The sequence below is a fragment of the Neolamprologus brichardi genome, chromosome 10 (genome assembly GCF_056152115.1).
Source record: "Neolamprologus brichardi isolate AB-2024 chromosome 10, ASM5615211v1, whole genome shotgun sequence".
Lineage (NCBI taxonomy): Eukaryota > Metazoa > Chordata > Actinopteri > Cichliformes > Cichlidae > Neolamprologus > Neolamprologus brichardi.
Window position 1 is genome coordinate 18,694,524 of NC_142113.1, and position 144,179 is coordinate 18,838,702.

The 144,179-nt window shown below is 40.4% G+C and overlaps 4 protein-coding genes and 1 long non-coding RNA gene across 6 annotated transcripts in view; 2 read left to right on the forward strand and 3 right to left on the reverse strand.

Moving 5' to 3' along the window:
- Nucleotides 1–767: 767 nt before the first annotated feature.
- On the reverse strand, nucleotides 768–31,753 carry pds5b (PDS5 cohesin associated factor B). The gene is made up of 35 exons (XM_006800131.3): nucleotides 31,666–31,753; nucleotides 23,601–23,728; nucleotides 23,156–23,359; nucleotides 22,451–22,537; nucleotides 18,808–18,905; nucleotides 17,882–18,008; nucleotides 17,429–17,509; nucleotides 16,813–16,953; nucleotides 15,930–16,045; nucleotides 14,684–14,778; nucleotides 14,365–14,510; nucleotides 13,921–14,072; nucleotides 11,095–11,208; nucleotides 10,921–11,002; nucleotides 10,784–10,832; nucleotides 10,513–10,652; nucleotides 8,316–8,431; nucleotides 8,097–8,202; nucleotides 7,436–7,596; nucleotides 7,120–7,243; nucleotides 6,501–6,659; nucleotides 6,121–6,189; nucleotides 5,830–5,966; nucleotides 5,488–5,611; nucleotides 5,115–5,319; nucleotides 4,921–5,035; nucleotides 4,650–4,782; nucleotides 4,422–4,541; nucleotides 4,083–4,145; nucleotides 3,839–3,981; nucleotides 3,435–3,507; nucleotides 2,153–2,571; nucleotides 1,967–2,047; nucleotides 1,748–1,856; nucleotides 768–1,633 (listed from the first exon to the last, which is right to left on the reverse strand). The coding sequence occupies exons 2-35, from the start codon at nucleotides 23,706–23,708 to the stop codon at nucleotides 1,601–1,603; spliced, it is 4,230 nt and encodes a 1,409-aa protein (XP_006800194.1). The 5' UTR covers nucleotides 23,709–23,728; nucleotides 31,666–31,753; the 3' UTR covers nucleotides 768–1,600.
- Nucleotides 31,754–33,112: 1,359 nt separating this feature from the next.
- Nucleotides 33,113–35,358, forward strand: zar1l (zygote arrest 1-like). Its single transcript, XM_006800132.3, has 4 exons — nucleotides 33,113–33,694; nucleotides 34,546–34,638; nucleotides 34,718–34,792; nucleotides 35,012–35,358. The coding sequence occupies exons 1-4, from the start codon at nucleotides 33,113–33,115 to the stop codon at nucleotides 35,153–35,155; spliced, it is 894 nt and encodes a 297-aa protein (XP_006800195.2). The 3' UTR covers nucleotides 35,156–35,358.
- A 1,211-nt stretch (nucleotides 35,359–36,569) lies between these two features.
- On the reverse strand, nucleotides 36,570–73,812 carry fryb (furry homolog b (Drosophila)). 2 transcript variants are annotated; one of them, XM_087847348.1, is made up of 66 exons: nucleotides 73,436–73,812; nucleotides 69,022–69,215; nucleotides 67,590–67,643; nucleotides 67,327–67,466; nucleotides 66,852–66,942; nucleotides 66,614–66,693; nucleotides 66,404–66,484; nucleotides 64,740–64,908; nucleotides 64,327–64,419; nucleotides 64,002–64,100; nucleotides 62,571–62,672; nucleotides 62,057–62,160; nucleotides 61,765–61,873; nucleotides 60,829–60,915; nucleotides 60,166–60,337; nucleotides 59,937–60,069; nucleotides 59,745–59,852; nucleotides 59,224–59,350; nucleotides 58,821–58,934; nucleotides 58,445–58,609; nucleotides 58,097–58,183; nucleotides 57,732–57,991; nucleotides 57,419–57,608; nucleotides 57,094–57,218; nucleotides 56,375–56,432; nucleotides 55,292–55,383; nucleotides 54,951–55,123; nucleotides 54,609–54,769; nucleotides 54,401–54,511; nucleotides 54,095–54,249; nucleotides 53,828–53,927; nucleotides 53,573–53,744; nucleotides 53,107–53,363; nucleotides 52,878–53,024; nucleotides 52,575–52,743; nucleotides 52,347–52,437; nucleotides 52,046–52,119; nucleotides 51,062–51,212; nucleotides 50,545–50,648; nucleotides 49,792–49,883; nucleotides 49,568–49,661; nucleotides 49,147–49,366; nucleotides 48,849–48,970; nucleotides 48,548–48,735; nucleotides 48,353–48,447; nucleotides 48,001–48,199; nucleotides 47,696–47,917; nucleotides 47,152–47,350; nucleotides 46,947–47,044; nucleotides 46,529–46,699; nucleotides 46,113–46,253; nucleotides 45,819–46,004; nucleotides 45,483–45,647; nucleotides 45,150–45,224; nucleotides 44,783–44,953; nucleotides 43,949–44,143; nucleotides 43,705–43,842; nucleotides 43,403–43,617; nucleotides 42,779–42,983; nucleotides 42,483–42,632; nucleotides 42,249–42,347; nucleotides 42,051–42,134; nucleotides 41,691–41,708; nucleotides 41,391–41,501; nucleotides 40,646–40,881; nucleotides 36,570–39,345 (listed from the first exon to the last, which is right to left on the reverse strand). In XM_087847348.1, the coding sequence occupies exons 1-66, from the start codon at nucleotides 73,506–73,508 to the stop codon at nucleotides 39,087–39,089; spliced, it is 9,120 nt and encodes a 3,039-aa protein (XP_087703474.1). In that variant the 5' UTR covers nucleotides 73,509–73,812; the 3' UTR covers nucleotides 36,570–39,086. The 2 variants fall into 2 exon arrangements, with proteins under 2 accessions (XP_087703474.1, XP_087703475.1); XM_087847349.1 differs by lacking the exons at nucleotides 36,570–39,345; nucleotides 40,646–40,881; nucleotides 41,391–41,501; ... (6 more) ...; nucleotides 43,705–43,842; nucleotides 43,949–44,143 and adding an exon at nucleotides 44,507–44,577.
- A 17,978-nt stretch (nucleotides 73,813–91,790) lies between these two features.
- Nucleotides 91,791–138,386, reverse strand: rxfp2a (relaxin family peptide receptor 2a). Its single transcript, XM_006800136.2, has 20 exons — nucleotides 138,197–138,386; nucleotides 126,329–126,472; nucleotides 121,163–121,246; nucleotides 120,542–120,647; nucleotides 115,348–115,419; nucleotides 114,799–114,870; nucleotides 114,201–114,272; nucleotides 113,636–113,707; nucleotides 107,782–107,856; nucleotides 107,357–107,428; nucleotides 104,897–104,968; nucleotides 104,477–104,551; nucleotides 100,900–100,971; nucleotides 100,528–100,599; nucleotides 100,180–100,409; nucleotides 96,339–96,484; nucleotides 95,659–95,754; nucleotides 94,761–94,929; nucleotides 94,065–94,283; nucleotides 91,791–93,826 (listed from the first exon to the last, which is right to left on the reverse strand). Exons 1-20 carry the CDS (start codon nucleotides 138,249–138,251, stop codon nucleotides 93,534–93,536), a joined length of 2,268 nt encoding a protein of 755 aa, XP_006800199.2. The 5' UTR covers nucleotides 138,252–138,386; the 3' UTR covers nucleotides 91,791–93,533.
- Nucleotides 138,387–140,002: 1,616 nt separating this feature from the next.
- LOC102799623 (uncharacterized) overlaps nucleotides 140,003–144,179 on the forward strand; it is a 5,790-nt gene continuing 1,613 nt past the window's right edge. The window contains exons 1-2 of the long non-coding RNA XR_437236.2: nucleotides 140,003–140,373; nucleotides 142,591–142,755. This is a non-coding gene — a long non-coding RNA (uncharacterized LOC102799623). The remainder of the gene's footprint in view (nucleotides 140,374–142,590; nucleotides 142,756–144,179) is intronic.

A 144,179-nucleotide genomic window follows, 5' to 3' on the forward strand; every position in this document is an offset into this window, starting at 1 on the left:
TCCTTCCTCATGATGTGGGAGAGGTTGGAAGATATTGATGCTGTGAACAGGTGTGATTTATACACATACGCTGAGATCAGGAGTATCTGTGGACTGATTGGGACACAAACATCTGTGGGAGCCAGAATTCGGGCTCGGTTGCAGAGGATCAAATAGTTATTTCACTATTCTAAATCTAATTATTTCATCGAGTTATTTCACTTGATTTAGAATTTTTGTGTTTTTTCTCGATTTACGGTTGATATGCTGTCGCCCGAACAACTAGAGACTGTTCATTTCTTTGAGCAAACTGACAAATATATCATTTCCCTCACTGTATGCACAACTGGCACTTAGAACATGACGTCCATGAGCACAGGGAACAGCTGGTAAATTTGTCAATACTTCCTAAATTTTAGGATTTTAAAACCCTTCTACAACCACCTGGCTAACACTGAGGATCCCCCCCCCCTCCCCCCTCACTTTGCCATAAAAGCTCCACCCAGTACCTTTGGGGCTGTCTTGTGGTGTCATGCAGTCATTCTTCACCAACGGTTTTAAAGTTATGGTTAAACAGTGCAGTTGTTTGTGAAGTCTACTGACGTTAAATGTGTTTACATAACTGTTTTGATTACAACTGGATATTATACAAGCCCTTTAAAACAACGGCTCGACCTTTTCAAACATCCTTAATAGCTAAAATATCTCTATTCACGACACCATCTGGCATCAGAGCTAATCATACCGATAAAGCACAAACCACTTCAAAGTAAAAGAAAGAGAAAATGAACATGTCAGGTTTTTATAGAGAATTATATTGATACAATGGAGGGTCTGACTGGGTGGATGTGAAGCCAAGTTAATCAGCAGTGACAAAAAACCCAAAACAAAACCAAGAAACTAGCAACACAGCTGCTCATGACTTCCTTCTATCAGCAAGTACAAACCTAAAAATGAGACGCACACTACAATCGTTTCCAGAAGCAACTCTACAGTCGGACAGGGTTCTGACACTTTCTTTTTCAATATATGGTTTTAAAAAACGTTTTTAATATACAGAGCTGTAAACAAAAGAACATGTTTTATTTCTTTGTTTAAAGTAAATTCACACAATTAACATTACATTAAAAAAAAAAGGTAATGGTTAATCTCTTTCAGTTTTTAAAAGTTGACACGGAGGGAGGTTTGATAAGCAACGCCGCTTTTTGGGAGCACTTTTAATAACGTGAGTGGGCAAAGGCTTTACAGCATCCTCCCAGTCAGCGTCAAACACAACAACAGAACATGAAACAGACATAAGAGACTATTTACAAGAGCGATCTATTTTTTTCCTTTGTTTTTCCTCGGTAAAATCATTTCTACTTAATGTGGCTTAACGTCATCACAATGCAGCACGAAGCAACAACCCACAGCTGACGATGCGGATGTATTGATGTAGTGTGCACGTGGAATATGCAAGTGTGTAAAGTCGGTGTAACAGTAGGAGCGTCGGCTTATGAAAAGTTTTAAAAAGTTCAATGTCCATTTATTTTGTTTCGTTCTTGCGTCATTCCTCCGTGACTCTCGAGGAGACGTGCCGTCTTCTTTTGTCCTCTGTTTTTGTTTTAAAGTTTTTTTTAGCTCATCTTCTTCGCCCAGCTGCCTTCTTGCGACCCTGAAATGGAAAAGGATGAAAACTGAATTAATAACTAAGCATATAAACTCCTTTAAAATACTTGAGTTGTTTTAAAAGACACTAAAATGGATGTGACAACACTTGACCCAGTACCCTCGGTGTTGGCTCATCCTCCTCTTCCTCCACTTCTTCCTCCTCCTCCTCTTCATCTTCTTCCTCAGACTCATCCTTAGTGGCAGCTGCCTTCCATCGGCCACCGCGCCTGTATCCGCGGACAGAACAGGAACAGCTTAGCGTGCACATATTACATTTTGTGCCCTTGGAGGAGCAGTCGTAGTCGCTGATGTGCATTTTTGCAAAAGTGAATCTTACGTTGGCTTCTTGGCCGCCGGCTGAGCCGATTTAGGCGGACGTCCTCTCCTTTTCTGCGGCGTGGACTCTGCCGAGTCAGATCTGTTAAAGGAAGACAAAAACAAAGCGACTTCCATCAAAAAGAAGCTCGCTGACAGAACTTTGAAGCACATCTCGCGTTTCTGCGTGCGCCGGCTGTTTTCGTACCCCTGTGATCGTCGTGGCGCCCTGGCTTGCCTTCCTCCCCTGGTCTTCACCTCCATGTTTTCACTGCTCCTGTCGTCGTCCTCGTCTTCATCCTCTACTTCCTCCTCACCCCTCTCCTCGTCCTCCTCCTCTTCCTCCTCATCCTCCTCGGGTGGAGGAGCTGCCTTCTTCCGCCCCCTCCTCCCTTTGGCAGGCGTGTCCTGACTGGGCGTAGCAGACTTTGGCGGCCGGCCCCTGCGGCCTTTCTTGGGCGGACTGTTCTGTTCGTCCTCCGGCCGGTTGTCTTCGTCCCACGGGTCCTCAGAGTCAGCCGCTGCGGTGGTGTTGGCAGTTGCCTTCTTACGTCCACGCTTCGGCTTGCTCTCCTGGTCATCGCCGGAGGTTACGCCCCGTTTGCGACCCCGGGGCTTTTCGATATCCTGCACACAAACTCATTGTTCACCATTTCTTTGTTTCACAGTAAAAAACAGACTGAAATTCAGTTTTTACAGCAGCACAAAGAAAAGGAAGAAGAAAGATGGTGATGAGAGAGAGATTTGAGATCTTTGGAGTGGTTTCTCACACGTGACTGGTGAATAGATCTGTAAGCAATAACACACAGAGCCCTTCTGTAACCTTACCGAAGGCTGAAAAATTACACAAGTCGTCTCGATTCCTGAGGTTAACCCTTCTAAAACCCACAAACTCAGCGAGAAACTCATGTGAAATTCATATTTTTGCATAAAAAGATACCATTACTTTTTTCTGTTGTTTGTTTTGAAAGGTAGGATTTCTGAGTCAGATGAAATCATGCATGCAAAGCAATAATGATGGTTTACACAATTTGTACACGTTAATCTAGTCTCGACTTCAATCCAGCTGGTGTTTGCACAGTTGTATCATAAAGCAGAGACACGGGGATTTACGACAGGCAGCACTCTGCCGAATCACGGCAACGCTCCCTTCACTAGTTTCCATCAGCTTCAGTGTAATCTTTTATCACGGTTTTGCTTATTTGCTTTTGTTTTACTTAAAAAACAACAACAAAAGAAACAAACAAAAACCACCTCACACTAGAAAGAATAACTTACAATAGAGTAAGTCTGCACAGCCTCTTTGCGTTTAGATTACAGTCGTTTCAATTTCAATCAAGGTTGTAACAATAACTACTCCAATAGACTTTTTCAACACATATTTTTAAACAATACATCCTGTTAAGATCTCATCAGAAATAAAGACGTGATCGCCACATCGACGTTTATCTTCTAAACAATCAATCTCGCAGCGCCTAAAGGAGATTTACCTTGTCGACACTGTCTGCTCTCTTTAGGCTGATGTCCTCGTTTTCACTGTGATCCATCTCTGTGCTGTCATGCCTGAAAAATAACATCAATCATTACTTCTTACTATTTTAGTTACAGTGACACAGTCTCCTGAATTTTCAACATTTGAAAATGATCCATAGACCCGACAATATTAGAATGAAACCCCAACAGTTAGACAAACCCCTATGAGCAAGTGCTTGGCAACAGTGGGAAGGAAAAACTCTTAACAGGAAAAAGCCTACGGCAGAGCGGCTACGTATGGAAACACATCCTACGTGCAAACACGGAGTGCCTGGAGCTAATCTGAGTCTTTTATCAGACCAAAATATTGCTGATACGTTACGTTTTCTGAGTGTGGGAGTCTTGCTGTTATATCTCCTACCTGCTTTTGCTGCGCTGTGGAGAGCCCGGGTTGGACGAGGAGTCGTTACTGGTGGTCTCCATACGAGAAGCTTTACTCTGGAGTTGTTTGCCCGCTGATGACAAGGGCTTGTTTACCGCCCCCAAAACGTTAGCAGACTTGGGCTTAAATAGGAAGGAGAGGTGGTCAGAGTGGAGCAGTGAGCCGGATGTGTGATCAACAAAACTAGTGAGCCCACATTATCATTTAAAAAGCTCGAGCTTACCTTTCCTGGTGTGAAGAATGCCTTCATCTCTGCTGGGAGATAATTTTTTGTGTTGCTGAAGTTCTGAAAGAGAGAAGCAGAGAGAACAGCAGCAATTAAAACAAAGCAGAAACACAAGCAGACGATCTCATTAGACAAAACATACCTGCTTTTTTTGTTTTTTCCCCTTTTTGATAATTTCTTTTCAAACAAGGACACGTTTATACAAAACTTAAGGCCGCTACTTTCTCATAACTCTTTGGAAGGATCTGCTAACACTAGCAATGCTGTCGTTTACTCATTTTAACAAAGTGAAAAATGTTTTGGATGCTTTAAACTCTTTAGAGTGCAGAGACCGACCTTGTCTGGTTTGGTAAAGAAGCGTGATGGCAGCACGGGGTCCTTTGGAGACTCCAGGCTGTAGGTGGTGCTCTTCGACATGATAATGTGCATGGCAACGTCACACACTGTGTAGAGTTTCTGCACAAGGAAGAAACAACAAACGCACGTCAGGGCAGCACTGATGACGGCGGCTGAAACACTGGCTGGATATCTACTGTCCATATTAGCTGCACGTTAAATGAGCACCTCATTCGTTTTGGGATCGGTGGCGGCCTGGGCGTCTTTCGTCTGCTTGATGTTTTCCACCATTTTTCTTATGAAGGCGTGGCTGTTGTTCTCATTCTTGGCCATTATAATCTCAAGGACAAACCACAGAGCCCTAACCAGGACAGCAAGTTTGACATTAAAAGGTACAAGTCATGATTAACCATCATAAAAACAGACTAAAACGTGACTGAAACCACAAACGCCAGGTTGGAATATTAAACAACCATTTAAGAGATCATATACCGCTTACTCTTTAATTTCCTTTAGCTGCTCGATGTCTTGTACTTTGACATAGTCTGGGTCGTGTGCCAGAAGGTGGATGGTGTAGGGCACCACATACTCCGGCAGCAGAGAGAACAGCTTGTCTGTGGGTACACACACAGTGAATATGACAACACCCTCAAATGTCATCCGAAATCATCAGATATCGTTTGGTTTCTTTACCGCTGAGGGCAGCGTGCTGTTTGAGGTACTCGCGGCGTATGTTGACGTTTTTCACCAGGCACTGGCGCGCGTGAGCCCGCCTCTCCTTAACGGGGTCCTTGGCGCACAGAGCGAACACTGCCATGTATTCCAGCGGTAGCCGCAGACGGCACAGGCCCCGGTGAAGCTTCTGGGCAAAACACTGTCGCACCTGGTAGCACTCATCCTATAGCGCAAAGAAGAGGACACGGAGAACAGGAAACGCGATGATGAGGAGGATGAAATGCGACAAAATATCAGGGAGAAGAAGCAGAGGTGGAATAAAGATGAGCTGCACAGAAAAGGACTTGAACTGAAAATGCAGAGCCAGCAAATTAAATATGGCAGTTCTTACATTAATGACGAGCGCGCACAACTGATATTGCTCCAACGTGATGATTTCGTGATAGCAGGGCTCCTGTGCCAGCTTCAGCAGGGCGCACGCCGCCGCCAGCCGCAGCCTCGACATGTCCGGTTTGCTAGAGAGAAACAAGAGGAAACAGATTTATTCATTTATCTACAAACGTTCTTACCATCAAAACCCCCAAAGGTCCAGAGCACCCATTAAAAGTGAGCGCTTCACTGAAAATTACATGATCTTAATCTGAGGACAAAGCTTTCTTTTAGCTGCTCAAGGACCTGACACACACAGGACCTTATGTTTGTCTGAGAAGCAGAGTTTATTTATTCTAATTACCCCATCTTGCCCTGTTCTGTTAGGTCTCCATCGCTGTGTAAGATAGCAGTCAGCATCCTCAGGGTGGAGTTGCCCGATTTGCTCTGGTTGTTCTTCACGCCTAGTAACCACCTCACCATCAGCTTGATGCCCTGGATCTGAATGAGGAAGATGAAAGAGTGAAAGATTAAGTGTTTTGCATTAATACATCAAGAGTGTGGCTCAGAGTAATCTTCAGATTAAACTACTTAAAAAACAAAAACAGCAGCCAGACGGCGCTTTTGAAGAGACACACAAACGTTCACTGCTGACCTTGGCCATGGTCTCTGGGGACACTTCATCATCGGGAACCCAAAGTTTGGTTGTTTTCTTTCCTGGGATCTACAAATAACACAAACAATTGGAATAATTCACATAAACTGAAACTTTAGCTCAACACAGCTGGGAATATTTACACAGCACATTTAAGCCAAAGTGCAAGCAGAAGAAAACCCCCCACTAATAATAATTCAATGAATAAAATAAGACTAATTACATCAAAATGAAAAGTAATAAAAAAGTTACAAATAATAATAGTAAAGGAGAAGCACTAATCTTAGGCTCAAAAGGCTAAAGAGAAGAGGCGTGCTTAAACACTGCAGAACAGTAAGAGGTATATGTGGATGCGTGCGTATACTCATGCGAGCGTATACCCGGTCGTTCATGAGCAGATCCTTCACAATGAAGTTGGCGACTAGAGATTTGAGAGGTGCAGCAAACTGTTCTGGGGCCAGCTGGGCCAGGTGACCCAGGGTGGTCAAAGGAGTGATGAGCTGCTCCAGGTTAGCAGTGTCCAGACTTTTATGAAGAGGCTGAAGAAACACAACACGTCACTGACACAGTTTTAGGAGCACATAAAAAAAAATAAAATAAAAAATAATCGTGGTTTCAATCTCAGGATGGATTTGATGTAAAGTTAATGCAGACGTCACATTGGGGTAAATATTCTGAATGCAGACAGATTATCTTTGTAACACAAAAAACAGGAAAATCGGCTGAAATAACACAATTAAAGGGTAAAGCACTGCAAACCACATTGGTTTCCCCTCTTAGATTCAGTTGCTTTGAAAGTTCCAGATAATCAGCAGTCACCCAATACTGGTCCAGAGTTCACTCACCGTCTAAAACAACGTGTTTTATGTCTTTTCCCCTTCCTTTTAAATCGAATTTCATTTTGATTGGCTGCCGGTCACAAACAAGATTTAAGCTAGGGATAGGGATATCCTCTCTCATTGACCACATAGATAAAAATCTGGCACCAAAGTGACTGACCTCAAAGATTTGGGCAAAGTGTGTGTCTCTGTTGCTGAACATGGCGTTGATGCAGTGGATGGCATATTTAGCCTGGCGGGGAGGGCCTCTCTTGGCTTTGGCCTGTAGTACTGGCAGTAGAACACTTGGGGGAGCAGACGGGAGAACACCATGAACAACAAAAATACAGCAGAAAGTTGGGTCACAAGTCATGCACAGAGCAGCGTATCCTTAGTAAGTGTATAAATAATGCATCCCTGCATTCCAGGAGTGTCACTGCACATTACACAGCGCTGCAAGGCAAACAAATCAGCCAAATTTGGCTCACGAAACTCACGATTTGATGTGAGGAAAACTCTCCTCCATCTTGCTGCCTGTATTCTTGAAGATCTGCAGCGCTGCCTCTGCCACCTTCTCGTCATCCATTTTCAAACAGCCCAGCAGAGACTCAAACGTCTCTGCAGAGTGGAATGACACTGGATGTGTGAATGACAGCACCTGCGAGTGATGAAAGACGAGTCAAACAGCGGCACCGAGTACAATCAACACCTTTTCCACCTTACTGACATTTAAAACGAGAAGAAAGAAAAGAAACAAGCGTGATTGATATTTTAAGCACATCGTAAAGGGTCGAAAAGATGTGTGTGTGTTTTACTCATCATTAATTATCTGTTGTGTTTGTGTCACTATAAAAAGGCAGGACTGCAGGAGACATCATCCATTACCGAGTGCTTCTTTTTTTTCCCGTCACTCCACAATTTCAACCAACAACAATTTATTTATCACTGATTGCTAGACTGCAGGTAGCAATTGACACGACAGCAGCAGAAGTTACTGAGCGACTGCAGAGCCTATAATTTAGATTCATTCCTGCAGGTATTCTATTTCTGTTAAATGGTGCACTCACACACGATAATGAAAAGGCTTACAACAGAGTATCCATTGTGTCAATCTGCAGATAAACACCACAGGCGTTTGTGTTTATTACTGATCTTTACCTTCAGCAGTTCCAGCCCTGCTCTGATGGCCTCTTCAGTGGGAACACCTTCCTCTTCGTCATCAGCTGTTCCATCTATAGATTTGTTTACCTGTTTTATCAGAGCACTGATAGATGATGGTAGAGGTTACATTTCTGCACGCTAGACTCAGATATGGCTGTTATTTGCATTCTTTTTATTGATTGGATGAGCTAAAATTTGCATCCTGACACACAGTACCTGATGGACTCTGTGTCGATGTGCACAGGAGCAATCCTCTCCAACAGGAACTTCACCATTTCCAGGAATGGATTGCTGGGTTGTTTGGGGCTGCCAAGTTTTTTAGTGATGTCTCTCTGAAAGGACGACAATTAAGAACTTCAATTTATTTATGTAGCACCGAACCACAACAATACAAAGACCCTAAAAGAGAGAAAACTCCACCAATCAGACGACCCCCTATGAGCAGGCACTTTGTGGCAACGCTTACAGCACCAGCTCAGCATTTTATGACCATAATATTCTCTGTGCCTTTTCAGTACTGCCAAACCAAAGCCACCTGGAGTGATATTTCACAGCTGGACTAAAATCTAATGCTGCTTTTTTTCATTTTTTTTAAAATGTGGAAATACAAACACAGCAGCGTGAACGCCCAACATCTCATATACTCACAGCAGTGAGCATCATCATTTAGTTCACTTAATTGTTGCCAACTTAGCAAATCTGCCGCAGGATTAAGCAACAAGAAAGAAATACCAAAAATACTTTCTAGTGAAATACTCTATTGTGCAAGTGTCTCATGCCTCCCCTCATTTCTTTAAATTTTCCAAGAAAAATGGGAAAGAAGCACAGTGATTTATGTGCAAACAAACGTAAATACAGTATATAAAGCAAAAACAGAGTCTGTGCAGTTCTAACAGGCTTGAACGTCAATATTTGGTATGACCACCTTTATTCATCATTACAGACTGAACTCTCTTAGCTGATTTTTCCTGTAATTTCTTTAAGTAATCGGAATACTTCTCCAGACGTCTTGAAGGACATGGCTGCCTTTCGTTCTGTTCTCGGTCAACATGAAAGCACACTGCTTCAATGCTATTGAGGTGCGGGCTCTTGCAAGGCCAATCCTTGACAGATAGTGTTTCATTGTGTGCTTTTCTATCCAGGTATGCTTTTACTGCACTGGCAGTGTGTTTGTGATCATTGTCATCCTGAAGCTGCTGCCAATCAGATGCTCTCCAGAAGGTACTGCATGCTGGATCAAAATCTGATGGTACTTTTCTGAATTTGTGCTATTGATTTTCAGTCCAGGTCCTGTATAACTTGGCATACCTGAGCCTTTTCTCTTTCCTTTAAGAATGGCTCTTCCACTGAGACCATTTCTGATGAGGCTTCAGTGAGTAGCAGATGGATCAACTGAAGGTCTCTAGGCATTTCTGAGGTCCTCTGTCAGGGCTTTGATATATTTTCCTCCCCTAATTCTTAAGATGGATCTTTAGGTCTGCCGCTTTTTTTGGACTCGACTTGTCTAGTTTCCTCAAATTTTAAAGGACACGCTGCACATCATGCTGAGATACGACGAGTTTTTGGCCAGTAGCTCTTTTCGAATGACCGTCATGTTGCAAAAATACCACGTTGCCAAGACTGTTCCCTTTGCAACGTTCACAGATTCAACTCACGAAACAGGAAAACGTTTGTTTATGCATCAGGCTGCTACTAACAAAGTGTCTGAGGACACAACGTAAAATTGTGTCTTTGCTAAGTTGTTTGCGCAGACACGACGCTGGCGCACAGGTGCCTTTTTGTGCTTGAGTGATTCATAGGTCAATGTTTTACAAACAAAAAGAAATCCTCTGTATATGATTAGGTACCATAAATGGATTAAAAATGAGTGAAAGAGCAGCCGATGTCCAAAGAAAAACTTTGAAGGATCTTCAGAAAGCCGGGAGAATTACTGCTCAAGACCGCTACAGTCACACGTCTCAGTCCGTCTTCTGTGTTCGGCGAGACATCAGACAGAGAGACAGAAATTATGGCGGGCAGCCCTAATAAAATCCTCCTTACAGCGGAGCAGGGGTGGATTGTTTCAATACATTTCCCCACCATGACAACGATCGGTCACTAAAACTGTCATGAAACCAAGCTTAAACATTTTAAAACCACCTTTGAAATGTACTAAAGTCGAGTTCATTTAAAGGTTATTACAGATTATATATAATAAAGACAAGGATACTTTGGACTCAAAATAGTGACATGTGTGTATAAAAGTGTCGTCTTATGCACAAAAATTGGAAGATGTGAACTCTATGAACAAATAAGTACATTTACGACTACAGTACCTGAAGGATCGGGTCAAATAACACAAAGCTAGTGGAGGGATGAAAGTATTTCGCTTAAAGGAAACCACATCGTTATCTCAAAGGAACTCAACACTCACCACACAGACTTCAGCTTGCTTGCAAGAGCACGCGGGGCTGACCAAGGTTTCTAACTGATCTCTGATTCGCTCATCATCATCCAGGACCTGAGCCAGCTTCTTCACAAAGTCCTGAGCCTTGCCAGGGTCTGGCAGGTTCCCTGTTCACAGAGAAATTTCAGCATGTCACAGTGAAATCGATGTGAAATAAGGGTGAGAAGGTCACCCTGCGATCTCTTTCGTTCATTTTTCCTGTTTGAAAGGACGTGCTGAATTCAGAGAGATGCCTTACTTGTGATCACCATGACTTTGGCAAACACAGCCTTGTTGGATGCTTCAGACTGAAAACAAACAAACATACAGTTACAGAAAAACCTTTTAGAGACAAGTATAGTGCAGTTCTTAAAGTCTGTGGTGTGCGTTAGTTACCTTGGGTTTTTTGATCAGGTCCAGCAGGTCTTTGACATGGTGTCTCAACAGATTCTGGCACTTCCACATCTCATTCAAAGCTCTGCAGGTGAAAGAAGCAAGGGACATAATGATGTGTTTGCCAGGCCTCCTTTAATACACATGTTGTTGCATAACAATTAAAAACTGACGTACTTAACAGCATTTGTGTCCAGGGTGGCATACAGGTAGTACAGACACTTCATTCTTTCAGTGGTTTCCAGGTTGTGAGGAACCATGTACTGGGCAAAAACCCGCTCCACCAGCAACCTGTACGTACGGAGGGCAAATTTTATGGTGAAAATTTAATTAATAATAATAAAATAATAAAAATGTTTGGGTGCGAGTGGTTAGTAATAGTTAATAGATCCTAGCCGGTACAGAAAGCAGCAGCTGAACCTTTAACTAAAACCAGAAGAGAGATATGACATCACTGAGCATCTCTACACAGGTTACTGATTTGATTTAGTACTCTGACTAATGGCTCCTGGGAGCTTTACTTTACTGCAGACATTACTTCATTACTTATTTAAATTAGCCCATTAGCCTGTGGGTAGCCAGAAACCCTCAACAAACCCCTGCTGGCAGCTCCTGGGTCTAAATTCAAGTCTAGACGGGACTGCGCCTTTAACGTCAGGGCACCTCGGCTCTCGAAGGGCCTGCATTCAGAGCTCAGACTCAAACTGCCATCAGCACATCGACTGATCCTGTAAATATTCTCTTTCACTCTTGCTTCTATCCTTCTGTAACAAATCACCTCTGAATCTCCACCCGCTCCACCCTGCCTGGACTAGGGATGGGTATCGAAAACCGGTTCTTGTTGAGAACCGGTTCCCACTGTTTCAATTCCTTGGAACTGTTTGTCATTTTTGCAAACGATTCCCTTATCGATTCCAGTCGCCCCGAATGACGTCACCACGTTGCGGAGCGTCATTTACCTGGCAGGAAACACGGCGCCTAAGCGGCTCAAACGCTCAAAAGTTTGGTTATACTTTACGAGAACGGATGACAACGGGGCAACTTGCAATACTTGAAAAGTAGATATTTCATTTAAGGGAGGAAACACTACGAATATGCGAAAGCATTTGCTCACAAAACACACGATAACCTTAAATGAATGTCGTGTTTTTAATTCTGCTCCAGACTCGTGAATCTCAACCCAGCAGCAGCGGTAACGTTTGCACGTCCTCTCCCGTTAATGCGGCAGGTAAATAATCAACTAACAGTGCATATTATGTTAGCGTAATCTGCCTTATTACAAAACCTGCCATTACTGTGCGTTTAGGTGACCATGATGAGAGACAGACAGAGTCTGGCTGGCTCAGATGCTGGCAGTTCTCCCTGCAGTCTACCGGTAGCGTCTCCTTTCAGGCCAGGATAGACGAATGTCACTGAGCAGTGACTAAGTTTGTGGTAAAAGGCTTGCATCTATTTGCCACAGCAGATGATTTTTGGTAAGTGAATGTGTTTAATTGTAGGCAGGGACATTACTGGATATTCTTGTGTAATTGCTGCTGAATAATTTATGTTATACTTTGTTATTGCTACAGAAGAATATTTATTTTATTATTTTACATTTACAATTTTTTTCCCCGGGGACCCTGTTACACCCCATTGAAGAGCCGTAGGCTGTGGATCTCTTAAGATCTCACTGTTGGGTTTGCAAGGCCATGTTACTCCTAAATTTCTATCTCATTCAAAGAGAAGATACAAAACAAAGTTCTAAGCTAATTGACCTTAGTGTTCTCCTTTTTAAAAAAGAATCGATAAAGAATCGAATCGTTAAACAGAATCGAAAATGGAATCGGAATCGTGAAAATCTTATCAATACCCATCCCTAGCCTGGACTGTCTTCTTCACCTCTCTTGTACGCCACCTGCTGCTTTGGATGGCTGACCGCACATATTTAAACTAACTCGCTTAAACACACTTCCTGCCTCCCTCTCATTCACACACGAGTATTCTGACTTCCTTCTATTGACTTTCATTCCTCTTTACTCCACATCATACCTCCACCTCTCCAAGGTGTCTTCCACCTACTCCCACTTAAGATCAGTCATCTGTCACACGTCTTCACTGTCTCTCGGCCCTCATGGTGCTGCACCACCATCACACACCTCACTGATATGTAAATTAATTAATTCAAACATAAGCTCAAATGTCAACACTTATCACAACAACAACAACAAAAAACCCTTTTCAGCCGTTATGCGCTGAAGTTTTAGAGCTTTTCAAGGGGAAACTGCTGAACCAACACAAGTAAAGCTACCCTGCTGTTCACACAACACACATGCATACACTCCGACAACATCGGGCACTTTCCTGCCAGCAGCTGAGTGACTCCACAGCAGCAGAGATCACCTACACCCACAGAAAGTCCACTGAGATTCGAGTCCGACGCCTCGTTCTCTTCCTCTCCCTTTTCTTTTACTCAATTTAGGCTTTAAAAACCCATCTCAGTTTGCCTAATCTACTTCTAATTCAGCTGGTGACATTTTGCAGAATGATGCTGTCCATGTTGAGTAAGTGTAGGTGGAGAGAGGGAGAAACAATCACACACCATCAAAGGAATGCTGCTCAAAGAATAATAAAAAGTCCCACGCACACAACTCGCTTACAAAAATATTTGGGGCTGCTCTACATTATGAGCCTCGGCAGGGTGACAGAACCAGTCTCTCTTCCTCCATACAGCTATGACACCGCACTGATAAATACAGTGCAGAGAAAGGTGGATATTAAAGGCAGATTTTCATGTTTCTGCTGGGAATAAACTTATTAGAGCTCATTTTCTACATTCAGTTAGTTATGCACAGAGCAGGAATTGTTCATCACAGTAAATTAAGACTCTGAAATGCACCGCTACCAGCTTTTTCCTCGGCAATCACACAAAAAGTTAAAAAGTTAAACTCCCAGGTACTAAATGAATACATTTTGAACTTGTCTTGAATTTACTGTAGCCGTCAGAAGAACATGCACACAAACCTGTCATCAATGCTGTTCTGGTAGTAGATGTGCAGCAGCTTGTCTTTGATCCAGGAAATCTGTTTTGAGGCCTCCCTCCCGCCTTCTCCCTGCAGCGAGTACTTCCTGTAGATCGATGCAAGGCCCATCATGGCCTCCTTACGCACGCGCCACTGACGGCAAATTAAAAAGAAAACGTTTCAATGAAGCTACTAGTTAGAAAATAAAATATTCAACGGGCAGGTGCAGCGGCTGATGTGATTGTTTACTGCCATTTAAGCCAAACATGTACCAACAAAAATATAAATAATCAAATTATAAATCTCACTATTAGATCAATAAACCCAAAACAAACAACAACAGTGTAACTATATCTGAAACAATCTGATACATCAATAATAAAATAATACTAATAATAACAACATCATCATCATTATTGACCAGGATTTAAAAAACATGACTTACTCTCTTGTCCAAAGTCCTCTCCTTTACATAATTGAGCAGTGCATCGTTGACTAGAGACAAATCCTTCTTGGCAGCCGTTACTATAGAGACAATGACATCATGGCGAATAGCCTCCTCTGGGTCATGTGATCTGACCCTCAAGTATTCTGGGGAAGGAAACAGGAACAAATGAGTGGGACGTGAGAAGACTGGCTACCTCGAATGCAAAGAAAGCACCAGGCAGCTGCTTCTCATTTCACGTCGAGCACACACTCGAGCGGCCTTCACACAGATGCAGTTCTCAGCACACAAAAGCATGAAAGTGTCCGTGTGTTTTTACCTGTGAGGTCTTTGGCCAGGTCTGGGTGGTTCATGAGACAGTGACTGGCGAATTTGACACACTCCAATCTGATAGGCACGTGGATGTCATTAAACCTTTTTTGATAAAAGAAACAGGACGTTAATGTCGGCAACTTTAAAAGGTGGCTCGTACATGAACGCAGATCTAAGAAGACGGCGTCTCATGTGGGTACACAACATACATCAACAAGCTCACTTTATATTACACTCTGTCACATGACTCCCGCCAAACCCTCCCACATATTTTGGACACGCAGTACAATTCAGGTATATTGGGGCCTAATAAGTCTAACTCTAAGCCAGATAAACTAGCTAAGCTGCACTTGACAGGGTCGAACCCTGTAAAACTAATGAGATACAAATTACAGCCCAGACTCTCTTTGTGGATTAACAGCAGCATGTAATCTGTTTAACCGTCTACAGACAGGCTTCACCAGACTCTCCCAATGGGTTTAAGAGATATATTAAGGTGAAAAAACTCACACTTCTGGTGTGTGACGTGCTCAGTGTCACACACACACCCTGATATAAGAGAACCCAGTAGATTCAATTTTATTTCTCATGGTAAGAGCAGGAAACTGTAGATACGCTGCATGTAAGCAGTCTACTGCTAACCTTGGCATCTGTTTGTTTCCGTCCTGTGCTCTCATCTACTCTACTTTAATACATAGTATTATCTATAAGCCATTAAAGGGACAGTTCACCCACAATGCCACACCTGAAAACTGCTTGATCAGCTGCAGGAAGTATTCTCAACTCTTCCCTTTGTTCTTTGCAAGACTTGATTTTATAATTCAACTGTACGACTGTTCAATGCAACACCATGACACTCGTACATTAATGACAAGCACAGTTCTATTTTTCCTCATTTATTTTAATTATCTACAGCCTCGTGTTCACACCCGATTCTCCATCTGTCTTTGTTTTGATCCTCTCTCCGGCCTATGGCAAACAGTTCACTGTGTTTTATCACACAGGATTTGTGTGGCATTTAGGCAGTAATAATCAGAAAGTGAAGAATCCAGTGTAACCACAACAAAAAGAAAATATATTTAGTTTTAATATGGTTTAAAATATAGTATTAATCCAAAAGTGAACCGAGCAATTGATACTAAAGCTAAAAAAGAAAAGATGATTCTTTTGTCTCTTTGAAAGCAAAGTTATCAATCAAAATGATCCATCGCGGTTATAGAGACATTTGTCAGATCCACAACACTGAATCCCACCTGCCCAGGTAACACTGCCAGAGTGGTTTGTTCTGCGCAGCCAACTCAGAGTCCTTGGCTCCAAACATCTTAGCCAGCAGCTTCACCACCTGCAGCCTCTCATCATTATCATTACTCTGCAGAGACGAGCGGGGAAAGAGAAAGAGACGGGGAGAGAAATGATGCACCAAAATCGGCTGCGTCGATTGGAACGAGGTGCCAAGTCATTTACATTAACTACACGGGAAACATTACCGTTTTCATAACAGACAATGGCAGTACTTTCTTTGGTATCAATCTTGTTTGCAAATCAGTAGCAAGACAAAGGGAGACGAGGAAGGAAGAGGGAAGGGGTGAGCATGAAAGAAGAAGAGGAAAGAGGAAAGAAAGAGTGAGAGATAAAAAGATGAAACGAGCACGAGTGAGAAAGGCAAAGTGGGAGCAAGCATCAGAAAGAGAGAAGGGGGGGGTTCTAGTCTAAAGCAGAGAAATTTTTATCACAGCTATTATTTTGAGGAGACAGCAGTGATCCTCACTCCCCATGAACAGTTAATGAGCGTTATCCATCAGCGGGATGCCTTTATGAGACACTGCAGAGGCAACATTATGCTGACTGGCTGACTGCTTTATCTTTCTAATATGAATCAACAAACCTGCAGAGAAAGTGAAAATGTGCAGTTCTGTGTGTAATGGCTCCAAGACTTAAGACTTTTGCAGTTTGACTGTAGTTATAATATCAATACTTATTGAAGTATTGCTGCTTAATCTAAAACTACTGCTAACATCACAATGCAACTGCTTTAAAAATATTAAATTCTTGTAAATATCATAATATTACGCAAAACAACTACACAGACAAAGATTAAATAAATAAATAAATAAATGTGGATTTGTTTCCCTATACCTTGAGCTTGAACTCCAGCTGTGGCAGCACTGAGAGCAGCAGGTGGCTGTCTATGTTGTAAAGCTCCAAGATGAGGTCAAAAACGTGCTCAGACAGATCGCTGACTGAGGTCTTTCCCAGCATCAGCACCTGGTTGAAAAACTGATGCAGACGACAGAGCAGGAGGAGTAAAGATTACTGATGAAACTCCTACATGATCGCACGACTTGACACAACGACGACACAACTCGGACTGCGTTAGCGGAGAGAGGAGTAAGTACGTGTGTGCAAGACCATAAATCATCTTACGTCTTACGATTCGGTATTTTAACCAAGGACGTGTAAACCACGTGGATTAGGAGGCATTAGAAGTTTGCCGTAATGTTCACCATATCTCTTAGCTTCATTAGCACAGATATGAAACTCCTACAGCACAGAAACATTTCAAGCATGGCAGGCTGTGCTTTAAGTAGAGTATCACACTACACGCCACCGACTTCAGAGCCACAGTTACACCTCTGAAAGTATCACTTTTGAGTGTTATGACTGTTAACAGGTTTAAATATGTCTCCTGTGTAAAATGAAGTAAAGGATTAAAACAGCACTATAAATAAGAGTGTCAAAGATTTAATCTTACATTGGTGATGTAGGGTTCAATAGCCTGGGCAGTCCTCTTCAGCAGAGCTTTGGCCAAGTCATATGCTTGTTTATTCAAATTCTAGATAACAACAACAACAAAAACAAATTGGTGAACAAAACAGCAAATCACAGCAATGTTCAGAGATGTGACTGTGAAAAACGAGGGTGTAGTCCATCATCTCTTGTCTGAATGCCATTTGGATAGTTCGGGAGCAGATGTCCACACATTCTTGTGGACCAGTGCTTAAGCTGCTTTACCTCTTCCCACCTGCAGGGGTCTCACTGAATTAGAGAGGATGGAAAATCATACTGGCCTCAGTCTAGTGAACATTTCAATTTATTTTTTAAGGCTTTCCTTTACTGAGCCGGTTCTACTTGGATCATCTTTTGTGGCGGTACTACGAGCGCGTCACTGAGACACTTAAACGCATCTGCACTTCACCCGACGTACCTTGTGCGCTGGCACTAGATTGACCAACACGGTGTCCAGCAGCTCCTGCGATACGGTGTCTCCCTCACAGATGATGGAGCTCATCAGATCGACCATATGCATGTGCACTTTCTGGTTGTGCCCGTTGCTAGGGAAACAATGCACAAAAAGTCAAAGATTAAGGAAGGACTCTTTGTATAACTGATGTGACTTGTTGTTTTTCTGGCAGGACCTCTCATTTCAAAAAGTAACCTTCCACACAAACAAAACACTATGTGTCTTTGAAAATGCACCGCTCACACAAAGGGTGGGCAAACCTGCTCATAATGATCTGCACTACAGCAGGGCAGCAAAGCTTATTAGCTAAATTTAAATCTGTTCGACTGTCTTCCTTAACAGTACCAAGCATTACCAGTCTCATTATGTCGCACTCTCTGGAAACACCACTTCCACACATATTAACACCATCTCACCAACACCTGCTGGATCACTGAGAATATTTTAAATGGAAAGCAGGCTTCTTTAGATTCTTTCAATGCAGTAAAAAGAAAATAAAAAGAATTAAGCACCGTGTTGGCACAACCTTGACACAGACAACCACAATCTTTCCAGTGGCAAAGAGCCAGATTCTGTACTGCAGAATTTAGCCCTGGAGGTTGTGTTCAGCACAGTAAAATTGAGAGGTGGGGGTTTAGAAGAAAAAAGAAGAGAAGCGAGAGGGCAGTCACTTAGAAACAACTGTACCGCTACTGTGCATTTTTACAATGCAGCAGCAAAGACAATTTTCAGATGTTTGAATCACAGCAGCTTAGCGCTGTCAGGACTGCAGGAAGGCAAAAAAAACATAAAGGAAGGAATTAGAAAAAATAAAAATCTGGGCACAGACACACATGCAATACACCATGAAAACCGAGGTGGTTGGTTGTGACTTATAAATAGGGACTCACTTGATGACCTGGAAGAGAGTTCTGTAGAGCTGGGTGAAAATCTCGTTGCTGTCTTCAAGCTCAAAGCAAATGTTGTAGGATTTCACCCATGCGATGTTCTGGGGGGAAAAAAGAAAAAGAGGCGACAAGATATATATGAAAATATTCATGCAGCACAGCTGTGTTTTCTTGTCAAGTGGTTAAAACACTTATAGCCTTCAAAGTTGATATGGTGACAAAATTCAGCTCTTATAAACGAGCATCAGCTCAGTGAAGTGTGCATGCGGTCTTCTCAAAATGCTTTAAATTGTATCACAGAGATAAAGCCCAACAATCAAAGAGCACCCTTTGAGCAAGCACTTGGCAGTGGGAAGGGGGAAAAAAATCCTGAGAGAAGCAGGCTCAAGGAGGAGCAGCAATCTGCTGTAACTGGTTTACCTTCATTTCTGGTCTCTACCAACCTCTGAAGCCCTTTAACAGTTTAACGCTCCAATAAGTGTCTCCCATTAAGTTCATTGCCCATTTTCTGACTGGGTTGAGCTGGAGGTTGGTGCTAAGTGGGGGCTAGGGTTGGGTACTAAAATATTATGCAGGTCCCAAAACCTAATAGGCTGTACAAACAAAAAAATATTGTGCCACTTATTATTAATCCATAAATATACACTGTATGGACAAAAGTACTGGGCCACCTGTATATAACATCTACAGGAGCTGCATAGATTAACAGACTGTAGGGCCCAATCCACCTCTCCTTATCATGTAGCTGGTAGAATCTTCCTCTATGGAAGGCTACTGCTACTGTCAATCCAACACATTTGCAGTTGTTTATTTACAGTCTGTGCTCTCCATCATTGCAGACTTTTCAAAACTCAGATTGCTTTACAACATTTAATGGAAATAAATCTTGATGCAATACATGCAAAATTGTAGTTTAACATAAGCAGGCAAACACCAACAAGTATGAGAGACTTACAAATAAAGCAATCTTGAAACAATAAGTTGCAGCAAGTCTGACTGCTTTAGAAGTGCCTACTGTACCGGGTACAGTAATGCATGCAATCTTGTGCTAATGGGACTTGCTAAACAAGAGGGAAAAATCCAACAAACAAAAAACCAACAGCTATAAACACAATCATTTCCAGGTAACATTCACTCTTGTTTTTTAAAATAAGCCTGAGGGTATTCAGCCGTGACACCGTGACCAGCCACCAGTCGCCTCTTAAGAGGACTGAAATTGGACACTAAAATAAAACTCGCACTCAGTCCCGACAGATAAGGAGAAATGACACCAGAGGAAACAGTATTTCAGGCCAGTGACCAAGTTTAATGATAAAGCATATCAATACTGGCCAGTGTAAGGGCTTCAGTGCATTAGGGCTGCATGGCTCTGCATCTGGCTTGCTCTGATACACACAGCAGAAAGCACTGAGATAGCACGACAGTGGAGAAAGCAAATGTTGAGAAAGAGTGAGAAATTGTTCTTCCAAAGCCAACAACTACTCTGTGTGCTGTTAGCACAATTAAAACCTTTGCAGTTGAAAAAGCAATTCAAGTCCTTCACTAAGCCACCCACTTAACATGCTTAAACATGTAGAAGAGCGACCTTTTCCACTACTCCCACTCTCCACTGATATGTTTTACATATCCACCGCATGCTTTGTAAGTATAACATATATTCTTTAAAGCTAGTTAGTATGAACTTGGCCTGCTTTGAAGTTAGTGTGAGCTGACTCGACTGCAGGAAGATTACTTCTTCATCAGAACTGCTTAATATAAGGCTGAGATGAGCTCACAGTAATCTTGACCATCAAATTTTAATCAGTTCATAAATTAGGCCTGTGCCATATCAAACCTGTTATAGTAAGGTACAGATATTTGAAGTGATATAAAAATGTCAAATCATTGCCATGTGTTTATGTTTCCTAGTGCATTTTACAACACAATAAGCCCAGGCACGTCTGAAAGCGAGAGTTGTGTGTCAGCCTCTGATCCAGTACCTAAAAAGAAAGCTCAACAATGCACAATACTTTGTAAAATATGCAAGAACACTGCTCCCTCTGAAGGTGGAACATTGAAGTTGTTTCACTGCTTGAGGCTAAAACACACCGCCGAGTACCGGCAGTCTACAGAGGAGGAGATACTAACAGCTGGTGACATGTGACCCAAAGGTAAACAGACAACTCCACTGAGCTTCACTGAAGCACTCGCTAGCTGCGCTCCATATGACAGTAAGAGCAAACAGTGGATGGAGATTACTGATGCAGCTACATGGTGGCAAAGCAGGGCTTTAAGCATTTGGTTAAAAAGACTGAGCCAAGTCACAACATCTCAGGAAGATAATATTTTCCGATTTTATCACATGGCAGTATTTATGCAGGTTGTTGAAGTGCTTCAAGGCTAAATTACTTTAATTATTGTTAAACTGAAGTGTTAAGGATAAATTTCCAGCGAAAACATTACCTAGGTAAACAATATCTCTCACGACCATCATGAACACTTGTGCTTAGTTTAAGCATGTACAACCCTTGCCCCTCCCCCAAAATACAATAGGTGTAGTTCCAGCTATTAAAACTCTGTATTACACACTCCCACAACAGATCATTTGGACTTCACTGTTGCTTTGTTAACAATAATCATTAAAAAAAAGATGAAAAAATTGGCAAGATTTCCCTCGTCTTCAAATGGCCCATTTATGCCACAGTTAGAACTGCAGCTTTAATTACAATCCTAATAATCATTACGTTGCAGACAAAAGACAATGACTTGCAATTAAAAGCAGTTTGTCTCTTTCATTTTGTGGGGAAATTGCTTCTTGGCACAAACTCATAATTTAATGAAAACACACACACACACACACACACACACCGCATTGAACCACACAAGCAGGAAGACCGAAAAACAAAAACCATTAACGAGGGAAAAATCAAATCAAATCAGAACGAGATTCTTCAAAGAGCTTCCAAAAATGCTAAAGGCTAATTTAGTTTAAATAAATAATTTTCTGAAGGCGGAGTACATTTCTCCTTTAAATGGAGTTCAGATACAGTTAGCTGCAGTCATTTATTATGCAACCAGGAGTGCACACATGCATTAGGCCTCAGTCACACAAAGTTGGAAGGAAAAGATGTACTCGCCGACCAAACAGAGAGTGGTTGCTAGGAGTTGTTGAGTGAAATCTATTGCAAAGAGGAAGCAATCCTTTCTCAGTGCACGGCTGACCTTTTACCTGCACAATGCAACGCATGCTGAATGCAAGACTTTACGGTGGCACTTTAACATGCCTTTCAGAGACATCAGAAATACTACTTTATTGTAAAAAAGCATCTCTGCTGCCATTTAGAGATAGCATCCACACACAGAGCAAAGCCTTCAGCAAAAGAAGTAACCAATATCCAAGGGGCTGTTCCTGACAGTTCTGTGATGCACAAGCCTCCATTGTACCAACCAGGCGTACACCTCTTGGTATTTAATGTCACAACAAACAACTCCACACACTCCACTGTTGCAATTAAAGAGCCAGGACAGCACAACCACACCGCACATTTTGTAAAAGCTCAAATTAAACTCCTCGCTGTATTTTGATCAAAATACTTGGGACCAAATTCAATTTACTGTGACCAAAGCCCCAGTGCTACACGTTAGCCACAAAAGCTCAGTCACGCACCTCCAGCAGGTAGAAGTATCTGTTGAACTGCGCGCTTTTAGTGTCCTCCAGGCCTTTCAGTTGTCTGGTGATGAACATGAAAATGTCCTAGACAAAACAAAAACATGCATACAGTGAATCCTTCATGTGAGCAGCTCTACTAAGCAAAATTCAGGCATGATCAAAGAATTACACTAAAGTAAATATAAATACATTGAAAATGTTCAAACTGTTAACAAAGGACACACACAGAGGTTCCCATATAACACACACTGAACTTTAAAGAAGTCACATCTCCAGCTGAATGAATTTCAAGTACACCTGTTGACTGAATATATCAATTTGTCCAATTAGCATTAAATTATTCCTCTAGAGCAGGGGTGTCAAACTCAAATACACAGTGGGCCAAAATTTAAAACTGGAACAAAGTCGCGGGCTAACGTTAATATTTATTGAAATATATTCATTCCTCCAGATATAAGAATGAATCTTTTCTTATGGACTCAAACATGTTTTGCTGAAAAACTGAATATGGAACAAGCAAAGCTTAATACTAAACAATATATATATTAGCTGTATAATACCAGTAGGCCAGCTCTAATAGTAATTTGGTATGAGTTTGACACCTATGCTCTAGAGAAGCAGAAGCAGGGTTGTCTAATTACAACAGTAACTCTAACAAGACAGAGTGAAGAAATGTAGAGAAAATATGAATCACCCTCCTACCTTTAGTTTGTCTGGGGAAGTGTAAGGGGCCTCTGGGGCATAAATCCTGAATATGTCTGCCAGACAGCAGGCCACCAACAGACGCACATCTTTATCTGGGTGTTTGAGAAAGAAGTCTGAGGCCAGGTGGAGGGCCAGGTTCAGGTAGAGCTCCTTCTCTTCCTCAGAGTCCTGGTCCATGTCCATGAAGGTCTTGACAACCATCTAGAAAAGAGATGGGGCATTTTAAATGGGGGAAGGCAAGTCCCCGAGGTTAATGGCCGAGCAAGGGGTAAAACAATCATCACTCCAAGACAATGAGGTTTAAAATGGGTTTATTCAGGTACACCAAGCAAAGTTTTTTTTAAAGATGATTATTCTTTCACTGATATATCAGCAATATTCCTCAATAGAAGACGACTCCAAAAACTACTACTGAAGCAGTAATGACCAATCTGACACTGACCTTGAGCCTTCGAACCATTTCCTCTTTGGAGATTTTGTCAGAGATCTCCTTGACCCCCGGGGGGTAGGTCACCTTCCCGTCTGTGGCTCGAGCTTTAGAGTGAGCCATCCTCTTTAGCTCTTCACTGCCTGCAGAGAGACACAAGAGCATTAATTACAAACACAAGAGCAGCAATACTATTTTGACAGAGAGCAAAGGAAGAGAGTCAAACCCCAGAACCTTGAAAACTTGCTGAATCTTGATTTGAGGTGGGGAAAAAGCATGAAAAGGCACAATGTTAACTTCTTGAGACCCACAGGAAATCTTTTTAATACTTTAAAGCTTCTAAAGCAGCCTGAAAGAGAGCAACCTCTGAAATATTCAGCGAGATATTCACAGCACAGCAATAGCTTCCTACAAGCTGTGTCCAGGATGAAATTGCTGCATTCAGAGAGCATGGCTGATTTTTTTTCCCTTCCTTGTGAGCTTCTGCTACCATTGTGCTCCACATTTCATTACCGCAGCCACAAGCATTTCACAGATTTACACCCAGTTTGCGTTTTAGGGCATTCACATGATACAAAATGTGCTTTGACGTCCAATTTAGCTGCTCTTAACCAGATAATACATGCTGCACCTTTCAAACAACTAAATAAACCATTCCCACTGTGGCTTTTTTCCCCATTAATGACATTAAAAGCAACAGAAATGTGTGCACCCAGTAAGAAGAATTTACTCTTCACCTAAAGCCTGAATTGTCAGACCGTAAAGCCCGGCTTACGGTTTATGACTATACCAAGAGCTTGAATGAGCTGAGGGGTGCACTATGAAATCATTTTGACATAGCTAGGCTTTCTTTGTGTTAGCTGGCTTAACAAAATCCCAGTCAGAGATAACAGGTATCACAGAAGAGGTTATCGGCTTTCTTTGTTAACCCGGGATTTCTGCTTCAGGCTCCGTGTGCTCTCGGACAAAAAGAGGCATAATTTAACTCTTCTTCTGCACAAAATGGATTAACTGGGTGCAGCCTACTTCAGTCAGAGACGTTATCAGAGGAACATGTGATAGAGATCTACAAAAAAATGTTACTGCAGAAGTTAACAGTGGCAAACATGGAAAAAGAGCAAAGCTGCAGAAAACAGTTAATCTTTTAAGCAGATATCTGTATTCCCCCCCCCCCCCCCCCCCCCACTTGGTGCACTCTGAGTGCTCTCAGGCTTTAAAATGAAAGCATTTAAACATCAGTGCATTCAGTTCTGACACGGTACCACAGTCTAATAACAGAGATGGTTGAAATCAAATTAGTTTTTAGTCAAATCAAAGTAAAATTAATTTTACAGATTGAATATTCTTGGTGATTTAAATGAACTGATTCGTTTTCTCATTTGTGGGCATTACAGCACTTTAAAAACAGACTTGACAGCTCTTTAGGATCACGAGCAATCAACTGAATGCATGGACACCGCTGTGAATAAGAGCTGCATTTTGATCACTTGTGACTTAACCTCTGCAGCATTAGTGCGACATGACCCAACAGTTTGCATAGAAAATGTTGATGGCCCTCGCTGCCCCTTTTCTGCCTCCATCTAATAAAGTCAGAAGCCTGTGACACAATTAATTAAAAATGGTACTCCAGACTATTTCAACTCTTAATGTAACCTGCTTTGGGCCAGGTTTTTCTAGCTAGGCAAAAAGCGAGTCATCTGTAATGTTGAGAACTCAAACTTTAAGCTCGACATACCTCGCTGACTCATTCATTTAGCTTTGCAGTGCTCCCCTGTGTGCACTTCATGACACTCAGTTCTTGTTGTTCTACCCTCCACGACAACACTAATAGCTATAGTGAAAAAAGCGTACATGTGAGAGTACATTGGCATGATTTAGCCAACCCTAATTAGTGGTAATAAGGGTACTAAGTCATAACATCTGCCTTGTTCTTTATAATCTTTGCAGGCTGTTTTTTAAAAACATGTTGTGGCTTAAAGGGAACAGCAGGCTGACATTAACTAACAAAATGTCTGCAGCTCTTGTAGCTTTTGCACAATGTTTAGGCCCAGTGAGCTGCTTGGTTTAAATATATCAAAACCTTGATATTAGAAACTAGAATCCAAGACATGGCAGCTTTCCTCGGTTACAGCTCAGAAATGCTGCTATTAACCAAAACAGTAATTTTCTCCAGACTCACGTCTTGGTCTATTTTCATGTCAGTTTTCTAGCCGTTACCATAAACTCACAAAAACAGCTATCAACGCGGACATGTAAAAATATTTAATAGATGAAGCAGATTAATGTGAATGTAGGTACTTAGCCGAAGATCGTGAGTGCACAGACTCATTTTGCAGTCGTTTACTTTTCCCAATTCAATTCAATTTCCAGAGAACCATCAGAACATAAAGTCCCCTCAGGATAGCAAGATGGTAAATTGTTGCATCACATGTAATAGGAAGCAATTTATAATTTGCTTTGCTGTCCAAACAAACATTGACTAAAGGAGCCAGCATTCAAAGAGTCATATAATGGGTTTCTCAACAACAAACCAAGCAATCTGAAGACGCTTCCTTTGACTCTATGTAACTCTGGTAGGCCATCTTTTATATACAATTAGAATTAACATACATCTCATTATTTCCTTATAATTTTAGTTATTTAAAATAAAATGAATCAAAATCAAACTTGCACATAGTCAGTCATACATCAGTAATGAAATCAGATCAGATGGCGCTTTAAATAATGCAATTAAGTTTAAGAGCGAGTGATAATGATTACCTTTGTGAGTCATACACAAAAACCACACCGCAAAAGTGTCAGTGTTAACACACACAGGTTAGATGTTCTAGCTTGATATTTCTCTGCAACTTTAGTGGCAGCTATGATAATCAGCAGAGGTGTTAGCTGCTCGCTGTTGTGCGTCTCTGTGGAGGAGTTTGTTTGTTAATTTTCTCAGACTCTCCCACATCTCATAATGAAATTTAGCTCCCTACTTGGGGATGTGATTACTTTGTGTCGTGCCCAAGTATCCGCCCCTTTCCGACTCGCCCGCTGGCATGCACTCACACTGTGCTTAATGATCTGGGTATGCTTCAGTTTGTCTCGCACCTAAACTCCTCACACAAAGTCACTGTCGCTTTCAGTCCTACACAATGACATTCGTGATTTTCTGCATTTTCAGGTTTAATGGGGCCCTTTTGAATGTGATGACAGACCGTCCAATCACGTGGTTTATAGATATGTCAACATGGCAAGGTAGCTGTCCCTGAGGAAGCTTTGGAGTTCCATACTTTAGAGCAGTTAGGGCATCACACTGCACTACTATGCCGATGTACAACCTCTTTAAGCAGCGCCCCCCCCCCCCAAAAAAAAAAATAAAAAAAAATAAAAATAAGAATAAGAATAAAAATAAAAACGTCACATGGCCATGAAGCAAGCAGCCCTCATGCATATCATGGGGCTTTCAGTTTTTGCAACCTTGCATCTGTGGCATCACCACACACTGTAGGAATGAGTGTATGATAGTCAGTTCTTAAGAACCATTTTAATGATTCATCACAGCAAAAGATTTCCAGATTATACAAAGGGAGACGTTGGAAAGACAAAAAAACCCCAAAAGACTTTTGTACTCCAGTACTAACACTGATGTGGAGGTTTTGTATGAGTGGTGACACCTGTACCACTTAGGAGAATGCTGGAGCCAGCCCAGTGTGGCCTCACTGGTGATATAAATGATGACGTCACTACTTGTGTGGACAATGACCACTGCAGCGACCATAATGAGCCCTTAAGCGGTCACACAAAGGTGGTCATTATCTCAATAAGTCAACCAACAGGTAAGCAGGTTAGATCTCCAGAATAACTTACCATTGCAATGCACCCCACTAAGAATTAGACTCTTAATCACCTGATCACACTGAAAACAGGGTAAAAGCTTGACGGTGCTTGGATCAATCCAAATCTTTCTTCATAGCAAAGGCCTCTGGTGTATTCAGGATATGTTAACATAGCAAAAAACCCATGTGCACCTAGTAGTTGTGAAAATGTTACCTGATTTAATGACACACCAATGATCTCGGCCTTCATTTTGCTCATTGTCACATCCACACTATGATGCTATCCTATTGACAAAATCTGTCCATAGACAGACAGATATGGACACCAGCTAAAGACACATGAGGCACACTTCAAACCCACTGTGAGTTCACCTTAGGGCAGCAAATTACTGTGCTTTCAATTCAGGATATGCAGTCACATGCTGATAACTTGACTGGCAATTTGGACGTGTAATGTCAGGTCACACAAGCCTAGAGACCAGTCTGCAATCACCTGGCAACCACTGGTCATGAAGGAAAGAAAAATGCAGTATCCACAACTGGTGAAAACCACCTTGCTGCTTTGGTTCCTAGCTGATTGCTGCTGTCACTCGTAGTATGCACAGAACACGCCAGCATGTCTGCAAACACTCGCCAGCTATTCCTGCAGTAGCAGTGATAATGTGAAAACTGCCAAAACTGAGACAGTTTGCCTTCAAAGTAAAAACCAGGCCTTTACAAAACTTGCTGACTGTCGTGCTGAAACAAGTTTTACACTGAAGGCATATGCAGTTTTCTTCACTTTTTACTTTTTACTAGTTTACTACTGCTCGGCTAGCACGTTTGCAGAGATTTTGGTGCAGCAAAAATATCTTCTTTGTAACCAATTTCACCCAATAACCACCAGCAACATCCAAGAATTACTCACCAAGCACCAATATGACAGACAGCTGTCAAGCTATGTGCATGACATGGTGTGGCAAACTGCTATATGACTGCAGAAACCCAGACTACGGTTGGGTATTCTGGAAAAAGGGATCATATCCCAATCTTAGTTTCTGCAATCCTGTGGTTATGTGTGCATATAGATCTCTATTCAATTCAATTTTATTTATATAGCAACAAATTACAACAACAGGTACTTTATATTGTAAAGTAAAGATCCTACAATAATATCTATTAATACCTCTACAATATCTCTCTGTAAAAAGGCATCACATCTGCTCAAAAGTAAAAACTCAATTCACAAACCCCAGTATCCTACTTGAAGCTTTCAAAATATAACCTTTCAATATAATTGGAAGGTTGGTGATTCGATCCCTGGCTGCTCCAGTCTACATGCCAAATTATCCTTGAGCAAGCTACTGAACCACAAGTTGCTCTCTCATGCGTTCATTGGAGTGTGAATGTGTGAAAGCGTTAGACAGAAAGCATTTAAGCTTTGTTAAAAAAAAACAAAACGCTCATATAAATGAGTGTGAATGGGTGAATGAGGAAAGTTGTACAAAGTACTTTGAGTGCTCAAGTAGAAAAGAAAAGCACTATAGAAGAACCAGTCCATTTACCATAACAGATAAGTACCTTTTAGTGGGGAAATCTGTACGATTCCTTTGGAAAGTGCACAAAATGCCAAACCGAGATCATCCTCATCCAACTGCTCACTTCAACTTCCCTGACAGGCATATGTTAGGCTGCCCGATCCACAGTTCAGACCAGGCAGCATGAAATTTAGCCAAATGTTTTTTGTTTTACTTGGCTGTAATATTATCTCCTTTTGCTTGTTAAGAAAAAAAAAATGATGTAGCCGTTTTATTCAATACAACGACATAACAAATACAATTAAAAAAAACAAAAGACTGCACATATGCAGCTATAAGAGGCCCTGAAAAATGAACAAATGATTTTCTTCTCTCACAAATGATCCGTTTGTTCCTTCAATTTCAGCTACTTTTAATCCCGAAAGAAAAACTGATTTATGAAGCGGCCCCGGTCAGTGGGTCTGCCGTCTGACCAAAGCGCTTGATTTAGAGACCAGACTCCAAAACCTAGTTATGAATCACAACCAAACAGTTTTCTGTAGCTGTAGTTGGGCTTTTACAAAAACACACACAGACACACACACAGGACATTGGCAAGCTGCCAAATTGCTTGATTCTGACCTTCTTTTCCACCCACAGCTGCTGCCAAATTTGAGTCCATCCCTCTCTCATTCTGCCACACTGATACACAGTTGAGCTCTGGCAGCCAATCACAGCAGATTATTTCTCAACCTAGGGAGGCTGCGTGGGTACCATCCACCAGGGAACCAGCACTAAATAATCACAAAGGAGCAAGCTGTCCCATACACAACCTCCTGAACATGAGCTACTTTCAGCTTATTACTGGTTTATCACAGTAAAAACACATTTATCCCCCCACCGAAAGCCTTTCCTCCCCCCCATTAGTTGCTTATGCTCTTCCCACTTTTGCCTTTTAAAGGCAGCTGCCAGCAGAAATGTGAGAACTTTCCATTCTTCGAACCTAATTCAAACTCTGACAGAGACATCCTTGATTTTAACCCCCTCCCATTTGGGTGATCACAGGGATGAGGGTGAATGTCAGCAAACAGAGAGGGAACCGGACACCGGCCAGCTTTAAGGGCGAACTCGTCAACCTCCGCGCGGGCACTCTCACAAAAACAAAGCGATGGAAACTGGCTGAAGAAGGGAAACGCTTTCAAAGAGTTGAGCTTTTCCTCAGATTAAATGAAATGGACAAGTGAAGGCTGAATCACATCTCTACGGGCATTAGGCAGCACACACATCATTACTCCTCTGTATCCATTCACCACAAGGCAACCATCGAAGAGAAACAAACTGAAAATCTTGGTTTTGAAGAGGAAGAGCTTGACTAAACATAATTCAGCTCAGTTCACAATTCAGTTAATGCTTAAAGGAGCAGAGCCTGCATTTGATTTTTTAAATAGGGCCAAATTATCTCTTGAAGAAGTGCAAAGTGGCTCCTGATAAATGAGTTCTGCCTGTAGCATTATTTTATTTGCAATTCGCACCAAGAATGAATACATTAAAATCCTATTTGGGATTTTAAATTGTGTTATTTTTAAGAGGATTTTTAAAATTTATTTATTTTGTTTCTCTCTCTCTCTGTGTGTGTGTGTGTACATGGAGAGAAATCCAAATGAAACAAATATCTAACCCAGCGTTACAAGGCCATGTAATCAGATATTTTAGACTGCTTACAATCTTTAATCCACTCATCAAAACGCAATGCTGATGATGAAGCGATTTAAAAACAATAGCAATAATAAAATTAAAAACATATACAGAGATTATATTTTTCATATACATATATAGACTGATAGCTGTCACATCAGATGCCCTACAGCCCTCTGGAAGCGACTTAGCTGCAAAAATAAATGTGTCCTATTTGATCACACCTACTTTTTCACCTCCAAAGCTTCTATTTGTGTTCATATTTTCATTTTTGCGCAAACTCGTTAAGTAAAAGTCTTTAAAATCTCGAGAAGCCTTAAATACACAATTACCGCTAGAGGATCAGGTCTCTGCAATTTAAAGAAAGAAAAAAAAAGTAATGCGCCTTGCACTAAAAGCCCGCAATAATGAGCGTCACAACGAAAATACTACGAGATCACTACCAGAGTTAGGCTAATAATTTATTCTCAAGGCCGATTTCACGTGGGTGAGTTTATTACACAGTCGGGAAGCTGTCCGTGAATAGAGGGTATTGTTATTGGTACAGCAGCGTGTTCAGGCCAGGCTGCATTATTGCTGTTATGTTGACTGTTGCTAATCCATCTAGCTGCTGTTAGCTCGCTAGTATCCACGCTAAAAACTAGCGTGCCGAGCTAGCGTTAGCAGCAGAGCAATCTCAGTGACAGAGGGCGGACTGAGAGTAACGCTGCACCGAACAAAACACACCGGCTAACTACCGTTATATCCATATCAATATCCCGAGCCCGCTCACACAACCAAGCCGACCCCCACTGTCTGTTCGTGCTGCGGGGAGCCCAGTCAGCAGACTACTATTTTACTAGCTAACCATTTTATTGTTCCGCCGCAGGACCAGGTCAACCAGCGCTGTGAATCGGACAAGGCTGCCGAGAACACAGGCGAGCGAGGCGGGCTCTGCTCCGCCTTTTTTAGCGCTGGAAACCCGGGAGCTCCGCGGATACATCCCGGATCACATCGACTCTGTGGCAACGACGTCCGAAAATATCGCTGCTTTTCAATCAAAACAATTCGCTTCTTTGTGCATTTACTTACCTGTTACGGTGAATTGTGATAAATCGTGTCCTCCTCTGCAGCTCTCTTCCCCCTCCTAGCTCCAAAATGGCGCCAATATGTATAGATTCAGTGCCCGTGGGTAAAAACCATCGATGGGTGCGTAGCGCCACCTATAGGGCGAGTTCGGGTACTTCTTCTGAGCCCTTCACGTGACGCATGGAGCGTCTATTTCAGTTTTTGTTTGTAAAAATTTCCAAAAAGATTTCGAGTATTCAAACGCATATAAAAGAAAGTTCCTGTAATATATCTAACAGTCCTCGTGAAGCGCACTTTAAAGATAAAAGCAGGTAATTTGCATTAAAAAAAACCACACTAAATTAATTTAGAGTGGATTTTTTAGCACAGGCCTATAAAATACACGAACCCTGCCAAATAATTCGTTAGTCTTCTTAAACAGAGTTTACATTTAATCCCACAGTTTAAAAAATAGAGTTTTAAACATCCAAGCGATAATGTTTCGACACTATTCTTTAAGGCATTGTTGTCTATTTTGCATATCAAACGGAAAACCCAGGATTCCGACAGAGCCTGAACTCACCACCAACCCATGGTTCAACTAAAGGGGTGCGTGAAAATGATCGCTTAAATATGACAGTAACGGTGCATTTACGTTAATCCTGTGTAAACTGGAATTAGAAATATAAATAGTTGCTGCTGAATGGCGCTTCTGGCGTTTTAAGTGCGCCCCTACTGTTAGAATATATGCCATATAAAGTCATTTATTCACACAGACATTTTAAAAATAAAAATCACATTTATGGGACAATGCCCATGGGTATTTATTTCTCAATTTCCTTTGTCTGCTAACCTACTCATTCACATTTTTAATACTTCTAACACATTTTTGGCTTTCAAATTATATATTTTCTGACTTCAGTGGCTTTACTAAAAAAGCAATATTACTGAAGTTATACAACCTTCTTGCCAAGCTGGTTCACATAACGTCCAACTAAAAATAAATAAATAAATAAATATGTAACTGCATGCCTCATAAATCTCCTGCTTGCTTTGTCTTTCTCCGATGGGTCTCTGGCCAACATGAGCCAGCCCATAGGGGGAGCTCCAATATAACATTTCGGATTTGGATCGTTCAAATAAAGCAGCGCGCTTGCTGCAGAAGTGGATTGTGCACAGTCTTGTTTCAGCAGAGATTTTCTGCAGTTTTTTGATAAAAACAATTTTAATTTAACTTAAATTTTAAAGATGGCCCCTAAAAATGTACCACTACACTTTCAAATGCATAGCCAGCCATTCTTGCTGTAGTCAACAGAGCCTTATTATTAATAAATAATAGAGGGCACCGTATCTCTACCTATATTCGAGCCTGCACACCGCTGTTCTCAATTAACCAATCAGTGCCTAGAGAAGGTAAGCGTAGGCTATAAATCTCACGAGGACGAAGTTGGACTGGTTTCATGGCTCCAGGATGGAGGGGTTCCTGTCCACGTTTCCACCATACAATGTATATGGTAACCCTGTCTGCGCTTCCCCGGCTCAGGTCGGCAACTGGGGCAAGAGAGATGGTCGCTTCATGAACCCCCAGAGCCTCAACTACCTGGACCTCTACAAGACCCTCCTGTCCCAGGTCAACCCCAGTTTACCCCTTCAGCTCAAGAAGGCGAACACCAAAGAGTGCGGCGTGCAAGTGAACGCCAGGGTGGATAAAATTGTCCAGTGCTCTCTGGGCCCCAAAACGCTGTTTTGCGATGAATTTCCCACTCCCTGCAAGCTCCCCATGAGCCCCGATGCGTCCACACCGGAGGGGAAGGCGCAGTGCCACACGCCGCCAATGAGCAACCTGCGCTTCCTGAGGCCCGTGTCCATCTATTCGCCGGTGTTTGACCGCAGGCTCTTCCTAAAGAAACTCGAAGACTGCGCTGGTGAAGGAGAAGGTGAAGCCGCCGCCGAGCAGGCCACGTCCGAGGCCGATGGGGATCAAAGTGGCGAGGAAGCCCCAGAAGACTCCAAGACCGCTTTCCACCGATCTCCAAAGGGATCCAACTTTCAGGTGGATGCGTGTGGGGAAATGGCAATGAGCACTGTCTTTAGCTTTCCAATCCACGATGTAACTCAGAAAAGTCCCCCAGTCATCTGTGGTTCAAGCCCTCAAACTATAGCCTAATTAGTGTGACTGTCATTTAAAACCTATTATCCACCCGGAAATATAGATTCTTTTAGTTAATTGGCAAATGTCACCGTAGGCTCATTTAAATTTGTTCTGATTTTAACTCAGTACTTTTTTTACACTAAAAAACATCTAACGAAACTCGATTTATTTAAGATTTAAGAAGTGTAAAAGATCATAACGTGTTCAAAAACACAAAGAAATAAAAGGCAGTATAAGATACTAATTGTCTTAAAATTAGTTAAACAAAAAGCACTTAAAGCGGGGATGTCAGACTCCTTGTGGGCCACATAAAGCCCAATTTGATCTTAATGGGTCGGACCAATGAAACGCCCTCTTCTGTCAGTGTAAAGAAGTTTAAACTTAAAGGCAGTTTAAATGCAGTTTCTCACACTGTCTCACTTTCTCTACATGACAGATGTATAAAATGAGACATTACTGATAACTCATTGCCCAGACTGTTCTGTATTTATAAAAGATAAACAAATGTTTTTACATTGAAAAACTATCTTGTTTATTAACTACTTTGTAGTATGAATGGTAACGGGGTAGAGCCATTATTAATGGGAAACTCAAAACGTATCACGATAGTTAAGTTCAAAATCTATGCACTCACTCATATTCTCCATAAAAGTATCACCAGAATGTTTACAGTCAGTGCAGCCCACAGGGAAAAACCCAGCTGTGGTAAAAAAAGATTTTGTACACATTTTATTTATCTTTGTTTTTTGCAGTTCCTGGAGCAGAGGTATGGGTTTTTCCACTGCAAAAAGTGCAACATCCGGTGGGAGAGTGCTTATGTATGGTGCATCTCTGGAACGAGTAAGGTTAGTGGTAACGAGCATTGCACAAACAAATAAATACCTGCATTCTTGCTGAGCTAAAATAGAGCGACTGCTTTGGCAGGTGTACTACAAGCAGCTCTGCCGGAAGTGCCAAGTGGGGTTTAACCCCTACAGAGTGGAATCTATCCTGTGCAAGGTACGTGAACTTGTTTTTGAGGAACTTTCGCAAGATGATTTGTTCACTTGGACTTAAAGTGGAGTCACAGGGTCAGTCAGATTCTGTGTGGGCCATTTAAATAAACTGGATCACATTTCTAAGGCACTATCAGTCTCAGTAAGGCATTCCTTCTGTAGGGATGAGAAAAGCCTGTGCTGTTTCTTATGCTGATGATGTTCTTTTACCCCCCCGTGTCAGGGTTGCTCTCAGACTTGCTGCGTCTGTGAGAAGAAGCAGAGGCACATTAATATGAAGAAGCCTCACCGTCAGGACCTGTGCTGTCGCTGCAAGGGAATGAAGCTGTCCTGTGACGCCACCTACAGCTTCAAATACATCGTCTAAGTTGCCCGCTGTGAAAGCCTGAGGTCACACCAATAAGGCTGATGTGTAAAGTCATGCCACAAAGAGAAGCTGCCACCGCCCCCAGTAGCAAACTTGAAGAGTCACTCCAATCGCTGCCCTGGTTTGAGCCAACTTTAAAAATTCATTCCCCTTCACTGACCCTGGTACCTAACATGAAAACTATTTTTGTATGAAGAAATAAACACTGCACCTTAAAAGTTGAGATTCCTGAATGTATACATACACTATGAAATCAAAAATGGAAATGATGGGGTGCTTGCCTATTATACCCAGTAGACTATGTTACTCTACTGCAGTGATACAATGTTCTCCCATACAAACTGATGGCACAATTTCTAAATTACTCCAAGCTTTTTTTTTTTAACAATACTAGTGTGTCTAGGTAATAAGTTGCACTCTAATATGTAGAACAAAGTCCACATATCTTAGCACAAGCTTATGGTTCTGAAACCGATGTACAGATTAGGTTAAAAGTGAAACCATGGTAAAAAAAAATTTATTTAAAAATATTGGCTGAAAAACCTTTAAAATTCAATGTTGTCGGTCGTAGCACAAATCCATGGGAAAGAGTTGCTGATCAAAAGCAGCAGCAGTAGGGCTTCATGCTGAGAGCACGATAAATGTGATGTTTGCTTTGAGTGTTGATGCTCACGAGCAGTTGAACTTTGTAGATCTAGAGCAAGCATGTGATGGATCACCAAGAGAAACCGTGCTGCTGCATGAGGAAGTCAGAAGTATGTGAGGGACATGCAGGGTAACTGTGGAGTGACAAAGGGGTTCATCAGGGATCAGAGTCCCTTTTCGTTTGCAGCGGTGATGGAAAAGTTGACAGAGGTCGGGCACGAGTATCTGTGGACTGATGTTTGCAGATGACATTGATCTGTAGTGGAGAGGTGGAGGTATCCTCTGGGGAGAAAAGGAATGAAAATCAGAAGCAAGATGGAATACATGTGAGTGAATGAGAGGAAGACGGGTTTAAATACTTGGGGTCAGGCAAGATGAGTGTCGGGTTATTAGTGACACAAAGATGGCATGAGTAAAATGAAATGTTTAAGGACAGTAGTGAGACTTGCTATGACGCATGGTTTGAAGGCTGGCAGAGCTAAAGAAGTTCAGATTTCAAGCTGTTAAGATCAGGAGAGAGAGGATTAGAAATGAATATACCTGAAGGACCGTTCAGGTTGAGCATTTTGGAGACACAGAGAAGCAAAGCTGAGAGGGTTTGGACATTTTGTAGAGGAAGGACAGTGGACATGCTGGACGAAGGATGTTAAAGATGGAGCTGCCAGGAAGGAGGAAGACTGCAGAGAACATTGATAGATGTAGGAAGAAGGCAGAGCCCCCTTGAATACAATTAGTTTTTCAGTCATTTATAAAGCACCAAAAGACAACATAAGTTATAGGTCTTTACTTTAACAACTTTTACAGAGCTTCAACTCAAAACAACTTCACAAAGGCTGTGAAAATATTTACAAGGTGAAAAAACAACTACTGTCTTCATCTAAAAAGCTTTAAAAATGTGCAACTTCTTGTTTGGCATGCAAACACATTCTCCCACACACAGGAAAAAGAAAAACATACCCGCGTGAGCTTGTGGCTCCCTTTTGTACCTCATACAAACGTATCTTTCAGATAAAATTATCTTGTTAATAAATATTTCAAACACTCCATACAGTAAACAGAAAAATGCATGCATGGCAGTTTGATTTGAGAGAACAAACATCATTATAAAACCTAAGTCAAATAAGTGTCGTTTCATATCTGATCAGATATAAATAGGAAAAGAAGACATTTGTACAGCAACAGCAAAATGATTGCTAGATCCGAACCAAGGGAGAGTCTCACACACACACACAAAAAAAAGGCTGACGACGACGAGTTCAGATTCAGTAGTGTGTAGCGTGGGTTTCATTTCGCACATCTACAATGAGTGCAGAATGTCAGCATTTCCCTTACGTGTAAGGTAACTACAAACCACACAAACATATCCTACTATGGTTGTGTGACAGTAACGATTAGCAGTATACAGACGGGCAAATACTTGACTGTGTACATGCGCCATCTTCTCTGCATGTGAACACCAAGTCGACAGAAATATAGTGTTTACGCTCACTAAAGATGCTACAGCTAGCCACGGAGGGGTGCACGCCACGCACGGATAATGGCATGATTACTCTACCAATGTTTACAACAGTAGTCAGGGGACAAGTTGATTCACTGATACAGAATATCAATAATATAAACAGGCCAAAGAGCAGCGTAAAGAAATGCGCTTGAATATTCTGCAGCTGCTCTGTCAGCAAGTCTTTCAATCAGTCTGAGGTCAGACGTCTGGGCCAGGCGAAAAGGACAGGACGGGAGCGTACAGTAGAAAGCATTCAGCTGGGTCATGCATTGCACAGTTTCCTCCAGAGGAGGCCTCAGAACAGTAGAGACAAAATCACTCCAGCATTTGGCTTTTCCTTCTTAATAAAAGTGACAGCCTTTTTCTCTCACAGTAACAAAAACATACATGATCTCCTTTCTACAACATTTAGAAAAAACGTATAACAAAACTCCACAGAGGAAACATCTTCCAGTGATGCTACGTAGTGTCACGGCTCATTTCCTCACCGTCTCTTTCATCCTTCCTGAAGGAGGCAGCAAGTGTCAAGCATGTCTAAAAGTTCCTCTGGGAAGCCAGTTTAAGTCCAAGCTAAAAGCCTTCACAGGTCCTCGGAGTGCAGCACAGATTAGATGCTGAATTATGACCGTCAAGCGGGACTTAAACAAGGAGGTACATTATTTTTCACGACATCTAGCTTTAGAAGCAAAGCCTGCGCTTGTATATAATCACATCAGGTCATTCTTATCAGCAGGCAGCAATCTGTAGTATCCAGAGATAAATCCCATTATACATGGGATATGATTCCCTGTCCTTAAACATTTAAAGTGTCCAGTTATTTCTGGCATGTCATTGTCTACTTTTCAGATGCAAAGATCTGATGTTGGATCGTTAGATCCTCTGGCGTGGTAACTTTAAAGTCTCAGGTTTGGACGTCTGACGGTTCAGTATTCAGGAGCCCCCCTACTGTCAGTAAGGGCAGGGCAGCTTGTCCCACCTTCCCCAGGTAGCGAGTCAAAGGTGTAGCAGCACTGCCGAAGGAGCAACAACAACCCCAAGCTGCAGCCTCTCCTGGGCCGGTGGGACAGGGAGGGGGTGGTGGGGGAGGGGGAAGAGATGAACTCGATGAAGGGCTGTGAGTTAAGACTGTGTCACGGCCCAGGTGCAGAATCGAGGACGGGCTTGAGTGTTTGTACGGAGAGCATGGGAAATGGGGAAGATGAGAGCCCCGGGAAGAAATGGGCGATGGGTTCGTGTAAGAGTGTGTGAGCAAGGTGGGCGCTGAGGCCACAGTTGGGAGAGAGCTGGATGTGAGAGATGATATCGGGTGTTTGCTGCAGTGGAAATGTGATTGCGGCAAACTGCATGATGGATGTACTCTGATGGGATAATAAAGGCTTGCGTTCTCATCTAGATAACGTCTCTTTGGCTCTTGTGTGAGCGGCAGTGTAAAATGCGATTGGCCTGGCGTGTTGGAGCTATGAGCAGAGAACAGGTCGGGGGGTTTGGGAAAATTAAGTAAAGAGGTCTCAGAGTTTGCAGTGGATGAGGATGAAGAGTGGAATGAAAGGTTTAATTCAGCTTCTAGTGCTGGGCAGGGTGGTAAGTGGGCATCTGCCTGGAGCTGTGAATCTGGGGCAGCAGACACATAGGAGGCGGCAGGGGCCAGGTATGTGGGTGCTGGGCCCCCTCTGTAAGAGCAGGCTGAGAGGATTGCAGAGGTTGTCTTGGAAGGGTCAATGATGGATGCAGTGATGGAGGGGGTAAAGGTGGAGAAGGAGGGGGTGGGGGGCTCCTGAAGTCCTGTCAGAGACTGGTCGCGGAGGCACTTGAATCGGGGAGGTAAGTTGTGACGACCCGGTAACCCTGGGCGTGGCGGATCATGTCGCGGATTTCCCCGTTGAGCTCCAGCAGCTTGGAGCAGATCAGACTGAGGTCCTGCCGGGAACCGACCAGGGCGATTGTGCCCGTCTGGCCCAGCGTTTGGTGACGGAAGTAGACGTTGAGCAGCGTCTGAACCTCACTCTCTGAGCTGCCGCCAAACACTCCGTTGGGCCACTGCCTCCTGAATGGACACAAAAAGTATTATAATTATTACAGGTAGATATAAAGAGACATACTTTCTATATTCAATATTGAATGTAGCTTGATTCATTAGATCAAGCTACAAAGTATACATACACAATTAATATATTCAACTTGATAAAATTTGTCCATAAGTACAGGAATGCCACTAGATCCACATCTAATCCTTGCCAAATAACACCATATAGAATAAACCACGCAAGTAATTTTTCAGTTCAAACTCTTGCCTAAATATTCTGTAATTTATACAGATGCTATTGTTAAACATATCAGGTCTATCAATTTTGCCTCAGGTTTGGATATTCTCATCTTAACAGCTGCTTTTATATAGCGGTCATTCACCACTCCGTTATATCCCCATAAATAAGAAAATCCCGTATAATCAAATATTTGTTTTAACTTCCCTAACCGTAACTTCAAAACACCTTTATCATATTGATTCTTTGGAAAAATAGACATTAAAAGTACAGTTTATTCCTATTTCCATTCGATAATCTAAACCTAAAACCAATCATCCTACATTTAACTTTATCTTTATCAACTTAAATCTCCCCACTTCTTGATCTCAATAAGTCAAATGATAGGGTGAGGCAAGGTCTAACAATGGTTTCACCCCAAGCTTATGCTGATAATGAACCACACCCTTTTTTTCACACCTTGGATCATGTGATGAGCCACATGAGCAATAGTGGGTCAACGACCCTCTTGCGGGGCAATCCCCTCTAGGGCTTAAAATCTGGAAGTCTTCATCATTTGGTCTTAGAACAGAAGAAGCTTCTTGGATGAGAGGTGAAACATCTTCAAGACATTTAAAGAAGTTCAGTTGCTTTTCATTCCAAGCTCCTGAGATCCTCCTCTACTTTTATTACAGGATTTCCAAATTTAAAGCCACAGAACTGTCCTACTTTACCTCATGCAAACATTACAATTTTACTTTCATTAGAATTTACACTTTCCTGTCTACACAACATCTTTCTACTCCATCTGAAGCTCTGATTCTGTCAATACTACAATATCATCTGCGTACAGACGCACAAGAGAGATAGATAGACCTCAACATCTCCCAAGCTTAAGTTTCTCAGCCAGGAATGACAGCCCTTTGTAATGTCTACTTATTATATACTTCAAAATCATTTGTAAAGATTGGAGAAAGTGATGGGGACACAGTGTGTTCACATGGTCATTTTTTGGATCATTTGTTCTTTTACGTTGAGACAAAATAATAAAATCATTAAATCCCAGGATACACTCATGTATGCTGATGACCTCGTGCTGCTCACCTGCATTCCTGGATGTAGCGCACGGCTTTGGTGAACTCATGGTTCCTAAGGCACTCCAGTATGGCCTGCACCGCTGCCTCTGAGGTGGGGAAGCTGGGCACAACCATGGCTGCCACCTGGGTGGCGTGTGAGTGAGTGTGGGCCAAGTGTTTGTGTTCCAAGTCGCTGGCTACGGCTGCCTCTGCTGCCTGCAGGCTGCTCTTCAGATCAGTAAGCTCTCGAGACATGTTCAGCAGCTAAGAGGTGGAGGGACAACAGATGGTGGTGGGTGAGTGTGTATGTGAAAATTATGTCTATATTAAAAGATTAAATGCTCAAGATTAAGTCTGCAGTGTAGCAGGGTTTTTGTAAGGGTCAACATCATTTTAATTTAACTAGCAAACCATACATATACTTATAAAAGCATATGTCTATTTAAATAAAAATAATGTGGCTCTATATATCATAGACATTTTTCTTAGAATGTTCCTTATCATACAGCTGGATGACACAAGGAAAGACCAAGTCACAAGGGGAAATTGCCCTAGTTGATATCAATCACACTGACCTAGAAAACCTCAAATTTGATGGACATTTAATGTTTAACTAATAAATTTAGAACAACAACAGTCATGCAGATCTTGGTATTTAATGTGTTTGATTGTGAATTACTTGGACTCTGAATCCTCTCACATAGACATAAGGGAACCAGCATGTTCCTCTGTTAGCCTGCAAGTCACACTTAATGAAGAATGATTTGACTCACCTCAGGCACGGAGCTTATTGCATGAACTTGACCAATGAGCGAGCAGTAGGACTGGAACAGAAGGAGGAGCTGAAAGTGAAGCTTGTAAAGCCTCTGACAAAGCTCCAGTTGCTGGAAGACACAAGTGACAAAAAAAGCTTCGATTTTTCAGAAGCAGAGATCACAAACAATCACAATCACAAATTGTTGCAAGCACATGCAAAGGAATACAAACACGTAACAACAACACTGACTGATTCAGTTGTGCAAAGTTAATTAAGCAGTTTAAGAGGAATCTAGAGTGAAGTGAAGAGAACTTACTGCAAGAGACTCCATTTGCTAGACAGCGAGAGAGCATGTTAGGGCATCAAGAGTGAAGTGAGAGGAAGACAAAGTATCAATCAAACACATGCACAGCAAGTTAAAAATCCTGACTGTTTACGGCCAGGCTGCCAAGAATTAATCAACACTGTAGAGAAAATACAGCAACTTTAAACTTAACGACTCCGGCACGGAAAAGAAATTTCAGGAGGATATAACGTTATAGAGACAGAGCCAGCGTGCAAAGAGGGCAAACATTTCAATCGACAGAGAAAGAAAGCCATTAATACAACACAAAGATTAAGCTACATAGACTGAATCAATTTGTGCTTTCATTGGTACAGTAAAAAATGTTTGTACCTTCTCCTCTGAATCTCCAGGTTGGCAGGTAACCACACTGTCACCAGGACATCTGGGAAATGTGTCCTTACAGTTCCTGAGCCACTGAAAGACAAAAAACGGAAAACTTCATTGGAAAGAGGAGTGGACAAAAGAAACGGTGGTAAATATTTTATCTGGCACACATTTGAAGGAGGAGATAAGTAAACGTGCACTTACCAATACAGCAGCCTCCTCTTTGGTGTTGTAAGTATCCAGGTACTCTTGCAGCTCCAGTGCACTGAACTTCATCTTTTCGAGGAGGCCATAGGACATGATCTATACAGACCAAAAAGAAGAGAGGAGCAGTAAAAATGAGCTCATTATTAGACTTGTCTTTGGGTTTTTTAGACTCCCATAGACTGAAGCAGCTACAATACTGTGATCAGCAAGAAGCCTGCCAACTGTACTCACCGTGTCAGCATCAATGTAAATGGTAGGACAATCTGAGCATGTGGTGAGCATCTGTGAGGACCTGAGAAACTTTGATCCAATGCCTCTTAATCCCTCGCCAAGATAAGTGGCAACATCTTTTGTTAAGGTGCAGAATTTTCCCTGGATGTTCTGGAAAAGAAACTGTACTGTAATTCATGCTAATGGAAGAGATATAATTTCTAATTATAAAAAAATGGGGGTAAAAAAAACAAGAAATCCAAACATAAAAAAACAAACAAAAAAAACCCCTAAAGGTAATCCTTCATGAGATGTACCTTAAAGAGTGATGAGAAGACCTGAAATGTGTAGACAGCACATGATCCATCTGAGTCTGTTACAAGCTGGTTGATGTGGCAGCGCCATGCCTCCTCGGCATCGTCACACACCGTGGGTTGGAACGCTGCCAAGATGGCGGAAAAAAATGGAGAGGGGGGAGGAGGAAACCCAAGGTCCTCCAAATCATCAACATCATCACGCAAGCTGTAACAACAGAGATGAGAAAGAAGTGAGTCTGTGCTGTTTGCACCCAGTACGATAAGTATTTGAAAAATGTATCTAACAGGGTTTAATAATATCTCAAAAATGTTAAAAATGGGACAAAATAGGCAAAACATCCATGAAAAATCTCCCATTAGGTTTTTCCTGGCTTAGTAGTTACGCTTTGGGAGTCATTTTCTGTTGCACTATTAAACAAAATCTACATTTTCTGCCATTTTTGGTCATTATCACAGTTTCTATTGTTGATCAAACGCAACAAAACTGGTGATTTCCCTTTGGCTTGAGCTAAAACTTCTTTCAGTGTGCCACTAAAAGTTTTTATGGTAGGAAAAACTCTGACAGAGACTCTGGCAACAATCCAGCAGTGTATTCAGCATGCAGGGATTAATATTCAAACTTACCTGGGCAGACAGTTTGGGTCTAGAAAATCCAGTGGAGGCTGGCAGTAGTCTGGGTTAAGACCACGGCCCATATTTGGCAGCTGATTTTGAGGTTGCCCCGGCAAATCCAGAGTGAAGCTCTCTCCACAGTCGGAGCCGGGGGGGAGCTCGTTGACACTCAGCGACAGTTCATCATCCTGGGCCTGAGTGTCCTCGTCCTCACCACACACCCTCACCTGAGAAAACAAAAGCATTACATTTTTGATGTTTCAAAATGTATCTAAGCAAACAACACATCCACATCCAAGTCTATTATTTCTCACATGTAGACCAATGTGATCGTCATGGAGAACTCCGTGGCTCGGGGTGGTGGCGTTGAGGGACTGGGGGTCAGCAGATGTGTCGTATGAAGTAGACAGAGAATCGGTGTGATTGGTTTCCTCTGATGGAGACGGGTTAGTCTGGAACAGGGAGGCAAATCATGAATGTTGACTCAGGAAAAATAATAAGCCTTTTAAGGCTTCAGAGGATTTTTAATGTGTTGATTCAGCAGCTAAGGCTACACACAAGCTGGGAATGGGAGAGGCTCTGGCTAGTTGAAGACTCCTCTTCCTCTGATGACTCGTCTGAATCGTGAGGGTCTTCGTGACCCAGACTGGGGGTACTGCCTGAGTGCTGGCTCTCCTCCAGCAGGTCGCCCAGCTCTGTGCTGTCCAGAGATCGCCGGCGCACACCCCAGTTAAAGTTATCGACAGTCTCACCCTAGATTTAAAAAAACAAAACAACAACAAACACACACATACATGTTGGAAGACATGTACACAATGAACGGTAAAAGTAAAATCCCTGCGATGAAGGGAACATTTTTACTTTAATCTCTCAAAACACAAAATAATTGCTTTAGTTGCAAGCACAAGATGGACTGTTATTCATGGCATGAATATATGCTTATATGCTGGAAAGGTTGTTTTCAGCCTGTAAAATTATCTTTTCTAATAACTATAATATATTTATCTCTATTTAAAAAATAGCAGTGCTGTCATAAATGTTGTTCTGCAATCAAGCCGTGAGAGCAAAATGAAGCACAAATATGATTTTGTTTTTACGTTCCAGAGCAAAACAAAAGAGACAGGAACACCAAAGAGCTGATGAAGGCTAATGTTAAGTACTCAGTGTGAGGGACTTACCTGGAGCTCCTAGGCAGCGAGGGGAAGAAAGAGAGAGACAGAGTTAGAGAGAAAGAGATGAGGTGGGAGGACAGAGAAATACTTTTCAAATATGTTGTAGAAAGGCAGGTGGATAAGTTGAAAGACACAGTAAAGGTAAAATGAAAGAAAGGACCACTGTGTCAGCATAAACCAAATGACCACAGGTGAAATACGGTATTATTGTGACTCTCACCTCTCCATCCTCCAGCTCCACATCCAGGAAGTCAAAGTCTCTGAAAACCCTAAACTGCTGCTCACTGGCAGTGTCATCTAATGTGTCCTCTCTGGTACCACCGTCCTCAGATGACACGCCGCTCTCCCGCACCTCCATCATGTCCAAGTCACCACAGGATGAGAAGATCACCTGACAAGAAGACAGAAACAGGTTTTTAGACTTGTCAGAGGCAATTAGTGAAGGCCTCTTAATAACAGAAACATCCCCAGAAAACATTAGAGGTTTTACTCCCTCTACAAAATAGAAAAAAAACAAAACAGAAATACAAGCTTGAATTTTGTTGACTGTGTACACAAAGAAGAGTACAACAACAAAGTTAGCTTACAGATGGGTTCTTGGTAAGTCCAACTTCTTGTCCACATAGAGACAAAACGCTCACCAGCTTCTCTCTGGTTCTTTTCTGCATGTAGGAGAAAAACTCATCAGTAAAGTGATGGATTTTCTTCTCTGCTTCATGCCTCATGCTTTGATGATCAAGGGATAATTTCTAAGCATGTTTTAAACAGAAAGTTTTAAATCTATTTTTCTTGGGATATTTGAGGTCAGTATGCTAAAGAAGAATGACTTGATCAACACATTTTAATATAATATTCTTTTACAAGTCTTACAAAACCAAGCGGCACTGATGTGAAACCTTAGTTTTGGGCATTGATGCTACCTGAGATAACTGTGGTCGCCTCCAGCTGACAGGCACCAGAATGGTGTTGGAATTGGATCCAGAAGAAGTGGAGGAAGTACTACGGGTCACAGCCATGGCTCTGGCTTTCCCCTCTCTACCCCCTGATCCTTGGAGCTCATCAAAACGGCGCCCGATCACCGGTGTCTGGGAAGATAACAAACAGAAAGACATGCAAATTTTTTGATGCTTTGCATATTGCATGCGTTGAGGAAATCCTTTTTTATTTATGACCTAGCAAAACATGGGGGTGTACTGTAACTGCAAGTCAATGATGGGCATTTACAACAAGAAGCTCAGTAGCAGCAGCTTTCTTACCTCAGAGATGTCAAATGTGAAATCCAGAGTTTTCCCAGGGAGAGCTTTAGCGGAGCCGTCCCACACTCTGCTGACCTCTAGGTTGGAAAGATCACCCTGTGTGTGGCCATACACTGGATGAACAAGGCTGGCAGAGCGTGATACCACCAGCTTCAAGATGTTTAAGGCATCCTTCCAGTGTACTGTCTATAAAGTCACATGTCAAACAGTATAAGAGAAAGACAGTGTAAGAGAAACAGCAGTGCATGCAGTGCATTTCTCTAATATGAAGACCAAGTACTGTGCGACACTCACCTGGACAAACTTCTCAATGGTCTTCAGGACATCAGCGTTGAACTGTTTGACCTGCACAGCAGTCAGGTCCATGTGGCTAAGCAGACAGTAGATAATTTGGAGGAGAGACTGTTGCATACTGGGAAGTCCCTTATCCAGCAGCTGGGAGAGAGAAAGTGACATTCAGTAAGCATGCAGACACAAACCCAATCTTGCTTAAGGGCAAAGTCAATATGTGTATAACCAACTTGACTGTAAATTATTGGATTGTCCTTTAACAACTGGCTAAACAGTGAACAGGACAGGCTTCCAACAAATAATCAGCACAAACCACTCACTCAACATTCTTGCACCAGCTTCCATAGAAACATCCAATAAATGTACAATCCTAAAAATAGAGAAAGATAAGACATATTTTCATGTATAGAAGCACTTACCTCAGCCATATAGGTGACCATGTTGAGCGTTATGTCAGAGAAAGCCTCGTGAAGGTAGCGGCAAACCACGCTGACCCAGGAGAAAGGGTCCCTCGTGTAGGAACGTGTCTTATAGAGCGTCATCACGTGTGCCAGATGGGACAGCTTTGTGTTCTTTTCCACCAAACATACCTGAGAAAGTAAACAAAAAAGCAGACAGACACGTTATGTGAGAAATATTGCCTTTTTTGATCTTTTAGTTGTTCTTTTGTGTTTTGAAATGTCAGGGTTTTCCAATCCACTCTGGCTTTTCATCTTTCTCCAAATGTACATCTTTACTGTTTGTCTAACAAACCTAAAAAAAAGTCAAAGGAAGTAAAGCAAAAGCAAACTAATGCCTAGACTCAGCCCACTTGAAGAATCCATAGTATTGCAGTACCTGTGCAATCCTCTCAGCACTTTCCTTACAAAACTGATTTGGGTGGCTAAAGTGCTGGACCAGGTGAGGAAGCAGACACAGCACATTCAGAGGAAAGCCTACACAGGGAGAAGAGTTTGAACTTCAGATACAGCCAGTATAAATAAAAATAAACACGTTGCCGTACAACTACTAAACGATACAATATAAAATCCTCAGTACCTACCTATAGACTGTGAGCTGTCGACAACAGGCACGCGGGAGACTGGAGTGAGCTGGCAGAATAGCTGTAAGGTCAGGTCAGATGTAGCCTGGGAGGTAAATCCCTTCAACAAAAGCTGTTGAATCCCAGAGAACCCGCTCCACCTCAGCTGAGCCTGCAGCTTCTCCAGGCGCTCACGGTTCTCTGCTCTGTCTAAGGGCACCTGGGAAATGAGAGATTTTGGCTTAAGTGAAGCTGAAAGTTGCTTGTGGTACTTATTGTCTTCCACCTGTAAACTGAATATCTGAGATGCTAAAACAATGAATGAATCAATAGCCAGTTGCTAGGTCTGTGGTGGCCTTGAGTTAATAGGTTCCATAGGTGCTTTCATTTTAAAATAGCAGCAGTATGAGCGTCTTAGGATGACGTAGTCTTCATGGCATTAAGGGAAAACACAGGTTACAGGGAATGTTTGCTTTCTTCTGCTTAATCTTGGCTTTAAGTTAACTGTTGTTTTTACAGATACATACATTTTCCTCTGTAATCAGCTATTTTTTATCTCATCTACCTTTGACAGCAGCTTGTGAACGAGGCGAAGTGACATCTGGTATTCAAACTCGAAGTCTGACTCCATGAGCGACACCGCCACCCAGAAGACTGTGGCCAGTATCGACGAAGGATGAGACACGTGCGCGGGATCCGACAGAACGCTGGGATCAATGCGGTTGGTCGATGATGTGCAGGAGCCTGAACTTCTTCCTGTTCGTGCAAGGCCGTGACTGTTGCAAGCCTGCAGACCGAAAGCGAGTACAAAATTAGCATTAAGGATTTAGCATTAAGGTGTCAGATTACACAGCAATTTTTCTTTCTTGCCTGTATGCGATCCAGAGTTGCACTGCGAGGGGGATCACTCGACTGGTTGCAACACTCGCCGAACTTCTTGGGGACAGAATAGGAGCGCTGGTGGCGCTGCGATGACAGGCCGACAAATCCTGGGCCAGGGAAGTTCAGCTGACCCGTGCTCTTTCTGTTCATCAGTTTGTCACTTGTCACAAAGTCTGGTGAGGATGTCCTACAAATCAAACACAATGAAAGCAAAATGTTGAATCTGTTGGAGTATCAAGTAGCTCTGAAACACCAGAAGAAGGCTGTTTAAATCCTTACATATGTTGTAATCTTCAAATTATTATTACTTCCAAAGATTTAACATTCAAAGCAGACTAACCTGGTAAGAGCTGCCATAAGGTCACTGTTTTTCAGACACTCTGCTAGATTCACCACTACTGACTCCAGAGTTAACAGCACCTCCATCACATAGCCCTGAAACAGGTACAGGTATGAACATTAGCAATAATGTGAATCTTCACCAAATACATCAGGTTGAAAGCACTACATCTCTATTATATGTCTCTTCTCTTACCTGCACCTCGTCTCCATGTTCTCCCACCACCTCAACGAGGCGTGAGACCAGATCAGAGACAGCATGGTTGTTGATCGGCTGTTTGAGAGCTCTAAAGATCTGGAAAGATCTGCCGGCATAGTGACGCGAGGAGCTGCACAGAGCCGTCTGTAAGGCCACGTCACTAAGCTGCTGCTCCAGGTGGAAGTCTGTGAAGATGGACATATTTCACCCCTTGTGCAGGTCTAAAATGAATCGATTATTGCTCCATTTGTGAAGATTGGGTTAGGTCTTCTGTAGCTGTTATTCAGTGGTTTCTCACCTGATTTGGACTCCTTGAAGACAGAGACAACGTGGCGCAGGAAGTTGCTGAGCTGCTCTGTGCTTTTGGAGTTGGGGTTCTTTGGTGTGATGTCCTCATGCACCCACAGTGGCCCAAATGATCTGTGCAAGAACAACACAGTACTCCAAGCACTGTATACCCACCACCAGTAGCACCACATAAAAGTTACACGAGCAGCTCACACAGTGTGGACTACAGTGAAATTTAAGCGCACGTCACACCCACACGCAGTGTCCACCTCGAGAACAGCACAAAAGATGACCAGAGTTGTGTTTACCTGGTGGAGAGAAACTCAATGAGTTTGTTCGTCTTCTCATCCGTCTCATTGGGCGCATCTTCAAGATCCTCCAGGTCATCGGGTGTTACAAGGGGCAGATTTCCAACACTGCCGGCTGTGCTGCCACCACCCAGGCTAGCAGAGGATGAGTTGGAGGTGGAGCTGAGACCAGAGTCCACTACGGGAGATGCCTGCCACTCCCGCAAAAAGTCTGGTGCGTCTATGGGAATATTATGACATGCTATAGAGAAGTGTACTGCTACAGTAATATAATTTCTGGAGTCTTTAATCAGATTTTTGTGAACTACACTGTTTAGTTTCTTAGTTTTCCAATGAAAAGTGGTCCATCACGTCATATCTTACTAGTAAATGTCAGAGGACTGTTAAATGCTTGTATACACACTCAATATTTTCTACTTACGTGACTGTTGGTACTCTGTGTGGTAGCTGGACTTGATTGTGAGGGTCTTGTTGTCACTGATCTCTCTCGTTAGCATCAGTACTGAGGCTATTACCTGGACCCCCAAAAAGAAGTGTTGCTCAGTGAATATGTAAAGCTTTGCAGAACTCGGTAAAGTAAGTTTCAGTCCTACTTCATGTAATAAACTGGCCTAATAATAACAAACATTAAAATGGAAATCTGACCTGAAAGTTGTTGTTGCAGGAGAGTGCAATGAGGAGGTGAAGAAGGAGACGTTTGCTGTGTTCATAGACCTCTGACCTGTAGTGGTCCAGACCTAGAAAATGAAGTACTTTTTTTGTAGTATTACAAAGGCTTGTTGTGCCTCAATTTGTGCAACAGTGAATGAAAAAAGCTAAAAAAAACCCAAAAACAAACCCTAAACAATCAAACATGGATTCCTGGATAACTTCATGCAAAAAGACCAGATGATGCTGAATCTCCTGAACTTGCAAGTTAGTATGTAGCGCATAATTAACACAGCTGGCATCTGGGTGGGGGTAGGTATGTGTCTACATGCTAGATTGAAAGTGTTTCATTGTGATACTTGAGAACGGCCTGTCCACGTCCATGTGTGATGGCGATAAAACACATCGTCACGCTATGAGCTCAGTGGACGTCACAGAAAATACCTTCAACATCTCAAGGCTATTTTTGTGTGTTTGTTTCGGTGGCAAACACCCTGACACCCGCACTTTTTGATTTTATCTTGTTTTGGTTTAAGTTTTCGATCTACCTCGTGTTTCATTCGCTTTATCCGCGTGAGACTGAGGAATTTCTTATATAACCCATCAAGCATTTCCACATTCTCCAAAATGCATGTAGTACATTCTATGCAGGTTATTTTGGCGTATTTTTCTTCTTCCCCCATTTTCCCCAAAATTAATCCATACAGGGTTTAACCAATTCAAGCGTGACATGAGTTGAGTTATGCTTACCTAAGAAGAGGGCATGTAGTAGTAGGGGCAGGTGTAAAGCCCAGTCTTCTCTCACACTGTGGTCCACTACCATCTCGGTCATAAAGATCACTGCAATGTTACACCTGAGGAACACACAAATTTTAGGTGAGTACAATAAAATCTTGGCATGTTTGATGGAAACATTTGATGTTTCCTGTAATCTGTGCTAGTGCATGAACTGCACATGGATCATAGATTTCAAAGCTCTCTACAAAAGTCCTAATGTTATTTACTTAGAGTATTGATCTCTGAAGTGTCAGGACAGGCAGAGAAGATTAAGTGGAAAAGCTCTTTTAATATGAACTATTTTCCAAGTAGACCCTGAGCAAGCTGGCTTGGCGTCATTCTGTGTTTGAGTTTATCCAAAAATCTGAAAGTAGGCGTAACATGTCTCTGAAACACTGTCTGGCCCTGCTGATTGTAACATCACTCTTCTAACTAAGATCCTGTTTTTTCAGAAGTTTACTAAAGGTCATCTGTGTTTGTTTGTGTGCACCTGTGCAGTGGTCCTCTAGGTGTGATAGTTTCTGGAAGGTAGTCAACCAGAGGTGCCCAGCAGCCTCCATTAACAGGCATGGGTAACGGCTGAGGACGGTTGGTCTCGAGAATACTCAGCAGCCATCCAGCGTAAGGTGGAAGTGGGTCATCTATGAGCACAGAAAGATTTGGTTAGTAAAATCTGAAACATATATCCCACCAAAGCCATCACTCTGAATTAAAAGTAGTGCACAATTAACCATTTCACTTAAAAAGCATAAGGACTGATCCTTTAATCCTCAAAGCACAGGCCGAGGAGGGGGGGTGGCAGCAATCTTCCACTCCAGCTTATTAGTTAACCACAGACCTGGAGTTTTAATTCAATTGAAAGCTTAACCTTTTGCCTTGTCCACCATAACTGGAAAACTCAATAAAAAGTGGTATTTGTTTTATTGTAGGGACCTTTACCTTTCCTTAATACTGTAGTTGTGATTCAATTTTGTTGCAACTTCGTTTTATTGTGTTTGAAAAATACTACCAACTGTAGCGCAAACGAGGTTGTCATTTTTACACTGTTTTTTTTTTTGCATAAATGAAACAAAGAGTAAGCTTGAAAGATGGCGTTTGGGGTCAGTGTTCGGTCTGTAGCTGTATAGTAGATGGTTGATGAATTGGCCTGTGTGACTGGGGCCTTAGCTAGTTGTTTAAATTATAGGAATCATCTAACCTACTTTGACAAGAATGACAACACATTTAAAACATTTGCTTTTAGTCTCTATATCTGGCCAGAAGAAAAAAATATGTGGGATGAGAAGTTTTAGCACACGAACTGTCAGTAACAATTACCGTTAAAGTCTGAAGTTAAAATGGTGAAGATTTATCACTGAAAAGTCCACATCCTCAGAGTCTCTCCAAATAACAGCTGTAAGCTGTGAAAACCCCTGGGCTCTGTGTGTGTCAAAGATTGTACTTTATTCCTCATGGGAACCAAGTCAGGGCTTACTTTTTTCATCCTCATAGGAGCCTCCGGAGCTGTTGCTGTAACGAGACTCCAGTCTGTTGTGAGCCCTCGCCCGGCTGTGAAAAATCCACCACATTTAAAGTCAAACTCAGCATTTCCAGATTTGATTGACAATATCCTCATGGTATTATCATCGCTACATACAGTATCTGATACGATGCTGACATTTTTTAGCTATCTTTATGACAGCCTCATGAGAGACTGTCTCACCCAATAAAACACTGTATCACCATGACAACCCATGCTGCAGCTATAAGTATATAAGGTATAAAAAATGACTTACCGTTCTTCACTCTCTCTGACCATCTTGGTCTCATCTGTCTCTGGCAGGTTTTCCTGACCAGCCACTACGGTGTTACTACTGGAGGTGGTGCCTACACATTTAACAGAAACACAGCAGAGTCATCCATCTGTCACATGAAAAAAATCTGTCAAGTTCAAACCAGGGGTAAGTGTTGAGATGAAAATCTAATTTGACTCCACAGACTGTGACAGGAACACATCCCCTCACCTGTCTGGGATGTGGAGGCTTTGTTGCTGGCAGCAAAGCGATAAAATGGAGGATTATCACAGTGCAAAACCACAGGGTTGACAGGGTCGGTCTGCTGCAGCTCAAACAGGAGCTCCTCCATAGTCTGGATGGTGTTATTGCGACACATGTAAATCACCACCTTCTTAATCTACAACAGATGAGCAAGCATTAGTTAGAAATTCTGGGTTATTTGCATTACTTCTGCATATTTGTTATGAAATCTTTGTGAGGATTACTGTATTTAACTTTTTGGTTTTTTTTTAACTAAAAAAATGCTCTTACATAAGGCAGTAATGTGGTGTCACTGCTAACACCACACAGGCTGATGAGGAACTGCAGGGTGACTCGCAAGTTGTTGCTCCACCTCTCATTCGACACTAGAGCGTTCCAGGCATTCTCAATCTCTGGTCCGGGAACCTCATCTCCATACTGTAAAGGGAAAAAAATCTAATTAGAAAGCTAGAGGTGCGTTTGGGAGTTTTCACAAGTAAGAACTAACTCGGCTTCCCACCTTAGCAGTCATGAACATGAGGTTGTTGAGCACCAATGATGTCGCCTGCAAGGAGCCCCAGCCGCTGCCTCTCAGGCTGGGGGATGCACTCAGGCCCCGAGCCTGACCTCGAGGTTCTTCCTCTGGTGTGCAGGGACTTGAAGCAGGAGGTAAGAGACCTGTGTCCACTAGCTCAATGTTACTAAGCCAGGGTAGCAGGTAGGATAGCATGATCTGTCTGCCATTAGGATGGGTGGTTGGGAAACGTTGGCTCACCTCTGCAAATACCAGGAGAATTCACTTATTCATTTTTTTTTAACTTATGCTGCTTCCTTATTAACTTCTCTTCCACATTAAAGTGTAAGGAGATACCTTTTTCTAAAAATGCATATAGATATATTAGTTAGTTTATATTTAACTGTTCTTTTTTTGTTGCATTTGTACCATTTGGAAGAATTCCACAGAAGAACAGACGAGAAGAATTTACCTGAGAAAAGAGGCAGCGTGAGCTCTGGGTACATGCTGGCAAGCTGGATGGAGAGCTGCGCAAGGCTGACACTGTACAGAGGAGGGAGGGGGCCGTGAGTCCCATACAAAATATTACCAGGCTTCTGCTCCACCATCCGCTTGGAGTATGCACACAGCTTAGATTCCAGCACCTGCAGGAAACATTTATTTTTAAATCTTTGCCAGGTTTTGGCTTTATGACTTTGTTTAATATGTGCCATGAAAGTGAGCATACCTGCATCAGCTGCATGGAGATTTCATATATTTCCCTGCTGGTGTCTGAGGCTTTGAACAGCACGAGGTTGAGCAAAGTCACAAGGTCACATGGATAATTCCTGGCATAATAAATAGAAAGAGCTATTGGTTACTGTAAGAACTCAACCAATGAGTATTAACAAGCAAGTGGGCATCGTGGTAAATAAAGTAAGCTTTATATCTACATCTGTTCCCTGATGGTAAAAACATCAGGAGTTCAGATTAGAACCAGGGTGTGACTCCCGACCTGTTACCGCACACTGTGGCGATGGCCTTGAAGCAGCCAGATGCAAGCTGGTAAGACCCGGTGAAGCAGCGGTCCACGGCCCAGTTGAACAGGTTGATCTGATCTGGATTCAGTTCTAAAAGCAGAATGACCACCTCACATCCCAGACGGTGCACCTAAAGGACGACATGTTATTGTGTTGAGGCACTATTGGGTGCATGTATTAAAAACTGATTTGTAACTTCTTGGAAAAATGCCGAAAATCAAATACATGTCAGAGAGACCTAACTGTACAAGTTAAACCAAGAAATCCTTGAGTCCACCTACCCGTAAGTCATGACAGGCCAAGATGTTGTCAAGCCATTTGTAGAGATAACCATCAGTAGAGAGACCCACGTTGTCAAAAACTGGACCACAGCACAGAACTGCTGACATGGCCTGGGAGACAAAAGCAAAGCTGACTACAATGTTTATATTTCTGTAAAATATCCTGAATTACTGCAAAAAGAAGTTTGGTGATTTGGGACCTGCTTACCTTGAGAGCACTATACTGGTAGCGAGTGATCTGGTGGTTGCGGTCACTGTACCGGTCAAGAGGCGTAAACATAACACTGAAGGGCCCGGCCCACTGGCTGAAGAGAATGAAGAGATGGTGCCTCAGAGACTGCTGAGGGAAGAGGAAGCGCCTGTGGTGGACTGCACAGACGTGAGAGAAAGAAAGAGAGACACTGAGGGTGAGAACAAGAGACAAAATGACTCCGAAAAGGCCAGTACGTTGCCTGCTACTGAAAAATCGACGTGTAGTAGTCAAACTAGGAAATTACTATAAAATTAAGCTATAAAATTAAAAGGGTAAGAAGTAAAATAATAATCTTACCAGGCACACACTGGATGAGATTGGCTACCATCCCACTGAAATGAGCTCGTATGTCTTTGAGCACATCCAGTTCTTTCTCATTCTCAGCCTCTAGAAGCATCCGGGTTAAGTCCACGTACTCGAGGAATAAAGCACCCAAGGCCAGGGAATCACGCTCCAGAGCTCCATTAGTGCTACAGGAAAACCAGGAGGAAAATATGACCTTTGGTAAACTAAACGAGACTAGAGTTACAGACAGGAGGAGATGAGAGATGAGTATAGTCTAACTTTTTGTGTGCATAAGGATCAAAGCCCAGTAAACAAAACAAGATGACTCAGTGCATGATACATGTATGTGCTACCTGTCACTGATGACTCCTGCGTTAGCCAGTAGTTCAAATATCCTCAGCAGCTGCAGCCTGAGAAGATCCCTCCTCTCTCTACGCTTCTTGTTCTGGAAGCACAGACAGGTTGTTAGTTTCCTGCCACAAAGCAGATCCAGGATGTCAAAGTCATTTTACTTCCTGGGCCACATTCAATCAACTCTGACCTTAAGTAGGTCAGACCAGTGAATCTCCCCTTTTTGTCAGTGTAAAAAACTTGAACTACACACTGAATCCCTCAGATATCTTCAGCTAAGAAAAAAGAAGTGCAGTATTTCTGTCTTTCTACAGGATAATGGAATACTGCTGTAGTAAATGGAAGAAATTAGCAATTAACTCTTTCTTTCTTGGAGTCATTATAAAAAAAATAAAATTTCTATTGTAGATTTTGGACAAAATTGAACTTTTCTGTCATTTAAATGTTCATCTATTACTTTTTTACTTTGGTGTAGTATATATGGCCATAGTCATTTGTCAGTAGGAAAAGCTGTAAAATGTTAAGGAAAGAAAATTACAGTGAAAGTCCAAAATCGTGATTAACCTCCTAGGACCTGGGGTCCACATATGACATCACATTTTGGGTTATTTAGACCAAAATACTCAGTTTTGCTTTACAAGGGCCTGATATCCACTTACAAGGACATAATACTGCTACTGTTCTATCGAAATTTTAAATGAATATCCTCATATGTGGCTCTCATTTGTCTTAGAAAAAAAAATTAGGTAAAACAAAATCTGGTAATTCTTTGTTTTTACATTCATCATGTCCCAATCAGCCCAAATATCAAAGAGGAATTAAAAAAATGCATGCCGTGGAAGAGTTCAGGTCTTAGGAGGTTAACACACAGTTGCCCCAGGTACCAGTATAACATGCAATACTTCTGATTATAGTGGACTGTGGACAAAACCTATATTCCATTTTCATAAACAAAACATTATTAATCTATGGAAAACATCAGCTACAACCCTGATTTTATAGTAATCTAGTTTTATACTTAATCTAGAAAATATTCTCAAATCTGCACAGTCAGTTTTCTCTCACAGCCTCAGTGTGTGTTTTACCTCAGGCCTACGTTCCAGTGCTTCTTTCATCAACGGATGGAGTTCTTCGACGAGCTCCCTGTTTGATCAAAGACAGAAAAAAAAATCAATCAATCAATGACCTGATTGCCAAAATGCTAAATGAGATATCCTCCCTTGTATATAAATAATTATTATTCATGGGAACAATGAAGATGTGTGACATAAATCTATGCAGTGCAACCCAAATGTCATGTTCCCTAAAACCACTAATCCTCAGACGCTGTAATGACGGAACAAATTTGTCTGGGCAGACCTTAATCTTTTTAATAACAATGAGAGCCTTTTCAGAAAATACTCTAGGTTAAAAATAGCTGATCTCCTTTAGAATGAAAATGCCATCCTGTCACAATGGAACCTCTGTGCTTTGAAAAAATGTGATATGTCTCTGCCCCGCCAAGAATTTCTCTTCTACATCACTGACTCATTTTCTTCTCTCAGTGTCAGGTATGCAGCTCATAAACAGACAGGTGAGAGTAGGTAAGATAAAAACCACTGAAGAATCGTGTCTTTCTCACGGAAGAGATTCAGATCAAATCTGGCATATCACCTACTTAGAACTGTATTTGTTCTGTCTATTCAGTCTTTTTGAGTTCATTCTCTGCCAAAGGTGAGAATAACATTAGCACTGAAACCAAGGCTAACATCATCAAAGCAGGATTTGTGTTTTATTACTGTTGTGTAGGTTATTGTTCCAGTACCTGAAGACCAGAGCATTTGTGCATCCAAATCCCAGCACTAGGGACTCTGTGATTTCCAGACTCTCAGCTCTCATCAGTGGGACAAGCTGCTTTAAAAGCCAGGCCACAGAGGGCGTGCCTATAACCTATGAAACGTAAATAAATAAGTAAAACACACGCACACAGAGATCAATCTTTACATTTTAAAATATCACACTTTAAGTCCATTTTCCTCTTTGTTTCCAGATCCAATCATTTAAGCTTTTCATTAGTTGGAAATCAATAAATAATAGTGCACATTTCTAAACTCTACGTGTCTGGTATCAACTGAAGGACAAATGTGCACCTTGTTGTCGTAGGTGACGCTGCCATCAGGTGTGGTGGCAGTGATCTCAGGTGTAGACGCTCTGAGATGGCCAGGTGACATGATGCTTGGCTTAGCCACTCCGAGACAGAGGATTAGGTAATTGCGCCACAGTGAGATGTAGCTGTCGCTGGCGCCTGCCGTGCTCGTCTTCTTAGCGTTCACTGGGCTGCTGCATGAAGACAGGTGAAAATGCATTAGTTTAATCTTTCATACACAACTTGCTATCACTGCATGTCATTTTATTTAGAGTGAAATCCTTAAAGTGTAATGTAATAAATGTGAGTTCATATACTTGGGATCAACCAGAGGCAGCAGCAGCTGTAGCCGTGTGAAAACGTAGGGCCAGGCGTATCCTAGAGCAATGGGGCAGTGCTTAGGCAGATGCTCTTGCCGCAAAAAGATGTGCAAACAGAGCACCCATGGGTCCTTCACACACTGGGCAAAAATCCAGACATGGCTGGGGCTCTTCACGTCGTACGAACTGCTCACCAGTCGAGCCGTCCACTCCACTAGCCACTGGAGGTCAACGTGGTGGCTGAGAGGCAAGGTGGACTGAGAGAGGCAACAGGAGCAAATAAGTCATTTATAAAATCACTTATCACATCGATACACTTTTGTTACTGATCGCTCTCACATTCTAAGCACAAATATACATACTGAGTCAGAAACAGCCACGTGAACAAAGCTGTCCATTACAGCAGGGCTCAGCTGGTCCATGACCTCTATCATGGGTTTGTCATCGTCCTTTAGGGAAAGACATTTATAGAATCAGCTATTTTTATAACAGCGTCACACAATGCATGTCTAATCACAGCAAGTCAGATGGCTCTCCTTCCATCCTATTTCCATACCCTTTCTCCCTCTTTAATCACAGTTTGTCACAAGATTGCTGTTGCATTTGTTACCGAACTGTTTTTGTATTTTTCTTCGCTGCTTTGTTACCGTCTATAAAGTGAGACAAGCTGGTGAGCTGGTAGGAGAAGATGTGAGTTTTCTGTGCTTTACCTCAGCATGTCCCAGTGCCGTGAAGAGACAGCGTATTTCTCTTAACACGCCGACTGCCAGCTTCCTTGTGCTGATCTGACACGAACAGAGGAGCAGCAGAGCAAGGCCCTCCACCGCATGGAGTACTGAACAATGAGGGCTTCGCTCTGGCAGTCTAGGGCTGGCCTGATGGAAAGTTAGGAGGGTTAGTAAAAAGTAATTAAGCATGCATTTACAGACCGACAAACCCAGAAGACCTCAACAACCTTTCAAGCTCAGTGGCTTCTCTAAATGTTTTTCATATAATTTTAAATACACTGAACATCATGTCTCCTAAAGGAAAGGAAATAGTTGGCTTAAGTGTGACTGTCATAATGATAAAGTACTCTGTACAAACCTCTACTCCCCCTCGCATCTTCCCCTGGAGCTGCAGAGCTAACCTCCACTGTGTGAGCAGCTGGAGAAGAAGCTTGACTGATGCATCCTGCAGACACTGATGGGTGTCTTGGACCTGGAAGCATTTAGCAAACGACACTCCTGTTGTGAAGTGAACCCCCTTCGGTCATAACTGGCAACAATGTTTTATGGCTAACACTTTGAAATTATGAATAAGCATATAATAAAGAGGTCCTATTGTAAGAAGCTACTATGATGGTTCTAAATGTTCACCTTTCAGTTTAAGGACCACATAACTCTGTGAGAATCTAAATTAGTTCTGGGGAAATGTTTCTAATATGTAGGTAGTATGATTTTAACACTTTAGAAGAGCAGCATGAAAACATCTGAAGGTTGTGCTATACCTCACGTAAAAGGAAATGCGTGTAACCAAAAAGGACGTCTTCCCTCCAGTCTGAGAAATCAAGTAACAGGCTCTGCAGGGAATTCTGGGAAATAAGACGAAGCTCATCGTCCATGTGCACTGTGAGTCTGAGGGACAGACAGACAACAAATAAGCAAGATTTGTGTTACAAAGCTTATATTTCACCAAAATTAAACTAAAATTGCAACTGAGTGAAAAGAAATTTGAATCAAAAAAAGGATAAAACAATAATAAAAATATAAGGAAGCAGGAAATCTGGTTAGTTTTTGTGTATTGTTTGCATTGAATGCCTGTTCTGAAATTCCTACATGTTTCCTCTGAAAATATGCAACCACATTAAAACAAAAAAGTCTTAAAGTAACACAGAAACTAATAAAAACTAAACTGAAACCAAGAACTTGTACTGATATAGTTTGACTTATAATTTAATGTATTCTATTCTTTTAATGATTCAGTTTTTTATTCTATTTGTGAGGAACTTGAGCTTGACCTGAAACTTACCTTGATAGCAAGTCTATGAGCTCAGGCTTGGACATGCCATCAGGAAGGATACGAGGAATGGCAGCCACACATGTCCTGAACAGGTCGATTTTAGGCTTCCTTTCACCTCTAAAGATGGAAAATTGGACACTTATTTTCGATCACGTTTGCAAAATTTCAAACGGAATGAAACTCCACTTTGCAGTTACATACGTGATCATATCCTCTGGCTCTTTGTTGAGCATCTGGACGCTTGTGAGCATCATGCAACGACCCACCTCCTTGTCCAAGTGCCTCAGGATGTTGTCCAGAGCTTTTCGCACCTGGGAGTAGTACAAGGACATGCCTGTGGGGGACCAGCCAGAAACAGAGACGATGAAGGGGGAGACATTCAAATTACAGCAGCCTCCAGACACCCACACACACAAACACGCACACAGACCTATTAGCTTGGCTTCCTCTTCAGTGAGTGTCTTGCTGAGATATGTTTTTTTCTTCTTCAGAGAGTTTCCAGAGGGCAGAGTGGCTCCTGTGTTGGGCATAGGAGGCTCTCCATCCTTCTGTTGGAGAGCATCTGCTATCACCAGGAACGCCCGCAGACCAATGTTCATACGCTGGAAGACAGATACAGTGCCAGTTTTTATGCCAGTTTTTCAAGAGCAATGGAAGATATAAGGCAGAATTCATGTAAATGTAGATCAACATTATTGCATTGTTTCCCAGTAAGACACAGATCCTGCAGTGAATGTAGCTGAGCGGGATCTATTTATGCTGATATACTGTCAAAAAGCCTCACTGTGACTGTAAACATCCTTAAACTGTGCAAAGCATACTGCACTGTTAGATTACACCAATCGATAGTTTAGCACATAATGTCCAACACAGGATACGCTCACTGCCAAGTCCATCTCTCCTAACTATTATTAGGTAGAGTGAATATCCTCCGTTTCAGGCTAATTACGTTGAAGCTTCCAGCAGACCACATACTGTTCTTTACATTCCTTTGATAGAAATCAAAAGTGGAATGCTTAGATCTATAAAATGTCCCGGGGAGATCCACTGTTGATCTTTGTGCAACTGAATGCCTGTGTCCGCTCCTTTTTACCTCTGGGTTGAGACTGAAGGCTTTGGCAGGCTTCCCAACACTCAGCAGGTCAAATATGATCTCCTTCATAGCAAAATCGAGTCTCTCCTGAAGAAAGGACAAACATGCTGGAGTTACAGGATTTTAGAGGCAGCAGGTGTATCTGCTGTCAGCAGTGGGACATTTTTAATAAAAACTATTTATAAAAAAAAAAATCAAAGAAAAAAACAAACAAAACAGGACACTAAAGGTCTTATTTATACTTCTTATTTTGTCGGAGTCACAAAAACTCATGTCATGTAGCAACTGGGGTTTCACACGGTTGCTACATGACAGCAGCAAATGCAAGAGCAAAGAGTGCGCTGCACTTAAACAGCATTAGAGCAGGTTTCAAAACCCTCTGCCGCTAATTCAGACATCAAATATAATGTAATCAATTTTGATAATGGATTCTAGTGAAATGTAAAAAAAACATCTCATGTCCTACATTGTTGGTCAGCCTCTACTTTTCATTACTGTTTAGCTTTTGAGTAGTTACTGGAACCGTGCCAGCTCAGAATTTTGGCTTAATCATTGCATTGGTCTGTTTTTCAGTAGCAGTACAGAAAAAAACACTATGCTATGCACACAAATGTGACTTTATTTCTCTGACCAAGAACAACACTTTATGTGGTTTGGTCACTCATACCATTTATCAAGGTATTCATTTTTTACAGATAATGAAGGTTATAATCTTGTTTGTTTCTGTGTTTTATTTTTTTTAATCTTTTGACTGTATTTAACTGGTGTATGGATTTTTATGTGTGTGTGCTATTAATTTATGCAACTTATGAGCGTACCACTTTTCTTCTTGGCCCCGGACACTCTTGAAAAAGAGATTTTTAATCTTAAGAGTTTATTTTTTTCATGGTTAAATAATAATAATAATAATAATAATAATAATAATAATAATAGTACCTGGGCAATAAACTGGATAATCTTGACAAAAATATTCAGAGGCATGTCTCTGGGCACGACGCTACGACTCCCTTTGGGGAAGAGAGTGGTGGTGATGGATGTCAGGCGACTGAGGGACAAAGAGATGTAAATAATCTTAGCATTGTAATTCCTGATGCATTTGACTATATTTACAACTGTACCATGTTTAAGGGAAATTCCACTAAATAACTTAATCATACAAGTTACGGCACAATTAAAAAAAAGAAGAAGAAGATTATTTCTGGAAAGATAACTAATGATGTAGCATTACCTTTGTGTAGCAGTGTTGCTTTCACACTTTATCCGGATCATGTACACCCACAGCAGGCGGTAGAGTGATTCCAGAGCCACTCGTGCCATCTTGGGGTCTTTATTCTGCATTCACACACAAGCAGACAAAAAACAATTAGACTTAAAACAGGTAGAGTTTGTTACACATTGGTAACAGAAATGTTTTCTCTCAAAACAAACCCTAAGGGGCATTTCTTTCTGTTATTGTACAGGCACAGTATAAATTGTTGCTGTGTAATCATAAACTTTACGAGGCTTTATGAGCCCCGGTCAGTCAGTTTCTAAGCTGCAGTGCTTCACTTGAAGCAATAAACACTGACGGGTGATTTTAAAGCTGAAGGGCTAGCGGGTATAGCAAATATTTTGTAGTGTTTTGTGCATGTACAGTTCACTTTTCACACATAATTTATTTTTATGAGTATACTGTTTTGGGAAACAAACAGCCCTTTCTACAGTAATTTGTGCATTTGCATCGTACAGACGAAGCAGCTGACCTTGAGGTTCGAGAGGCAGTTGTTGAGAAAAATGTGCCAGCGGCTGAGGAAGAACTGCTTCTGACTGACACACAGCAGGCAGGTCACCAGAGGATACAGGGCCTGGTGCAGAGAGGGAAGACAGATGGGAGAAAATTAAATGAGGCGCATGACAAATTTGGGAGGGATGAACCGACCTATCAGCCAAACATTGACGTTGATAAACAGCACTTCTCTGATTTGTTACAATTTTACTCTGGATGAAAGCTCAAAGGTAGTGCGATGATGGCACATCAATGCAAATTTCATTACTCGTTCTTTCTCCCCAACTAGTGAAACAGAGACAGTCTGACTATCTGCAAACTTTAACCCAGGTACTGACATCGATCTTTGTCCTTTTAAAACAAAAATGTATATACATGAAATCGCATGAAGAAAATCAAACCATCAACAGTGTGAGTTTTTAGAAGTGACTTATATTTACGGATTTTTAACAGAAATTCCATGTCCAGCAGGCTCAGACCTGACGTCTCCTCTGTACAGTCATTCTTAAAGGTTATGTAAGTCAGAATGCAGATCATTCTTTAAAACAAATTCTTTGCTAATGATCAGCGCAGGTCGAGAGAGGCGTCACGACTGGTTTTGGAAACTCTAACCTTGAGAAGCGCACCTGTCACTCCTTATCAAAGTGAGCACTCTTTATCTGATTCCATTTCTTTCTTTCACTCAGACACCCAGAATAAAAATGAATAACAATTATGGAAAAGCACCACATTGCTATCATTCCTGTCATGTTTGTCAATTATGATCTCCCTGACATGGCAGATGACTGCTTGTTAGTGTGCGTGCCTCTGTGTTATTCACTTGGAAAACGTGAACCCCCCCCCAAACAAGAACTTTTGTTTGGAGAGAGGTGTGTCAGGTCTTGGCTGCATATGGGTGGCTTGGAGTATGCAGAGAATCTGCAAAAATAATGCAGCACAGCGGCCTGATGGCATGTCTTGTTATCAAATGTGCCCGTCAAATAACCGCAGGACACATCCCAAAGGTGGGGCTACATCTTAGAGAATGTACCACCTCAGCGAGCGTTGTCGTGCATCTAAGAAATTTCTGAGAAGTTGTGTCTACATTTTAAGGAAGTTATAGCACTGAAAATCACATACAGTTCAGTAACCTTGTAATCAAAGCCTAGCTTTAGTGCACTGTTTTAATGAGTCAGATGAACTGCTGATTTCCCTGCCTACCTCCATGCTGTAGGCAAACACTGCCCATCTGGCGCAGCTTCAAAAAATAGCCAGTGCGCTGTACACTACACTCTTATCTCATTCCCACGAAGAGATAAAAGCCCACATGTTGGGAGAGTTACAGTAAGTGCTTTCACCAACTGCTAGTAATGGAGAGGAAATGAAGAGAGATTACCAGTGGTGAAACCGAATACGGGGAAAAAGTTACCAGAGAGTGTTTCTTCCTAGAGGACAGGTCCAGTGTGGTGTCGTACAAACTTTCGACAAAATTTCGTAGACACGGCACGTTCACCTCATTCTTCACAGTCTGGAGGAGGAGAGATGATGCAGAAGTTATGTCGATATACATTGGATTTCATTTTTCCCCTCACCAGAACAATTTCTGTTAACCTGATCGAGACAAACGGAGCATTATATACTGATGATCCTAAGACATCAGACTTATCATACAAATGGAGAGCAGTAATTTCAATCTGGGCCTGTCCTAATGTCTACTCTTTTTTGTTCTGAGGAGTAAGATTAAATGCACTTACAGCAGCTACAGGTACGAGTATTTCCACAAAGAGTCCAGCTAATGAGTGCTTAATATCTTTATCTTTCACTTCCAGGAAATACTGTGCACACTCCTGCAGACAGAGAGAAGGAAAGAAAGAAAGAGAGTCAGAGAAAGTGACAAAAAACAAAATCTCTGTATATGTCCATTGCTTTGTTTTGCAATGGATCATGGGAATTCTTGCAACTACGGCTCACATCAGAGGCGTGAAAAACAAGGCAATTGACCCAGATTACTTTGTAGAACTTGGTTAGAAAGCCATATGATGACACTTAAGAGCTTCCAGGTACAAATATTCCAACCAAAAAAACAAAAAATCTACATCATTCCTTTAAGCTTCCTAAATACAGCCCACTTTGGCAAGGAAGCTATTACAGTAGTAGCTCAGTCTACCTGCATGAACTGGAAGGAAGCTTCAAAGTCTTCCACTGGGTACATTTTGATGCGGAAAAACTTGAGTCCCATGATGAGGCTGATGGTGGACTGGATGACGTACGGGCTCTGCTCTTTCTGCCTCAGCTCCTTGAGCTCGGAGATGAACTTCTTCCTCACTGCTGGGAACCTGCCGAGGAAATGGTGACCAGATGTGAGCAATTCTCGTGAGTTTTAGTAAATACCATTATATCTATGTCTAAGTGGGGGGGTTACATTTGAAGAATAACTGAAACAAAGCATCAAGAGTCTTCTAATCTCTGTTTATTTGCATAGATTGAGCACATTTAGTCTGCCCCCCCCCTTTTAAAAACACATGCACATTGGTATATGCTTTTTTGCATATGTACCAACCAGTCAGATAGATTCTACCAACAGTACAACAGTGCTCTACAAGCCTATATTTAGAAAGGCGCTGGAGGGGCAATGTGCAGGGAATATGTATGTGTGTGTAATTTTTGCACATGGTCTAGCATGTTACTGCAGCAGTTTAGTAAGTGAAATAGTTATTAGCCTTGTTCTACGTGCAGGGAGTTTAAATAAAGCACATATAAACACTGTTATCATTAACTAAACTGAAAAAATATGCAGATAATGGCAAGAATAATAAAGCATAACCTCAGGTTGTTTATGAGTGTGTACTCAAATTTGTCATAGTCCTGTGTGTGCAGAATGCAGTGCAAATAAATAACATAGAAAGGTGATTCAGAATGCTACTTGATTAGTGTAAAAAACACAAGACAGTTTTTCTCCCTTTGCTCAATTAGATCTCATACTTGGTCGATAACTTTGTTCCATTAAGTATGTGGATTTTTGGGGTTATTATCTTTGTGTGTCTGTGTATTTGTGTGTGTCTTTGTGTGTGACAGTTTGTGAGCTGCCACGTGTAACTGTATTACATAGTAATAACTCAGTAAAATTAGATTTTTTATTTATTTTTTTATCCTTCATTGCACATGACATTACGTGACACAGTTGGAGGACCCTTATCATTACCCTTATGCACACAAACACACATTCAGACTTGAGGAACACAGCTATTACTACACTATGTTCTTCACTTGTGCTGAAGTCAGCGAGACGGCATTTGTAATCTCTGATTTCACTGAAAATTGGGTCAAAAAGAGGGCAGATAGCAACTGTTGCCACATATTAAATTTTTAACCCAGACAAACAGGCCCACAGCTGTAACACGACCTGGATTCTACTTCAAATTAAAGACAAAAAATACTTTTTTTTCCTCTCTGTTGTATTTCTACTCTATGACCACACATCCTTAGTCAGCAGTTTTTAAAGACTGACGAGACAAGCTGGACTTTCTTTTTATTGTGAGTTCCACAACCCCACTCACTGTAGACATCTGGGAAAACAATAACACTGTGAAATATTAAGATTTCTCGTACCCACTTCAGCTGTTACATTTTGAAAACACTGGCCTCAATATCAAGTACTCGCTTTCAGTTTTCATTGAGCTTTGGCTCTGTACATGTTGGGTCTACAGGGAGATTTATTTCTGAATAAAAAAGTACTGGCAACAGGTACAATTACATGAGAGACACAAACATTTATTGCGTGCAGCTACACAAATATGCATACAGTGTAAGCAGTAATTAATTCAACAATACCTCGACTGAGCAACAACTCCCACTACTTCAGCATAGAGGTCAGCTACTATGTGCATGTTGCCTGTGTTAGGCCCCAGATACCTAAAAATTAAACATTAACATGAATATTATCAATCAAGTGCACTAGTTAGTTTTTACAAATTTGAAAACTAAAATGCATTTAATGCATTCTATTGTATCAATATCATTTTTATAGGTCGTCTGTCTTACCCTTCCTTGTATTTGAAGTGCTTGAAGGCCAGGTTAACGACTTCTTGGATGAGTCCATCCAAAAGAGGATGGAGGGGGATCTGCAGTAAAATGTAATTTTATTACATTTACTTTGTCACTTAAACACATACGAGCTATTCTAGAAGGACAATAATAATATGCATTATTATCAGTGCTTCTCATTTAAACATTTAAAAGACATTATGCCAAACAGATCAGACTGCAAAATGTGCCCCACCTGCTTTAAAACTTCAATAAGCACCAGTGAAAAGATGAAATCTATCGCCAGATCCCTCCGCTCCAATAAGTAGTCCTTCTGTTGCTCATCACTGAGAAAGACAGACATAAGACGATATTAGTACACTTACAATAACAGTGTCTGTTCTGTTAGGCCCAGGTGCACAGAGCTGTGAAGGTCATTTTTGACTGCGCTATGTAATGCATTAATGTTGCCGGGTCTTCAAAGTTGTCATATTTTGGTTTCTACCTCAAATTCTATGTCTATGTTATATTAATGAGTAAGCGCGACATTCACACCTATGTTTGGACAATGACTGACCATCACTCTAATCATCCTCATCTAAATTTCAGGCTGGTTTGGGAATATTTGAGTCTACATTGCTTGAAATAAATCATTTTAACGGAAGGTATTTCATGATCCAGTTCGTGTGTTCATGTGCACAAACAGCTCCAATATTTTAATCTTCTCTCACTTTTTTGACTTGGTGTTGGCCCGGGGTCGATATTCATGGGATTCGTCCTCCAGGCCATTTTGCCTCTTGTACCAGTCGAACAGAGTCTTCAGGATGGATGGCAGGCAGTACTCAGCAAGAGAACTCATAGAGTTAATCAGCTGGACAGATGACAGGAAGAAGAGACGGAGCCAAGAGACAAAGAGAAAGGATGGCAAAAAGGTTAGTCCTGTTCAAAATATGTGACAGTGTATATAGTACGTGTCCACATGAGACACACACACCTGGTCAAACTGTGGGTCTTCTCCTCTCTGCAGAGATTTGTTTAGTGGCTTCTCCTGCCAGGTAAGAACAGACAGAGGTGGAAAACACTCATGTTAGTCTACTAGCATTAGTAAATATTTTGCTTTGAAATTCAAGGAAAGGAAATTCAGTTCAGTTTCCTGGCAGAACAAAATGGTCATTGTGTCCAAAAAGAGAGCGAGTGAGACTCATAAATCACTAGGTCAGAAGGTCAAAGCTAACAGTCGCATTTATTGAATGTAACAAAAAGTTTACTTTGTCAAACAGACAAAAAAGTGAGATGAGAGGTTCAATATTCTGGCTCAGACATATTAGGGTTACTTTGTTGTTCAAAAAACTGGAAACACAGTGTGTCTCATTGTGAACCATAAACTGAAAATTGTCATATAGAGACAAGCAAAGGTGTAAACATGCACAGTTCAAGTACACTAACAGGTACATCTAAGCCTGTACTATTTAGAACTGCCTGCTTTTTCAAATGATAACAGTACAGAGAAATAAAACCTTGGGTTAAATGTGTATTTGATCGCTGAGTCTGGAGTGTGCGCGGGTTTCCAAGGTAAAATACAATCCACTAAACACAGCGATAAAGAGAAGGCATTCCCCGATTTACTGCTTTGTCCATTTATTGCTTGGCTGGATTTTTTTTTTTAATTTATTTTTTTGCCTGTCCCATTTGTTTTTTAGCCGTCAGAATTGATGTCTGAACGGCAACAAAGATACCCAACTGATTTACTTTGCCAAATGGATCGTCACGGCTTTGCCGTTTTGTTCCATTTGATCGACCTTTGTTGTTATTATTTATTTTATTTTATTTTCAGTTGTTACAGACAGGACAGACATGGCTGGGGGATAGGAAAGGGAGAAAGAAAGATGAAGGAACAGAAAAATAGAGGGGAAGAGGGACAGTGAGAGAGGACACTTAAAAAGAAAAAAATCTCCCAGATCACCTGTTGAGAGAAAAAAAAAAAAAAAAAAAAGAACAAGCAAAAAACATAAAGCAACATAATAAACACAGCACCATCGCATTAATCTAACAGTGAATAACAATAAATACTAAATATTGAATGTTGTTGTGCAGCACGCAGGACCGACAGCGCACAATGTGCTTTAAGGTAGCAGCCAAGAAAGGTATAGTTTGTGTCTGTGAACACCCGTGTGTACACCTGTGTGCACACCTGTGTGGACCACTGCGCTTGAATTCAAAAGGATTTTCTGGATAGTTAAAAAAGGTTGGAAACTGTGGATTGCATAAAAATGTCGAGCCAATATACACTGTCATCCAAAGTTACGATGACTAACATAATGAAGTAAGATGGCCAAAATGCGTGTTTATGATGCTGTAACACAGACAGAAGTGGACTAAGCGTCATGGAGAGAAAAAAAAGAACGAATCGAAGCTCGGTCACTCACCAGTGGTTCAGCCATGATGATACGGATCTTGCGTTCAGAGAGCAAGGTGAAGTTGGCAAATAAGCTTTTTAGGACAAACTCGCCCGGCTTGCTCTCTGGGTCCACGTTGACAGGCGCCATGACGACAGGGCCCTTTCTCTCACCCAAGGGACCGCTGGCTGGTGGGATGGATGGCTTCAGCCCCGCTGGAGAAGCTGATGACATATAAGACAGTCCAGTTAGTCTGAAGTACTCTGACTCTGTGGGTCACCCCTGAGTTACAGCAAATACTTCTGTGCCCCCAGCGTGCACACATTTTCATCAGCGTTACTGCTAACTGGAGCATATTTAATGCTAAAGGTTTTTGAACTACAGATCTCATCATTTTTGGGCCTTCAGCCTGTTTTCGCTTTCTGAACCATGACAAACAGCGCTGAATATGGATTAGAAGTTCATATTTGCAATGCTCTCATGGTTGATGATTCTCACTTGTAGAGTCACGAGGAATGGGGTAGTGTAAAAGATCATCTTCTTGAGCATAAATTGTATTCAAACTAATAAAAACCACATCTGTGTGTTCAAATTTCGACTGAGTTATAGCTCGGCGATGGACACCGATTCTGGCAATCCTTACACGATCCTCCCTGCTTTGCATTCACGCAGCTGAGTGCTATCTCCTGTGGTAATAAATCTCATACTCGGATAAATAAACAGAATGAAACATTTGCAGGTTTGATTCCCAGAATATGCCGGAGGAGAAAAACGTGTTAAGTACTTCCCCAACCCCCCAAACAAAACAAAGCAATAATTACCACAACATTTCCCAGATGTGTCTAGTGTGCTTGCATTAAGAACGATGCCAGATCAAACTGACCTTTCATGACCATGTGACCTGACCTCACAGGAGAGGGGAGATGTAAATACTAACTCATGGACATGACAGGCCCCTTGGCCTGCAAAGCAGTCTATCCGAGTTAAACCTGAGCACTCAGGCTTTGCAAGCAGGTGTTCATATGAATGCGCAAGCCTTTACGCTTACCAAGGCCCTTGATGAAGCTGATCACACTAGCCCTGCTCCATTTCGTTGGCACCTCCATGGTGCAGACAGCCTTACAAGGACACAGTGGGTGAAATGGGAAAAAAAAACGGTGGGATTTTACAGGTTGTGAAATACAGCAGCCATGATTAAAAACAAAAGCAATTCCTTGCAAGAGGTTAAAGTCACAGAGGACGTTTGTCTACTCCACCATTGTCAAAAATGCTACAGAAGTCCCTTTGATGTAAAGCTTTGGCACCAGGTCGGTTTAACCAAAGCTAAAAGTGTAAATCTCCATCCTTACGAAAATGAATGACAGAAAAAGCGAAACACACGAGCCTGAGGTCAAAAAGAAAACTGTCATGACAGCAGCACTACAGCTCTATCCCACATTCAGTCCAAATCAAACAGGGTGATGAGCTGCAGCCACACACTGGAGGAGCCATAGCCAGAGCAAATCCGCCCAAGTGAAGATGCCTCGATGCTTCAGAGCCAAGAGAGCTCAAGTTGAAAGTTGAAGAGCAGGTGCAGAAGTGTCTTCTTAAAATAAAAGTAGAGACAACCAACAACCATTTATTCTGTCATAAGGGCAATCTACCAACAGGGATCAAAAAACCTTTCCAGTGTCCTGCTCCAGGAGAGGTTTGAGTAGATTAGAGGCTGCGTAGGGCCTCGTGCTCGAGAGCTATATGAGCCTACAGGCCAGCTATCAGTTTCTACTTTTGCTTCTGCTCCGCCTCCGACCTGCCAACACTGCTCTGCACAACAATTCCTGTGACCTTGAATTCTTTGAAGCCCTTTGGAAAGAAGTATTGAAATGAAGTGCTTCTTTGAAAATGGTTAAGGGCTGTCCTTAAGTAGCCAATAGCAGTTAAGCAAAGTCTGCTCTTTGTGGAGATCTGACCAGAAGAGTTAGGCTGGAATTTCAACACTGCTCCGAGAGCGAGCCGAGGGGCGGAGGGAGGTGCTATATATAGACTGCTGGCGGTCACTCTCTTACATACCCACCACTCCCACTGACCCCTACTCATACACAATTGCAGACACATGAGCACAAAGACATAATACACAGAAACACACACACTCATACACAATAGAAGGTGGTCTCAAACTGAGATAATCTATTACAACTGCTCAGTGAAACACAGTGGTGTACAAGCTTGTGTTTGAGAGTCAAAAGTCGTTGCGGCCCAGGAAAGCTGCGGTGGAGCACTTCCTGTGATCATCTGTAGACCATTTGTATGACTCAGCAATGAAGGGAGTAATTCAGCAGAAATCTACCATGTCCAGTCAATACAAGTCTGCCTTGGTTTAATTACATTTACAATAAATTCCAAATTTTAATTGAGAAAAATGTGCGAGCAAGAACGAGACAAAGGAAGAAAGGGACTGAAATGGCAAAGAGACGAAGAGGAAGAGGAATAAAAAGCAGAATTGACAATAACACTGTTTTTCCTTGAGCCAAAATTCCACTGAAGGAAATTTCACTGCCGTTTTGATGCTGGATGGAGACAGCAACACATTTTAAAACCCTGACTTGGACTGTGGGTATCAAGTCTTAAAAATAATCATCAGATTATCTGATAAAAATAGACCAAGTGGAGAGAATTTACATCTGGTGTTTACCTCCAACCATCATGTCATACTAGCAGACATGCACCCTGGCGGGATGAGTCATGAATAACACGCATTATGAGACAGGGTGACTGCATACACATCTTGATGCATCAACAATGCAGCTGTCACACAGAAATCCTAATATGGACGTTTAAATTAAGGTTAGCATTTAATACCTTTAAGTTTTTCTGGGCTTGTGAAAAGACATATCAGGTGTGCACATGCTTGCACAGTCTGAGGGCAGTTTAATATGTACTGTGATAAATCACTTGTAAAAGCTCAGACAATAACACAAACACACACTGACTCGCCTCACCAAGACCAAGAAGAGCTAAACCTGTATGCTGGTAGAGAAGCTACCTGTGAGATAAAGGTATTCTGGAGTTTTTATTGTGTTATTCTTCGTCATTTTTGAACTAACCCTTAGTTGTGTAGTTATGAGAGGTTTAAGTTTGAATGAATGTCAACAGCAGTGCAAATCTTAGCCACTGTAATCCAAAATACTGCCATGCTGTGAACATTACAGGTGAAAGGATTTAGAAATGTTTTTAAGGATGTAATTTTAAAAAAGGATTAAAACTAAAGCCGAAGTAGTTGACATTACGCGCATGAATATTTCAAAGCGATGGCAGGAGATGATGAGGTCAGCTATTTGTCTAGTGATTTCACTCCACAGCAACTTAAAAGTTAAAACACCAACCTAAGTTGGAGCTAAAAGCCTGATTCTTGGCTTTTAAGTCTTCTGATTGCTATCGATATCATGACCTTGAGCCAAACAAAACCAACATGTCTGCGTCTGGTCTACAGCTGTGACAAGTGAGGAAACACGTCTGTTTCTGCAGTGATTTTCATTTTTTATTACATCACCAATAGCTCAAGGGGACACGGCCCGTGAAATTCCTCCTTAACCACTGCACCGACGTAACCCCTGCTGTCAGTAACCTTCAAAGCACACCTGACACATGAGCTGTGCGAAAGGCAAGAAATTCTCATGGAATCTAGAGACTTCTCAAAGAGGCACACATAAACAAACTGAAGACTACCACAAGAAGTGATCAGCCAGTACAGGAAAATCACTGCAGCACAACAACAACAACAACAACAACAACAACAACAACAACAACAAAGCCTTATTGCTTATCTTTGCATTCTCTACAAGGTAAACTACAGGCTGCACATCGATGAGTCCAAATGGGGCGATAATACAGCGATGTGTTCTGACTACTGTAATGTCTCAGATTCGTAAAGTACAGTATGTCCCAGTGAAAACAGTCGAGAGAGATGCTGCCGGTGACGGACTGCCTCACAGCGACCTACAGTGGCTTAACCTTCTGTTTTGTAAACAGATATTTTAAGTCTTCTGGACCGCACATAATGATATCACATGTAAACAGACAGCTTTGTTTTGGTTTTATTTATTGACAAATTCTGATTGACTTTAGAATTTCTGTACCAGGCTCAAAGTCAAATAGTGACACTTTTTTTTCTGTTAAGTAATGTTTTATATAGAAAACTGCTGAGAAGCCAGATTTACCCTCATTCTCTGGAGCTCTTGCTCAACTACTTGTCTTCCATTATTACGTTACGTAATATTGCCAAATGTTGACAGTGTCGATCACATTGTGTGTCGCCCGTTTGTCCCTGAACTCCAAACGTAAACACAAATAAGCATAGTCTGCACACTGCAGGATCCATTAATGATGAGTTGAGGGCAGACTGTATCACACATTTGTTGGGCACAGCAGCAAGCAACAACAACAGTGATCTGTTAGCTGTACTCACTGCCTCCAAAGGACTTCAGCAGAGACTTGAGGCTGATGTCAAAGAAGCCCGAATCCTGCTGGCTGGTCGCCATGGCTGCAGAGGCTATGTCGCCACGGTGACAGACAGCAGAGGGGGGACAGGACGGCAGGATGAGGCGTTGCAGACGGAGCAAGTAAGAGAAAGAGGAGAGCGCTCCGACAGGAATAAGGCTCGGAGAAAGGGGGAGAAGGATGCGGGTGGGCAGCGAGCGATGCGGATGTTGCGGCTGTCTACTGCTGAGTGTGTGTGTTTGTTTGCGTGTGTGGAAGAGTGTGTGTATGCCAGAGAGAAAGAGAAATAGTGTCTCTCAGGCTTGCCCGAGCTCTGTGTTGCTATCTTGCTGGCTAACACCCCCCATCCCCTCTCTGTTTTGCTCTCTCAGGACAGTGATACACAGATGTTGGTAGACGCAAGCAGCCAATCCTCTTAGAGGGAAGACAGAGAAAGAGTGCGGGGGGGGGGGGGGGGGGGGGGCACACGCACACGCACACACACCAGCTAGTGCTACATAGAGGGTATGCTGAAAATAGAGGGTGATAAACTGGGAAGGTGAAAACTAGTGAGTGAGTGACAATGAAAAGGCAGTTTTCATACCGCTGTAGCTATAATGGAGCACTAATGTTTCTATTGTTTTCCTGCTCTGTTTCATATTGTGCTGAGTGAGCATGCCGTCAGCCTGCACTGACCAATAAGAGCCAAGAGTAGCAGTGATAGGCAGGCTGAACCAGCAAATTGCCAGAAACAACTGGTCAGTGCAGCACCACCTCAGGTATCACATACAGATTTTAACTGGCTTCTGACTTTGTGTGGTGTGGAGTATGCTAGATTTTATATAAATATGGATGGAGATCAGCTGGGGATGAACAAAATCTCCTTCAGCAACTATTAAGTAGCCAGAAGGGGCCAGACAGTCAATATATTAATTCAGTGTTCCTACAGAACAGACTGTAAATAATTCCCAACACCAAAAGTCAATAAAAATATTTTAGTAGCTGATTTCTGTACTTAAAACCCCCCAGAACATTTATTATAGCTCTATTATGTAGAAAAAAAACCAATCTTTTTTTCAATCTTTTCACTCAAATATTAAGTTAATTTTGAAAAGGGTTTTAAAAAAATATTCCCATTCTAAAATGTCATGTCACAATCTCATTGGCTTATGGAGTGATGATGTCGCAAGGAATCTTAAGTCCTTTGATGATTGATTTTCCATAAATACAAGTGAAAAGCAGCAATTTTTAGTCAGTTTGTTCGCAGTCTTCAAACGTTCGACCAGATACATTTGGAAATATTTGGAAACCTTTTCAGAGTAACTGTGCACAGATTCCAACATGTATCCAAGAAAATACCAACAAAGAAAAAAGGATTACGCCGCCTCTCCTTCCTGGTGTGGCCAGCCAATTTCCCCAGATGGCGCCTTATTCATTCAAAGGGCATTAGAAGAAAGAAGGAAAGGAAAGGAGAACTACAACCTACCAAACAAAATTAAACACCTTGAAGAAGAGAAGCTTCAACTCTAGGAGAAGTGCACACAAATAGAAGCACAAAATAGACACCTTGAAGAAAGACAACAACGCCAGCCTGACATAAACATTATTAATGAGGGCTGGGGAATAATATTTGGTCAAGCACGAGAGCAGATTGCGTTCCTGATTAAAGAGAACAAGAAAAAGAGCGCCGAAGTAAAAGAGATGTCTGCCCAGCTTCAAGACAGGAACGCTACTATTGAGGTGATGCAGTGGGATCTCCGAGACATGGGCAAAAAAAATCAGGAGCGCCAAGCAAAACTTGATGAAGCGCTGGAAAAATTTAAAGAAATCCTCCAAGAAAAGGAGGAAGAAGACATAAAGCAGAGAGAAATGCAGTGCAAACTCAAAGGCATGGAGGAACAATACCAAATGCTCAAGGTAAAGCTTGATGAAACAGAATTCAAATTCAAAAATAAAATGCTTCTTCAAGAAGAAGTGTGTGGTGGAGGTGTGGTCCCGGGCGCGGCTGCAGGGGAGGGGTGGTGCGGTGAGCTCAACGGGGCGGTGCTGGAAACGCAGGTGAAAACAGCTGATGGCGTTTTGAACTGATGATGCTTTCCTTACCCTTTATAGTGAGACGGGAGAGGAGCGGAGGGGGGCTGGAGATCAGCTGTGTCCGACGGCTGTCAGACTGTGTCGGTCATCACGTACAAAAAGAAATAAAGTTGGTGTCTGAAAACAAAGACCTGTGCCTGTGTGTAGTGCATTCCACAAAGAGGAACAGAAAGAACAACAGAAACAAGAAAAACTTATTCTCCAGGATCTTGAGAGGAAAAATGTACAACTGCAAGAATTTTGTAATGAAATGAAGGAAAAATCAACTGAACTGGAAGGAGAAAATGAAAAAGTGGAAAAGCTATGCTCGGAGATGCAGCGTAGTATCAGTGGAATTGCAAGAAATAACTCAGAGCTCATTAATGGGATCTTGTTGAACTTCAACAACTTGAACACTGAAATGCAGGCGGAAAAGCAACAACAAGAGAAAACACATGAAGACCTGCAGCGTACGCTTAAAGAAATCCAGAGAAGAAATGAGCACTTAGAACACCTGCACAACAACGCACAAGAGAGAAATAGAGACATGCTTAAGGCAAATCTAACACAGGAGGCATCAGCTAAATAACTGAGAGAAAAGCTTGGAGAAGCACAAGCAACATTAGAAGAAGTGAAGCAAAGATGCCAGAAACTGGAGAAGCAAAATGCAGAAACAATTGATGAGTTGACAGCCCTGATCCTGGAGAAAAAGGCCCTCATGGAACAGCACCTGAAAAAGAAGAAAAAGTGCTTCTGCTTGTTCTGGTGGAGGGACATTGCTGCTTCCTCACCTGATGTAGCCTCGTCTTCCTCCACCACTGTTCCATCTTAATTTTCACCTCTCCTCTCCCCTCTCTCCCTTTCTCTCCTAACACCTCTCCCCTCCCTTCTTCACCCCCAACCAGTCCCGGCAGTTGACTGCCCCCTCCTGAGTCTGGTTCTGCTGGAGGTTTCTGCTTGTTTAAAGGCGGTTTTTCCTTCCCACTGTCGCCCTAGTGCTTGCTCAGAGGGGATTGTTGGGGTTTTCTCTGCCCTGTCTCTTTCCTTCTTTCTATCTATCCCTTCTTTTTCCCTCTTCCCCCCTTCTACCTTTTCCTTTAACCTCTTCTTTACAACTCTAAATAATTCATCTTAAGTATAAAAACAAGAAATGGGCAATAGTGTGTACATGTTGTATCCAAATCCCAGAAGGAAGAAGACAAAAAAGAAACTAAAATAAAACTAAAATATATTTCTCTTTCTTTAATGGATATTTTTAACACCATTCAATACATGTGCAAGTTACATCGGGTGCAGACATTCATGTTTCCTCCATGATTCATCATCATCTTTTTCACTAGTTTGCTTGCAGTGATTTTTTATTCATTAAATCAAGCAAAAAAGTTATTTTTTAACCTTTTTGTTACACCCTTCAGATGAATAGTGATTCTTTTTAAATTAAATGTGTTGTTGTTAGCCAGCCTAGACACTGACACTGATAATGAAGTCTGACTTATTCCTGACTTATCAGCTGGTACAACTGCTTCACACCTCTGGCAGAATTGAAATGATTCATGTGGCACATGGGAAATTAACCTGTCAATAATTTAGATGCAATGTTCATGCTTTACAAATTTGATCACGTAATTAACAGCGAGACATTTCAGCGAATGTTTTGTGATCATTTCAGGTGCCTTGGCGCTGCTGGATATCATTTCCAGACGATAAATATTTAATGTGGCGAATGTGAGCTTGATTCTTTGATATTTTTTTTGCAAACGAGGTATCTCTGCTGTTTTGAGTGTGTAGTGAGAAGATACAGAGTCATGGTGTGAAAAGTCAAATCGAAGCAAAGAGTTGGCTCCCTTTGCTTATCACAGCTTAAGAGATTTTAATCTGCTTTGCTTGATGAAGCATCCCTTACCTCAGCAGTGCAGCTGATATTTAATTTTGTCTTCCTTTAAATAGATACACAGGCCAATACCAACACACTGTATGTCAGGACTCTGCTAGCATCTCATAATAACCTGCCACATCTCATAGCTTTAGTTCAACTTCTAAATGAGTCTTTAGTGTACCTAAGTACAAACTAAATTCTTTCTACCTTAAAAAGCCTTTGAAAATGTCTGCCTAAGCATAAAGTTATGGCAGTGATGTTACGGTTGGCTGAAAAAGCTTGGAAGTACAAGTGGATAATTAGGGTCATTGTGCAATTCCCTGGATGAACAGCGGAAGTGCCACAGGACATGTGAGCGGCCGAGGGAGGGAGAGCAAAAAAATGAGAGTGAGAGGAAGAGTAAAGAGTGTATAGGATACAGTATTATGCAAAGCTTGGCAGCTCACAGGAGAGCTGCCAAGCATGGATGGCCTGGTTCATATTAACAGACAATTACAGTTTAATCTCAAAGGAGGAGAAATATATCAAAGACGCACTGAAAGCCTATTCCTGTCTGCAACGTCTGTTGTCCCATCACGGTGCTGGGCCTGACAGAATAAGCAAATCACAATTTTGGCTGTTAACCTGCATACAAGCCAATCAAGCCCAACTGACAATCATTAGATATGAAACAATTTTCAAAACGTTCTCCTGAAACTGTCAAAACATCCTGTGTATAACAACCACTTGACTGCTGGTGCACCAAGTGCTGTACTGATGAGATGACAGCTAAATCATATTTAAAAGTCTGCACTCTTATCTTACTCATCCAGTCTTGCTCGTGAGACTGCATGAAAATGTTTGCAAGTTTGTTTATTGACCCACATTAGGTTAAACAGTTACATGTGCCGGCTGGTGGTGGTGGGGCTATATATGGGAAATTTGAATTGTTATGTACTGCCGTTTGACTCTTTCTGCTCTGACTGATGTAAATGAAGCCTGCATAGTGTTCGCCGCACAATAGGAAAATCAATAAAATTTCAGGACTTGGGGAATGGGGAAAGGGGGCATATTTCCCATTGGGTTACAATGACACATTTATGGAGCCTATAAGAAAGAGAGAGAGAAAAAAATCATGGACATAGAGATGAACACACCCCTATGGAGCGGCTGAGATTCCTCACATTCTGAGCAGGGGCCCGGGCATGCCAGCTGTTGGAATGTGACTCCTTTACTCACACAGGCAAACACACATGAACACACACATATATACAGGGTACTTATACATGTTAAGCGTAAATTAAGATTTCATTTTTACTTGGTCTACAAGTATAATGGGTCACCAATTCATTTTTATTGTATTTATACATCTGTTTATACGTCTAACATAATAACCTGACCTTTTGTGGTGCAATGAATGAGTGATACAATCAATAAGCATGAGGCTGCTCAGCATCAGATAATGCAAACCTGTTGTTCTGAAAATGTGGCAGTTATAAGATGGTTATAAAACAATACATTAGCGAGGAGGTGTGAGGACGTTATCCACATGAAGGTATGCTACCTTTGAGCCTCAGAAACATCGAGCCACTGCACACTTCTACAAAGCTTAGCCCAAAAGACTCCACTGCTAATGATGGTTGCTAACTAAGGGGCCACTCCATCTAAACAATTAAAGATGGAGCTTAAATCATGTGCGGTGTGTAAACCAGCAACGCTAAACAGACTATCTGCAAGATAAGTAGCTGAGTCATCTCCATTAATGGTACACATTCTAAATCAAAACCGTTTACAGGCTTCAGATTGAACTAATGCTATCAACAGAATGTGAAGAAACAACACCACCCTTTCAGCTTTTGAAAGTACGAAGGGGCCTTTTGTGTAAAACCATTCTGTATCATGAGATGGTGGAGCATGTCAATGTATCCCCAACCCTGCCCTGAGTAGAAGAGAAGAAGAAAATCATGTGTGGAGTTACGTATATTCTAGTCAGACAGCAAACAGTGGCTAATGAGAGACAGAAGCCAAGCTCAGAATAAGAGAAGGGAAGCAAACAAGAGTAAACTCCAGAACAGCTTTCACTGCTGGGGCTTTTATTTTTTTTGTTTTTATTGTTTTGCTTTTAAAGTAAAGGAATAAATGATGATGATGATGAGCTGACGTCATCTCTTCTAGACTGGAAAGATCAGAGCTGTTCATGCCAATATTTGCCATGTGTCAACTATCTAATATACTGACAGTGAAAATGTTTCAACCAGAAAAGTTGTTAACTGAGTGGCTGTCACAGGCAGGGTGGAGACAGTCTTACACTACATGAATATAACACTTCCCACTTGCTGTGTGGCACAGAATGGGTACAGAGGTGCAAATAGCTGCCGTCCACATCAGCACAAACACAGAGAGTGATGCAGAAAGAGGCGATTTCTCACTTTCAGCATGAGGAGAAAGTTTATAACAGGCACAGAGTCACAGTCATAGTTAACCATGTGATCGTCACCGTACCTGGCCTCAACCACAAAAACTGAATCACTTTTTAAAAAACTTTTTTAGTATCACACTAATTTGCCAACTTTTGAGATATTTATTTTTTCTCTTAAATTAAAATTAACAGTTGTGACTTTAACAATTTACAATAACAATAGAAGGAGCGAATGGTATGTCCTTTAAACAACATCTTTGAATCAAAGACACACACTTGAAATGTAATCCCAGTGAGATTACACAATTTCATCAGTCAAACAGAGACCGTTTGATACATTGTGTCTAGCACAGACAGATATTGTTTCACTGGAGCATTATCATTCATGACCTAATGATAGAGATGTTGGAGCTGTGGATGTTTAATATTACATTTCAATCAAAGAATGAACTTCTAGCATAAATGTCTATTCATCCGTGATTATATTACTCATTTCAGCTTCATAAATCAAATTGACACAATCACAAAAACCATAGTAAACAAGTCAACATGTGTCAGACATCTGTTAATGTGATGTGTTTTTGTCATGATAACCGAACCAGCATAACACAGCACATGAGCACACTCTCACGCGTAAACACAGATTGCAAATAAATTGCTTCAAACGACCATAGAGAGGCTGTTTGAGGCTCGGGGCTCACACAGTAGTGCGTCCTTGACACAGCTGGGTCAGATAACTCTAGTGAAAACACATTTGTGTACCATCAAAGACTAACACATGTACATTATCTCAGCAGCAGAGGCTTCTATAATCTTACATTTCACCGCATTTCTTTGACATTTGCACTCTACAAGCTCATTTATTGAGAAGTCTCAATAAAGGCATGTTTGTGCAGGTGCTGCTTTGTTGCACAGACACTAGCTCACACCAAAATTCCCCCTTTTCACTCTTCAACATGCACCTATGTTTCCATCTTTTTTCAAGTTCAATCAGAGACACAAAATAAGCATTCTGCTTTTCTTATCCTAAAGTGCCTTCAATTGGATCTTCCTTCAAACGCCATTCAGTATTACTTGACTTAATAAATCTAAAAACTGATACATTATTACTAAATTTAAACAATACTCTGATCCCAAGTATACCTGTAAAGACTCCCTAAAATGTTGGAAGTGTTTAGACATAAAATTCACAGAGTTTTAGGTAAGCTGAGAGAGAACAAGTGGTTTGAGGAAAACAGCAATCCTGAGGCCAGAAATGCAATAGCATGCCTCTTTCTGGATTCATGATCAGTGGAGTAACCTTGTGGTATTTTCTAAAGACACAGAGGGTATCAGTTTTCACAGGGTCTTCAAAACCCACAACAAATACACCTGTCGAGTCTAGTTTCCAAGTGACAACAAAGACGAGCTTTGCAGTGGTGCACATAAAGAGGCAGACGGGGTCTAAAGAGGTAGCAGAAGATCTGAGTTATTTAAAATCTCAAAGCAGCTAAAAACCGCACACACCCACATTCCAGCTGGCGAGCGGAGGATCATTTTTTCAGCTGGATGTTCGACCTGTCTTTCTGCCATTTCCACCCCTAAACTTAACTCCTCAGGTCATGACAAATAAGCAATCGCATTCAAACTTCCTGGGAATATTACAAAACATGTATCTCATTGCCTCCTCTCTGTGTTGACTCATCTTGTGTTCATTCACATTTGTGCTCTTCAGAAGAAGAAAACAAAAAAAACCCAAAACACACAAAATTTGTAGAGCCAGTCTCCACACATACCTCTATTAATGATCCCTCTCCTCTTTTTGGACCTCAACTGGATCTTTGAAAACCTCCCTGTGAAGTCACTGGGATCAAACTTATCCACTGACAGAGAGGCAATACGGTCCAGAACGATCCCATCCTGGCCTTCACTCTGGTTCACCCCGTGATCCTGATGTTGGTTCAGACAGTGGCCATTGCAATGATCTGAAGCACTGCTTTCAGCCCCAAGGCTGGTGGTGCTTTTGACATCTTCTAGAGACATGTCTCCCCTATTTGCTCATTAGCCAGTCTCCACAGGAGCTCACCGACACCTCGTAGAATATTGTCAAAATGTGGCCCTCCTCAGAGGAAGAAAGACAACCTTACATTGTTCCACAGAAGACTTAAAATAAAAAAAAATCATGGTCCCACAGGAAGGAAAAATACTTAAAAAGGCCATTCAGTCCATTTTCACTCTTCACCTTTTTTCCCACATTTTGGTATCCAGTTTCCTTTCAGGGTTTATTCTCTTTATGTTGTGTTCATTCAATCCCGAGACAGTGAGCTCATCGCTTTGTTGTTACACAGTTCTCCTGAGAGTTCAGGTCTTCCTCTCGAGGCTTTCTCACAGTTGTTTAAGATTTTGAAAACATTTTTTAAAAAAATTCTTATTTTATTTGAAAGCAGATTTTCTGTAAAACCTTTCTTCTCTTTGCGTGCCCCACTTCAACTCTCACCTGCTCTCAGAGCGTTCCTCCTTCTGTCTTTTTCAGCCCTCTGAGGCACAGCTGTGTTTCTTCACTCTCAGGTGGTGAAAAAAGGGGAGGGAGCCAATTCCAAGAACGCAGCTTGATTGGGTGGTTTGTTAAATCTGGGTGGTTCTTTTACCCCCTCCACTCCCTCGCATTTTCTTCCTCTCTTTTTCCTCTCTCCTACTCACCTTCCCTCACAGAGGCATTTTTGGCAATGAGAAAAATGATTTCTTTCTTGCGTCCTCTCTCACACACCTGCTTCCTGACTCTTGTTTCATCCTTTTTCCCTCTCGCGTAGCAGTAGAGCATTAAAGTATGGCATCTGTTTACTGCTTTGGATAGCCGGAACACTGCGTGTTGGTGTGTCAGATACCCTGCGCTCACTGGTCGAAGCTGTTTAGCCAGTTACAGTAACCTCAATTGTTAATGGTGTAGGATTCCTGAGGACAGACACACCCATTAACAAAGCTTGGAGGGGTGGGGGGTAGGGTGTTTGGGTGGGTGTAAACACAAACAGGAAGCACAGTAGCCTAAAATAATTTTTGTAACAATCAGCTGCTGATTGGTACACACATTTCAGAGACAACTGTGGGGTGCGATTGTCATGTGGTTTTAAATCTGTCAAATAAAGCCTGGCAAATGCATATTTATGTACACACATGAAAAAAAAGAAAACAATGACAGCTATACACGGAAATGTTACAACATTATGATATAAGTAGGCTACTGTTACTGTTGAAGGTAAAACTTCCTTGATCTAATTCTGGAAAGGGACCAGGAATTACGTCAAATGCCAAAACGCAAATGACATCCCAGCCCCTTATCCAAAAACAAATCTTACAGGGAATACACTGCACTGTTTTAGTTTAACCCTAATTATGTGGTTCTTTAATGCTGCAATCCAGCAATCCTAACTCACATTACTAAAAGTCTTCCTCAATATGTAAATGGAAATTTTTAAAGTCAAAGCCTCACAAATAATGTGCAGGGTTTTTTTCAAAACCCTTACACTACATGAATTATTCAAGTAAATGTTCTTTATTAAAAAAGTGTCATCTTTCTTTACTCCTCACTCAATTTTCTCTCTGCAGGTAAGGTGGTAAACATCTCTTGGGAGCTCCATATCCCCCGGTTACTTCCTGCTGTGTACGCCATCGTCATGACATCAGCTTCACTTGGTGAATCATCCCGAGATTTTGCGCATGTAGGTGTGAAAACAAAACTTTCACGTCCTCCATGTAAAGACTGCAACACAGGTTTAATTAGGATGATTAAAACTGTCTCTTATGGGAAAACACTAAACCCACTTTACACATTAAACGCTGTTTGCAGGGTCAGTGGAGTAGGAAAACGCATTGTGAAAAATGCTGGATAAAGCAAGATGGTGTTGTGCAGAGGGTGATGCTTTTTATACACAGGAAGTGATGTCTTTGATGAAAATGAAAAAATATATACGTAAGGCATGTGGCTTTAGAAAGAAGTGACGTTACCACAACTCTGTAGCCCTCTTCTCATCCCTGCTTCAGGCCGTCTGCTTGAAGCTACACTGGCCACAGGCTGCTAACAGGAAATGAGAATTTTCCTTCCTTGAATTTTGTAATCTGTCTTTCTTGAATTTCCACAATCACCACAAACAAAGGAGACTTCAAATGCCATCAAGGTCAAAGGTCAAATAAATACATCACACAAGCTAGTGTCTGGAGACAAAACAAAGAGCGAGGAAATAGTTAACGGCTGGCAAACAGGCACAGTGAGGCTCGGTGCCAAAGTCAGTTACAGAGGCGTGCCGTCCCCTAAGGCAGTACAACAGCCAACTATTAAAAACAGACTCATTCACTCTTCCTCACATGAACACACACATGCACAAACAGAGGACTTTTATTCTGTATTTAATCTTTAATTCTGACCAACCAATCAAAGAAAACCCACAGATAAAAGTATCTGTCCTTTCTGCATTTTCATTTTATCTGCATTAAGATATGTATTAGAAACAACCTGACCTGACTATTAGTATAATATTAGTTTTCAAAGTCACAATTTCTGAGTTACTTAACAGCCTGCACATAAATCAGCCTGAATATGAATTATGAGATAAGCACCAGCTTCTGCCCGCAGTACAGACATGCTTTGGTGTTATGGGACAACCAAATAGACCCAAAGAGACACACACACAAACCACAGGGTCATAGGCTAAAATAAACAGCTGCCATTCCTTAACTGTGATTCCTCCCCTGAGCGTCCCTCTGTTTTTGTTCAGTTTTATGTAGACTGTGCAGCTTTTCAACTTTAGTTATCAGCCACAACACTGCCAACAAAGAAAGAAATGTGTCCCTGCAAGTCAGAGGTGAAAGTTGAGCTGAGGAGACAAAGCGGAGCCATCCAGTCTCCCATTCAACATTCAGTCTGAAATGTAGAAACTACTTCCTCCCACATAGTCTAAGTCAAAGGAGACTGTGCCACGATCAAGTTTTTTTTTGTGGGTTCTTTTATTTTAAAAATCAAAAATTGCATTTTTGCTGCTTTTTCCATCTGTTCATATCCCAGATTAACAAGATTCATAGAATTAATTATTAATCTGAGAATGATGGTCATTTTAAACCCTATTTTTTTTTCACCTTTTTTCTGCTTTGTACCTCTTAGTTTAACCTCAGCAACCCAAAGCAACCCCTTGTATTTCTTCTCTGATCATCCCTCCACTTACTATTTAAATTGCACCATCTGGGACCTCTGTGACAGGGGACTTTTATCTCTCTTGTCAGTCAAATACGTTGTCTTGTTAACAGTTTCCCAGACTCCCCCGTACACTCAGCAAGCCGGTCGAACAAGAGAAGATAAACAAGTTTACTTCTGGTCTTAAGCAACAAATCAAGACTAATTCAGTTCACAGTTAATGACACCCGCGCCTCACCACAGGCATCAGTCCAGATCACAGGGGACATTTGCTCCTGCAAGAGCGTATGACTGAGTGCATATTTTGAGTTAACACTTATAATAAAGGAGAGAGATTTTACTTTGTGGTTAAATCAAGCACCAAATACCTTTCAGTCTTGCTAAATCATTATCATCATTGATGCGTGTGACAATAAAAAAAATTCCATCTAACTGAAGGTTAGCAAATTGTTTTTGTTTAAGTAAAAGTCACATGTAAGAATCCTACATTCAAATTTTCCTTGTGAACAGTACAAAGGAATTAGCATTGAATTAAAAGTAAGGGAATCCTTCATGATGTCACTAAATGTTAGAATTGGCTGGTTGGTGTGTGCTGAACAAAGCTGATTAAGTACAATACCTACGTTATCCATGCATGCCTTCATAAAACTGGTTTAAACAGGCAAAGTAACTGGCATGTTTATATTTACTGCATGTTTGAGCAGGGTTTAAGCTGAGAGTGACTTCTCAGAGTGAAAATGAAACTTTCACTTTTAGCGGCTGCATTTTCCGCATGCTTTCAAAACTATTTCGATTTTTGTTTTATAATGTAAAGTATGAACACTACATTGTACATTGCGTACAAGGTTGTACGCAAAAGAATTGCATTCCATAAAGGTGTGTAATTATTTTTAGCCAGTGCTGGGGAAGAATAGAAGGCTTGATTATCAGACTAATAATTCATTTTTGTTGACTTAAACTAAAACATCAAACAGATTCAATTGATTAAAACAGCCTATACAAGTGAAAAGATGTGTCACGAGTTTAAAATTGATCACGTTTAAATGTTTGCAATGCACCACTGCAATTACTGTACTGTCTGCCACTCTATTGTGATATTTTGCCTCAGGCTCTCTGCAGGTCTTTTAAAATACCTTTTTCAATCACTTTCAGTCCGGTCCTTGTTTCTGACCATTTTCAGAGGATTGTCTTTCAATTGTTAAGCAACTTAACACTAATCTAAGAACCATTCAACCATAACATAAGACAGCCCGTCACAAAAAACAAAAAAATAAAACAAAACATAATATGACCCCATTTCTTTAGTTGAATCAATGAAAATTACCGACATGAAGGCAGATGTGAAGGAGCTATTATCTCAAAATGTGTCATATCTTACAAAAAGAAGTGGCGGTATATAAAAATGTATTAATAGCAGATGAACAGTATCTGAAAGTCATGTCTTTAAGGAATAGAAAACAAGCCAGATCCAGACAGGACCCGAGAGATGCATCTGGCCTTTTAGTTGACCCATCTACTGTTTGCTGTGGTCTCATCAGAAATGATCTCAGTGGAAGGGAAACGAGGTATGTCAAACTGCACAAGAACTTGACTAACTAAAAATCAAAAACAGATCTTAACTACTTGGTTTGAATCATCGTTAATATGTAAAGAAGAGATCAGGAGAGCGGTACAACAGTCTACAGCTATCAGTAAAACATAGTGGAGTCTTCTTTTTTTAGCATGACAATGATTTCAAACACACTTCTAATGCAGTAAAGACATACCTGGAGAGAAAAACACACAAAGCAACACTATCAGCCATGGATTCGTCTCTCTACAGAGTCCAGACCTCAACATTACTGAAGCAGTGTGGGATCTTGGCAGAGAGCAGAATAAAAGGCAGCAACATCCAAGGAAGAGCTTTGAATGTCCTTCAAGAAGCCCCAAGAACTATTCCTGAAGACTACTTACAGATAGAACAAGATAGCTTGTCAAAGAGATTTCAGGCTGTGTTGAATAATAAAGGTGGTCACACCAAATATTGACTTTCAAGCTTGTTAGAAGTGTAAAAACTCATTTTTGCATTATATAATGTATTTGCATTATTTTTGCATGCTTCAACAAATCACTGCACCTATTTTTCATTTTCCCGATAAAATATAAAGAAATGAGGGGTGACTCAGCACTTTTTCTCAGTATTGTAGCTGTATTGTCCACAGCGGTAGTTTAACAGCTGATTATCTTCCATCTTTATTTTTCTCCTGCCATTATCATGCCCAAACACCGGCTCTACAATGGTGCCCTCTTGAGCCCATTACAGAAACAAAAGCTCTGCTTACAAATAGCGTTTCTTTCTGAGGAGGTCAGGTTTGTTAGTTTGTACGTTGACAAGATTGTTTTAGACACAATTAGCTTTGCCTGCAGCTCAGAAAAGATAAAATCAACGACTGATGGCTTGATTTTAAAAACAAAATGAGACATCAAAACATCAATTACAAAAAAATGCATCACGGCATTACACATGTAAACAGACACACACACCCATACACACAGCAATATGTCTTTCCATATAGAGCTGTGTTATATAACAGTATCTCTGGAGTCTCCAATGTGCGGGCTAATGCATAATCAAACAGCCTCAGAGCTCCATTAAATCTACAGGCGTGAAACAACGCTCCCTCAACAATTTTCTAAAATCTTAAAACAAACACACACACACACAAAACAAACAAAACACACAAGCAAAGCAATTAATTCTCTGTTAAATCAATACATCGACACGCCGCTCAAACAGGCTTAACAGGCCATGTAAGAGAAAAACTATTTAGCTGCTCTCTGAATAATATTTGGAGAACAGCACACCCATAAAATTAGCACCTGGGGCAAAACAAACAGGGAGCGTGATGGTAAGGACTGTGTGATGATGTCTTCTGTGTATGAGTCAACTGGTGTGTCTCTGGCAGAAGAACCACGTTATGTAAGGCAGTGGGAGTGAGGTGTCTAGTGGTATCTATGGGAACAAAGAGGGTGAGGAAAGACAGAGAGCTCAGCTGACTGAGGTTCACCAGTCCAGAGCGTGAGGTCGCACTTTCTGTTGTTCACACATATGCGCGTGTGTGTGTGGAGATGGCTGAGCAGTTACTTTCTGGCAGATTTACTTAAACAAATGAAGGGTGGCCATGCTCATCCACACCGTACAACCTTAATTAAGCTTCCAAAAATATATATTTTGGACAAAAAAAACCTGTTGTCTGATCCACTCGTCTTGAGCTCCTTAGATCTGATCTCTGTGACCTGTGAGCTGGATTGAAGGGCCTGTCGACAAATAGACGGTAAAGCTTGAAAGAGCTCAGCCATTTACACTAACGTGCCAAAAAACAGAGTCTCAAGTATCATAAAAGGGGTGAAAGAAGGCTTCTCTACAAAACTCGAGAAACCCGATAATAGAGGGCCAAAAATTTTAAAATGATACTCTCACATGGATAGTGGCTGATAGCAAACTCTTTGTTTGAATAGCCAATATTCTCTACAACTAAATGCACAGAAACAAATGCCAATTCTAATTTTAAATAATAAAGTTTCTCTCAAAATGAATTTTTAATGTGGTTTGATGATGCTAAAAGGTAATAAATGCAGGGCTTTTTGCTCCACTACAGTGGTGCTGATGTATAAATCAGTCATGCTACAAAGGCAATTGAAGCCCCCAGTGGGGCAGCGCATTATAAAGCACCTCCACATATTAAACAGCAAGTACAAGAAAATTTAAATCTTAAAAAAAGTTTCAGATTCAAACAATTAAAGAAGGACTTCCTTAAATAAGCTTTGAATCTGTAATAATAATCCCTATCTGTGCAAATGCATTATGCTTATTTAAAAATGAAATCAAACTAGACTGGTGTAGAGGAAACTTATTCCAAAAACACCAGTCTGGATTTCAGGAATTGTATATCTTGAAATCCAGATTGGGAACAAACTTAAAGGGATCGAAGGAACCTCGGAGAAGCACAATACTCTTACACACATGTCAAACTGTCTGTGCGTGTGTGTGTGTTACTTGTGGCGTAAATCCATACCCAGAACAATAGAGTTAACTGGGTCACTCCTACTGCTGCTGCTGACTGGCTGTGCCAAAAAAGCTGGAGTGATGAAGAGGAGTATGATTTATGAGAAAGAAAGGGAGTAAGCCTGAGATGTGTGAACAGCGTGAACAGCACACTTCACCACAGCACAGTACAACACAACAGAAGAGCACAAACCCCCTATTAAATATCAATCAGATTTCAAAACATTTAAAACAGTCAGCAGAGTACTGCTGCCTGTTATGATACATCCTCAAACACTGGCTTCCTCTCACAAAACATCCAAGCTGACTGCTTCTGGACATCTCAGCAATGGGATAATAACAACGGGAGACCACCCGACTTAGACTACACATTGATCCACAGCCCACAACTCTACACGTCTTCTCAATGACGAAAACACCTCATCGGTGAGGGGTCCAAAAGGCCCAGACAGGGCATCAGACGGGCACCGGAACTGAGAGACGTGCGTGTTTTCTCTTCCAGACGTGACACACTTTTTTTTAATGCTCCCAGATTGTAATCACTGGCAAGTAGCACTGTTGGTATTTACATTAGCTCCCTCGCTGATAGCTAAAGTGTACCGTAGCCATCATAAAGTGTGATTTACTATGATAGTCGCTGTTTTAGATAATCACTGTTGCTTTAGCTAACCTGCCTCACAAAGCCGCTCGGCATTGTTCGCTGTGTTGGTGGCACCGAGGCAACTAAAGAAGCGAGTTTAGGTTAAGTCACATTCTCCTTTTCTTTCTTTTAATGGCCGACCACTGTAACCGGATAAGCCTATGGCTAACTCGGCTGCTAAAGAGCTAGTAGAAGCCCCCCGTGGTAGTAAGAGCTATCGATGTTGTATTAAGAAATTGCTCGGTTGCCTTTGTGGTTGACACAGAGCCGTTAAACAGCACCGGGCATAGCACTGGCGAATCATTTAGATTAACTGTACCTTTTCTGCGTCGACCTCGGCCACTACAGGATCATTTCCTAGCACCAGTTCTTTGTTTATGTGATTCGGTGGCTTGTTTTCATCAATCCTCCTCGTCTCTCTCCTCCAGGAGTCGTGCAGCCTCAGCTGACAGCGCTACTGCTCGGGATGTGAGTGCCCCGCCCTTAGCAACCAATCGAACGCCAAGAAGCCGGTAACTGAGGCAAGACAAGCTTCCTATTGGTTAGCAGCTGTGTCCATAAACGTGTCGCTAGGGGCGCACCTTGGACCAAGGGCAGGACACCTGCTATGAAAGGATGCTGAGAACCGCAGGTGAGGCCAAATCAAGAGAAGAAAAAGCCGTGGAAAACAAGTCCAAAGACACGTTGTAGCAGGATAACAGGCACGTATATGATACGTAGCTGCACAAACTAATACGGAGGTGAAACAGCTTCATTTTTGTATTGTGATTATCATTACCTTTTTTTTCACCAAGAACTCCCACTGAGAACAGCGTCTCGTTTACAAAAGAAACCTGGCTAAACTAGAGACCATACAACCTAACACATCTAAAAAAAAAGAAGAAGAAGCTAGAAATACAACAAAATGTGCAAAACCCTACACATAATAATATGAATATAAAATATGAGTGCTATTGTTATGGCTAAAAATAGTCATAACATAGAAGATTAAAACATTAAATGACTTCTCAAAAGAAACACCCACAAGTGTCCTTCACTACATTACTTATTATGCTTTTAAATTGAATATATAAATATTACTTAATTCTTCATTTAAATTGATTAGAAATGTTATTTTTGTATTAAAAATGTATAATTCTTTATTAATATTTTTTAATACAAAAAAATCAGCAAGGAGGACAATTTGTATTACCGATAGCAAGTACCAATTCAGTTATAAGAAGTATTTTATATGGTGCTATTGAGGAATAGAATTTGGTGCCACTGCAGATAGAGAGAAACACTTTTGACTACGGTTAGAAACTGTTAACATGAGCCTGGATCTGTAAAAGTTATATCAGGTATAATTTGTGCTGTGAGAAGCTGTTTTTTGTTGTTTGTGTGTGTGTATGTTTAACAGCAAAGTATTAAAATGTAAGGATTTGTGACCCCAGGAATAAAGGTGCTGCACTGCTTCAGCTAATAAGAATCTTGATCAAATAAACTGAAGCTAGAAGGATGTTTAAATGTAGGTCTTTTTTGTAAATTATCCCATGTCCAAGGTGACTAAAAAGAAAGTACAAAGTAACTATTTAGAGAAGTGTAGCTGGTAGCTATTGGTATGTGGACAGAGAGGGATATAGATCTAAACTGGAAGTTTAGCTAGAATGGTTTTATACAGGAAAACAATGCCAGTGCTGTTTTTTGGTAATCAAGGTTTTCAGTCATGTTCATTTTATAATAGGGAAATATTCGTCTCTAAAGTACACCACTGCTTATTTTTGTTTGCACTGTCTTCCTTTCAGGTTACTACTGCTCATACAAAAAAACCCAAAAATATATGAATGTGCTTCATGTTCGTTCGTGTCTTTTTATTGTTATTTAATTTAAGAAAAAACAATATAGAGCCTGACACCAACAAACACCATCAAAAAACACACAACTCACACCGAGAGGATCCGTACCGAATTTTATACACTAAACATAAACATATGCACGTCAATACAGCATAACAGGAAATAAGGGCCTTGTTAGGATTCCATTGCTTGGCATATTAATGAGAAATGTATGCAAGCATTAAACAGCTATTTTTATTTATCTGTCCAGCTTTCCTTTTCATGTCATCAGTGTCTAAACTCCTCCACGTTTAATGATTGTCACTAAGTTAAAAAAGTCAGAGTCATCAAAACATAAAAGAAATCTGGAAAAGTCCAGCTCCAAAGTCTCAGATGTTAAGAGTGTCGCAATTCAGTCTCCTCATTTGTCAGTTCGTTATTTACATGTAATATGACATACGTGTACAAAATGCTTTCATCCAGTTGTCAGTGAAATGAAGAGTTCAGAGCAGTTCTTTTAAACAGCATGACTATGGCACAAAGAGCCTGCAGCATATTGGTTCAGTTTCAACATTAGTTCAGTCAAAGCAGATACAGTACATGGAATGGAAGAATATGACATGAAAGCAAGAATTATGAGGATAGTTAAACAAGCTGATAAACACCCAAAAAGTGATGGGCATGGAGGAATTAAAGGGCAAGAAAAAAAAAGAAACCAGTAGGTAAGAAGAGATTAACTGGATAGTTCTCTATATAAAATATGTTCTTCATTAATATTATGCCACTGATATTTGTCAGTCTCTCTGTGTTTGTCCCACAGCTTCTAAACTTCATAAAAAGTTCACCACAGTGACTGTTTAGGATCTATGTGTGTATTTTACAAGAGTCATCTAAACACTTTTCTTGATAGACTTCAGGAATTTTAAAGCAGGGATGTCAAACTCATTTTACATAAGAGCCACATATAGCTCATTTTCATCTTAACTGAAATGCGCTTTTCTATTGTTTTAAAGAAGTTAACTGCACAGTTAATCCCTCATCTTAACAGATTAATAAAAAGTGCAATTTAAATTGGGCATCTCCCTTTACGTGATAAAGAAATGCTGCTGTAAGTAAATAAAAAGAAATCTGTCAGAATGACTTTTTGGGCTTTTGACAGTAAGAAATAAATGTGTAAAATTACATAAAAAGTTTTGGTAGCTCATTGCCCAGACTGTCCTATCATTAAAAAAGAATTTCCAGGAAAAGTTCTGTTTTCACTGGGAGGAAGTGGGGAGCGTGGTCTTTATCAGTAGAAAAAAGCTGTAAAACTTATGAAAGTATGGTAAAAAGTCCAAGATTTATGATCTCCTTCAATTTCCCCAAAGCAGTCCATTGGGACTAGAGTTTTTGCCTGGCCAATTCTAGCCCCTGGGCCCTATGTTTGACACCCATTTTATGGTCTGTGCCATCCTCAGGATGGCTTGACATTAACAGTATATGTTCTAAATTATGACTGGACCAGTTGTAAGATCTTGAATTTTTATATTATGTTTGTTATATTTTATTAATTCAAGTGGTAAAGTGCAACAGTAGTTAGGTCTTTTGCCTCGAAGCAAAAAGGTCTGTCCTGCATGGGCTCTCTTTGGGTACTATTTGTATTTGGGTCCAAATATGTTCATGCTAGGATATTTGGTGATTCTATCCTGGATGTGGGTGTGAATGTGAACACTGGTGGATGTCTGCCTCTACATGACTCTCCAGGATGTACTTGTATCACCTTATGAAGAAGGAAGGAAGAAAGTGAGTGAATAAATGGAAATGGTTTCATTTCAAATTTCATTGCAAATATAAAGTCAACAAGGAGCTTGAATGGCATGATCAGACAGTCATCTGTTGAGGGTGGTTGGCGTGTGTTTCTGGGGTTGTCATCACAGTTTATAAATGTCAGAGCGTGATGAGATGGCACAGTGACTGCTAATTATTTCCAAGCAAAAGTCTGTTGAAGTCTTGTTGAAGCACGCTTTGTTCTTAAAGATGGACTAAAACAATAAAAAAGGACTAGTAGCTTACAAAATGCTGTATCTTTACAAATACATCATCAGGCATAGCGAGGATCTGTGCTTATAAGTGACACCTGCTGGAGGTAAACGGGTGGCTGGTAGCACAGACCCCGTGACGTCTCCATAAAGATTGTGGACGACGTAAGGCTTTTGCGGTCTTTCTTCAGACATAACACTCCTCCTGGCAGAGGAGTATTATGTCTCCTCTGCCAGTGACAGAGTAAAACTTCCACTTGCTCTCTGAAGAAGCTGGTGGTCAAGGTGTACAGGATGGGGTTCAAGGCACTGTTGATGGGAAGGATGAAGATGACAACCCAGCTGGAGATAGTGCCTAAGGAAGGAAACATTTCACAAGTGATTGAAATCTAGAGAAATATAATTGTGTTGATGCTTGTTAGCAAACTATTCAATAAAGTAACACAGTGACCTATACCTATCTATATCTATATCTATATATATATATATATATATATATATATATATATATATATATATATATATATATATATATATATAGTTAAACCTCTAAGATACTACAAGTACTATAAGGCAGCTGTTTCACTTCTTACCAGGGATCTCCACCTCCAGCAGCGAGAGGACTTTCACCAAAAATATAGGAATCCAGCAGAGGGCATCAGAGAACACGATGAAGAAAAACCTGTTGGCCACAGCCACATCTCTGTGCAGTCCGCTCCTCAGGTCGGTGGCATTGATGCCGGTTTTATAGATGGAGCAGAACATACTGGAGTAGGAGAATACAATCACCAGGAAAGCCACCAGGTTTAGACCTAAAGAGATACAAATGCTTTTCATGCTGGCTGGGACTATATCAAACACTGTTATGCAGTTCATGCATTATTAAATACAGTATTTAAGTGGTTTTGAACTCAGGAAAAGTGTGGAAGCCGACAGTTCTGCTTCACAGATTTGTACTGCATAGTTTTTTTTACTTTACACTTTGTATATTCTGTGATAATGAATGCACAATTTTGCATTTCTTTGGGTGTTTAAAGTTTAAATGGAAGATTGTCTTTCTTTTCTGGAAAAGACCATTTTAAAAAAAGATTTTACTGAACTCCAATTCAATTCAATTTCATTTATACATCACCAAATCACAGCAACAGTTGCCTCAAGGCGTTTTATGTTGTAAGGTAAAGACCCTACAATAATACAAAGAATTAATCCCACTTCTGAGTGCTGTCTATTACTTATGTAAGTATAAAATATGGAATGAAAATTCATGAAAAACAAAATCTTCTATTCACCCAGAAAAATCCCTGTGGAATATCCTTTGGCAGTAGGTTTTTCTTGCCTGTCAGAGTGCAGGGGAAAGCAGACCCCATTACGTCCATAGTAGTTCCCAAAGACGTCCTCATTCATTAGGGGCACGGCTGCAATAATAAACCCCAGCAGCCAGATCGAAGCCAGGACCACCTTAAAGCAGGACAACATACGTGCTGTCAGGACTTCACACAATGTGCTCTTCAAATTCCCCAAATAAGAAAAGTTATGACTGCCTGGGTTTCCAAACTCTAGTTGACATTTATTTAATCAGATTTCAAACATTTGGTTCAATCAAGTTGCCTCCTGCTGACTGACGGGTCACTTCATGTTCTGCCCCTGTGTGGACAATCTGGGAGAACAAGCAGTAGGTCTTTTAATTCTTTACTGGTGGATGTGAGGTGGGTGGAGGCGTATTTACAGTAAATGGCTGACTCTTAGACTTGGTTCAAAGCAGTAAAATTAATATTAGACTGTAGTAAATCTGGAAATGGTCAATATTTTGGGGACTTCTGGTGATGTTCAGGGGTTACTTTATACTTCATACCATACCAGTAGAACAAAGGATATCTCTCTTTTGTTCTCCACACAAACTGTTTTCCCTTACAGCTCAGATTACTAGTGGACTAAAATGAGCTACCTGCACTTTACACCTACTGAAGGCATGAAGCTCCCAGCAAACAGTTTTTGTGATGATGTTAATGCCAGAGGAGGTTTGGAGCTCTGCAGTTACTGAGTCAGTGAGCGTTGAGGACTTTTGTGCAGTGTGTTCTTCAGCAGTTTTTCTTCAAAATAAGAGTGACGATTACTTTGTAGACAAAGACAACAGTTGGATGACATTCATCAGGCACATTGTTCCCCATTATGAAAAGTGCAACTTACCCCTGTCTGAAATTTGCCTGGGCGCAAATTGCTAAAAGGGAAAACAATGACAAGGAACTTCTCCAGAGTCAGGTAGGTCAGGAGGAGAACAGACACCTGAGGAGAAACATGCACCGCAAACAAAAACAACATGTTTTTAACTTATAAACTGAAGCACTGCTTTGAATATTGGCTGCACTGTTATTAGTAGAACCTCTATTATGACAGAGGAATCAACATGCAGACGATGGAAATTGGGTTCACATCATTTATAAAGTCAGTTTTCTGAATTGCCGCTAATGCAGTCTAATGATGATTTATCCTGGAAAGTGCATAAAGTTCTGAGATGGGCTGTTAAACTCCAGCTGAGGCTTGTTATGTCAGCTAAATGCAATGAGTGAGAGTGAATTATAAACACGTTTTTAAAGTAAAAGAGAGCATAATTTGAGTACTTTACTCTGAAAACATGATATTTATATAACGCAGAGCCAAAACAAGCTGATACGGCCAGTGAGCGGAACAAAATATGATTTTAATCTTGAAGCTACTTTAGCTGAAAACAGCAGGGCAAAAGTACAAGCAAAAAGCGAAGGGTGTGTAAGTGCAACTCTTTGTGTCCATTTTACAGTACAGATCAGTTTGTCTCAATCTGCATGCATATTTGCGCGTGTTGAAGTGTGTGATATATACATGGGCAGTACCTCTGAGGAGAGCATGGCCAGGAATCCAATGGTCCGACACTCCGCACTTTCCATCCACAGCAGGGCGTTACGGTTGTACTGACCGCGAAATTTTACATCAGATACGCCAACAAAAAATAGGTACACGCCCATGAGGCAGTCAGCACCTGGATGATAAGGATGACATCTATGAGTATATTTACTGGCAGATGTGCCCTGTGTGACTATAAGCCCATCTGTAAATGGTAAATGGCCTGCATTTGTATAGCGCTTTTCTAGTCCTTAAGGACCCCAAAGCGCTTTACACTACATTTAGTCATTCACCCATTCACACACACATTGGCGATGGCAAGCTACATTGCCCGGGGGCGCACTGACAGAGGCGAGGCTGCCAGAAACAGGCACCACCGGGTCCTCTGACCACCACCAGTAGGCAAACATTGGGGTTAGTATCTTGCCCAAGGATATTTGGCATGCAGCCAGGAGGCAGCCTGGGATCAAACCACCGACCTTCTGATTAGTGGCTGACCTGCTCTGCCACCTGAGCTACAGCCACCCACTACATCTTACATCTTTACTACATCTACATCTTTCCCAAAAACAGTATCATAATATTTTTTAAGTCACCACAACAGGCAAGATTAATGGAACCACAAGCATGGATGGATCTTGCTATATGCAGATAGGTGGGTTGGAAAGAAATTAGGTAAGCGTTGGGTTTAAACTAAAACTGTGTGTAAAATCTCACCACTAGATCTAGATGCACTAGATTGCAGTCAACTGTTTTCTTACCCCTCCCAATTCAAGTGCATACTCTTAGGTATGGTGGCCACTCTAGGACAAACAGCTCCGGTGTCTGTTCATCTGTAGGGAGTGTAGGCTGTCAGTCTGCTGTTTACCTCAGACGTCAGTTTGTTTGGTGTCTATTAGCAGGCTGTAAAACTTTGTGAAAGGAGTCTGATATGAGTCGATGAGCCAGTGAAGCTCACATCTGATGACAGCGATACTGAAGTGATTGTAGTTTGAGATATGCTAAACTTTTCTGTTGGGAAATGCTGTTGTTAGCTGCTGTTAGTCATTAACATTAACATTAGTGAAACTTCCTTTATAGTGGCTCTAACAGACACCTCATGAAAAAACTCAACCCTATGGTGCAAGAATATAAACAAACTGTTTATGAGAAGGAAACATGATGTTAGCTTATAACCAGCTGTTGTTGTTGGTGGCTTCCACAAACTGATGCCTGCTCCTTTATATTTTTAATGGATAAAAAGAGTTTTTGAGAACAGATCAATTTGTTGGAAGATGGAACATGTAATCACACACTAATCAAAGTATATTTATGAGTACCACATGATGTACCGCGGTACATCAAACCCTCTGTGTCCTGTGTAATTACTTGTTGGAATAAGAAAGTGTTTCTATCTTATTTTATCCTAAAACTCACTGTTGTAATACCTTTAATCCTTTTATAAGCTGCACTTATAAATAGTGCAACATTTCAGCTTACCTAAAATATTAGAAATTAAACGTAAAGTATATTTTCAGTCGTTGTGGTTAACATCTTAATTTTAAGAAGACTATGGCAATCTAAATTTATACTTACTAATAGCTGCACAATAATGTCTTCTTCACTAAGTTATCACCGCTGTAAAAACATGATTCCCTGTAACCAAAGACACCCCTGCATTAAAAATGCAATTTTAGTGAGATGTTAAATGCATCATAACTGCTAACGTTTTACAACTAGCTACAAATTTTGATATATTTATTGTTAAACCTCTCAACCCGAGGTTTGGGGGGTGGGGGTCTGCTCAAACAATCTCTGAGCGACTGTGTATTTCTTTAATGATCTGACAGGACCTCAACTGCATTTTAAGAGGCATTTCTCACAGATTCAAAATTTACCTCCGTTTATTAATTAAGGATCTGAACTCAAGCCCACTTGCTTCTCACCGTCTAATCTATTATATCACATTTTCAATGTTCCTAGAAAGCCCGTCCTTGAGTTGGATGATTATGTTTCTTTACTTATTCATTAATGACAGAGTAAATAAACAAAAAAACAAAAGAACAATCTGCTCCTCACATTAAAGACGCAACTATCTGCAATCTCCAAAGAAAAGGTGCTCCGTTAATAATGTACAAATAAGACAAAGTAAACAATTTAAGAAGTACAGCAGAACAAAAAACAAAAAACTTGCATGGTTTCCTTTTCCCTCCATCTCAGGGTCTTAGTGAGTTAGAGAAAACAAAAACAAGAGACTAACACAATGCTGTTAGCTTTCTGACATTAAATTAAAAAAAAATAAATTAAACATGTTTTTACTTCTGGAAACAAACCAAGTGGAAACAACTTTGCCTCCAGACAGTTTTGTTCATATTGTGACAGTCTAATACAACCACAATCCCATGGTTTGATTGGACAATCCCATATGACCGAGCCATAGACAACAGAGTGGTGAAAGAACTCCCTTTAAAGAGGAAGCAACCTCAAGTAGAAACCGACTCAGGGAGGGAAGCTTTTTACCATGAGGGGAGACGCAAACTACAATCCCAAATCCAGAAAAAGTTGGGATCCTGTGTAAACACAAATACCAATCTCATAAACCTATAGTCACGTGCTATTCACAACAGAACACAGAAAACAAAAGTACGTGATACTAAAAAGAAACAGCTGCAGAGACTTTTTGCAACTCATTGGGACCACTGGCAACAAATCAGAAACATGAGTGGGTGTAAAAAGAACATCTCTGAGAGGCAGAGTTTCTAAGAAGTAAAGATGAGCAGAGGTTCACAAATCTGTAAAAAAAAAAAATACACAAATTGAAGAATTTTAGAACAGTTTTCCTCACTGCAAATTTATGAAGACTTTGGATACCTCACCAGTTACAGTACATAATATCATCAAAAGACGCATCTGGAGAAAAATATCAGTACTGGATGCCCATGATCTTCAGGTCCTTAGACTTCACTGCATTAAAAACAGACTTGATTTTGTCATGGAAATCCCTGCATGGGCTCAGTAAAAATTCCAGATTTCACTGTCTGTGAACACAGTTCATTGTGCCATCCAAGAAGGTTTAAAGCTCTATGATGCAAAGAACAAGCCATATGTGAACATGATCCAGAAATGCTACCATCTTCTCTCGGCCAAAGGTCATTTAAAATGGACTGAGGCACAGCGGAAAACTATTGTGTGGTCAGACAAATTGAAATTTAAAATTCATTTTGGAAAACATGGATGCCTGGCTCTCTAATGGTATGAGGGTACATTAGATCCAGGATTGCCGAGCAGCTAGAGTCCTCTGTCAGACAAGAATGGGAAAAGGCTACACTTCTAAAGGTCAGCTGCTGGTTTCCTCAGGTCCCAGACTTTTATGGACTGATGTTAAATGAGGCCGGATGCTATACACTGGTAAATTTGGCTTGCTATCATCGATTTCAAAATGAGCTGATAGTTTATCTGGAACTTTTTCCTCATCTGTAAAACTTTATGAGATTTCTACATTTCTGCATTCTGTTTTTATTTCCACTTTACAAAACGTCCCAGTTTTTGCATTTTTGGAGTAGGCTTTGCTACAGAAAGGCACAGGGAATGTGAAAGAGGAGAATGAAGGAGAAGTGTGTAGATTGGGAAGTCTCCAAGCAGTTTGATCCCATCCCAGCATAATAAACTTTTATTTGCCTCCCAGCCTGATCAGACATTACATTTTCTGCATCCCGTTTCATTGGATAGAAGCAAGGCTAAGCTGACTTATTCACTTTCCAAAAGAAAAGCTTGACATTTAGATTTATCGCTGCTTTTACAAGTACTTTTATTTTGCGAGACTGTCTCACCCGGTGCTACGTTGTTACTCACAGCAGAGAACTTTGATGCAGGCAGCATGCAGGTTGTTCTCAGCACGAATCAGCGACCTCATGCCGATGACAAACAGATTACCGAAGCAGGTGATGAGGGCCATGACCCAGACAGACACCCGCAGCACCGTGTTAGCCAGGAGGTCCTCAAAAGAAGAGATGCCATCTGTGTTGGGTTTACAGGACCTCACATGAGGTGCATAGGAACAGTACTGAAACTTCTTGAAATAGCTTGTAGAGAAAAGAGAAAAATTGTAAAAAACAAACAAACAAACAAAAAAACAACCGACAAAGAAGAGATGACAAAACATGCTGGTTCTTCTGAAGTGAAGCTGTGTGTTACACATACATGTGGGAGAGGTTCTTCATGGGAAGAAACACCTTAGTCTGAATATCTGCGATCTCAATTCCCTCCAGCGCTCTGTAGGAAATAACAGTTTTCACCACCGCACTAGACTACAGCAAACTCTGAAGACCAATTTCAGCATTAAGACATCAAAGTGAAGAAGCCATTAATGCATTAGAAAAATATTCTGGAGAGTCCCAGATGACTTCAAACAAGTGTTTGAAGATTTAAACTAGTATTCATGATTGAGGTTAGAATAACGTTTAGAGGAAAGTTATTAAAATTAAGCATGTAGTTGTGATGTTTGAGGCTCAGGGCAATAAAGGTCCTCACATGTATAAAAACAGGCAAACCTGTGTATGTCAGAGTACTTACAGAGACTGAAGATGTGTCAGGTGGTGGAAATGGCTTGGATGAATGCAGAGGAGAGGATTATGGGAGATATTTCTGAAACAAGAAACAGATGATAAACACAACAAAGCCTGTCAACATGAAATATAACAAATGGCCAAATGACAGTACATTCCTGACATCCTTGATTGTTTAAAACAAGTAAAAAACAGGTCTGTGTCCAATTACACCTGACATTAGATACAGAATGCTTTCTGCACTTTTCCCCCTGCTCAGATTACATAGTTTAGAGTAGATTTAAAGTCTTCTTTAGAGGGCCTGAATGTTGCCACAAATGTTGCAATGAACAATGGCAGGATAGATCTGTGCAATAGCATATTTTGATACTTTGACATAATAAATTTTTTCCTGCTTTGTAAGTCACTTCACGATGGACAGCTTTTGAAGTGACAGCAGTGATCTGTGAGATCCATGGATAGCTTGTGCTGTGGAAAATAGCCTAATCTCATTGTTCCAGTTAAGTCTTAGTCATGGAAATAATTTTTTCAAAAGAATCTCATGACAGAAACGGGATTGCTCCTCTCCTAGTCAGTAAAAGGTCAGTGTTTTTTATATCTTCCTGCATGTCTGTGCCCACCTGTGTTTTAATGTGAGGGAAGAGGGATCACCATCATTTCTGCTGGAACACTAAATTCTGACGTGAACTATATGGCCTCTCTTTGGAGGAGAGTTATTATGGACACAGTATGTCCTCTTGAGTAATATTTTTGGTGTTGAAAAGAGCATGAGTGCTAACGAAGAAGCTGTCTTTGTTTTGTAATGAGTTGAAGGATTTCTTGTTTGGTTTTAAATGTGTGGGGTTGGCCAAGTGGGGGAGACGGTGGGTGGATGAGGCAGAGTAGATCCTTTAGGTGTTGGAGTAGTTACAAAGTATTGATAAAACAGCTTAACTCATGATGAGAGTGGCCAAGAAAAATAACTGACTATTCAATCTAAGACTCCGTTCTCAAAACACTGCAGTTTAAGTCAGTTTAAGTCTGCACTGAACCCGTGAGTTCAGTGCAGATTTATGAGGTTGATGAGGCTACGTTAATATCAGATTTTATTGGCGGGAAGTTATAGACTAGGCTGAGACAGAGAGCGGCACAGTTGTGAATAATGGGCAGCATCCAAACGGCAACCGCAGCCTCATTTCGTGACTCACTCTTCGGCCTAACACCCGCACAAACATGACGACTGCATGAGAAACCTTCAGTCAAGCTAGTTCAGACTTCAAGCCAAACTTATGCCAATTTTGATTTAAGTTCTGGGGACTGTCCCGTTTTAATGACAAACTAGTTTAACGCCATGTCCCTAGTGATCTTTACCGAGTTACACACACACACACACACACACACACACGGAGCCAGCGAACCAACTGGAGCGCAACAGTTTTATGAAAGCAATTATTCATACGCTGTTACTCTGACTGACAGCATCTCCAGTCCTGGCCCCTCCTTTCCCAAAAAAAGTCTTCAGCTGCTGCTCATAAACAGGTTTGTCTCAAGGTTCATTCATTTTGGTAATTTTTTCCCCTTCAGCACTAAGAGGCAAAAGTACAGAAATGTTGTTTTTACGTAATAAGTGGAAGATTTGAGTATGCATAGAAAAGGCTGAGGCATTTTATACATGCGATTAACACTACAAAATTAAACAGTCCATATGCCTTAATGCACAACACAATGCATATGAGGAGCAGCTCTAAAACTGTGAGTTACACGGACGATCAGCGTTAACCTTGTAACGCTGAGCGTATCATATTTGATTTGATGAGCTTTTGAAACCACTACATCAGAGAAGTCATTGTGGGTCACATACAGCTGACTTTGATCTTAAGTGGCCCAGACCAGGGAAACTGCCCTTTCTGTCAGTGAAAAAAAGTTTAACTACGCATTTACTGAGATGTCTTAATAGAAGAAGAAGGTGCGCAATTTCAACAGTATTTCTTAATTTTTCTTTGTTTGTTTTTAGTAAACAAAGGAAATGAGTCAGCACGACTCCTTGGGCCAAAACCTTAAGAAGTAAATGTGTAAAATTACAGAAAAAGTTCTGATGGTTCAGTGTCCAGACTGTCCGCTAATTATAAACCTGAATGTTTCTGTTAATTCACAGAAAATGTCTTATTTTTTTCCCCTATTCCACCCTTTGGCGTAGTTTGAATGGCCATGGCAGAGAGCTTCATCAGCAAGAAAAGCTGTAAAATGTATTAAAAGACATTTAAAAGCACAACATTTATGCCATTCTTAACTTTTTGCAAAGCCATGAAGTGGGCCAGGCTTTAATATAGATCTATCTATCTATCTATCTATATAAACTCATATATGAAAATTTATATTTTATTTCCTTTTTAAAAATTTGTCAGAAAGTTCAAGACGTACTCTAGTTTTTTTTAATTCTTGTAATTCACTGTTCTGGCTTTACTCAGTTAAGAGGAAAAGTTAAGAGTTAAGCTTATTAACTGCCAGTTATTCCATTAAAAGTAACACTCCACCTACAGCAGTTTCTGAATGGTCTTTCGTCATTGAATCATTTTCTAGGTTGTTTATCATTTTAGGGAGATTTTAGGCCAAAGCCCCCTGCAATCATAGTGTGTAAGATACACATTTTCTTGGTTTTATTATAGGTGTTTCTCCTATGATGTTCAAGGTGACCCACACAATTCACAAGAAACTACCAAATATCCTTCTGAAAGGGTGGGCCGGTCTGAATGAACGTTTGCGTTATCATACACACAGCGATTATTAACTTCAATATGTCAAGATTTATTAATAAATTTATAAAATTAGATTTATACATTTCCATTCTTTAAATATTCCTCTATATCATGTTCATTTCATCGTGCCTCTGCAAATGCAGTGTTATGTTCTCTGTTTGTTTCGTGTGTCACCCGTAAGTCACCAAAACTTGTATCCACGACAAAATTTTGCTCGACTCACCTCTAAATACAGAGTGAAGAATTTGAATAAGTGCTGCAGGCTTAATAATAATTTATTTATCCTTTATTTGGAAAATAATTTTGTTACAGCACTTGAATTAATAATAAAAGTTTAGAAGTTTAAATATAAAATACAAAAAAATCCCTACTACATATTGCAGTTTGATGCAGGATTTTACTGCCTGTCTTCAGTTTGTAAATATTTCTTATATTACATTACTATATATCATTTTCCTCTCACATAGTGGAAAAGAAGCTCAAAATACCACTAAATGAAAATGAAGCAAGAGGATTAATGGAGGATTATATAGAATTGGCACATAAATAAACTCAGTTTATCTAAAAATATGATGCTTGCACTTATTATTTTAACCCAATGCAACAGTTTCATGATTGATTTTTCTTTTACATTAATTATATAAGTTCTTTCTTTCAAAGCTTCCAACAAAAATAGTTTTATTCTGCATCTGATTACAGCCTCCATGTATCCCACTAAGAATAAGTCACATTCTCAGAAACCTTCACAAAGTTATTTTTTCTTAATCCTACTTTAGACCTTGTCCTAATTCACTCCTGTTACAAAACCCACATAATGACGAATGATTTTCCACACTATCATTTACTCACAGTTTAAGGAGGGATTTGGAGAGACTCTTGAAGGTGTTTTTCGGCAGCTCCCTAATCCTGTTCCTAGACAGATCCCTAAAGAGGATGAAAGAGAAACAAGGGAAAAATTAAACCTGACTCACTTTATAGCACATTTACATTTTTCTCATTCAATTCCAAACATGGACAGTGTAAATGTGCATAGAAAACAGAAAAGGCTTTAAATAAATGCGCAGATACATAATGTTTGCATGAAATTCTACACAGGTTTCTTTTCTTACTCATCCCTGACACTTCACATCTCATCAGAACAAAACCTCTCTGACTAACACCAGCCTTACCAGAATCTCTTTGAGTGAACTTGAAGACAGTGGTGTATATTTATTTATTTATTTTTTTGACATGGTTTTACTGACTTTCTGTGAATATGCTCTTACTCACAGTTCGGCCAGCTTCCACAGAGACTGGAAGGTGTTTTCGGGAATTGTCCTAATCCTGTTGTCTATCAGTAACCTGAAGAAGGCAGAGCTGCTGTCAGAAACCATCAGAGAGCTGCAAAGTGCTGTTGGAAAACTGGTATAAATGGATAGACTCAGTCTTAACCATGTCCTCAAAGTTTGCATGACCCTGCTTAGGCCTCCCTACTCACTGAACTTCGTGTGAATCCTTTCCTCTAGTTCAGCTTATTTCACTGCCAAACCTCATGGCTCATCTCCTCTCAGCCCTATGTTGTCTTTTTATTTGTGGAGCTTAAAAATGCCGCACATGCATTCATTTGAAACAAACCTTGATTGCACTTCTGTCTAGATCTTAGTTTAACCTCCTCTGAGGCACATGAGCTGCTCTGGTAGGTCCTAAAAACAACAGGCTTTACTGTTGGGCTTTGCAGGGCCATTTGTGAAACAGCAAGTCGGCAGCCTTGGTGAGGTCAGGGATGCAGCATCCACCAAGGAGATTGAGACTTGGCTCACCGAAGTGGAAGAGCTTAAATTTAAGTGTATGGCATTTTTCTGGCTTCTGTTGGTGTATGAGGTGATCCTGTTGACAGTGGGAAGCAAAAGATCCATATACACAATCCACTGAACCTATACTTGAATCAACAGACATGGTGTTCTGGCAGATGTGGTGACAAGTGAATGAATAGGTGCCATCCCACAAGCTCACTATCACATGGTAGTGACGGACCTGGCAGACTAAAACCCAGAGCATTAATTTCTGTTTATGTCCTATTTAACCCAGTGACCCTCCACATCTGGGATAAAAATAAATGAAGAGCACAATGTGCCCAGGAAAAGCTTTACTTAAGCATATCCTCCAGAGCTGCTGGCTCTAGTGACATGATTGCATGCCGAGGCCAACTCAAAGTAGGTCTGCAGAAAAAGAGCTGGTGAGAAGCCTAATTAAGCCAAGATCAGCAGGCCTGCTTACCACAGTGTAATTTTTGGCCTAAGTCAAGTTTCCAAGCAAGTTTAGGCCAGGCCTGATAGTCACATTTAGTTGCGACAATTTCTATTTCTATGCTTGTTTGACCAATTTCTTAGAGATCTGATTGCACAGCAGAATTTGTTCTTGTTAATTAATAAAATAAATAAAAAGAGAACAAGTGTGTCTGAGGTTGGGCGCGCCAAGGGGAGAGAATAGGAGATAAAATAAGATGGTAAACAGATAAAATAAAACGAATAAAACACAATTAAAGGATTAAAATGGGAGGTTTTCTAAAAACTTAAGGCACTTAAGTCCCTTAAGGATGATTAACTAACTGCAGTGATATATGAAAAGTCCATAATTTCTAATGTATTTCCTGTAAACACAACATTAAATGCATTTAGGCACAACTGAGACCCCAGAGATATATTAAACATGCACAAACACATCATCATTAGTACACTTAACTAACACTTGCTGTAGACTAACAGTGCAACAGCTGTAATATTGTATCTATATCACATTCTGTTATAGTTCTGACACAAGCAACCTTTCAACAAGTGATTCTTTTTACTGTGGACACTTTGTAAAATGCAAAAAAAAAAAACATATTTCTATAGTAGAAAGATGAAAGACACAAACTTTTTATTTAATTGTTTATATACTAGTTTGAATGGCTGTGGGGGGTCTTGTCTTATGCATAGTTTTGTCTTTGTTGGGCCATTGTGTTTGAAACACCTGCTCTACTGGGTTGAGATGTTGAGAGGCCATGTCCAAGAAACCAGTTCAAAGTGATCTGAGCCATGAGAAGATGGGTGCACTGTGGTCATGGTCAGCAACAATACGCAGGTAGGCTGTTGTGTTTAAACAATGCTCCACTGGTCTGAAGGGACACAACGTGTGCCAAGAAAATATCCCCAACACTATTCCACCACTAACCCGAGCTTTGACACAAGGCAGGATGGATCCATGCTTTCTTGTTGTTAACGCCAAATGCTAACATCCAGATGTTGCAACAGAAATCATGACTCATGAGACCAGACAACATTTTTACAGTCTTCTTTGGACATCCCAAAAACTTGATTATGTTCATCTGGGCGTAGCGTTTTCAGTGGGAGAAACGTTTTGTCACTCATTCAAGTGACTTCTTCAGCCTCGTGACATTCAGAGTCACTTAAATCAATCTTCTTTCTCATGTAGATGCCTAGTTTGAACTTCAGCAGGTCATCTTGACCATGTTTTCATGCCTACATGCACAGAGTTGCGGCTATTTGTTTGGCCGATTAGATATTTGTGTTATTGAGTAGTTCAACAAGTCTACCTAACAAAGTAGCTGCTGAGTATATATGCAGCATCTGAAGATCAAAAAACACCTCTCGTTACCTTATCTTTTGGGAAACTTTCTTTGTGGTGTGCAGATTTAAACCCTGAGCTTTCAGCATTCTTATTGAACTTTTAATAAAGCAGGATACTCACAAAACTTCAAGCTTGCTGCATGACTTTAAGATAGAGTAGTTAAGAGTTTGAATCTGGTTTCCCTCAAGATCCCTGAGAGTAGTGAAAACAGGAGGAGAGGGAAAATAAAAATGTACATTTACTAAACATACAAATATAAGGGTGTAATAGTTTTTTGGTAAAAGTTATGAAAGAAAAAATAAATGGAATATTTTTCTTGCACTTAATCTGCTCAGAAAAAAATAAAGCAAATCTGAGCAGCCCCAGAGATATCGGCTGACTCAAACTGTCATGCAACTCAGTATCACCTCTATAATACCAGTTTAATTTGTTATTTATATATGCAAACAAGGACAAACACACATCAGCATAACTGCGACACTTTTTAGTGCACTAACATCACATGCATTACACACCTGCATGCACACAAGTACACTCTCACTCACAGCCAGTCCAAGGCAGGCATGTGTTGACAGAAGCTTGGATGAGGAAGCTGCTGCAGTGAAGTGTTCACCATGGACCTGAAGGGGGGAGGAAGACATTTAATCGCAAAACTAAATAGGACCGAACAGAGTTGTAGAGTGACTACTAAACAGATGTAAGGCTTAGACTGTGACTTTTAAGAGCCAAATTACTCCTGGACTTCTTGTCATCCATATATAAATGTCAGAGTGTAGGATCGGTGGTCGGTCAAGCAAAAGTGAGTCAAAAGTCAGACAGACAACAGGAAGCAGCAACATGTTTGCATGGAAAAATGTTCACATGTCATATACTCAGTGTTGGGAAGGTTACTTTTAAAATGTATTCCATTACAGAATACAGAATACATGCCCCAAAATGTATTCTGTAACGTATTCCGTTACGTTACTCAATGAGAGTAACGTATTCTGAATACTTTGGATTACTTAATAATATATTATCATGCTGTTTACAACTACATGAATGTACTATTGCTGTGATTTATTACTGTTACTGAAGGTCTGCGGCTCTGAACCGTAGTAAAGGGACCTCTGGCTAATTGGGTTCTGTGTCGGGCTCGTAGCCGAAAACTTAAGTTCTGTTGGAGCAGCCTTTCAATGCCTCTCTCTGTCTCTCACTAGCAAACTTGACCCAGACAACAAAGTAAAGCTAGTTTTCGGCTACGAGCCCGACACAGAACCCAATTAGTCAGAGGTCCCTTTACTACGGTTCTGAGTCGCGGACCTTCAGTAACAGTAATAAATCACAGCAATAGTACATTCATGTAGTTGTAAACAGCATGATAATATATTAAGTAATCCAAAGTATTCAGAATACGTTACTCTTATTGAGTAACGTAACGGAATACGTTACAGAATACATTTTGGGGCATGTATTCTGTAATCTGTAATGGAATACATTTTAAAAGTAACCTTCCCACCACTGGCCACTGCCGTTCTCGTCCATAATCTTGTTATCTCTCAAATTGATTACTGTAACTCACTATTATTTGGCCTTACACAAAAATCCATTAACAAGCTCCAACGTGTCCAGAATTCTGCTGCCCGTATTATTACTAGGACTTCCTCTACCCACCACATCTCCCCAATCCTGAAGCAGCTTCACTGACTCCCGGTTAAATTTCGCATCCATTTAAAAATAATCCTTTATACATTTAAGGCTATTCATTCTCTCTCTCCACCATACCTCTCCGATTTAGTACAGATGAACTTCCCATCCCGGTGCCTCAGATCTTCATCTTCTCTTTCTCTCTCTGTTCCTTCCGCTCGTCTGATTACAATGGGGGGCAGGGCTTTTAGTTGCTCTGCCCCTCGACTTTGGAATTCCTTACCCCCTGAGAAATATTAGTTCATTCCCTCTTTTTAAGTCCACCCTCAAAACTCATCTGTTTAAAATTGCTTATGTTTAAACCTCTGTATGCTCTTAACTTTTATCTGTTATTCTTATTATTGTGTATATTTCCAGTTTTTGTGTTTTTATCTGTTGTACAGTGTCCTTGCCTTGGGTGCTTTGACAGGCGCTATTTTTAAATAAAATGTATTATTATTATTATTATTATTATTATTATCATTATTATTATCATTATTATTATTATTATTATTATTATTATTATTATTATTATTATTATTATTATTATGACTTTAGGATTTTATGTGATGTTATTAAATTATGTCCCAGGAACTTTTAAATTCATTTTTAAAGGTAAGTATATTTGCATGTACAATAGAATATCTACCCACGAACCTTTCAAAATAAAGTTACAGGTACATTTTTGCTGTATTTTTTTTTCTCTGCATGAAGTTGAAGCTTGATTGTTTTGCACGGACCTGCTTTATCCAAAAGCTTACAGTTCCTTGAGTTGTATCATTTGTTCATATCACACAGGTGGATGTATTACATTTATTAGAGGTTAATTAACTAAATGATCTTGCAGCCATTGTTCACCTGCTATAAAAACAACTGAAACTGGAGCATTTTCATCCAAAGCATGGCCGGAGAGACCAAAATGCTATGACCTCAAAGAAGATACACATCAAGCTTCTCATTAGTGATAGAAAAAGGTCTCTTCTAAATCACTTCTCGGGAAAGGAACACATGTCCAGATGCTTTGGGTGGGCTTAGACATATCTGCATTTCACAGCAGATGACTGGAAAACTCTATTTTCTGATGAAACCAAGTTTGTGGTTTCTGCCAGTAATATAAGTCTGAGATGTACAAGACAGAGAATGACATGGCAGCGCATCAAGCCCACACTGAAATGAGGTGGTAGGAATATTCAAGTGTAGGGATGTTTTGCCAATTCTGGACTTGGATAGGTTCTGTGTCGGGCTCGTAGCCGAAAACTTAAGTTCTGTTGGAGCAGCCTTTCAATGCCTCTCTCTGTCTCTCACTAGCAAACTTGACCCAGACAACAAAGTAAAGCTAGTTTTCGGCTACGAGCCCGACACAGAACCCAATTAGTCAGAGGTCCCTTTACTACGGTTCTGAGTCGCGGACCTTCAGTAACAGTAATAAATCACAGCAATAGTACATTCATGTAGTTGTAAACAGCATGATAATATATTAAGTAATCCAAAGTATTCAGAATACGTTACTCTTATTGAGTAACGTAACGGAATACGTTACAGAATACATTTTGGGGCATGTATTCTGTAATCTGTAATGGAATACATTTTAAAAGTAACCTTCCCACCACTGGCCACTGCCGTTCTCGTCCATAATCTTGTTATCTCTCAAATTGATTACTGTAACTCACTATTATTTGGCCTTACACAAAAATCCATTAACAAGCTCCAACGTGTCCAGAATTCTGCTGCCCGTATTATTACTAGGACTTCCTCTACCCACCACATCTCCCCAATCCTGAAGCAGCTTCACTGACTCCCGGTTAAATTTCGCATCCATTTAAAAATAATCCTTTATACATTTAAGGCTATTCATTCTCTCTCTCCACCATACCTCTCCGATTTAGTACAGATGAACTTCCCATCCCGGTGCCTCAGATCTTCATCTTCTCTTTCTCTCTCTGTTCCTTCCGCTCGTCTGATTACAATGGGGGGCAGGGCTTTTAGTTGCTCTGCCCCTCGACTTTGGAATTCCTTACCCCCTGAGAAATATTAGTTCATTCCCTCTTTTTAAGTCCACCCTCAAAACTCATCTGTTTAAAATTGCTTATGTTTAAACCTCTGTATGCTCTTAACTTTTATCTGTTATTCTTATTATTGTGTATATTTCCAGTTTTTGTGTTTTTATCTGTTGTACAGTGTCCTTGCCTTGGGTGCTTTGACAGGCGCTATTTTTAAATAAAATGTATTATTATTATTATTATTATTATTATTATCATTATTATTATCATTATTATTATTATTATTATTATTATTATTATTATTATTATTATTATTATTATTATGACTTTAGGATTTTATGTGATGTTATTAAATTATGTCCCAGGAACTTTTAAATTCATTTTTAAAGGTAAGTATATTTGCATGTACAATAGAATATCTACCCACGAACCTTTCAAAATAAAGTTACAGGTACATTTTTGCTGTATTTTTTTTTCTCTGCATGAAGTTGAAGCTTGATTGTTTTGCACGGACCTGCTTTATCCAAAAGCTTACAGTTCCTTGAGTTGTATCATTTGTTCATATCACACAGGTGGATGTATTACATTTATTAGAGGTTAATTAACTAAATGATCTTGCAGCCATTGTTCACCTGCTATAAAAACAACTGAAACTGGAGCATTTTCATCCAAAGCATGGCCGGAGAGACCAAAATGCTATGACCTCAAAGAAGATACACATCAAGCTTCTCATTAGTGATAGAAAAAGGTCTCTTCTAAATCACTTCTCGGGAAAGGAACACATGTCCAGATGCTTTGGGTGGGCTTAGACATATCTGCATTTCACAGCAGATGACTGGAAAACTCTATTTTCTGATGAAACCAAGTTTGTGGTTTCTGCCAGTAATATAAGTCTGAGATGTACAAGACAGAGAATGACATGGCAGCGCATCAAGCCCACACTGAAATGAGGTGGTAGGAATATTCAAGTGTAGGGATGTTTTGCCAATTCTGGACTTGGATAGTTGTGTCAAACTCACTTCCCTCTAACCAATGAGAAGCGCCCTTCATTCCTCAAGAAATATACCAAACAATAACAGAATGGATGTACCAAACTGTTCACTGTAATTTTCTTTCTTCAAATCTCTGCTGATGCTGAGATGAACAAAAGAAAAAAAATCGGACATTGAGCCAACTATATAAATGGTAGCTGATGGGGGTTTTAACTATGTGGAGTAAAAAAATCCCTATTTGCTTAAGAATTATGGCACAGGCAGACCTCAACTCTGAAACAGTTTCCGTATCAAAACAATGTTTAATATTTTGGGTGGCAACACTTCAGCGGGCAGTAAGGGCAAGGGACTCTGATTCCAAAGCTGAATGGGGAATCAAATGAGAGACATATGGTCATCCCCGTCTAACAGTTCCTCCGTGGAAGTGCAAACACTCTTTGAGGATTTGTGGATTAGTTAGCCTACTATCAGCTGCCCTAAATTGAGCTTAGTTAATCAGAAGTGTGTCATGGCCATGGATATTGGATTCTTTGGTAGTTTGCCTTTTGTTTCATGATTTTATCTCCCGAGTCTGCATTTAGGTCCTTGAACCAGCATTATGTGACAAAATCAATGCCTGTTGTAAGACATTCATAAAAACCCAAAATAAAAGATGAAACATCATCGTTGGTACAAGTCTTGAGAGAAACCAGTGGCAGAGGCAAACACTCAAAAATATTTTAGCGAGCATGAAAAAATTAAAGGATAACAAAACAAATTCTGTTAATCCATGAAATTGTTGTTGATAATCGAAAACATGTAACTGCTACTGAGTAAAATAAAAAGAGAGGCTGAATCCACTTTGCTGTGACTTCAGTGGAAATGTAACTACAAGAACAATAGTTATCTCATATTTCTTATATTCATATATTCATAACATCAATTATTTTGAAAGTTCTCTACTCTTAGAGACAAACCTTGTTCTGCATCACTTAAAGCCAGGCCAGTTTTTGACTAATGAATAAAATGAGTGGGCGTAGAACCAAGCATATGGGATATATTACACAACTATCAAAGTGAAAGATTCCAGATGACAAAAACCTCAAAGTGATCTGAAGTGCACTGGAATTAGCGGCTTCGTTTTTGTCCTGACAGGCCTCCGTACTGCATGCTAGCTCCCTCATAAGCATCAGTAATATGAAGTTAAACATGCATTAAACTTAATTCTTAACATTAATCATAGATTTACTCTCACCTTTCCTCTTGCAATTAGCCTTCATTGTAGCATATTTAAAGATACGTAAAGTTCAGTGCAATGCACAATAATGGATTGGATTTATATAGCACTTTTCAAGGCACCCAAAGCGCTTTACAACGCCACTATTCATTCACTCTCGCATTCACACACTGCTGGAGGCAAGCTACGGTTGTAGCCACAGCTGCCCCTCTGGCCAACACCAGTAGGCGGTAGGACACAACGACCAGGACAGAGAGCCCGGGGATTGAACCGGCGACCTTCCGGTTACAGATACACTTCCCAACCCCCTGAGCCACGATCGCCCCACAATTACTTTTGTAAGATGATAAACACTTTTTTTTTTACATGTGCTGCAAAGTAAGGTTTATTTTCCTACTGAGTGTTTTCAGGTTTGCAAGAGTTTAAGACTTTTGATTTTGTAAGTGAAGACCTCAGAGTAGACCTAGACTAGAAACAAATCCAAGTCAAAATTATTACATAATATTAAAAGAAAAATGCAACTCACAAATACATGAGAGACTGGAGCCCAGTGAAGGTGTCCTGGGACAAGCTGCTTAGCGGGTTATGGTCCAACATCCTGACACACAAAACAAGATTACCTAGTTTGACTGCTTAATCGCATTAAATAAATCATTGGTGATTATGATTTCTTTAGATAAATGTTACAAATGTGACCCAATATGATTTTTAAACAAATGTGATTTTCAGTATTTCACAATAGCAGCATACAACATTAGCTCTTGTGTTTTACAGAAGAATTTAGAAAAAAGGAAAAAAACTACTTGAGTCAAGTAAGATTTCACGGGTAGAAAAAAGCTCAATCCACACATCTGTGCACCGTTTAAACTTGTTATTTTTGCACCATTTCCACTTCTCCACTCTGCTGCTTAAATAAATAATTTTATATCCAGCTAGTGGATTTGTTTCCAACCTATGGATCAAATGGACAACTTTTGCATCTCAACCTTTAAAATTAAAAGCAAAATTAACAGAACGTTACAGTCTTTGGATAACTTTCATATATTTGTGACTATTGAAAGTGCACATCCGTATGCTTTTGAGTTACTTACAGCCACTCCAATTGATTTAGATCCCCGAACACACCGGGACTGAGGAAGGAGATTAAGTTCTCACTGAGAAACCTGAGAGAAAGCATGAAAAGCACAAAAAGTTTGGTCATAAAAAAAGACAACTATAATGACTACATTTGAAAGTAACAAAATACAGCAAAGGTATAATCATAGGACATACCCATAGTTTTGGGTATGATTTTTGGTCAGACAAAAATTGAAGTCATCTTTAGACAGTTTAAATAAATGATGGCATTTTTTCCACAGTTTTATTTGTTGACATTTCATAAACTAAACACAGAAACAGAAATTTTGGCTTGCAAAAAAAAAGCCACCTTGATCCTTTCTCTCTCTCTCTCTCTCTCTCTCTCTCTCTCTCTCTCTCTCTCTTTTTTAATGCACAGTTTTGCTGTTTTGCCGCAGACTCCACAGAAAAGCCTGGAGTCAAAACACAAATTACAACTGCTTTTCTCCGTGTAAGAAATGAGCACCACTCAGGTTAAACAAATTAATTGAAGTTGACCTGTAACACAAAAGAGAACTGAAGGAAAACAAAATTAATACACTTGCTTCAGGGGAAACGAGGCAGGGTACTTACAACCTCTTTAGATTGTGCAGACCGCTGAATGCATGCTTAGATATGAAGTGGAGGCTGTTGTTCTGCAGAAACCTGAAAACAGAACAGAATAAAAATAACAAATGCTCTTTTATTTCAAACCATGTTTGAGACCATAGGAAAAACAGAAAACTTTCATATGCTCTTAAAATCCTATTTTCACCTGTTAGAGAAATATTATTGTTACACTTTATTACATGATTATTAAGAAATAACACAGAAAATGTATCTTCTTGTCAACAGACAAGTAGATGGAGCAGTCATCTACTGGAAAAACTGGATGCTCAGGTCCAGTATGTCACACTATAAGGCCGCTCTACCAAACTACTAAATGAAAACGTGTATGAAAAGTGTAGAAATCAATACAGTCCTTGAGCCGTTGTCATTTCTGAGCTACTATTACTACAGATTCTACAGAAAGGATAAAATCAAATAAAAGTGATTTGACATTTGCAGTTACTAAAAACTAAATTGCCCAGAAACAGACCGCGAAAAAACAAAAACACATAAAAATGGCATAAAAATACTCACAGTCTCTCCAAGGCAGAGTATTCTGAGAAAACAAAATCGGACAACACTCGGATCTCATTGCTCCTCAGGGACCTGTAACACAACCCATCAAATGTGGCTGTAAGAAAAACACAAACGTACGTTTTGCACAAAGAGGAAAAAAACGGAGAGAAAGCAATGAAATGTCTGACACGTTATGTGCAATAAACCATCACACAAACTACAACCATGCAGAAATAGCTCTCTGAGTATTTTGCACTTTAATAGCTACAGTAATAATACTAAAAACTAAAATCATCTGTTTAAATGCATCTGAAAAGGTTGCAATAAGGACAACACAAGGTTACAAAGATAAGATTTAAACAAACACATGCACGACTGCCACCACACTCTCAAGAGGGAGTAAAGTCTGCGCAGCTGAGCCCAAAACTGTAATTTAAAACTCAAACTAATTATTTAAGCTTTGATAAAATTTTGTTAGGTTTTGTACTTTAAAGTGGACATGAGGTTAAATTACACTATCACAGCAGGTTCCATCGCTAGTAGAGCAAAAAGGGAAAAAAATAGCACACACCCATTCAGCTAAAATGCTGAATAAAGGACATGAAAGACAGCCGTGACATTCTTTAGAAATTACAATGATACTTAATATTTAGAAACAAAATATTAAGAGAAAACATCAGCTGCCGCTCTTTAATATGATCATAACAGGCTCAGATTCATGTGGGAATTTCTCAAGTAACACTTACAAAGACTAAATAAACAGAGAAAAGGAGCCCATTAAAAAGAATTCCAAGAAACACAACCGACCTATAAAATGCCACGTGAGTGCTTAATAACAGCTGGAGTTCGATAGCTGTACTCTCGACTGTGTTTGCTCAAGGTTTTATTTTGTCAGCTTCATGAAGAGACTGAAAGTCCTGTCAAAAGCTGAGTTTCAAAGCTTGAGTTCCTGAGGAGGTATTCACAGAAAGTCTTTAGCTCAGAAACAGTTCTGACATTTATTCAGTTTTTCTGAATATTCCAAAAATGAATTGTCGGTCACTTTTCTGTGTGTACATATTCAAATTTTAACATCTGACAAAGATAACCTGAATAAATAACAAAAATTTAGTTGTTTAAATAATTTCTTGATGAGGAGGAAAGTTATCCAAACCTTTTGTTATCTCATATTTCTTATATTCATATATTCATATGAATATCGGTCGTGGCTCAAGAGTTGGGAGTTCCCCTTGTAATCGGAAGGTTGCCGGTTTGAGCCCCGGCTTGGACAGTCTCGGTCGTTGTGTCCTTGGGCAAGACACTTCACCCATTGCCTACTGGTGGTGGTCAGGGGGCCCGGTGGCGCCAGTGTCCGGCAGCCGCGCCTCTGTCAGTGCGCCCCAGGGTGGCTGTGGCTACAATGTAGCTTGCCATCGCCAGTGTGTGAATGTGTGTGTGAATGGGTGGATGACTGGATGTGTAAAGCGCTTTGGGGTCCTTAGGGACTAGTAAAGCACTTTACAAATACAGGCCATTTTACCATTTACCCGACCCTGTGTGAAAAAGAAATCGATCTCTTGTTAAATCATGACTGTGATTAGCACATTTTTGGAACCCTGTGTTCAGCTTTACTAGGCACATCCTAGGCCTGATTACCAGTGTTGGGTAAGTTACTTTAAATTAGTAACTTAGTTACATTACTAGTTACTCCTATCAAAAGTAACTCAGTTACTTCAAGTTACTCGTTACTTTCAAAGTAACTAGTTACTAGGGAAAGTAACTTTGGTTTTACTCAGAATTCTCTTGTTAATGTGTTGCTCCCATAACTTTGCCAGTCTTCTAGCTTGCTTACTTGCAACAAGTGCACTGTGCCACCTACCAATAGAAAAAATAATAATAATGTGCATATTTCCACAAGAGAAATCCCACGCCTGGACCGTCGTTGACCGTGGCCATGATTCTAGCCTACGTCACAGCATCATGTGCGCTTTTTACATCCAACACAAAAACTGCAGTCGTGATGCTTTGATTGTACTCAGAACTCGGAAATTCTGCCTTCTGAATAGGAAGATGTGGGTAACACCAGACTGCAGATGAGCTGCATACAGGGCTGGACTGGGACAAAAAAAAAAATCGGGAATTTGACTAGCCCGCCATTATAGGAAAAATCATAAAGCCTTTGAATGAAAACAAACGCTGTTGTGACAGTGATGTACACTGTTCTGATGGTATATATGTATCAATCTATCAATCGTTTGTTGTAAGATTCAGATAATTATATTTTAAAAGCTAGACATTTTAAATGAGAATAAGAAAGAAAAGTATTTCCTTGTGCCCCCCTCTCCCCGTTAATGCCCTACCTGGCCCCCTGGCAACACTTTGCTAGACCCACCCCTGCACAGTTACCAGCTGTCAGCTACTTAGAAAAGGATCCTGGTGTTATTTGTCTCTCAGAAACAGTTCATAACTTCCCGTCAACTCATTCATGTCACCTAAAAGGTAAACCTGTTTCTCCATCACCTGTTCAGCTCTGATGATTCAGTAAGGACATCTCCTGGTTTCATCTGCATGTTTCCCTCTCACCACATATCCAAACCGACATCATGACCAGCAGCTTTACAGCTGTGGCTCCAGCAAACATCAGCTGATACTAGAAATTAATATTAAATAAATTCTAACAACAGCTGATCAAGCTTAAACGTGCTGCTGTTGTTTAGCGCGAACTCCGCTGGTTTCTTTCTGGCACAAAGTGGGCGATAAACAAACAAGAGAGAAAAGCCGATCAGCTGATCATTGATCAGTTTTCATGATTGAAGTAGAAACAGGAGAGAGAGGGGGGAGAATGAAAGAAGAAGAGGCAGCTGTGCAGCAAAGACACAGAATAACTCCAGCTTTGTGTCTTTTTCATTGTAGCTGAAGTCCGGGACAAACTGTGTTCCTTTTCACCTCAATACGAAACGCGCAATATTTTCTCTGAATACGAGACGATTCTGTTTTTTACGGGACGGTTGGCAACTCTAATAATTAACCTTATGAACAAAATAAAGTTCAACATCAGTAACATAGCACCCACCTAGCTGTATAGAAACTCCGTCATGCTAGCTAGTACGCAGTACGGAAAAAGTCAGAATAACGAAAATAAACTCCACCTAAACTTGGTTTATATCTGACTCAGATAGACTGCAGGTCATAACTTCTTACCTGAAGTTCAGTTCACCTGACACTCGGACCAGCGGCTGCCTCGGGTCTCTGCTCCTCCTCCTGCCTCCCCTTTCTCTCATCCACCTGCTGGCCTCCACCACTTGCTAATGTTACTGAATCTGTGGAAGCTCCGCGATAGCCACCACACGAAGTAACGAGTAACGACCCTATCTAAATCCCAGTAACGACTAACGCGTTCCTGATTTTGGCATAATAACTAGTTACCGTGCTCGTTACCACAATAATAACGTAGTTACTGTAACGCTTTACTTAATAACGCGTTAGTCCCAACACTGCTGATTACAGGCCTGTTGACTGAAGAAATCACTTGAATAAAACCTGTCTGACAAAGTGAAGTAGGATAAAACACCTCAACACATTATGCCACAATATAAGAAACAGCTGAGAGAGACAAAGACACTTCAAACTCTTTGAGACTCCAGTGAACCATGGCGAGAGCTGTTATCCACCAGCAGAGAAAACTAGGAACCCTGGTGAATGTTCCCAGGAGTGAGTGACCTACCAAAACAAATGACTCATCCAGGAGGTCACAAAAGAACCCAGAACAGCATCTTTAAGAACTGCAGGCCTAACCTGACTCAGTTAAAATGAGTTTGATGATGTGAAACATGTAATTGTGAAAAATATGCAAAAAATAAGAGACAAAGCAGGAAGAAATTACTTTTATCTAATTTCAAACACCCACCCACACATTAGACTTAATTAGCAAGGCAGATGTGAAAGCCAAACGCTGTGAAGCTCAGCCGAAGGTCACCCTGACAGCACCTGAATTTCATACTTTAGTAGTCATAAGACTACTAATCTTATTTTGATGTGTGAAACCTCTAAACAGGATTTATATTTCTCATGAAAAACATCAGCTGAACTGCAAATTATGTGCAGACCCAACTTAAAAAAAGGGTTTTTTGTATGGTATCTTATTATCACAGCGATTTCATTATGCCTTCTTATTATGCTTTATTTGATGATGCCTGTGACTGTAAAGCGGGAAACTACAGGAGCAGGAAATCCAGGGACTCAAAAAATGAATTACAAGGGGAATTTCATGCATTTTTTTTAAAGAGACACCTCAATTAAATTTAATTTGGCACTGACTAATAAAAATAAGTGAATGCGATTTTTGAAAGAACTGTAGCTGCAATTCACACAAGGCTCAGTATACCTTTTGTAATTAGTCTGCTGACAATCATACCCTATTTTTTCCCCCAGGATATTAAACTGTGCTTCAATATTTTAATATAGATCTAAAATATAAAGAAAAATCTTTTCAACTTTTCAATCTCAATTTTTTAAACTTTTATCTTCAGTATTCAAACTAATGGATCAATGAATTATTACAGTAACAAGCAATTGAGCTGATGGAATGAGAAAAGCAAGACTAACGAAATTTTATATATACATATAATATAAAATAATATATATATAGACATTACAAAATAATATATATATATTTATATATTTTACGAATAAATTCTTTACAAATCCTACCATGTGAATTCATGGATTTTTTTTTCACATTCTGTCTCTCACAGTTGAAGTGTACCTCTGGTGCAAATTACTGACCTCTGTCATCATTTTAAGTGGGGGAACTTGGACAATCGGTGGCTGACTAAATACTTTTTTGCCCCACTGTATATATATATATATATATATATATATATATATTTTTTTTTTTTTGTTCTTTCTTTAGAGACATGCAGAGAGGTTTTTTTTTTTCCATTTAGTCAGTATCCATGGGCTCTCCAAACCTGTAAACCTTTGTGGCTGTACCATGTATGGTTGTGGTACTGTGAAAGACAGAGAAACACCTTTGAGTACTCAAAACTACCTCTTTTGTTGTTCTTGGCATATAGCTGTCTTCAAGGCCATATTTTGCCACGGTGACACACCCACACAGACAGGGGCTGTTGTTACCTGCCAAGCCGTTACAGCTTGTAATAACCTAACCTACAAAATAACAAACCACTTGAAGAGGACTCTGACAGAGTGCTTGGAGTCAACGGACACTTACAGCCAGGTAACATTTGGCGAGAGCGACGGAACATCCTGCAGGCTGACCTCCACACACTCAACATCTGTCTGTATGCAGTCACAGCTCTCTGGAAACTCCTGCAATACTACACACAGACACACACACATTGTTTTTTATTTAGAGGCTCATTAAAACTATTTGTCGTATGAAAACATGGCATTTGTTTTTCTCCAGAGCCCAACACAGTTCTCCCTCAGCGTCAACATAACAGTCAATTCTGTGAGTCGTGTGCTGTCATATCCAGCTGTCAGAATTTGCTAATTGCTGTCCATTAATCTTTGGTGGGGCAACTTGTTCTTTTCTAGGTCACATCATCTGTATTATTTGCTAGCTGATGTCAAAAACTGATCATATTTTCCTTCTTTGATCATTTGTATCATGTCTCTCTGTGGTCTACATGTATTAATGTATCTGTCAAGGTTCTCAGTCATCCAGGTCATTGTAGTCTAAGGAGATTGGAAAGAAAAGTGTCTGGACTTCTTTAGGTTGCTTGAAGACGTTTCACCTCTCATCCGAGAAGCTTTTTCAGTTCTAGGGTCAAATGGTGGAGAGTCCCATATTTCTACCCCGTGGTGTATTAATGTGCACACACACACTTACAACACTCATTGAGGAAGTACTGGTCCACAGGGTTAGTCTTCTGTAGTGTGCGGGCAAATAAATCTGCCCATCCGATGTTGTCCCCTGCCAAAGCAAAGAACAAAGAGTTAAATTTACTTGACTTGATAGTAATGATAGTTTATCAAGGTTTTTCTGCACTGGCATCACCAGCACATGAGCATTATGGGTACTTTCAGCTGCTCCCTTCTTTTCAAACGAATCACCACAGTACATGGATCCACATGTTAGATTTGGCGCAGATTTTAATCGGATGCCATTCCCGATGCAACTCTCCCATTTTTCCTGGCTTGGGAACAGTGCTAGGAGTACATTAGCTTGTGACCGCCTGACGCTTAGTTTGTCTACTTCCAGTCCCAAATCAGGAATCTGTTGCATGTTAGGCGTATGTGTTGACCCACCTCACCATGAAGTCACCACCAGAGTATAAGCACTATACTGTGTCAAATGACCTGACAGATCCTTGGACCATTATAAGCATTTTAAACGCATCCCTGATGCTATACTGGGAGCTGTAAGTGCACACAAATCAGAAACAGCTTTGCCAAATCAGTACTGATGAGGAACAGCAATGATGGAGCAATATTTTCTATTTTATGGGACTGAGCTACTTTTTGGAACTATTTTATCCCAGTTTTTTCACAAAATGAACTCTAAAGCCTCATCTACCATAGCTACATCTTTCTAAAGTTACTAAGCTACTTGTTAAGCCACCTATAAATCATTCAATCATATAAAAAGCACCTGACTCAAGGGATGAACCACTGCTGTGTCTACAGGTAACATACAACTTAGCACAAAAAACCTGAATTAGATCTTCAGGTAATTTCTTACTAAAAGCTGGTCACAATGTGCATGAAAGTGATTTGAGCCTAGTGTAAATAATGGGGAACAAAAACACAGAAATCTTATAGGTGCAATCATTACCAGGGATTATCGCATAAAAAGGAAATGAAAAAGAGCTTCATAGTACTTTTGTCAGGGGGAAGAACGATCTGGAAGCAGAGCGAACAAAAAAAGGGATAAACGTTTTTTAACTGGCAAGTAATTTTTTAAAGTGTTCTGAAACTATCTGCAAAACAAACAGAGTGCAGGATAAACTGGTTAGATTTATGATGTCCTTCAACAAAGTACTTACTTTCCTAAAGTAAAGAAGTAAAAGCACTTCAGTTCACTTCAGTACTTTTTAACTTCTACTTAAATAAAGCATACCTATACTTTTGTGCAAATTACTCAAGAGCTGGACTGAAAATTAGTGGGAACAGGTCTTATGGAGTGATGAATATGAATTTGATATCTTTAATTGGTCTTGTGTATGGAGGAGGTCAGGAGAGAGGTACAACTCCTGTCAAAATTGATGGAATTCACGTATCATCAGTACCATCAGATTCTGATCCAGCCTGAATACCAACTGGTCTGTGTCAAGTGTCTGATTGGCAGTAGCTTCACTTTTGAGCATGACAATGGTAAAAACGCACCATGGAGCACGATTCCTGAAGAAATTACAATAGAGCTTGTCTAAGAGAGTTCAGGCTGTATTGAAGAACAAAGGTGTTCATACCAAATATTCACTTTCAAGCTTGTTAACATTGTACAGACTCCATTTTTGGCTTATATACTGTACTTTTGCTGTTCCAATTTTCCTAAGAAAATTTTTTAAAAAAAGGAAGATTGATAAAGTGCACAAAGTGAACTTTACTGCTGTGCTTGTCATCGTTATGGCAGTGTTGCATAGTGTGGAGGTGAGGCAGATGACAAGAATGGAGAAGTAATATAACACAGAGTGGATTTCTGATAACTAGCATGCCCTCGCAGACAGACTGAAACGAATTTGCGCTCCTTCATGACCTGGGTGATGAGAAAACTATGCTCTGCAGAAATGAAAACGTTTCATAAAAAGGGCTTAAATGATTAACGCTGGGCTTTAAAAAAACCCCAAATACTAACGCATGTTTACCGTGAGACTAATGCTATAACGAGCATCCTAGGGAGTGTTTACGAAATAGTTACAAACACATTGGCATTTTAATTGACAATGACTGATGAATATTTGCATGGCGTAACGAGTCTCGACTGTTAATTAAAAGAAATAGATTATTCTCGGATGTCATGGTAAAATTTATAGTATTCTTTTACACAATAGAGGTAATATCCAACAGATGATGAGCCTGGTCTTGAATGGTAATTTGAAACAGATTACTTCTCTAAAACTGGCAAAAACAGGATGTTTCTTTTGAAAAATTACGCTTGGCTCTTGTGTACTTCAGTCTTTTTCTAATGCTTTGGAGATTGTCAGGGTTACTGTCTTCGTGCCCATGCTCAGCCGGTTGATTCGCAGTTGCAGAAAGACTGTCATGAGAAGTTTGATCCAGTGGCTAATACTCCCAGGCCCAAGAGAGGTTGTAGGAAAGGCTCGATTTGGTCTGGAGTCCCACCGAAGAAAAGAAGGGTTCTTTTGTTTAAGGCGCATGTCACTCCTAATTATCGATGTATAACGAACAGAAGTTCCTTCACTGTTTATTTATGACACTCAATGGCAGGGGGTAAGTGAAGGTCTGGGGAGGTATATCTCTAGTGAATGAGACCTGAAATGCATGATGCTGAGCTGCGACAACAGGCCAGTATAAAGGAGGTCAGGACCTGTTGCCATCCTCATGGACTCTGTTTCTGACAGTTTAGTCAGAAATATGCACATGAGTATCCCATCTGAGGTCATTTTATGTGACTCTGGCATTGGTAGTCCTGGTCCTCCTCCTACAAAGGAGTACACACCAGACCTGTTGCTTGGTCGACGCCCTTCTACAGCTCTTCTTGTGTAACAGCTTTTCTCCTGTTTCAAGTAGTCTTGGTGCAAGACTACCATGCTGTCTGTACCTCAAAATTTTGAATGAAAACTAAGGTATTCAAGATCAGCTTTATTGATTGAAAACTGACCAAAAGCTTATAACCTAGAAACTACGATTCTTACAAGTGTGGTGTGAATTCTCAACAATAATATTTTATGAAGTTTTAAAATATTTCATATTTGATCACTGACTCTCCTTTTAGGGGCAATAGATTGATCTGAAGGTCAAAGTGTTAAGAAGAAGCACTACAAGAGTGCAAACCCCAACTATATAAGGGTTTGCACTCTTTTAGTGCTTCTTAACACTTTAAGAAGAAGAAGCAGTATTTACCTTAAAGGGAATCTGCCTGTTAAATATGACATCATTAGCCATTTCCAGGTCCAAAAGCCCCTTCAGTTCTCAAACAAACGCTACGGCATGACTGAGAGTTAAAAGCCGTCAAAATTCTTTCACCTTTAATAAAATTATCAGCATGTCTGCCTAACCAGGTGTAACTATCAAGTTTAACATCCAGGCATCCATGAAAAACAGGATTATGAAGTTTAACAGAGTTAGACGTTAGTGGGGAGTTAGCTTGCTAGTTTTTAATTTAAAATGATATACCATGTTCTGACTGAGAAAAATTAAAACATATAGCTCTGCTTTCACTTCGGATATAAATGAAGAAGGAAAACTAAATAGCAGTGACATTTTTAGGGTTACTGATAGAGGGCTAGCTAGCATATGGTGGTGTGCTACGTGGTCGCTAGTGTTGGGATTAAATAATTTGCAGTACCTCAATAATTCTATGCTTCTTATTAATAATAACTGTTATAAAGTTATATAGTGTAGTATTAAGTGGACACAGCCCTGAAGATTAAAGGCATGAGACCATGTGTCCTTGGGGAGTAGAAAGCTGTAGCCTCTCGCTCACGCTTCCCTGGGAAAATGTAGATAAGAGGGGACCATCTCTAGTGGAAAGTTACTGAGACACTGTTGTTTAGACTAGAATGAGAGAGCTTCTGTAATAAAACTGTTAGGGGCACACCACCATTTTGAGATCCGCGGCAGCGTGTCATGCAGGACGCATCTCCCTTCTAGAAGTAATAAAGTGTTAAACGGCCTACTGAGCAGTGTTTTGTCTTCCATTGGATGCCTCTGAAGAATCAAAAGAACTCGGTGAAGTGTTGATATTTAGAATTGGGGGCTCGTCCGGGATTTGAACCCGGGATCTCTCTACACAGCTATGGTTAGGATAATATAAAGACATTAGCACAGCGACACTGGAGTATAACTGCTAACTTTTTCCCATAGATTTTATTTCCAATAAAAGTTAACGTGAGAGTTCCCGATAGGTGGAAACAAATGCAATCGCACGTCAGGAAGAAGATGTTGAAAACAGACCAAACTTCAGTCAGGTCAACATCTGAGATACATCGACAGCACAGGGTTAGCCATTAATATACTGCTGCACGTTTTAGATTACTTGCTATGAAAAAGTCCTGATCCTCACATTCATGTACTCACTCAAATCTTTGTTAGCCTCAAAGTGATTCTTTTCTGACCCATTCAAATATTTGGTGTCAGGCAAACCGCGAGCAGCTGTAGTTACATCGTTAGGTTTTAAAAACTGAGCTTTAAAATGTGCTGCAGATGAATAGGGGTAATAAAAACCCAGAGAAGTCCATGGTGATCACTGACTATTTTTAGACAGTTGTTTATATTAAATAGAACAAGATCCAACACAATAAAACACAAAACAGAAGACAAGATCCTTAATGAATGCAGTGTAGTTTTGACCAGGAAGCAGGGATTGTACATGATCACTAAACAACCTGCTAGTTGTTAATTCTACTATTGAATGCTGTTTATATTATTTTTTCCTTTGTTTTGAAATGTTCAAAAAAATAAGTAGGAGTAGGTAATGGACAACAGGCATTGATTTATAAATAACTAAACATGAATACCTTAAGCTTATTGTATAATATCATACTACAGGATATTTCTGACTAGGCTTGTCGTTCTCTTTCTCTTGCTAAAACTTTTAGTGTCACCTTGAAAGAAAGACAGTTATGAAGTGAAATCACAGGTCAAAATGTGAATTGTCAACTCATGTAAGGTCAAATAAGGCCAAATTTTCATTTCATTAGTTCAGCGTTTCATAAAATGCGAGCTACAAACATCTAAAGTTTATTTAAAAATTCTAACTTATATTAAAAAATAAGAAAATATAATAAAGTCAATATAAACAACATACTATTCCCTTAAAAGTAAATACTGCCTTTGGTCATTTATAACCACTGTTACACTGGCTCACACTTACCACACTGTCTCTCATCAGCTCCATTGGGACAGTCTTTGTGTCCATTACACTGCAAAACTTGAGGGAGGCACTCACTCGTGTTTCCACATGGGAATTGGCCAAGAGGGCATCTAACCCCTCCTTCCACCCAGCTGGTCTCCAGAGCTGAGAAAGGGAGAGGAAAATATAAGAAGAAGGTGCAAATTTATCCAGATAAGAATTAAAATACACAACAAAAATGAAAATAATGCAAAAACATATTTAAAAGAAATGAAAATGGGCTGATAATATTACACTGATACCTGTGAGTTAGGAGAGATCAACTCGTGCAGCTCTAGGCAACAAAAACGTCAGGTGCAGACCAAATTTACTCATGAAATTCATAAAGAATTCATCAATCTGAGGGTTTTCTGTGTATTTTTAAAAACACCCCTAATGAATCCATCAAAGGTATCATTAAATCTGTGAGTAGACTGCTTTTTTTCTTTTGCATCTGTGTCCCACACATAACGACTTGTAAACCATCGTGTCTGATCAGAGAATTCATTCATTTTAAGGTCTTTCACAGTGAGTCAGACACATGACTCTTTAGTTAGCATGACATACTTTAAAACAAACCAGAAGGAAATTCCTCATATATTTTCATTTTTATTTATTTATTGCCAGTTGTACAGAAACATGAATTACTGAATGCAGACCTTTTCCTCACATAAAAACATCACAAAATGTTCCGTCTTTTACGTGTTTTTTTTCCCCTTCCAATAGTTTTACGAGTAATAAAACCTAAATATACATTGCTTTTTAGTGCTTTTTTCCATCTTCTGTCTTGAAGTATTTTTTTCAGACGGAGTTATTAGCTGCAGATTTTTGGCTGCACATTCTTGATGCTCTGTTGAGCTGAGATCTGGGGGGCTGTGGAGGTCATTTGGGTACAATGAACTCATCCCCATGTTCAAGAAACCCATTTGAGATGATTTGACATGGTGCGTTATCCTGCTGCCATCAGCTGATACACATGAAGGGACAGCAACAACACTCAGGAGCTGTTGAGTTTAAACAACGTTCAGTTGGCACTGATGGGGCCAAAGTGTGCCAAGAAAATAACCATCAAACCATTATACCATCAGCAGCAGCCTGGAGCATGAATTCTGACCGTACATTTGAATGTTTCAGCAGAAATTGAGACCTATCAGCCAATAATAATAATATAATATATAATAATAATAATGGATTGGATTTATATAGCACTTTTCAAGGCACCCAAAGCGCTTTACAATGCCACTATTCATTCACTCTCACATTCACACACTGGTGGAGGCAAGCTACAGTTGTAGCCACAGCTGCCCTGGGGCAGACTGACAGAAGCGATCAGCCCCTCTGGCCAACACCAGTAGGCTAAAGTGTCTTGCCCAAGGACAGAATGACCAGGACAGAGAGCCCGGGGATCGAACCGGCGACCTTCCGGTTACAGATGCGCTTCCCAACCCCCTGGTCGCCCCGTGGCTCAGGGGGTTGGGATTTTTGAGTCTCGGTGAGCCTGTGCAAATTAGAGCCTAATTTTCTGTTCTTAGCTGTGTAGTCCCTTTTTTCTTTTTTCAAAAAAATCTTGGTTGTAACCACTCTGTATTACATTTGCTTTCAGCTCACAGCAGTCTAGCCATTCTCCTCTGACCTCTGACATTTACAAGACCCTAGAGCACTGCCGCTCACAGGATTTTTTTATTTCTCTTTTTTGGAACATCCTCTGTAAACCCTAAAGATGGTTGTGTGGGAAAATTCCAGCAGTTCAGCCGTTTCTGAAATTCTCCGACCAACACGAACAACTGTGCCACATTCAAAGTCCCTTAAATCACCTTTATTCCCACATTCTGCTGCTCAGTTTGAGCTTCAGCAGTTTGTATTAATTTTTTTTTTCATACCAAAGAGGTATACTGGAAACCAAGAGTGACAAACCCACAGGCTTTCTTAGGCTTTGTCTCTTCTTCTACACAAAATAGATCAAGTGTTACCTGCTTTCATTAAGAGGAACAGGGATGGGTAAAATAAAGCAAAACAGCACTGCTGGGGCTTAATTTACCATTTATCATTACTTATCATCTGTTATTACCATTATTTAATCATGGCAGCTGCTCACTAGAGCCTCATTCTGTTTGCTTGATCATGAGACTGAAGAAAAATATTTAGGTCGGAAACTCACACTGTTAAAATGCTTAACAATATTAACAGCAGGGCAGAAATGAATCAATCTGCAGAAACATGTAAAAATAGTTTTTATCTAATGAACAATGAACCTGATGTTCTGTGGGCTTGAAACAATTACTGGGATTATTCAAACAGGCCAAAGTCTCATCTTGTTCATGCTGATGATAAACAGGAATCAGAGTGCAGAGATAAACCGTTAAAGTCCCAAAACCCAGAGTGTTCTTGCCTCCTAATGTAATTTCCTAATGTAACATTATTACCTCATAAAACATGTGAAGCATTTCAAACTTAAAATACATGATTTTATTGGCTTTTATGGACGTAAAACACAGTCCTGAGAAACACATTTGGCTCCTTAAGCTGTTCAATGCTCCGGTATGTACACACGTTACACTAAAATGCTAAAGGAATATCAGTGCTAGCTGTTTAGCAGAACTCTGTGTAAAAACAGACATGTGAATATTTCAAAATACTTTTTTTGTTAATCAAAGCAGTTCTCAAAGTTTCAGCAAGAAAACAGGCACATTTGTGACCCATCTTTCTTTCCTCAGAAACTCCCTATCAATTATCTAAAAATTTTTATTGTTCTTGTCATATTCACTTCTCTACAGATGAACACAGTGGGAGTGAATAATAACCATCTACACTGTCATGGCACAGTGATCACAGATGTGAAGCGATCCGTGCCATGCATGAAAATGAACACGCTGAGTCATCGAGAGAGGGAAGCAGTGAGTTAGTCAGTCAAAGTGTTTCTGTCATCTGAAACATGAAAGGCAACCGAATAAAAGAAAACAAAAAGCAAACAACTGTATCATTTGCTGCTGTTTGAAGTGGACATGTGATTATGTTTGAGATAACTTGGTATTCGTTCTGAATACAGATCACAAACGATGGGGATCTGCACTAATCCATTTGTAATCTTACGAGCAAAGATGGGTAACGCGTTACTGTAATCCGATTACTTTTTTCAAGTAACAAGTAAAGTAAGGGATTACTATTGCAAAAAAGGTAATTAGATTACTGTTACTTTCCCGTAAGCACGCTGCGTTACTGTGTTACTAAAACTGTGAATTTTTTGCGAGAGTGTCTCATGACAATAATGTAAGCGAGTGCGACGTTCGTGACAACAGCTGTGTGCAGATCAACAATGGATAATATATCGAGTGCGGGAGAGAGTATGAGCGTGCAGCGTTTAAAGCGTGGAAGTACTGACCTTACTTTGAGTTTGATTCCATAAAAAGTGACAAAAACATTAGTGTCTGTTGTGCGTGGGAAGAAAACTTCTTTTTACAGTGAAAAAAACCCTAAACTCCCAAGCAAGCACCGAGTGCGCTACAACATTATGGGAAATTCACAGAGAAACTCACGGATTCTTCACCTGACTGCTGCGGCACACGTGCACCAGGGCAAACCTCCGCCTGTCCCACTCCTGCTATACAGGTGAAAATCGAGCAACAGGACCGCTAGTCTTTGATTTTATTTATTTTCTGCTGTGTTTTACTTGCATCTATTTGAAAGATATTTTAAAAAATGTTTTATTTTATGTGCTGGAATGTGTAAAAAATAGGTTTAAATGTTAAACAAATTTCTTCCAGTCAGAGAATGTTTCATATAATTTCATTTCATTTTTGCTTGATGCATAAAGTAAAAAGATTAAAACTAATAAAACAAGTTTTAAAAAGAGACTTTTCCATTTGATTACATTTTGTATGATGGATTATGCAGAAAAAGTAGAATTGGGCTGAAAGATCTATCTCTTTATCACCTATTCAGGTTTAAATCATGTTTTTAAAAAGTAACTAAGTAATTAATTACTTTTGAAAATAAGCAATCAGTAAAGTAACGGGATTATTTTTGGGGGGAAGTAATCAGTATTAGTTACTGATTACTTTTTTCAAGTAACTTGACCAACACTGCTTACGAGTTATGAAATTATTCTTGCAAACTGACAAGATATTTTTATTTTATTTTTTTTGCTGATCCCTTATTTCTCCAGGGGTCTCCACAGCACATGTATCTGCATGTTTGAATTGGCACTGAGTTTACACCGGATGCCCCTCCTGAAGCAACTCTCCATTTTTCTAGGCTTGAGCCCAGCACTAGGAGTTCTCCAAGTCATGACCCCTGAGGTTGGGTTTGTCTCTGCTCACAGTCTCAAACTGTGAATGTTTTGTATGTATAGTAAATCTGTTAACCAGCTACAGATTAGCACTCACAGTGTGTCATGGTTCTGGAGCCAGCGTTTATGTGTTTGGGCTCTTGATTTTGGGTTATTTAATATTCTGAGGCTTTGCTTCTTACTATAGTTGTAATTCCTCTGTTTAATATTTGTGTTCTCGGGCCTTCTTATTTGTCTTTGTGTATCCGTTATCATGCCTCCCCTGTGTTCCACGTACCATGTTTAGTCAGTGGTGAATCCATGTTTATTTTCCCTTTTGTGAAGTTTGTGTGCCTCAGTTTCAGTTTCTGTCTGTTGTCCTGTGTTCATCGTGTTCTGTTTTGTGACATTAAGTGTATTTAGTTTAGCTGTGTGCCCATGTGTCTCCTCTTTGCCTAATCACCTCTATATTTATTGTCTGAGTCTCTCTTTGTCCCTTGACAGAGCATTAGTCACCATCCCCTCCTAGTGTTTCTAGTTTTTCAGAGTTTGTTGCCTTTTATTAGAGATGGCACAATACCACTTTTTTACGTCCGATACCGATATCATAAATTTGGATATCTGCTGATACAGATATGAATCCGATATAGTGTATTTTATAATCAATACAACTGTTTTTTTTAAATATCTTGCTGCATTTTGTATACGTTCATACTCAAGTTTTGAAAAATAAAACATTAAAGCTATTCTGTTATACCTGTATGCAAAAAATACACTACACCCAAAATATTTCATAGTTCGGCAATGCTGATCAATCTAATAAACCTACTCCATCCTCCCTATTCTGGTATTTTAAAGAGTACTTAGCAGAAATATGTGTTTGTAAAGCATTCCCACATCAAGCTTAACAACCGATATATAGAGCGACTGCCTCTTCTTCTCTCCCTCTCCAGTTGCTACTTGAAATCATGAAACTGATCAATGATCAGTTGATCGGCTTTTCTGTCGCGAGTCCGTCTCTCTTGTTTGTTCATCGCCCACTTTGCGCCAGAAAGAGGAAACCAGCGGCTGAACAACAGCAGCACGTTTAAGCTTGATAAGCTGTTGTTAGAATTCATTTAATATTACTTTCTACACCAGGATCTTTTTCTACGTAGCTGACGGCTGATAACTGTGCAGGGGCGGGTCTAGCGAAGTTTTGCCAGGGGGGCAGGTAGGGCATTAACAGCGGAAAGGGGGCACAAGGACATACTTTTCTTTCTTATTCTCATTTAAAATGTCGAGCTTTTAATAAATAAATATCTGAATCTTACAACCAAAGTTTTCACGTGATGTAAAATGTAAATAAGTCCATTACTGTATATAGTAACTGTTAAGTCTAACAGTTAGTAGGATATGTACTCTTTTTTGCTTCGGGAAGGTACCATCTGTGCAGTCTGAAATTCTGTTGGAGAAAGATGTTGAATCTATTTAATTATTGTAGAAAAATAATTGATTTCTGTGCATTTGTTTTACACTTGCATTAAATTAAAGTTGATTACGATGAGGCAGAGGGTGGTGGGTAGTTCCCTATGTTTTTTTGCTGGAAGTTGATTTGTTAGGTTGCTTAATATTTCCCCCAAGTACTCTTTAAAATACCAGAATAGGGAGGATGGTGTAGGTTTATTAGATTGATCAGTATTGCTGAACTTTGGGTGCAGTGTATTTTTTTGCATACAGGTATAACAGAATAGCTTTAGTGTTTTGTTTTTTAAAACTTGAGTATGAACTTATACAAAATGCAGCAAGATATTTAAAAAAAAACACAGTTGTATTGATTATAAAATACAAATGCTCAACCAGACCGCCGACATGTCTCACACGCCACAGCTGCTCTATCACGTGACGCATACCGCTCCGACGTGCTAAGGTCACAAGTTGGGCTATGACATGTCGCAAATTTTGTGAGATATTTTTGTGATATTTAATGGATCGGATTACATTTTTTATTTCTCTCCGATCCAATAATTTAGGTCAGTATCGGACTGATATGTAATATCAGGTTGGTCCATCCCTACCTTTTATATTTTGTTGTATTTTTGTATTTACTTGTGAGTCTGCATTTTGGGTCCAAACTCGTCTCTTCACATCATGACACAGTGAGGTAAAAATGCTGACATTCACTTTGAATGTCCTCGCTCTCATCAGAATACAGATGTAAACAACGAGTCAAGGTTTTACTTCAAACCCACTGTGCCAGAGAACAGGGCCAGTGCACACATGGTTTATTAATCAGCTAGATCCACCAGCTTTTATTGTTGTTTTTTTGCACATTAAGCATAAAAAACGAAAACACATTCAATGGAAGGCATAAATCCTAAGTGAATGTGACTGACCAGGGAATAAAGAAAAGACTTCACAGTTTTTAAAGCCCTCTGCCAATCAGATCCACAATATGTTATGGATATTTTAATTCCCTAATTTCCTTTCAGTTCATTGAGGTCATCCTCCCAAAAACTTCTCTCAGTGGTCTCCTCTCTCCTAAAAAACGTGCCGAGGCGAGCTTTCTCTGTTGTTGCTTCTGGGTTCTGGAATAATCTGTCTTCCCACATAAGAACCGGTCCAGTGGTTCGCAATTTTAAATCAAACGCAAAGACAAGTCAAGCCTGAGATGCTTTATGGTTTTGTCAAACCATGTTTCTATTACATTAGATTTTATTTGTGATTTGATTTGATTTTTTATTTAAGCCCTTTTATAAATTTAACCCAGGGCGTTTGTACAATTTTATTTTGTTATCTCATTTAAATGGTTACCGTCATTTTTTTTTTAATCTTTGTTTATGCGATCTTGTTGCTATGTACACTTACAGTGCAAGTAAAGTTACCTGACTTAATGAGTGAGCTCTCCAAATAGGGAATTTTCCTTAGGGCTCATAGTGTTGGTATGTTAAACCGAATCCCCGTTTTCTTTGTGTCATGTCAGAAAATGTGAGCCCTGATCCACAGAGTTTTAATTATAGTGATTAACAGTACTGTAAAAATTTGTGATAGAAAACATGCAATTTAGACAATGCAACAATTTACTTTCAAAATAAATATTAAGAAAAACAATGCACTTAAAGTTCTTTGCATGCTTTATGTAATATGTAGAACAGGGATGCTGAACTCATCTTAAATTGAGGGCCACATACAGCTCACATTGATCCAATTTTCCAAATGGGCCAGATTTGAGTCTTTGAGGGTCAATTCCGGCCCCTGAACCTTATGATTGACACCACTCATGTAGAAACAACAAAGATTCCCTGACCACTTTTATGTGGTTTTTCGGGTTCCTAGCATTTGCTGTGAAATCAATTTCTAAAGCCCCGGTCATAGAGACCCGTCAGTAACTCCCTCTTTGACACCAGTCGAGGAATACTCACTTTTCCCTAGTGACCGAAGGTCCTGCAGGCTGCCAGGACTGTGAGACTGAAGCTAAAAGCAGCAACTAATAAAAGAGAAAGTGAAATGTGACCTGTGAATGCCTCGTTCAGTACTTCGAAACCAGAGGTGTCAGTCGTTTTATATCACAGGCCACATACAGCCTGCTTTAAACATAAGTGGGCAAACTGGTGAAACTCTACTTCCTGTGTAAAGAAGTCACATATTTAACTGTTTTTCTACATGTTAAAGAAAAAGCTGCTGTTACAAAAAAAGAAATCTGTCAGCGTGACTCTTTGGACTTAAACTGTAAGAAATAAATGTGCAAAATTACAGAATAAGTTCTGGCAGCTGATTGCTCAGACTGTCCAGTTTTCTATTTTTATTTTTGTTTATTTTTTTAACAATAGTCCTAAAACAGGCTTGCTGAAAATAAAAACAGGTATCACTGTAGCCAGCTCCTAATTCTATCAATTCTGCACTCAGCGTTGCATTCAAATGAAGCCAGACACTGCTCAGTTTGCATTTTGCTTCACTTTTTCCCGACACGCTTGCATTTGAATCCGGTGTTGTGCCAAAAATTTATTGTCCGCCAAAAATCAATTGTCCATATTTAAAAAGCTATAAATCACTCGTTGGACCATAATATGTGGAATTATGTCCCTCGTGAACAGTATAATTCATATAATTCATCTTGAGCTACAAACAACATTCCTGTCAGAATGTAGTTTTTGGCACTTTTCATATATCCTTTATTTATCCAGTTAAAGCGTCTGGCCAAGTGGGCGGCAGAAATTGCAACAATATAGCAATAGTTCTACAAAGATATTTTAATTTGTTATAATGTAGGTAAAATGATGAGGTCCTTAAGATACTTGCAAACATTATATTTCATATATAACCCCTTTGTCCTGTCCACTAGTCTATTTACCAATACGAGTAAGGACATTACAGATAAAAAAAAGTTTTTGGCAGTTCTGCCATCTCTCTGTGTACTTGACCTGCACCACTACACTTGCTGTCTTGGAACGTCTGCCCCGTTTCTTCCTTCACACAATGGCCGATTACTGGCTGAATGGTGGGCCAGTCCCATCCCTGCCTGCAAGGACTTTCAGCACGGCTTAAAATTAGTCTCCCACTTACTAACGGGCCAATAATAACTGACACATAAAATTATCTTGTGGGGTGGATATAATTGTATCGGACACCGCATCCTCACCACGGGCTGTACGTTTGACACCCCTGGTATAAACTGTTGCTGCTGTTATGTCTATGACTGTGAACAAAAACTCTCTCATGGGCACAAAATATGGCTCAAGGGTCAGAACAACCCCGTGAACCGTCTCAATCTCGCCTGAAGTCCTTAAAGGGGAAAACATACAACCTGAAAACACAATTGTATTTCACTTCATTTTAGCACATTTTAAAAAATAAACTACAACACCTCTTTGCATTTGTCCCTTCTCTTTCTTATTTTTTGCATATTTCTCCCAATTACATGTTTCAAATTATCAAAAATGTTAATATTAGACAAACTAATCCATGTAGGTATAAAGTGCAGGTTTTATTAAATTATTATTTCATTTAATAAGGGAAATGAATTGATTCAAACTTAACTGACCCTGTGTGAAAAAGAAATTTCTCCCTTAAGCTGGAGAAGTGGTTGTGCCATTCTTGGCAGCAAGAACTGCAAATGGGCACGTGGATAACTGGCAATGAGTCTTTCACGTCACTGTAGAGGAATTTTGGGCCACTCCTTTTGGGGAATTGTTTTAGTTTGGACACAGTAGTTGGTTTTTGAACATAAACGATCTGTTTAAGGTCATGCCAAAGGATCTGATTTGATTAAAGTCCAGACTTTGATTAGCCCACTACAAATCCTTCATTTTATCCTTTTTGTTTTTGTGTTTTTGTTTCTTTTGGGGGCATTCAGAAGTGAATTTGCTGTTTAGGCTCATTCACCGGCTGTAAAACCCAAGTGCTCTCGAGCTTCTGGACACTCTTGTTCAGGGTTTTCTGCTGGAGAGACGAATTTGTGGTTCCATCAATTACAACAAGTCGTCCAGCAGCAAAGCAACCCCAGACCATCACACTACCACCACCATGTTTGATTGTTGGTATCATATTCTTTTTATGTAATGCCTTGTAATGACTTTTTCACACACGGTTAGGTCGACTTTTTTCCCTTAATAAATAAAATCAGCATTTAAACACTGCATTTTGTATTTGCACTGCATGTTTTTGTCCAATATTAAAATTTGTTTGATAATCTGAAAAACCTAAGTGCAAGAAATATAAAAAAAGCTGAAATCAGGATGATGGAAATGTTATTTTCACAGCACGATTCTTTTAAGTTTGTGATCTCATTCTTTGATTTTAAAGCCAGAACTTACTCGTGCAAAATTTGTGTAGTTTAGTATAATCCTGCATTGCATGCATCATGTTTTAATTCATGTTCAAATTGTTGGTGACTGAGTTGTTTGTTGGATGAATTACAGGCCACTTCCATCAAAGGATCAACACTCTGTTCTGTTTTTGTGTATCATGAACATAGACAGAGAGATACAGCCTGCTTTACTTGAAATATGACCACATTTGAGAGAACGGTCTGTCAAATTTTCCACCTCCACTCAGGCAGTCATGGAAGAAAACAGTATACCGGTGTCTCGAGAGTCTTCCAGTAACCATAAAGATAGACTTAATTTCATACCTTTGTCTGAGGCAGAGGGGACATTCACAGATAAAGAGAGCAGTGGAGAAAGAACACAAGGTGACATCATGTCTGCCTCTGTGCTGCCTGCTCACCTCGAGTGTTTCTATTCAGTCACCAACGGGTCACATATCAGGTGATCAACGCCAATACATACTCAAATGATGATTTTATGCATATCTGTAAATATATTAAAGATATTAATAAAATCAAAACTTCTTCAATTTGCAGATTTTCTCTCCAAATTTTAAAAATAAGCATGATTTTGGAATAAGCTGAGGAGCCTCTGATTCACATCACTGTAACTTCAAAACCTAAATTAGTCCAAAACACTGAATTGTAAAAACTGTAATGGGTTTCACTACTGGCTGAATTGTTGCTCTTGCTTCACTGTATTTTCTGCAGTTGAACCTCCCTGGCTGCACAACTGGAAACATCTGTAGTGCAGGTGAGCTGAACACAGAAATTATGCCTGACCAGAAAGAGGGAAGGACTGGCGCAACCTGTGCTGTCAGCTGCTTGTTGATCCATGACTCATACAGATTAAATCAGTAAACTCAAGAGCGTTCTGGACACTGAATTAAAATGTAAAAAATGGGGTCCGTTCTGTAAATATGTATTAAATAAACTCTTGTAAGTGAAATACTGAGATGCAGCTGATACTTTCCTGAAGTGTGAATGTTGTGTGGTCTCTTGTTTGCCGCCTACTGACTCACACATGCCTCTGTCATGATGTTAGCACTGCTCATTATTAATGTCCCCCTTTTGTTTTAAAAAACAAAGCCTACAGTATTAAACACATATAATTTATTGATCTTCATATTAGTAAGTGGTGATTTTCTTAACAGTTAAATAGGCGCTTATAGATAACATCATACAGTCAAACTTTTCTAATGCTGTGGGAGATGAGATGAGTCTCAGGGTGGCAAGTTGTGGGGGAAATGTTCATTCATGTTCATTCATGTTGCAGTGAATGAAAAAAAAAATCTGAAAAACGTAAAATAATATCATTCATACTTTAATTCGTCATAATGGTTGATACAGTTTCGTCCCGTCGAGCAATTTAGCGCTTACACAAGTTCTCGGTAATGCAAATTCAAGCCTATCACAGCGTCCGTATCGCATCCTGAATCTTAGGGTCTGTGTTTGTTTTGTTTCTCTCAGATCATTCTGCTCACATTGAAACGAGCACTCGCAGTCTGTTTGAGACTTTTCCACCCTCTGCGGCAGGAATAACACCTCAGTCCGTCTCAGATCACTGCAGGACAGACGAGACTCTTTGAAAGGGGAGCGCATGGTTTCAATCCCGCAGTTAACAGTGTAAATAATGCAGCGCAGATTTTTTGCCCCTTCGTGTTTCTCGATATTCGTGTCCATCAAACATGCTGGCACATGAACAAAAAATAAAAAGTTTGGATCTGTTTAGAGTACGAAGAATAATTGAAATAACCTATTGAATACATTAAAGGGTCTTTACCTTTCAAGTGAATGTGGGTCAAGTGGATGAGCAACATGACGGCAGGTACATTCATCCTGAGGCTGTGAGGCTGTCCTGCTCCCGCTGCGCTCCGGCGGCGATGCTCAGACCAAATAAAATAACCTGCAGGTCGCCAAATAAAATAGGCCTACAGGAGTGAAGTCCGAGTCCGACCTGTGTCTCAGAGCATGTCCGACATGTGGAATTTAGAAAAAAAAAACCCTCAAAATGTAGGATTACTATCGAGTTAAGCATGCACCGTGCAAAGTTAAACCCAGATGGTGCTTAAATGCATCCCGATACCACTGTGGACTTCCAGGAGCTCGGTGGATCTCTCTCTCTCTCTCTCTCTCAGTGGGTTGGCTTTATTGGAATTAAGAGCCTCCCCAGAAAATAACATATTCATCCACCTCTTGCCACCTTTGCCTTGTTTACGGCTGCAAATTAACCCCACCGCATCATGCAGCTTTCTCCCACTTAGTTTTAACTCGATACCTCGTTACCTGTTCAAATGCCTCTCGTGTTAAATATATAAAATTTATAAAATATATAAAAACGTATATAAAATGTATTACAGAACTGAATTTGATAAATGAATGCTCCCCACAGCTAAATTCACAGAGGAGGTGCATTACTGCTTTAGCCTCACCTGCTGACCAGGTTATAAGACAAGATGAAATAAGATGCTACATCTGAAGGTGCATTAATACTGGAAAAAAAAAACCCCACAATGAAACACAGACATGTAACAGAAAAGTCATAAAAGCAGACATCAAAAAGTAACAAACACAAGTAGGCATGTTGCTTAAATCACACACAACCAAATTATTGGATCCGAGAGTTATACTGTCCAAATCCAAATCCAATTTATTTATATAGCACATTTAAAAACAGAACGTTTGCCCAAAGTGCTGTACAAAAATAAAGGGGTAAAACAAAAGATAAAAACACTGACATTCACATAAACACATAATAATACACATAATAAACATATCAACTCACACCAGTCTATAGAAAAAAGGTGTGTTTTCAAAAGTGACTTAAAAACAGGAAAGAAAGATGCCTGTCTAATATTTAAAGGCAGCGTATTCCAAAGTTTGGGAGCCAAGGCTCGTTCTCCTCTATGTTTTAGCCTAGATTTCGGGACAACCAAAAGCAGCTGGTCGGCTGATCTAAGGGCCTGCCAAGGAATATAAGGCTGAAGTATCTTGGAAAGGTATGGAGGACCAAGACCATTTAGGCATTTATAAACAGTGTTGGGAAGGTTACTTTTAAAATGTATTAGTAGTAAAGGGACATCTGGCTAATACGGTGGGTTCTGTGTCGGGCTTGTAGCCGAAAACTAGCTTTACTTTGTTGTCTGGGTCAACTTTGCTAGCCAGAGACAGAGAGAGGCGTTGAAAGGCTGCTCCAACGGAACTTATTGTTTATGGAGGAAAACACGAACACGGTGTTCAGTCGAGTCTTAATAGCTTACTTACAACTGGGCTCATCAGGCACTCTTCTTGGCTGCAGTGGTTATTATTATATTTACATGCTTCCAGCTCCCGTTTTTGCTCATGAAAGCTGTACTTTTCCTTTTTCTCCCTCCCTCGCTCACAGACACATAACGTGTATGGCAGTCCATTCTCCCTGCAGCATGATGCTACATTCTTCAGAGCTATACCGGTAGCATTCTGCTTATTAGCTTAGCACAACAACAACAAAAAGGCCTCTCTCACCCAGGAAACACGCAGAGAGAGAGCGTCACCCTGTAACCATGGCAACCGTAACGCTGCCACCTGGAACAACAGAACGTAGCTGTCAAACAAAACCCAAACAGTCCTGACCCGCCACAATATGAAACAGGGAAGTACCGCCGTGTAATCCATTTATTTCAACAAAGTAACTGTATTCTAAATACCACCTTTTTAAACGGTAACTGTAACGGAATACAGTTACTCATATTTTGTATTTTAAATACGTAACGGCGGTACATGTATTCCGTTACTCCCCAACACTGTTTATAAACCAGCTAGGACTTTGAAATAGATTCTGTCATGAACAGGAAACCATTGAAGAGAGTACAGGACAGGTGTTATATGTTTGTGCCTGCGGGTATCAGTCAAGAGGTGGGCAGCAGCATTTTGAATGAGCTGAAGATGTGCAAGAGATCCTTGGGCTGACTCCAGCATAAAGTAAGACTATGTGTTATCAGTGTTAGGAGTGTGTATTTAGTGTCCTTACTGCCCATGTGAAGAAGCTATTTCTTAATCTACTTGTTCTACTTTTGATGCTTCTGCACTTCCTTCTTGAGGGCGGTATGGCTGAACGAGTGGTGGCCAGGATGAGGCGGTGTCAGATTCTTTTTGCTCTGGTGGGACACTGAGAGCTAGCAGTCCCATACAGTGAGGTTAAAGGACATCCTATAGTCCTTTTTTAAAGCTGACCTTAACACCATTTGCAGTCTTTGCTTGTCGGCCACACTACAGCCGACGTACCACACAGTGATCTCAAATGACTACACACTCCCAACCATAGAGTGGCAGAAGCTCACCAGTAGCCTCTCCTCCAGTTAACTAATCTGTCGAACCCTTAAGAGCTTTCTCCATCACAGATGTTCTGTTAGCTGACCATGAAAGCTCCTCAGAGATATGAGTTCCCAGGAATTTAAAGGTGGGGATGGGGACATATGCACATTTCATTATTGCATTGGTGGGGTGGGTGGGAGTACAGTCACGTGCGTATATGGCAAAAGGGAGAAGCGACCCAGCTTATTCACTACAATGTCAGAGATGATTGTATTAAAAGTCGAGGTATAGTTGACAAAGAGCATTCTTACAGCAAATCTAAGGCATTCCAGGTGACTAAGAGCAATATGGAGGGCAGTGGAGATGGCATCACTAGTAGATCTGCTTGCTTTACCGCCAGACTGATGGAGGTTAGTCTTTGATCTGTTGAAGCACCAGCCTTTAAAGCATTTTGTTCCCACAGGTGTAAGAGTGATGGGTCTGAAATCACTGAGGCTGCGGGACAGCAGCGAGGGTGACAGGGTGAGATCGATCTTTTCATGTCTGCCCTTTTCACTTTGTTCACAGTGAGTCTCTCCTTGATTTTTGAGGGTTTTTTTTTTTAAATTCTGGCTCAAACTAGAGAGACATTGTGCTTATTTATCTCTTTTCAGGTCCAAATAACCAGTTTTTGCCTTTAGTTTCGTCTTTTCATTGGCCGTGCTTTGGTTTTCCTTTTGTGTGATGAGACTGTGTCTTGGTACAGAAAGCAGGCAGTTGGTCTCATCATCCAGTGGCATACGTTGTATTTTTCTGGCCTCAACTCTGGTGTTTGGAGGGCATCACAGTTGCTGTGGTCCCATCAAGATGTTTAAATGTTGATTGATAGTTCAATGATGTCAAGATCAAAGAGCTTATTGCGATTAAGAGACAACAGTCTGTGACACAAAGATGGTTTCTTACTGAATAATAGCAACTAGGTGGTGAAATCTGTTTTGTGTATGTCCGTGTGCTGTGCATCTATACTCACAAGGAGCCAATGGAGTTTCAGACTTTGAGGAAAAATTTTGGAAGTGAAGATATTTTATGTGCTGTGCTGAGTGTTCCCTGTATGACGCTGAGGGACGGGAATACTCAATAAAGCTGAAATGAGTTGGCACAGCGCAACTTTCCTCTGGATGTTCCTCGTGAGATGACAGGGTTGAACAACAGCTGTTCTTATTCTCATGCTTTTCTCTCGGTCTCATTGAAGAGCCTGGGGATGCACTCGGTAACATCTTTGTTTTCTCGCTGATTTCTCAGAAAACACAATTTGATATAGTTCAGACGGTACGTGTTCATTTATCATCAAATTCACAACACGGAGCTGTTATTTCACCCTCGCAGAAGTAACGTGAGCTGGAACAACAGTCACGTGCAGCTCATGGCACAATACTCAGTGAAAGCACTGTAGATCATTTAGAAAGAAAGGAGTAGTGCAGGTTATGTTATGCTGCTGGCTGTTAACGCTCACCACAAGTTACTGGTATTTCCATTGTTTTTGCTGTTATTTATACATTTTCAGTTTTCCCCATTAGTTCAATATATCAAGTCATGAAATCACTTTCAGCATTTGGCACAAAACTGGGGGAAATTCTTAAACAACCTCCCAATAAAACACTTTTTTCCTCACACAGTCAAACGCTGAGAGGCACTAAGGAGGATGGAGGATGATAAAAGACCCCTGCCATTGATTTGGAATCAACAAACAGAGAAAGAAAATCTACCAAACTAACTTTCAGGAGAACTCAGTCCTCACCACCATCTGCAGTGGATTTTGTTTGGAATGACAAATACACACCCGCTGAAGCGGTTCATCGCACAAAAAGGGGAAAGGGCTTATGTTGTCGCCTTATATTTATTCAGCAGGAGATTGTAAACAGCTGGAACGGGAGACCGTTTTCTGCTTTGTGTTGCGAGAAGCGCTGCGTTAATCAACATCTATGAACGTGAGGGATCAGAAAAGGGAGCGTTCTTCCTCGTCCTTCATCGCTACAACCCACTCGTTCATTCAGTCACAAAGAGTATTCAGTAAGTTTGTTTCAGGAAATCAATTTTGAAATTTAAGTTATTTAAGATTTTAATAGACAAATTAAAAAAAAAAAAAAAGCCAGAAAAAAGGCTAAATAAAAACTTCTCCCATTTTGTATTTAATTAATTTTGACTGTGTGAACTGCACACACTACAAATTGTTGCAGACCTCTGTTAAATTATTGGAAAAACTATTAACAACATAATCACAGTAACTTGCTTGTTTAATAATATGAAACAAATCATTTTTTTTACTGGAGTCACATCAATCATGAGGTTTTGCTAGTAATTAAGCCACTACATACGATGCACATTGATTGGAAACATTTTTTGCTCTATTCATGTGAAAACACCTTTCTCGGAAGTTTTGCAAAAATAGGTTTTATTGCTTGTTTTTTTAAACAAAGCATTTGTACATTTGTTTAATTATAATTATAATTATTATAATAACAATACAGGGCAGCACGGTGGCACGGTGGTTAGCACTGTTGCCGCACAGCAAGAAGGTCCTGAGTTCAATTCCAACATCAGGCTGGGGTCTTTCTGTGTGGAGTTTGCATGTTCTCCCCGTGTTTGCGTGGGTTCTCTCCGGGTACTCCGGCTTCCTCCCACCGTCCAAAGACATGCAGCTTGTGGGGATAGGTTAATTGGATAATCCAAATTGTCACTAGGTGTGAATGTGCGAATGAATGTGAGTGTGAATGGTTGTCTGTAACTGTGTGTTGGCCCTGCGACAGACTGGCGACCTGTCCAGGGTGTACCCCGCCTCTCGCCCTATGACAGCTGGGATAGGCTCCAGCGCCCCCCGCGACCCTGAAAAGGATAAGCGGAAGCGAATGGATGGATGGATGGATGGATGGATAATAACAATACTACTACTACTACTAATAATAATAATATTACAGCACAAGTAAATCAGTAAAGCAAACACATGAACCCAGTTCATTCATTTCTACCTGCATTTAAAAACTATGGCAAAAACAAAATATTTTATTTTTTTATATTTTTCTTCGCACAGAAATGTAATTAATTTGATTTAATTACTTCTTGCTCATTTTTGGATAATTTATAATGTTCGTCTTGTCGCCCGGTAGTCTGTTCGTGTCTGTCTGCACTGAAAATTACACGTTTAATGGAAAAATTAAGTTAGTTTTTATGACATTAATATTTCTGATGAATACAAGCAATGAATACAGTATTTGTGTGTTATAGGAGATGGTGTTTGTTCTGTACTTTTACTAGAGAGAAATGTATTTGTGCCACATTTACACAATCAGTCAGTTGTAGACACAGCACATATCGTATTTTCACTTTAGAAATATCACCTCCCTTCTTAACCACTAATTTGGTGCCATCTTTCATCTAAGACAATTTAATAAGATTATAACCAAGAGCTTGATGTTCTCGCATGACGCAAATGGGGT

Excerpts from the sequence above, each read along its gene's own strand:
- zar1l (XM_006800132.3), top strand. The coding sequence starts at position 33,113 with ATGGAGGGGTTCCTGTCCACGTTTCCACCATACAATGTATATGGTAAC. Across the intron at positions 33,695-34,545 it reads CAAAGGGATCCAACTTTCAG|TTCCTGGAGCAGAGGTATGG; the intron begins GTGGATGCGTGT and ends TGTTTTTTGCAG. Across the intron at positions 34,639-34,717 it reads GCATCTCTGGAACGAGTAAG|GTGTACTACAAGCAGCTCTG; the intron begins GTTAGTGGTAAC and ends CTGCTTTGGCAG.
- rxfp2a (XM_006800136.2), bottom strand. The coding sequence starts at position 138,251 with ATGAATGTACCTGCCGTCATGTTGCTCATCCACTTGACCCACATTCAC. Across the intron at positions 100,600-100,899 it reads CTGACACATCTTCAGTCTCT|AGCGCTGGAGGGAATTGAGA; the intron begins GTAAGTACTCTG and ends TATTTCCTACAG. Across the intron at positions 94,284-94,760 it reads TTCCACAGGGATTTTTCTGG|GTCTAAACCTGGTGGCTTTC; the intron begins GTGAATAGAAGA and ends GTATCTCTTTAG.
- fryb (XM_087847348.1), bottom strand. The coding sequence starts at position 73,508 with ATGGCGACCAGCCAGCAGGATTCGGGCTTCTTTGACATCAGCCTCAAG. Across the intron at positions 45,648-45,818 it reads TCACATTTGACATCTCTGAG|ACACCGGTGATCGGGCGCCG; the intron begins GTAAGAAAGCTG and ends TTATCTTCCCAG. Across the intron at positions 43,843-43,948 it reads GCCTCTCCCATTCCCAGCTT|ACTAACCCGTCTCCATCAGA; the intron begins GTGTGTAGCCTT and ends TCCCTGTTCCAG.
- pds5b (XM_006800131.3), bottom strand. The coding sequence starts at position 23,708 with ATGGCTCACTCTAAAGCTCGAGCCACAGACGGGAAGGTGACCTACCCC. Across the intron at positions 10,653-10,783 it reads CAAAGTCATGGTGATCACAA|GGAACCTGCCAGACCCTGGC; the intron begins GTAAGGCATCTC and ends CTCTGTGAACAG. Across the intron at positions 6,660-7,119 it reads ACTTTGCCCAAATCTTTGAG|CCTCTTCATAAAAGTCTGGA; the intron begins GTCAGTCACTTT and ends GTGTTTCTTCAG.